Source organism: Lytechinus pictus, chromosome 3 (assembly GCF_037042905.1).
Source record: "Lytechinus pictus isolate F3 Inbred chromosome 3, Lp3.0, whole genome shotgun sequence".
Classification (NCBI taxonomy): Eukaryota; Metazoa; Echinodermata; class Echinoidea; order Temnopleuroida; family Toxopneustidae; genus Lytechinus; species Lytechinus pictus.
The window spans coordinates 36,007,134-36,151,312 of NC_087247.1; the positions used below are offsets into that span (position 1 = coordinate 36,007,134).

Genomic DNA, 144,179 nt, shown 5'->3' on the forward strand with positions numbered 1-144,179 from the left:
GCGGTGACGTCACAAACTACTCACAATAAAGCACCCACTATACCACTGACACAATAGTCGACGTTCCTTTTTTCCTAAGTATTGAAGAAAAAAAATCCATAAAATATGGAGTAAGGGAGGATAAATAGGAGTCTAATAAGAAAGGTTTGGATTTTAAGTTTGAAAATACCCCTATCAATTATTTGAGAAAAAAATCGATCGACTAGCTACCCGTCAAAATAAACTTTCACATGCAGGCCCTATACCTGACACTATTTATAAGCCCAAAGTAATATGGGGCAAGTCAGAAAAATATGTAAGATTCGTAGGAGAAAGGGCCAAAAGAAAATCCACAATCTCAAACATTGTCTGCCTTCAATAATAATCAATCGCCGTATTCTAGAGACGAGTTCAAAGATCAAAATCGGATACCATTTAAACCAGCAATGCCTTAACATGCCTAAAGAGAATCTTCATGTAATGATGCAGGAGTAGTTTTATAGCAGAAAGGCACATCATCAGCTCTACTTGTTGTTTGCCAATTGTTGCATTCTGGACAGGGGCTCAAAGATCACCCTTTGTATCAAGAGGATGCCCCGTAATTAAGCGGTTTATCTCCAATTCGTCTAATGCCAATTCGTCCAATTGCCAACTCGTCTATTATCATTTGGTCTACCATCAGTTCGTCCACTCATCACATGGTCTACTTTCATTTAGTCTAATGCCATTCCGTCTAATAAGCAATTGGTCCAATAGCCCTTTAGTCCATATACCATTTGGTCTAATTGGACTATAAGTGTTTATTGTGCAAAATTAATGAAAATGAAATGAATATTACACCAAGTGGTTATGAGACGAAATGGTGATCAGACCAAGTGATGATTGGACCAAATGGTTAATGAACCAAATGTTTGCTAGACGAAATGTTGATGGACGGAATGACATTAGACTAAATGAAAGTAGACCGTGTGGTAAATGGACGAGTTGGCAGTAGGCGAATTGGCAATTTACCAATTAAGCCTACTGCATCCCTAAAATGTGTGTTTATCTAGTGATGAGGGAGGTTTGTTCTCTATCAGAAGGGCATATCCTAAAATCTGTAGGCCTACATTGTCTAAACAAGCCAATAGCTGATTAATTATCATTAAAACGAGCCCTATACAAACCAAGTTGATTCCGGTGAGGAAGCAACACTTGAAACCTCCATATCAAACCGGATAAAAACCTTCTAAATTTGCCTCTCTTTCACCACGGATCGAACAATACAGAAGGATTATCAATTTATAGTTTCACATCTGCAACGCCTACAGATATTCGATCATAGTCAAATACCTTTAAAGCAGTTGCTTCTTTGCACACCTTACAGTGTCTTTGCATGCGATGTAATCACGAAGATGGAGGAGATATGTAGAGTCGGGTAGCTTGGAGGAGCAACTTAGTTTTGGTTTGTACCGAATTAAATATCTGTTGGCAATCGCATATTTTCATTTGGACTTAAAATCCCGCTGTATTCATAACTGTCAGTGACTTCATACAATACACCACTATTTGTCTTTCGGAACTTACTTTTGGAATATAGACATCTTGGAGAGATTTGATTTCACGTCGGAGGAGTTTCGTTTGAAAGAAGATGCAAGGACACGCAAAGGGTCTTTCCTGCTGGTGTCTCTTGACGGTGATATGTCTTTACGTAGCTCAGACATGTTCTGCAGACAATGTAGGATGGATGGTAGCAGCAGACACACCAAATCCAGATTTATCAGTGGTAAGGAACATTAGGCGTGGGTTTTAAAGAGATTCAGTTGAACCCCTAATCGTAGGACCTCTAATTCCTCACACATTTACCATTACCTTTATGATTTTGAAAAAGGGGATTTGATTCATTCGATGATAACAGCAAATCTTTATAGATAGAAATGATTTTTCAGTATTCATTTAAAATTTACACGAACATACACCAGATGAATACTACGCTCACTTACTTCATACATAAAAGAGGGTATATATAGACACAATTCATTGTTACATTGACATCAAAAGCAGTGGTAGAAAATTCACGTCCTGCCTTTTAATAAAAAAAAATCAAATTACTTGTTAAAGATTTCCAGGCGGTCCATTCAATATTGGTTATCTCTCGTGTAATTGCGATAGTGATTAATCAGTTGTTAAACTGCTAAATCGATTAATCAATAACAGATTATCCCCTCATAATTCTCTTCTGCTCTCCTCATATATCGATTCACCCTGACCTCCATATTCATCAAACGATTAAACATTGACAGAGATCGAGAAACTATGTCAATGCACTTTAGCGTGATTGCTTCTATATTTCAATATTACTTGTAACAATTAAAACAAAATTGTGTGGCAAGCAAACCTAGTATCTAAGCTACAAATTCTGTTCAAAACTAGAGTCCAAATAATTGACATCTATCTAGAATGGCAAATTTCTTCAATATAATCAAAGGATTAGAAAGATATCTTAAATTTGAGGTCGTCGATCAGAATTGGACAATCACCTTTTTAAAAATTATTAGAAGTAAACTATGATTTTTCTGACGATCAAATACAAGCCTACGTAGTATAAGAGATGCAATTGTAAGCCCTAATGCTGCATGTTCCCCTTACATTATATGGTAGAATTTAAGGATGAATGTATGGAATGGTGGGTAATCTGTCCCAGAATATAGACTTATCATTAAGGTAGGATATTGATAAGGCTGTTAGGTTAATTGATTTTCAAGTGTGTGTGTGTGTGTGTATTCATGAAAAGAAGGAAACAACCAACTTGTGTCATTGTTAAAGGACAAGTCCACCCCAAAAATTTGATTTTAATGTAAAAAGAGAAAAATCCAACTAGCATTATACTGAAAAAAATCACCAAAATCGGATGTAAAATAAGAAAGTTATGACATTTTTAAGTTTTGCTTAATTTCACAAAACAGTTTTTGCACATCCCAGTCGATACACTCTTAAAAATGTTGGGCAACATACTTACCACACAATTGGTTAAAACTTTATCAAATTCAGGGTAGTTTTAAACCAATAATGTGTGCTTTTGGGTAAAAACTACACGGTATTGGTTGAAGACTACCCAGAAATGGATAATTTTTTAACCAATTGTTGTGCGGACAGTATGTTGCCCAACATTTTAAGAGTGTATGCAAATAATGAAATTGATGGCATCACTTACTCACTATATGAAATATCCCAATTTTCTCCTCATTTTCCTGTGAAACAAAGTTTTATTTCTCCCTGAATATGTGGAATTACCATTGTTTAACATTTATGGTTCAGTCAAGTTGGTCTTTATATTCAAATCTGTAAAAATTAAAATACTATATAATTCAAACAATAAACAACAAAAGAAATAGTGAGGGACGTCACTCACTATTCTCTCACTGCATGTGACTTAATTGTGCATATAACTATTTTGTGAAAAATAAACGAAATTTAAAAATGTCATAACTTTCTTATTTTACATCCGATTTTGATGAAATTTTCAGTATTGTGCTTGTCTGATTCTTCTTCATTGATCCATATCAACATTTTTTTAGGTGGACTTGACATTCAATGCATATAAGAATAAAACCATTTGTGCATATAGACTGCAGTACTTACTTATCAACTCCAATGTTATTCAATAAATTTCTAGACAGATGAACTTCTACTTCATAGTTTATCCTCTACTGTATTGATACATCGTAAAGCAAGCCGGTTTTATTTTTTAATATCATTCCTTGGGATCAGAAAAGTACTTGGTGATATCAAGAATTCATTCCTGATATCATGACGTAGCACTCGCGTCCTTTGGCAAGGCGTTTATCTGCATTTTTTCACTCTCCATCCAGGTATAGTAAAATATTATGCAGCGCTTAGAAACATTGTATTAAGAGCTCATCATTATTATTATTATTCCTATTATTATTACTATTGATATTACTATTGTTGTTGCTTTTATCATTATTATGATATATAATTCATTTTTAGACCGAGATTTGCAATTTGTTCTTAAATTACAATTCTTAATATCAAGAATGATGAAAGGACTTGTCAAGCTTGATCAGCTATTCCAAGTAACAAAGACATCCCTTTTAAAGCCGATGGGATTTTCAAAGAAATACTACCTCCAAGAACGAGAATATGACATGATACACCCCTGATGAACTGTGAGACAAATATACACTAAAAAGGTGCAATCCATAGCCAGAGAGGGGACATCTTTGAAAGGTGCAACTTTGCACCTTCAAGACAGGAAAGGTGCAAGATTAAACGTACAAAAGGTGTTCCTAGTGAGGTATGGCTGAACATTATAGCGGTGTTAAGCTGAATTTTTTTTCCATAGACTCGTGCACATTATTTTTCGTTACTTAGTAGTATCATTTTCTCTAATAATAATTTTCTTTAACAGAAAATAATTACATTGCTCCCAACACTTGCTAAAGTTTACATTTAAATAAAACTTAAAGCTGACCTTAAATATGCAAGACTCTTTAATGTAAGAGTATCTAGGTGTGAGGTATCATAGACATCAGCTGATATTTAGGCAGTATGAATGATGATATTCATTCCATCTATACTTGAGAAACGTTTCCACCTGTCAGTGTCATTATTGAGCAGCATGGTTGAAAATCATCATCTCTGATGGAAAGGATTGGTGACACTTGATCTTTGCGAAATTTGATGCTTTTATACAAAGTAAACAGAAGTGAATACACAAATTATATAAACAGTAGGTGGAATTCTTCTCTGAAGAATTTTGTGCACTTGTGCAGTTTGTGTGGGAGTGTCGGGTTGTTTTGGGGGTGGGGTGTCTGTGTGCGGGAGGATGTGTGTGAGGGTGCGCGTGGGTGTGTGCGTTGGTGTACGGATATACGTCTTTGGGTGTGGGTATGCTAAGTATGTGTGTAAGGGGGAGAGAGAGGGAGAAGTGAGTGAAAGAGAGGTGGATGAGACTGTGAGAGTGCGGGCATAATTGATAGCTTCAGTGTGGGTGAGGGTATGTACGTGTTTTTCTTTTGTGGGGTCTTCAGTGCAATGAACATTGGACAAAATTTGGCTCCTGTGATGCAAACCCCATTGAAATATATAATATATATTTTAATCGGCAAAATATATTTCATTAAGTTCATGCAAAAGGTTACACCTTCTTTTATTTTTCTTTTCATAGGAGGACTTTTTAGGCCGTTTCCGCAGGCAAACAACCGTAAGTAAAAAAATAAAAATAAACAAAAGGAAAGAAAATATAGTCATGATAGTAGATCGTACAGTCTTTCAAAGGGGCAAATTTCGATTATAGTTATTATAAGCAAGATTTTATTGAAAGGAGTTGTGTATCTTTCAAACTCTTTATATTAATGTAGACCATACAGGAATTCTGCACTTTGATGTCAGACTGGTCTACTTTAGAAATTAATACAAAATATAATGAAGAAAAATCACATAGCTAATCTTAGGCTAACTACATTATTTTGGATGCTGTAAAAGAAATGCATTAATATGTCCCTAAATCTAAACAAGCTCCAAATCTTATTCAAACACTGAATAAATATTGAACTGAAGTGAATTAAAATTTGTATGCAGAACTATTAAAGAATATCTATAGTGAACGAGATGCCACATAATCATTATGATTATTATTCGAATCTCATTCTACATGACTTGAAGGGGAAAAAAAACCTGCATTTATTTTCAATATCATTATCAATTATTACAAATATTATGCACAAATCAAATAATGGATGGTTACACACCGACATGGTGTCTGAAGAGTAATATTCAATAATGTTATAAAATGCATTTGTTTTCTAGTCACCAGTGCTTCCTAAAATAACGATGTTTCAAGTGGAGTCAAAGGTTGCTGTCCGCTTTGCAAGTACTACTATCAGAACCAACGTAAGGAACGTAGCAACAAGAAATCAAGCCGTATCCTTCGATTTGCTCCTTCCGCTAAAAGCATATATCTCAGACTTTACAATGTAAGTATAATTATTTGATATTGTGTGTCCAAACAGATTAGCGGTTACAAATTTCGAGCAAAATGAACTTGATACAATTCTATCAAACACTATTATCCATTTTTATACTGAAAAGTAAAGCAAGCACTTCACAATGATTCGAATGAAATAAAATTACATTACAAAAAATGTATTATACATCAATTAATGTAGTGTCCCAATCCCGCTCTCTATCTCCTGTATGTGCGTGTGTGTTTTGTCAGACGTGTATCAATCAAATATGATTATTTACGTCTGGGACCGACCTTTAACGTCACCATCCGAAAGACGTGACCAGGTGGGTGTTTCATAAAGCTGTTCGTAAAGTTACGAACGACTTTACGCACGACTGGAACATGTTCTTAGGTCATAACTCAATTACATAGGGATATCACATAGCACAAGAAAGGATCACCAGTCGTGCGTAAAGTCATTCGTATCTTACGAACAGCTTCATGAAACACCCACCAGGGCTCGAACCTCTGCATCAATTTGTAACTTCCCCAACAGCTTGGATTACAGGCGCTCGCCACAACGCCCAGTTGATTGCGGACCTTGTAGATGTAGATTCCGTAGCTCTCTTTCCTTTTGATTCACTTTCAATTCAATATCAGAGTATGTTTATTTATGAGTGGTTATAATTTTTTTCTGAAAATGCATAGTCCATTAATGTAATTATTGTAATTTGCATTTAAGGAAAAAAACTTATGTCAATATAATTTGAAGAAATATTGTACTGAAGACTTTAGAAACCTGGCCAAAGTTAAAATAATTTCAAGTAACCAGTAAGTAAATGATTGATCTTACAGGGTTGTCGATGGCGTTTCATACCCTGGGCAAACGGTAGATAGGTGCATCCTGGAGCAGAATCTGAGATCATCCGATGTCGCCATAGCAACCATCGATAAATACCAATATACCGCTGGGTAAGGAATTCTGACTCAGTTTACTTAAAAGTTGATTGATATTATGTCATGCTTGTACAACAAGAGACGACGAAATAACCCGTATTCTAAAGTAGAACTTTTGAAATTTTGTTTTACTTCCAGGGGTGAATACACACGTAATGTCTTCACAGTAAAGACAAATGTCCCAAAGAAGAAATCAGTGAAGGTGACAATAGTCTATCAAGAACTACTTGAAAGGCAGGCTGGTTGGTACACTCAGAGGATTAGCGTGAGACCTTCTCAGGTGAACGTCAGATTATTTGTACTATTTTTAATAGTAAGTCAAAAAGGGGCCTAAGCTTTCGATCCTAGCAGAATCTTCGTCGGAGGCAAAATGACAAACATATAAAGTGGAACAACCATAATATAGACCACAAACAAGCTACAGCAACACTAGAAACAAGGAGACAAAAGGGGCATTAGTGAGTAGAGAAGACCAATCAGGTTAGTGAAGGGGATGAAAGAAAAGGAGTAGGCAGACACAAAGGGAAGTTAGTGTAAGTAAGGCCAGTAAAAGACCTCAAGCCAAGAGGGATTAAAATAATGAGGCAGGCAACATCAAACAGGATCTGGAACAAAACAGTGATAATGGGATGAAAAACAAGAGAATTAGTGAGAGGTGGGTCAAACAGGTTACAAAGAAAGGCTTAATAAACTGGTGCATAAGAGTGGGGGAAAAAAGAAAAAGAATGGGGAACAACTGATAATGTGCAAAAGACATATAAGTATATATGATAAAGCATTAAACAAACTAAGAGAAGAAGGTAAGTGTAAATATGTATCTATAAGTGATATGTATATAAATATATCCAAAAAAGAAATGTATATGAAAAAATATATATAAATACACATATGGTGTAACTGATATTGTAATCCGCTAGGTGTGACGGGAAAAAAACATAAGACTACATAGTAGGAAAAAAAAAAAAAACCTGTATATGTGAAAAAGAGGAAGCAAATTGCCTAAAAAGGTAAAAGCAAATATAGAAGAGAGGGGGTGTATTATGAAGAAACCATAGTATACATGTAAATAAGCAAATGTGGTAAATCTAAAAGAGGTGAGTGGAGAAAAAACAAATATATATAAATATATATAATAATTATTATATCGCCTGAATAAGGAAGGAAAAATTGGAGCTGAGCTTGTATGAGATATGGGAGGAAAGTAGAGTAAGAAACTATTATGTAACTATTCAAAAGAGCTGAGGGGAAAAATTATATGTATATATAAATTGAAAGTGGATAGGAAAGAAAAATCAGTCGTTCCCCTCTTGGATGTTCAGGCCATGAGGTTGGGTGGTGCGAAGTCGTCTCATCCAGAGCTTCTCCCTGCTAGTACGGACTGAGTCAGGACGGGTACCTAAAGATTCGATGCCCTGTAGCATCATGTCAGTGATGGAGTGGTTGGGGAGGTTAAAATGGCGGCCAACTGGAGTGTCCAGCTTTGCTGTGTTGACGGTGGATCTGTGCCCGTAGAATCGTTTCTTGAGTGTGGTCTTGGTTTCCCCTATGTATTGTACCCTACAAACTCTGCAAGTGATGAGATATACAACATTAGTGGTAGTGCATGTGATGTTGCCCTTGATTTGGTGAGACAGGCTGGTAGAGTTGCTGGTGAAAGTATCGCCCTCGTGAAGGTGTATTTCACATATGATGCACCTGTTGCTGGTGCATTTGAAGGTGCCATGCTGTATGGGAGAAGAATGGTTAGTGAGGGAGGGCACTTCAGCACGAACAATGAGGTCCCTGAGATTCGGTGGGCGTCGGTATGCTAGAAGGGGAGTATCGGGAACGGCCTGTTGGAGACGATCAGAAGTGTGTAAAATGTGGTGGTTATCAAACAGGATTTTGCGGAGAGGGGGTAGATTGGGATGGAAGGTGGTCACAAGCGGTATTCTTTAATAGTGTTATATTAAATCTTCTCTTAACTTTGGTAAATACCCTAAAAGTGTTTGTCACAATATTAATAGATTGATACGGTATTTATAGATGATATGAAAGTAATACCGCTGTATATCTTTAGAGACTTATATCCTTAGCGACGATTTAATTAAAAAAATAAAACGGTATGAGAAATACTGTTTCTCATCCGTAAGTGAAATAATTTCATACTTTCTGTTTTTCTTTATGTCAAGCGTGGCGAGACTGTTGACTATAATGATCATGACTATCAAAGCGATTACAAAGATATCATTGGAATTGCTTTTGAACAATTTAATTTTATAGTAAATGTAATTCTGACTTTGATGGTTTTTTATTTTATTTTTAGGTTGTCCGGAATATGAGAATCTTTGCCTCTGTTACTGAGCCACAAGGTATCATTCGATCAGAAGCTGGTTTCGATACAAGAACTCTTGCATCTTCACTAATCTCACTGGCAGTTGATAGTATCAGCTCTGCGGCAGTCTCTAGTAAGTAGATAATAATATTTTGATATAAAAGGACAGGATCACACTAGATTTTTAGTATGAAATTGAACACACTGACGTAAATTATTTGAAATAACATTTCCTACAAATTCATGATGTATGATGGCGAATGTTATTGTACGTTTTTCTGTTTGTTGGTGATTTTTATAGCTGCCAGAAGTTATAGCGGAAGGGTGTATGACTTGATGAACTACACCCAGACGAGTGCAGCGGGTTCATCTTCATCTTCATCGTCATCAGGCTCCTCATCATCATCTGGATCTTCCTCAGGTGCATCGTCGGGCTCGTCATCGGTTCATAGCTGGTTCGTGGTGGCGTATGAACCCAGTGAAGATCAACAAAACCAATATAGGAATTATTATAACAAGGAAGGAATCTATGGTGACTTTATAATCCGGTACAACGTAGCACCTCGAGGAGGAGTTGGATGGGTGCAGGTATGATCTTTATTCGTATTTAGGTACATTCTAGAATTTTCAATATAAAACGTATCTAAATAATAAATAATTGCAATAAATAGTATTCATAACTGCCCAAAGCGTAATGTAAGAAGTATTTTTTTAAGTATAGGCGTACGGGTATAATGTAAGAAACACGAGATATTCGGAAATTAAAAAGGGGAGTTTGGAAAGTGGCGTCTTCGGGTAACCTTTAAATGTACACAAATTTCTAGAGAGCTGTATACCAACATCTGCAAAAGCCCGTTCCCGCCTGCTTTTTGCATTTTTCATACTTGTTAGTTTAGATCACAGTGAACATAAGCAGATGGATATAGCGTTCAAGGACAGTTTCCCCTCTCAGAAACATTCAATACCCCTTTCTCTCACTTTTGAAAATGATATGTTGCCACAAAATCGAAATAGTATATTACCCTCTTCTAAAGATAAGAATAAATAGAAAAATCTAAACGAAAAGCTTTCTTATTTCTTGTTCAATAGAAGTGTTTAATTCAACTTATTCCATACGTATCAAATATTTCATATTCTTAACATTCCATTCTTCCTCATGTTTACCTTGTAAAGACGGATGGACCAAACTTCATCCATCGCTTTGCACCTCGTTCATTGGCGCCAGTCAACAAAAGAGTAGTATTCGTTCTGGATTTCAGCGCCTCAATGTACCCTAGGAAACTGCGTCAGACAAAAGCAGCCATGAATTCAATCTTAGATCAGATGAGTGAGAATGACCAGTTCAATATCATGCCCTTCTCTGATGATATCTATCGATGGAAAGAAAATGAAATGGTCACAGTTACTCCGGAAACGGTAACCGAAGCGAAGGAATATATCAGGCTGTTTAAATACAAAAGAGGTACTGTATATCTCAAATAGTTGTATAAGACTACTATCGATCTAAGATTCATGAAAAGGGAAAATACCAAATATCGTTTACGCATCATCATTCAAATCATTCTCTTGAGAAGTCATTTAATGAACTTCACGTTTAGTATATTACGAACATCACGTTTAGAGGTTTTATTGATGGGCGTAGCCTTTTAATATTTTGTTTACATTGATTTTGATTTTTTTAGCCACGACCATTGCCCTCATTCGCGACAGAACTGATAACCATGCCTCTGGCAATGATCGGACTTTAAATGTTGTGGGTTTTGTTTTTCAGGAACAAATCTCAATGATGCTATGCTGCAAGGATTTAGGCTCTTGGAAGCAACAGGTTCAATGGATTCTAGTAGTGAGAACCCTATGGTGTGCATCCTTTTCTTGCTCACTGATGGCAAACCTTCTAGCGGTACCACTGACCTTAACGTCATCGAAAGCAACGTCCGAGCAGCCAACAACAGAAGATGTTCCCTAGTCACTCTCGGCTTTGGCAAGCTGGTCGATTTTAATTTTTTGGGTCGTCTTGCGTTGCAGAATCGAGGAATTACCAGAAAGATTTTTGAGTCATCGTCAGCTACAGTTCAGCTGCAAGGTTGGAAAATAAAGCTTGTCTTTAAAAAAGAATTATGGGGGGAATAGTTTTGTATTTTGTATGCAACAATCTTAAAATACGAGGCAATATCACAAAATAACCTTTTTTTTTCCTTTTGATAAGAATTAAAGTGGCTTATAGGCTAAAACTCAAACATATTTTTCACATCACCAAAGCAATAACCAATAACCATTATTTTGAATAAGGAAGTTAGAGTCTAACAAACTACATAAGAGCAAACAAATTGTTTTTTTTTTTTATTATTTGGAATTCCTTGCCTCCTGAAATTCAACACACACAATTCAATTCACTTTTTAAAAAACGATTGAAAAAATTATTCCTCTCCAACCTAAATAACCGTTAAACAATTTTCCACTCGGCATTTTAGAGGACCGGAGTGTGGCGTCGCAACAGTATTCTTTTTCTTTATCCCTCTCAGACAGGTTGCTTGCATTTTTTAAACGCAGCCTCATTTTCTTGTTTGTTTTTTCTTAATGATTCACTTAGTGACCGGCTGGCATGTCGTCAGTGTCTTGGTTTGAAAGAAAGTACTGACGACGTGCCCGCCGATCATTGCAATCAAACTCTGATATTACTGTTGTGGCTACGCATTCCGGTACTCTGTTCTATTTGTAAATCATTTTCTATAACCACTCTTATGTTTTTATTCTTGGTTTCCCTTTTTGCAAGCCTTTGAGGCTTTTTGGGATACCTTTTTCTTTCATTATTTTTTTTTCAAATCTCATCTTAATGTTTCATGATTATATTTGTATATTTATGTTCAAAATAATGTATGATATTTGTATGTTTTTACATGTATATATTATTGAAAGAAATAAATGAGAATATTTCCACTCTCCCTCAATACAATTGTCATTTAACTTGGATCAAACTTCTTAAAGTTTATTTAGTAATAAGGTGGAGACTTTGAGAAGTGAAATTTTGATGGTATACAATTAATTCACCTAGACAAACCTATCATCGCTTTGATAATAAGTTTGCAATATGCGACAAAATTATTTTTTTCTACTTTGATTGACATATATTTTATTCATTAATCAGGTGTGTACAACGAGGTCGCCACTCCGCTCCTCTTCGATATCGTGGTTGAATACCTCAACAATGCCGTCATTGGACAGTCATTATCAGCAAGCAATTTCTCCAATTATTACAACGGTTCAGAATTGATCATTTCCGGTATTCTTAGCGATGAAGAGCTCGGAATACTGCCAATCAGAATCACAGCCGTCGGATCCGATGGCCCTATTACTATTGAGGAAGACGTCGACTTAAGTGTAAGTTCAGACATTAATTCACTCCAACTTGATCATCTTTGAAAATATCTTTCTCTAATATATTTTCCGTATTTTAATGTACACCTACACATACATCGTACATGCCTATCTCTAATTTTCTTCTCGTGATCCGTACGATATCATTCTCAATTCTGTCTGTCGATGGATGGTTAGAAGGTACGATCTACCGAGTTTACATCTTTGTAAGACAGTGGAAGTTGATCAAAACTGCTACCTCATGTTAATGGAATAGGCGCTCTAAAACAAATGTAAATATGATACAACGTGTCATTCCTCATTATAAAAATATCAATGGCATATTGAATGAAGAGTGCTTGTGGCACTATGTAGCTTTACTTAAAGATACTCTGTTTTACGTCTCATAGAAAGGAAAAACATATCTCATAAGCCATTGCATTACAGTTTCGCTTACATCCATGCTTCATCAAATATTGACCACGTGTAGACGGAGATAAGCTATTAGTAATATTGAGCTTCTTGTGGATTCGTTACGAAACTGATTTGTGTCTTCTAGCAAGCAAGAAAGTCATAATCCGAACGCGCACCTTGTTTCGTTGAAGGCGTCACTTTGAAACCCTGAGGTTATCATCTCCTGGTATGTCATTTCATTTAATGCCCATTGCAATGGTTTCAGATTTCTCTGACTAGCATATTCAACAATTTAGTGGTATCTGTACTAATCTATTTAGGGCTTAAAAGTTTAAGTGAAGGGAGGAAGAATTACCAAATACTTATATAAACATTCGTCCCAATCTTGTAATTTTTACTCGTTTGCAAGGAACATTACATGCCCATTTACCCTTAAAGGGCAAGTGCATCCCAAGAAAAGTTGATTTAAATAAAAAGAGAAAAATCCAACAAGCATGACACTAAAACCTTCATGAAAGTTTGAGGTAAAATAAGAAATTTATGACATTTTAAATTTTTGCTTAGTTTCAAGAAACAGTTATATGCAAATGAGGGGACTGATAACCTCACACACTCACTATTCATTTTGTCTTTCATTATATGAAATATGAAGAATTTTAAATTTCTCCTTATCGTCATGTGAATCGAAGATTTATTCCTCCCTTAACATGTTGTATTACCATTATTTTAACATTTTGTGGTTCGGTCAAATTGTTCATTATTGTCAAATCTGTAAAATATGAAATATTGTTTAATTCAAACAATAAAACATAAAAGAAATAGAAAGTGAGGGACATCATCGACTCTCTCATTTGCAGATCACTAAATTGTGCAAATAACTGTTTTGTGAAAAATAAGCAGAACTCGAAAATGTCATAACTTTCGTATTTTACATCCAATTTTAATTATGCTTGTTTTATTTTACTCTTTTGATCAAAATCAACATTTTTTTTCTGGGATGTACTTGACCAACATTTTTCTCAATTATAGCCATGATCTTCAGGTTTTTAGTTGATTGATTTGTACAATTACGAGTCCATTTTACCATGTCGAATAAGTCCTTGTCAATACCATGTTGACAATTTCATAAAGCCACGAATAGAAAAGAACCATATAACAAAATGAACGTCACATCTTCTAAAATCATCTATTACTACATAATCATATTCCAATGTAATAATAACAATATACAGCATTGTATGAGGTTCCGATTATATATCACCCCCGGCTTTAGTGCCAGCTGCTAAAGGCGTTTTGGAACGCCTTCTCAACAAATTGCTCCTCAGTTTATACCGATGTTCTTTTCCAGCACTATGAAGTTCCTCACTTCGCTCTGTTGTGTTCATGGAAGCTTATTACTAATCATGCATGCTAACATTTTGAAATTGTGCATTTTGTATTTTTTTTGTAAAGCATATCCCGAAAAATAGTGTGATGATTTTGATTTAGAAGAGCAAGTGTGCAATGAATAAAGACGAAAATCAATGTTCTCTCTTTTTATCCTGAAATTTCTTCACAGAACAATCAATTGCTCCGCGGTGAAAATATACCTACGGACTTTACGGAACGCACATACGCATTTCTTATAGTGCGCGAGCTTTTCGATAAGTTCACGCTAGCCAACGATGCCCAGGAGCGGGATGCAATCATAGCCAAGACACAGGAGATATCACAGCGATATAATCTGCTGACTCCTATCATGTCCATGGTGCTCACCCGCTCAGGGGCTTCTGCTGGCTCCGCAACGGGAGATGGAACAGTTGGGGACGACAGTAACATCATTCTCAGCAATGGGAACACCATAACAGCGAGTCGCCCTGATCGGTTCGTTTGGGATATCTTGGGACCATCCTATGGCAACATCGGTCAACCAGGCAGTGCCATAGGAATCGGAGCAGCATCGTGTCCAGTGATTCCAACACCAGCAATGTCGACAACACCGTCCCCTACCACAACCACTCCACCTCCAACAACCACCACACCACCGACAACTACAACCCCGCCGACGACTACGCCAATCCCTACCACCACAACGCAGCCGACTACCACCCCAGTCCCTACTACAACTACTTTGCCAACAACTACACCTTCTCCAACCACAACGCCAATGCCTACTACAACAACACCAATGCCAACGACCACAACACCTGTACCAACTACCACAACACCAATGCCAACTACCACAACACCTGTACCAACTACCACAACACCAATGCCAACTACCACAACACCGGTCCCTACTACAACCACAGAACCTACAACTACACCTATTCCTACCACAACCACGCAACCTACAACAACACCTTTGCCTACAACTACCACACCTCTACCTACAACTACCACGCCCATGCCAACTACAACCACGCCCATGCCTACTACTACCACCCCTTTGCCAACAACTACGGAAGAACCTACTACAACAACGATGCCGACCACGACAACTATTCAAACTACTACAAGAAGGACAACAACCCCCAGGCAGCGTCAACCGGTAAGAATCTACTACCCTTTTTACACAGGATTTTCTTAACCCCGGACTATCGCTAACCCCGTACTATCCTTAACCCCGTACTATTTTTTTTCCTTTTTACACATGCCAAATTGTTATTGCTAACCCCGGATAAGGAATGCTAGCTTTTCACACACGAAACTCGCTAACCCCGGACTAGTGGTTTTTGTCGATCATTCGTAGTACAAGTACTTCACTCGTACCATTTTACACACGCTACAATTTCCTTAACCCCGTACTATAGGTGGGGCCAAATTGCCATTTAGCCCCACCTATAGTACGGGGTTAAGCTTAGCCCACTTTCGTTTTACACTAGCGATCTTAACCCCGTACTATCGCTCTTAGCACCGCAATTGCTCGGATAACCCTGCTTTTTTGCAGGGCCAAATAATCCCGTACTAAAGGTGGGGTTAGCCCACTTTGCAAAAATGCTGTGTAAAAAGAAAGTGGGCTAAGCTTAACCCCGTACTATAGGTGGGGCTAAATGGCAATTTAGCCCCACCTATAGTACGGGGTTAAGGAAATTTTAGCGTGTGTAAAAAGGGTATACTGGACTTCTGACAGGTCATGTTATTCTAGATTTTTTTGTTTACATTCACAAAACTAATTTCATTACATGAGTATTACTCGCGGTACTAAGCCAACTTTATACATTTGAATTAATGGAAGGATTCGATCAAGAATAACCTTTTCCTGCTTTCCTTAGCCTTGGCTGCCAAACATGGTTGTTATTAGTAATGTTAATGTGTACATCAATCTTAATGTTGACTTCGACTGGGCAGCAGAAAATGTATTTTGTGCATCGTCATTTAAGGTGAAAGATAATAAGATTGACTCTTTTTCATGCATTTATAACCATATTTAGAAAGGACCTGTGTCACTGACTCGATACTATGTAGAATCTGATACAACTGAGCGCTATACGCGAACATCTGTAACAGCTTCGTATATCCACAGTAACCAAGAGGACCAGGTTATAGAATTCAGTCAGCAAATACCAAGCAAAGCTTTCATATCAAATTTCTACGTGTAAGTATCTTTCGACATAAGGGTGTTTGGTTTGTCCCTTACCCAAATGGGCATATCCTATAATGTTCCTTTAAATCACCTCCATATACTTTAAAATAATGACAAGTCACGTTTCAACATCGATGTTTCGATTTTTTCATCTTGTTTCTGAAAATCCCAATCTCTAGGCTTCTCTCCTCTTCCATCTTATCTGATTTCGTAGTCATAATCGCCAAACTAGATTGTCAGCACAAGTTTTGAATCTTTGAAAAGAAGATCCACTAGAGAACAAAACACATGATGCTCCTCGGTTGGAACGTTGTAAGGACCGTCTTCAATCGTACCAGAGAGTTGATATTTACTATTCTGTTTTGTTTTCCTATCACTAGAGATGTCGGTGGTCGGAGATACAGGGGCGTTGTCCAAAATATCCAGGAGGATAATTGGCAAGAAGTATTTGCCAGCAATAGTGACAGAGGGCAGATTGTCGCATTTCTAGCGCGGCGGTAAGACTTGATTTAAACTTGAATTAACTTTGACTGCTGTTTGTTGCATTTTAGGTTTCTCTTCTAGAAATCTCAGGAAAGAGTATCAAATATGTGAAACAGCCTTTTGTAAAAACAAAAAAAAATAATGTTGATTTTCATAATTCGATATTTTTACAATGACTTCCTTTATTGAAAAATATATTAAACATTATAAATTTTAAATTGTATTTATCTTATTCTTTGACGCATCTAGCTTTTCAGTGGTGTCAGCGAGGTAAATCAATTTTTTTTGCGAAATATCGTATACATGGTCTTTGATATGATATTATTTTATGCCAAGAGCATCAGTGGTCCGAAATGAAAACGTATTTGAAATTTAGGCGTTCAAGAACTGTCCATTTCATATTAGTTATCATTTTCTCTCATTTCATTTGACGACAGAGATCCTGCCAAAGATGCTTTTGTCATGTCAGTCCCCGACGTAGCACGTGATACACCCGTCACCTTTGTTCTCATTTACGACCAACTCATGGATAAGGTCAGAGGTCAATATCAACAAAGAATCAACGTTAATCCTCGCCAAATAATTGATAATTTGGGTGTCGACGTCCAAGTAACCGAACCGCAGAGGATCAAGAATATATCCGCTGCTTTCCAAGGTAAACCGGCCGCAGCACCAAGTGATGTCGACCTATCAAAGGATCTGGTGAGAGAAAGCAATTCTCGCTATAAGTTCCGATATATGCCGACACCGAACGAGCAACGTGACGTTTCAGACGATGGCGTAGATGGTGACGTCGTTTTGACGTACACCTTAATGGACACACCAACTGGAAGTCATACACAGGTGATCTCTTACTGAAGAACTTATCAAATGTATTCATGCATATTCTTACATTACTGTTGCACCAAACAATCAATAATATAGTTCTCTAGTATATGTAATATTTTTTCTGTCATAATTATGGTGGATAGCCCTTTTAGCATTTTCAATGATGCATTCATGCATGAGAAAATCGGATGGAAACACAAACATTTTTTATGACAAAATATAAGAATAGAACACGCGGTACACATATAAACCACTCATTCCTGTCAAATTATATATATTTAGAGATCTTTGGTAAGTAAGAAATAGCTATAATAGCTTCTTTTCATGCATTTCGGTAATTGCTAATGTAGGCTGGTATTTCTGAGTTGCGCAAAGAATCGGACGTGACAACCATTGCGTACTGTTTACGCCAAATGAGGATTAATGATTTGATTTTCTTCGCACTCTCCGCAGGTTCAAAACGGCTACTTCGTCCACTTCTATTCACCAATTGGACTAGATGTCATCAGCAAACAAATCGTATTTGTCATTGACGTCAGTGCTTCAATGTACGGTACCAAGCTAAGTCAAACCAAAGAAGCATTGAAGACCATGTTAGATAACTTAAACCCGACTGACTACTTCAATATCATTACCTTCTCTGATGGTGTCCAATATTGGCGAGAAAATAGACGTCTTGCTCCAGCTCAGAGACGGTACATTGACGACGCCGTGGCATATGTTGACAGTCTGCGAGATGACTCTGGTAAAGTGATATCGAAGTCTTATATTGTCTTGATGAGCATAAATCAAAACTCTAAAATGATCCCCTAACAAGATAGTAATAACTATCTACATAACTAATAAACTTGATTATCAATAGCTACAATTATAAAACGTTAAATGTGGCAAAGGTTTTTATAAGGTAGGGTTCAATATAGCATGACTTTGTATTTTATACAACACTAAAGAACAGAACCATAGTTGTACAATTAACTCTCCTCATTCTCCATTCGCTCCACAGAAACGAATCTTAATGAGGCCATTATAAAGGCGGGTGAGCTTCTCGACAGTGAAGCCCGTTACAATCGTCCTGATGATAACTTCTATAGCATGATGATCCTACTGACCGATGGAAGACCTTCTGTCGGAACAACAGATCAACAGGAGATCTTGGACAATGCACGTGATGTCATCAACGGCAAGCATTCACTCAACATTCTCGGCTTTGGCCGTCTGGTCGATTTCGATCTCCTTGTCAAGTTGGCCTACGAAAACAACGGCACTGCGAAGATGATCTACGAAGGTACCACTGCTGCGGAACAACTCCGTGAGTTCTACTTCGAACTCTATCGTCCTCTTCTCTTTGATGTGACAATGGACTATCCTGGCGGAGTAGCGGATGGACGTACGCTGACTAAAAGAACATTCCCTGTTTATTACGATGGCTCTGAAATGGTCGTGGCTGGAAAATTGAGTGAAGATCCACTGTCCGATATTTTGAGAGGAACAATCGACCTCAGGTCTGATCAAGGACCAACAAGAAAGTATCTCTCCATTGATACAACGGTAAGACTTTTAAGAAATTATATGTAATAGTATTAGCCGATGACAATTTTGTATTTAATGCACCTGATGGAAAATATCAATGTAATATTTAACATAGTTGGTCGACATCAAATAGCTTAATCACTGTAGTAAGGTGGGCTAGTATGTTCATTATATACAGCTATATACTTGCAAAGTGTAAGATACAGCTAAGAAATATCTTTGATTGATGACAAAGGACAAATATAACAAAATAAGATCGTTTCGGAAGGCCCTTTGATTCGTCATTGTTAAGAAAGAATCAGCAGAGCTCCATATCACATCATTGTCATCCTAAAAACTTGATAACTCACACATTATTTCTACAGCAAACATCGCCAGAGCTCGGTCAATCACGGGCAGTCCCAGATGTTGTCCACCGAATATGGGCCATGAAGAAACTTGAAAACCTGATAAAGGATTTTGGAGAAAGTACCGATCCTAATGAGAGATACACTATTGCTGAGGAAATAATTAAACTCTCCAAAGAAGAAAACTTTGTGACCCCTCTGACTCCAATGACCCTCGTAGATCCAGCAACTGGCGATTCTATGGATGGAACCGAAGGCTGGATGCCATTGCCTGCTTACAGCAGAGCAAACACAGAACGAAATTTGCTAAAGGAGGCTATTGGTACGTGGATTGTTTTCATTAAGAGACCTGAATGAATAAAATAATTGCTTTTTTTCACCCCGAGACTGATGGTTGACTTTTGGTTTTATATTTGTCAAATCAAGTCAGTCAAAAGCTGATAAGCGAGTGCCTATAAAGCTGCTCCAAGTATTGGGATATGTTTTTTTTTTTAATGAGAGAAGACCTGTTATCAATCTGTTAGTAACCTGCACCCGCGTTTAACGTTTTAATGATTTCAGGAAAGGATCCCACAGATGTAACTCCAAAGATTCATGATGCTCCTTTAGCTGTAGAAAGTGATGTGAGTATTCATATCATCATTCTAGTGGGTTTGGCTTAGGTGATATCTTATCTTATTAATGGGGATTCACGTCTTTTCACTTGTAAACTTTTTTTTTGGACAAGACATTAATTTCATCTAGATGTTTCTATTAATGTTTCGGATAGTGGGGACATGCTACTTTGAACAAATTTAACAAAAGTAAAAAATCACAAGTTACCAATTAAGAGTTTATGCCTCAAAGCACCATCGGTTTACTCGTCATGTAAAATCTTTGTAGGCCTATGAGTTGTTTATATTTAATGAATGTGTAGTGATTAAATGACTATAGAGAAATAGTAGACTAATGATCGACTTTCGACAAGGCACTCTTGTCGTAATGCAATGCATTGTATCTCCACATAACAATGATCAACGGAATTATGTGTACCCAAAATATGCGCTATAAAGATACCAACATTCGGGCTGGTTGAAGTACATTTTACCATTCATTGTAAATCCATGCTAATCCATTAAAGTTACACAACTCACTTCTATTCGAGGTATATGTATATTTATCATATTCTTTTAATCTCAAGGATGGTATCAACATTGGTCGCTTCGATGTAGATTCTGTCATTGTTCTCCGATATGCAAGCACTGAAATCGAAAGCGAGATGGTGAACGAGGCCCCAACCACAGGACAGGCTGTCTTCAAGCAGAAGGTTCCCTCTAATGCTTTTATCACCGGCCTTAAGATGTAAATAATATTTTCTCACTAACCTATTTCTTCTAGACATGTTCTATAAATATTGGAATATGTACGTTATTAATTGTTAAATAAGATAAGGACATGATGGTTTTGATTATTTTATCCTTGAAATATAATTCTCTTTACTTGGGAATGCATTATTTTATTGGCTAATTACCAAAAGCTTCTTGGACGTTCACTGAAACCGAAATGTGCGCTCTTTCTTTGATTATTGATTTTGAAGTTATCTAGTATGATTTATCAAATTGAGAAATTGCATATTGGATCAAAGGACCGCGGTAATAGGTTTCTTGGAAATATACTCAAATGATATTATAATTATATACACTTTCTTTCGTTTTGTTGCAGGCGTCTAAATGGTCGGACATATACAAGTGACGTAACGGATCCACAAGACACTGCTGGTCTTGGACTAGGAATCTTAGAGATTGGACCAAGTGGAGGAATACTATCACCTCTGTAAGACAACCCTTATTTATTATGATATATTTAACGAAAACCGTTTATTACTACTGCGAAGTGAGAAAATGTGATAAGACAATGACAATATAGAATGTAAGGGATGTAAAGAATATAGTTTCTTTTTCTCCATGTATATGAATGCAAGTATTCATCGTTAAATAAGAAACAAAGTAAATTCCATGATTAAGAAAAATTTATTACGCAATTTTATTTTTAAAAGGGGGTACCGTAAATCTATTTTTAATGAAAGTTTTCATCTTCAAAATTTCCCTTGATTTCCATTAATTCTATTTTAGCGACCTAGAAAACAACATCTTGGTGGTTTCGGTTCCAGTAGACCCAGGCAACTTTGTAATATTCACTCTCACCTATGAAGAGATGCTTCATAAAAGACTAGGCGCCATCGAACAAAAGATCGGAATCTTCCCTGGAGAGGTCAGATATATATACTTTTTTTTTGTTATTCCTCTTCCAGTGGTCCTTTTCACAATTGCAGTGAAACACAACGTGAATTTCGCCTTATCAGAAGCACATTTCAGTCTTGTGTTAATTTTTAAATACGTTTTAAAAGCAACTTTTTTGCGATGGGCCACAGCATTAATTAATGTGCAAAGACTGTCCAATTTAGACGTCCCCTTATTCCGTTTCATCAATGACTTAGTCATTGAATGTTTGAATTATTATTATTAGGAAGGGAACATGTGACCTGACGGTTATACGAGAAATGCTCTGGATCTGTTTGTGTATGGCATATAACTTATATCGTGTAGAAAGAAGGGTTGCCATGTATTACGACCGCCTCATTGTTTAGATAATTGGTAATATGTAAAGGGTTGGTGATAGGAATTCAGTAAGTGCAGGATCTATATCCCAAAACACTTGACTTTCGAGTAAAAAGCGGCACGGGATAGTTCTGGCAATAACCATATCATATCAGCAAATATATTATGATACCTGCCGATAGTCGGTGATCAGATGATGCATTAGAGAGACCTCTATGACTTTCAATCATGCTTTCATTATGGTATATATCATCCTACTATTAATACAGATTGTCGACATCATGACACTCCGGACAACGGTCATCGAGCCCCGAGGATTCGAGCACAGCAAAGCCTTCTTCGTTGACCAGTCCGATCCAGCAACACCGATATCTCTAGATAACTTTATCACACAGCCCAGTGATGCACGATGGGAGGTGATGTATGCACCAGGACCTCGTGAGCAGACTGCAGCAAGTACAAATGGTTTTATGGGAGATTACACTATTCAGTACGGTGTCAGCAGCGAAAACAATGGCAACGATATACAGGTATAACGGATAAAGATGTTTGTGGTTGTAGGATAGACCGTTTGATTAAAAATTGTCATTCCAGCTTTAAGAAATGAATGTAATTATTCTACATTTATGTCAAATGTAATCCAATTCCTATTCCAGGTATTCGACAACCACTTTGTCCAGTTCTTCTCGCCATCCGACCTCCCCGTTCTTCGTAAGAACGTGATCTTTATCATTGATGTAAGTGGTTCAATGGCAGGAACCAAGCTGCGTCAGGTGAAGGACGCCCTCACCACGATACTCAATGACATGCCCGAGACTGACAAGTTCAACATCATTCCATTCTCCGACGACGTTAATTTCTTAGACCGGAACAAGATGCTCTTCTCTACAAGCTCAAATATAAGGAGAGCTAAGCGTTTCGTCAACTCTTTGCAAGAAAGAGACAGTAAGTTCAAAATGCAAAATAGCGAATCGGGGCATGCATGTTATCACAAGGCTAACCTCTAATTACCTATAATAAGCATGATTTGCACATTGTAACTACGTCGATTTTAGAGCTCTTGGAATGCTTATTAAACTAAAATGTGATGTTTCTTTCAACTATGTGTAAAATAAGTATTTCTATAATTCTAACTTCCTGAAACTCTTTTCATAAAAAAATACGAATAGCATTATCATGATGACTTTGCCATGATGATCACCTACCATGGAAATCCTGTCTTGGATAGGTTGTTGTACCCGAAGCCATTACCCTTATGACAAATTAATATAATCGTTAGTTTCATATGCAACACTCACCAAATGGCATGTGTCAACTTTCTTCTAAAAAAATCATTACAGCCATCGTTGATCCATTGGTACATATCTTTAATATCTCTCTTAGCACTGGACGGGTCCCTAATAAAATGAAAATCTCCAAAGTCATCCCTCTGTTAAAAAAAGGTGATAGCCAACTCGTTTCCAACTATCGTCCAATATCCTTACTAACTTCACTATCTAAAATTCTAGAAAAACTTGTACATATTAGAACAAGTGATTTTTTTCAAATTACACAACATTTTTTCAAACTTCCAATTTGGATTCCGTAAAAACCATAGTACTTCCCATGCAATTCTGTCATTTATTAATAAAGTCACCACTTCCATCGATAATAGTTGTCATACTGTCGGTTTTTTCCTGGACTTCTCCAAGGCCTTCGACACTATAAATCATGAAATTCTCCTTCATAAACTGTGTCATTATGGAGTCAGAGGGAAGGCCTTGGAGTGGTTCAGGAGTTACCTCACTGATAGGACCCAATTTGTATCAGTAAATAATAGCAATTCGACTACTCTTCCAATTACTTGCGGTGTCCCACAGGGTAGCCTACTGGGCCCACTTCTTTTTATTACTTACATCAATTATATTAAAAATACATCAAATTTACTTTCATTTATACTTTTTGCTGACGACTCCAATATTTTCTTTTCCCATGATGATTATAACCAACTCGTTAGAATCGTAAATTTTGAACTAACAAATGTTACAGATTGGATCAAGGCCAACAAACTTTCGCTTAATCACCAGAAGACAAACTACATGCTTTTCAGTAATAAAATCAATACTCTACCTGACAGTATTTTCTTTGATAATTTCGTTCTTAATAATGTTTCCACTACCAGATTCTTGGGTGTCCTTATTGACGACAAATTATCCTGGAAGCCTCATATCGATAGTATATGTAAAACAATTTCTAGAAACATTGGAATTATTAATAAACTCAAACATTTTCTCCCTTCCCGCACTTTGTTAACATTATATTACACCCTTATTCTACCATATATTAATTATGGAATTATTGCCTGGGGATGTGCAATACGTCTTCAGGAGACGGACAGTCAACCTGCCCGAAACGTCGAGTCTCTCTACTACTCATCATCTCTACTCGCCGACTCAAGCCAGCATCTCCTCACTAGCTCTACTACTCAGGCTGTTCTCAACTCATCAATCTTTCCTGGTTTACAGTCCTTTTCAGGACTACTTTCAAGAAAGAATACTCTACTCTCAAATCTCCACTTTCTCGCCTATCCATTTCTTCTCTTCTCCTATCCACTGTTTCTACAACACTTCACATGGTGTACCGTAAACCACATCAGCGATTGAAACACAACTAAATAGAATATTACTTCTCCAGAAAAAAGCTCTAAGAATAATTTTTCAAACACACTTTAGATCACATACTGATATCTTATTTTTTGAAAATAACATTCTTAAAGTAAGTGACATATATCTTTTCGAACTTAGTCAATTTATGTTCAAATTAAGCAAGGACGACCTTCCCGCCATTTTCTCTAATATGTTCCGTAAAAATACATCCATACACTGCTACCCAACAAGGCAACGACAATATTATCATCTCCCTTTAACAAGAACTTTATTTGCAAAGAATTCATTTGTCTTCTCTGGGCCTGCCTACTGGAACTCTCTGCCTCAAGATTTCAAAGAATCCCCTAATGTAAATATTTTTAAACGCAAACTGAAAAAAATGTTAATTCTGCAATACTCGTCGCAAACAGGTCAAGCTGAATAACTAATTTAATTATACTCGACTTTTGTGTATATGCGTATTATATGCGCTCATATTATATACATAGTCATGTATATTATTCGTTTAATTATTTTCTTCTTAAAATTGCAATTAGCCAAGGTACCTGCTCCTGCTGCCCGCCTTCTTCTTTCTTTCTACTTAGTGTACTGCACTCCTCTGTCCCCCCTGTCTTCCCCCCTCTCTTATAATATTGTAAAACGTAATTTTTTTCTCACACGATCCATCAGTTACGTTTTTGTCAAGTGCACAAAAATTGTTTGTATTTATTTTTAAACAAAATTATTATTAAGACCAAATATTTATTTGTTGTAATTTTGTAATGTAACTAAGATAGGGGCTTGTCCCTTGTACAAGCTTTGCTTTTTTTCGGCAAGTCCCTCCGTTTTACTTTTAAATACAAATGTCATTTGAGATATCTTTATTTACTGAATTGTGTTCCTTAAATCTATGATTATATATATTATATTTTGTCTTGTAGTATTTTCGACCTTGTTATGTTATGTTTATCATATTATGTACAATTGTGAAACGGAAATAAATAAATCAAATCAAATCAAATCAATTTTCTCTAGCAACCACGTTGTTTACCTTATTTACCTTATTGTTTTGTTTGATATACTTTTTCCGTCTCCATAGATACAAATCTATACAAGGCCATAATCGCCGGAGTTAGGATGCTCCGTACTGAGAGCGATCAGGATGTCGGACCTAATGAAAACATCGTGTCCATGCTCATCGTCCTGTCCGATGGAAACCCTAACCATGGTGAGATCGATAAGGAGATCATTGAGAGAAATGTTGAAGAAGAAATCGGAGGGGATTTCTCGCTCTTTAACCTGGGATTCGGCGAGGACCTGGACTTCCCATTCCTGGAGCGTATGGCATATCAAGTAAGTCATTGAACTTCATTCTAACGATGAACATATTTTTTTTGTTTAATCATTCGTTTCATGTCATGAAGGAATACATTCCAGGTATAAGCAAACTTTACTTTCCGTGCCGCAAATCTGGTAGGTCGCTCAGCAATCTATATTTTTCATGGTTTTCTGGCAGGACTCAGTTCTTTGTTTCTCGGGGAATTGGTCCGTTGTTTTAGTATGTTCAAGTTTAAATGTTCACTTCCATGAAGCGCAAATGTTGCATGTCTTTCAGTTTAATTCACATGATTGAATTTATATAATAAAACTTGTGTAAATATATTGGTTAACATGTTCATTTAGTTCTAACTATTTTCTCGTATTCCCAGAATCACGGCGTAGCAAGGCAGATACCCGAACGAGCTGATGCAGGGAAGCTTTTGGAGAACTTCTACTTCGAAGTAGCCACACCCCTTCTCCGTGACGTAGAATTCCAATACTCACGAGGAATAGAATACAATTCTCTGAGTGATAGGATATTCTCCAACTACTTTAATGGATCTGAGCTTGTTATTGTGGGTAGACTGTTGCCCAATTACCGATATAGTACGCTGTCTTCCTATACGTATGCGAGAACATCGTCAGATGACATTACCTTCAGGAGCAGAGGGGACACGAGGGTAAATAGTTTGTGGGACAGTAATATTCTAGCATCGTTTTCCCACTGATTAATCTTCTTTTGTTTTCTTTCTTTTTCTCAATTCACCAAGATGACAGTTTTGATAATTACACGTATGATATAATTGGCGATCAAAATGAGCCAATTATCCATCTGAATCGCTTCGACACTAGATCATATCAAAGTTAATAAGTCAGTAATTCGAATTTAATTGTTTTTTAATAGAACGTTCATAATCAATATAAATAAAAATATAAATTTATGTCATTTCGCTACATAGCTATATATCTTCAAGGGTTCTCTATACCCTATAGCCTAATAATCACTTTACAGAAATAATGACTATGAACATAATTAGCAGGAATCTGTTAGTGTTTCCTTTATGAATAATTATGGAATTGAATTTTAATAGGTGCCTGACAGAGCCTTGCTCGATCTCGATGTCCCAGAAGGAATCATTGAAAAGATTTGGGCTAATTATATTATCCAATCACTTCAACAAAGACTGAAACTAAGTGAAATAACCCCTGAATTCACCATGTCAGATGATGGAGAAATTAGAGACATGTCTATTGAATACAGGTAAGACAAGACACAGATACACTAATGATTTAATATCAGCTGCACTAAGTGCAACGGGTGGTGCTGCAGGAGGTATCTCTATTTCTTATGAAAATGGAGGACAGATTTTGAAAAGGTGACGAAAAGAGGCTTAAAGAGCGTACTAAATTTTAAAATGTAACAAAAAGAGGGCTCAGGCGTGTAAACAACAATATTCCTTTTTAGCACATATACGTTTCGTATTAATCTTTTTCGTCATCATTTGCCATTTGCAAGGTACGTGATGCAATCCAGCCCATTTAGAGCGCTGCTAAGTTTGGAAAGATACTGTGGCATGACCATTCTCACCTTTAATTCCATTAGTGATAAGACTAAAACGTTCGATATAATATTAATATATTTTCATGTGGAATCTCTTTTTTAAAGTACGTCATTTCAGATCTTACTTCATAGATTAACCGGTTATTCAAACTGTCAAGAAGTCAGTCAAAATGAAGGGTCTACAAGGAGATGAGTAACATACATGAATATCTCATTTGACTTACAGCTTCTTTAATCCATACACTGCGTTATTAGTTAGAGGACAGGCGGATTCCACCAATGAGGCCTATCCATTCGCAATGAGAATCATTGCATCACCTCTCCCCCGACCGGTCAGGGAGACCCTCAATCAAGAATTCGTAGTGGAAACGCCATCAGCTACATCAATCCCAGATACAGAAGGTAATACTTGGCATATGTATAAAAGTCTTTATTGAAAATATTGGGGAATCATAATACATCCGTCAGAAACGGATGTGTCCACCATGAACGCGTTAATTTCACCCCTAGATATAAACACAAAAGAAAATTTGTAGTAAACAAAGCAGAAATAGCGTTTAAAAAGAAAATGAAATTAGAGATTTTCAGATAATCAGAATTTCAACACTTCCCGAGGATTTCCCAAGCTTTAATAGAACTCTTGTAGTTTTATCATCTGTGATCAAAAGGCTCAGAAAGGGCTTGCCTAGTTCAGCTGCTTTGACTTGATAAAATTACAGTTAAAGACTACAGAATATAATTGCCTTGTGCTTGCCTGATATACCAGTTTCCACCATGCTGTAAGATTGACCAAACTCTGTGATGTTGGGTTATGGCTTCCAAACAGCACAAATTGATATACTGAAGTTAACATTAATGCGTTGTTTATATGAAGTTTATGGTTGGTTTGGATAACGCGTGTGTGATACGTGATAATAATAATCTTGCATGATTTGTCATTTTCTTGAAGGTCCCTTACTTAATACCATACACATACCAGAGTTGGCTCTTCAAGTATGTCTAGAGGAAGATCCATGGGTGAATGACGAACTTGTTCTACTGGAAGACAATGTGAATGGTAACCGCTTTCTGCATCTAAATTCTCTTTAAATATAAAAAAACATTACAAATACAAACTAATTATTTGTTCACTAAGAGAAAGTGTATGTTAATCTATATACCTTTTGTATTAATTAAATTTACAAAATCAAGTTATTGGTCGCGCAAATGGCTGAACGCCCCTTGAAGTAGATATGATTGTGTATTCTGGAAAGAAAATGTGCCAATAACCCGGCCCTTTGTTGTGTTTTTTGTTTGTTTGTTTTTTAGATGGAGAGAAAGTTGGACCATTTTCTCGATTTAGGAGGGAAATCTTTTGTCTTTTTTTTTCTTAAAAATTTTCTTCGTGTTTGTATCACTATTGGTGTCCATTATCACTAGGTATCCATGTCATTGGAAGAATTGGCGGTGACGAGGTTGACTTCGACGGATACATCTCCGACCGTACTTTCATTGAAGACATCGTTGTGACGTTGGGTTCGCGATCGGATGCAGAACACGAACTCCGCTTCACGTCCCGCGGAGTGAACGTGGATACCAACCCACAGATAAGATGGTCTGGCGATTTGGAATCTTCCCTCGAGTTCGGTGTTCATCAAGTTGAAGTGAGCGGGAAGATAGCCATAGTGACCTTGAGCAGGGGAACGTCCTTTGAGATCACTGGAAACAGATTGGAAGCCAACATGGAAGGAAATCGACCTCTTGGGCTATCATTTGACTTGTTGAACCCAGTCGGTTTATCTCCGGATATAACCGGCGTCATAGGTAATTAATTAATTATCTGCAGAATTGGTTACAATTTGTATAGTTGATGACACATCTCAGTTTGGTTTAGATATTGTTATGTAATCCTACCATAATACTCAATGGATTGCGTCATATATTTTCTTACATAAGACGTTGCACAATACATCTATCTTATCAATTGTCAACTGAATCACAATAGACCACAACGCTCTGCCACGTTGCAAAGAACATAAGTTGACCAGACCTTATACGAGAATGAAAACGGGCGCATTTAATGTCTCTCATATAGCGATTTTCTGCGTTTCATCTACAAAGGGGGAATGGTGGACGGTAATGGATCTGAATGCACAAATTTATCAATATCGTGATTTTCACAGATTTGTTCAATATCTCTTGAAAATTTCATCTGAATGAAAAAAGTGTATAGACTTATCTTAAAATTCTCACGGATTTCATCAAAGAAAATTTGTTTTGTTCTATAGCTGTCCAGGAATACACACGAAATAATGAGCCGCCTTCCATGCAAAAACTGGTAATATAATACTTTGAAGTGTTGTTTAAATTGGATTCATCTATCGTATTTCACATTATTGTCAACAGGTCAGTATCAGCAAGCTCGTGTAGTCATCCAAGACCCTACAACAAGTCAACCACCAGGAGTATCACCTAATGTATGCAATGTACCAAGCATTATGAGTCAGGCGGTCAGAGTCAGACTGGTTTGGCGTCAAAACTGGACTCCAGAATCGGACGCGATCTGTGGACCATGAACATTGAATCTGGTCAAGATGAAGGGATCTTGATTTGGGGTTACTTTTCACAAGACGATTGAACTTGTACAGAATTATTAATATTATACGAATTTACCTGGGAAAACAAATTATTACACCATACAAAAGTATCAAGGAGAAATTCCACTCACACACACACACACACACACCCTCACACACACACACACACATTATTGTAGAGTATTATATTTTACGTGCAAGTGGCGCTTGGAAATACAGTGTATTTTATAAAGCGATATATAACAAAACATATTATTATCTTTATTACCATATCTTGCATATGGAACAAAATAATTTTAAGCGCTGTCTTTATTTTCTCTGGCTTATAAGTAGAGCCGTGCATTAAAGAATTGTTAAATGAACCGTGGGGCATGTAAAATATATTGAAGTGTAAATGTAATTCCAACAAAATAAATTAATATTATTTGTATGCGTTTACTAACAAAATGCCTGATCTGTTGTAATATATGGGTGGTATAATCATTTTCAAGTATCACTCTAAATTCCAAGGATTTAAAATGAACCAAGATCGGCTGGGAATAGTGACCAGCCGAATTTGAATTTATTTTAAATCTTAAGGATTAACTTTTAAATCTCATGAGATTTAAATTCAAATCTTTTAGATTTATATTTAAATCAACAAGGTTTAAATCTAAACCTGATATTCGGCTGGTCACTATTTACAGCCAATCTGGATTTATTTTAAATCCTGGAATTTAGAGTGTGAGAGGGTCAAAGTTTGTCTGAAAATATAATTTATAAAATTTAATAAACCATTGGTTTATTCAAAAGTAAAGGCTCATATTTCTAGTTTCGTCGTCTTTTTTTAAATGATTTTTTTCTGCTGTCAATCTGCCAAATTAACCCCCTTCCCCCTCTCACTCCCATTTTCTTTCTTCCCTTTCTCTCCTCACCCTCTCTTACACAATCACTTTCTCACCCTGACCAACACAAATACTCATTCCCCTTTCTTCCATAGCCGTGCTCGATTTCTTTATTTATCTTTAGATCTATGTTTCTTCCCATATGGCATAATAATTTGTGTCTGTCATTTTGTTTTCTTATGCCACCCCCCTCTCTCTCTCTCTCTCTCTATCCACTTATCAATATCCTAAAACATGATTACACAAATTTTTACGTAATATCAAACCCGTTCATTTTACAATTTTATATTTTCACAAATAAAGTAATAAAACATGAAATGACATAAATCTGGCCAAGTACAAAAGTACTAAGTGTATCCAAATAAACAATACAAATAGTAGTCTCACGTTGTGTGTACATTTCGTACACATTCAGTTGGAATAAATTAAGTTTAATCAAATGAAATTAAAATACTCATCGACGTCATAGTAGATATCTAGTCTATAATAAATAATGATCTCATTCCAATATCAGATCAACAGCAATAAGCAAAGAATTTCATTGCAATGTATATAAAACTGTTTGGAAATGTTCAAACACGCACAGGATATTCATAAGGTTACCACTGCCAAACTGATCACCTTACTGATCGATCAAATCAATATTACATGATTATTTTTAATAATGTTTTCGGCCTTGTTGGTCTACTTCGGAAAGATAACGGAGTCAGTTATGATCTCGCTGTACCGTCCTTCACATGTGATATAAAAAATATTCAGTAAGGATTGACTCCGATTAACTCCGAGCTAGCTAAACCAACATGTCCACAATCGTATCCTGTTGACAGATTGGCAATTGTAACCTGCTAAACGAGATGTCAAAATCTTATTTTCTGACATTTGAATTACAAACAGCACAAATATTCAGTGAGGATTGCAGTCGAAATGAAGATGGTAATTAGCTGAAAACCAAACCTGTTGTCCATCCATCGATGATAACGGTCTATTAATAACCTCTGCACGGGATCAAGTTTCGACGCTCTAAGGTTCTGCCACTGTCATTTTCACTGTTATCCAAGGCAAAGAAATGGGAGGAAAAAAATGGATGAATTTTTGGGTTAAAGAATTCAGCTAGATTTCCTTTTTCAAAATTTTTTATTCAAACTATCCGAACCCATGCAATATAACAAGGCACCGAGGTGTCATTTTATAAGACAAAAATTTGTCGCTTTAAATTTAACTATTATACTCTAAGAACACAAAAGGCGAAAGGGCTGGAGCATGGTTGAAAAGGGCCAATGAGTGAGAGTGTTTTCCATCCATCCGGAATCCAAATTCAATCTATATTGGTATAAATTCGTAGTTCTGTCGCAGAGAAATGTTGTCATGTCATTTCATCTCAATCACATTTCACTGAAAAGTTGATTCTCTCAAAATCCTGAATTCAGAATATAACGAGTCAGAATTATGCCTGGCATTGATCCTGGCTTGGAATAAAATACGAAAGAATATAGGCTCAACTACTACAATAAATAATTATTGTTTTTCATCATCCCCCCCCCCCCCATTCCCTGTAACGGGGAAAAGAACATGGGCCCATACGCCTTAAAATGTTTAAGTTATATTGTCTTACCTGAGCTACCTTCAGCTTTGAGCTCACCGCATTCAGCTCCTTCACCTCCATCTCCACCGCAACCTCCATCTCCACCACCATCCTCATCATCATCGTCATCCCCGCCATCACCATCGCCTCCATCACCTCCATCGCCTCCATCACCACCATCACCCCCATCGCCATCTCCTCCGTCGCCTCCATCACCACCGTCACCACCATCACCCCCGTCACCACCATCACCTCCACCATCACCACCACCATCCCCACCACAATCGCACCAACCACCACCACCATCACATCCACAATCCTCTTCTGAACTGCTGCTGGAATCACTATCGCTGCCTGAACTCGAATCACTGCACCCATCCGAATCACTCTCACAGCTGTCACTGTCACTATCGCTGTCTGAACTCGAGTCACTACACCCATCTGAGTCACTGTCACAACTGTCACTATCACTGTCGCTGTCACTGCTGCTACTACTACTACCACCCCCACATCCCCCTCCTCCACATTCTACACCCGTTGCTGCGTAATCGTAACCCAAATCCCAGTCCCAACCTCCGTCATCATCATCACCATCATCTCCACCATCACCACCATCACCGCCATCATCGTCACCACCATCACCACCATCCCCAGCGCAAGCACCAACACCTGTTATTTCCACGGCAGCATCGCAGAAATCGGCGTATGTTTGGCCATCAGAACCGCAAACAGGTCCACTTAGTCCTCTTGGACAGCCAGCTATGGTAAAAATGAAATATTACAGAAGTAAAGAACAATTGTGTGATCTGCTTCTTCATTTCATATTAATGAAGACATGTATAAAACTTTTTCACCGGAATAATGCAAAACTTTAAAATGTCATAACCATCATGATCATGTGTGATTTTACATTTTCAGACATTTTCAGTTTTTTCTTTGTCTGATTGATTTCATTTCTTTAAATCATATTGTTTTTCGACTGGAGTAGGCTACCCCTTTAAAATGAGCAGAATATAATTACACGTACCTGGTGCACAGCTGATGTAGACTACCAAGGCAAGAACTATGGTCACTGGAAGCCATATCTTATTCATCATGATCTGTATTAAATATAAAATACACATGAATAAATTTTTATTTTAAAAAATACAGGATTTCAGGTCATGTTATCTCACTCAGGACAGCGAGACGCATCTAAAGTAGATTAAAGATCCGACATTTTAATGAACATTTGCATGTACGTGTATATGTATTCAGTTCTCGGAAGACTTTTGTTTAATGTGGAGATTGAGGAGACCTCATGCGATACGTAGTGTATTCATTTATTTATTTTTTGCGAAGACAGCATTTTTAAAATTGTGTATCTGCTGCTCATCGGGTATATCTCAACAAATAAATGTTAAAAAAAACACGAAAAAGGGGAAAATATATATCGAGAAAATGCGGTATTTCCGTAGAATAAATTGAAATATCCCCTGGAAATTCAAGGAATAATTAAATGAGATGAAAGAAACTAAGAAAAGTGTACTACTTACATGGTACAGACTGAGATATTCTGTAGTACAAAATATATGCTTCTATTCTGCTAATGTATCTTGGTATCCATTCAAATTTCTCTGGACATTTCCTTCTGTTTGAGTCTCGAGCGTTGTGAATTTTAGTTTCCAACTTTTCAGTATTTATACTTTCTGAAAAGAATTTGAGTTTATTCTTTATTATCGCACCCCTGGCCAGTTTTGGAAAAGTCCAGAGATTTTTTTGCTTTGTTTTATTTTTTCTAATCTGTTCTTATAATGTTACACATATATATATTGAGATGGATCTTAACAGATATCAGCAAAATTCATTGTTGCAATCTGGAAAAAGTTCAACTAATATCCTGGTCCTTTCCCCTTGTTATGGAAAAGTTTTTGATCGTTTGTTATTTTATAAGAAATGTCCATGTTAAGACTTCTTAAAACTAGTTTTATCAAACACAAAGTAGGAGATCATACTACAAAGCAAGAAATTAAATCAAAGTGTGATAAAGTAACTTTACTCGAACTTCAATCTCTTTTTTTGACCAGAACTTAGTTCAATATCTCGTCCATTAATAATTTCCAGATTAACGTAAGTCCATTTTAAGTGATAACACTTATACCGTTAAGCTCGAAACGTTTACGACACGAGGAAGATTATGAGTAATCCGCTTCCAGAAGTGGGCGTTCAATGCTGTAATCCGGAAATTTCGAGGGGATTAACAAGTTTACGTGAGAAATATGGTTGTAATATGATATAATTGATAAAAATTGACATCCATGCACTAAAAGACTTGGATATATAGCTCTAACCCTTCACAAGACGAATACGAGCTTTAAGTTATTCCTGTTTGTATTTTCGCAAGTTTCTTATTTATTCGGTAATCTTATTTTTTTCAATTTCATTTCTCCCTTTAGTACTTTTTTTTCAATTTTATTACAATTTTTACCGTTATTATCATTATTACCATTTCAACAGTATCGGACTTCTTCCAGATATCTAGGATTATCTGTTCTCTGTTCATCAAGCAACTTTTTGAATTAATATTGTCATCATCATCAACATTATCATCAGTAGCAGCAGTAACAACATCATCAGTTATAATTATAGTAAAAGTACATACATAATAGTAGAAATCACGCAAAGAACTTATCGGGTTAAAGTTAACACGAAGAACCCCCCTCCTGTCTTTTTAGTCATTAATAATCAGTCGCCGTTGCTTCTTCCCTATGATCTAATTGTGATCTCGAATAGATTCCATGTGCTTACATTTTTTTCAGTTACTATGTACTATAAACTTTCAAGTTGTCAATCACCAGTGTACTTGTGTGGGATTTGAAGGGGCTGGGTTACCCCCCTCCCCACACACACACACACACCCATCCATGGCGCATTTACCCCCATCTCACACAATTTAACATTTCAATGTTGAAATGTCATCAATCCTTGCACAATTTCAACATCTAATCATAATAATGTTGCATTAATTATCTGATCTATTGGACTTCTTAACATGCAAAATCCGTGATTAAATGCACAATTTTTTACTCTCCCACTTATATTTTTCAGAAATATGGCATCATATCTAATAAGCTCAAAGTCTCCTTATGCACCATACTACCCTCACCCTCGTCATGTTTACCTCTTCATTATAAGATATTGTTTATTGAATTCTCTTTATTTTGAAAATTCTTTCCAAACTTGCCCCACCCCCATCTGTCTAACCACCTCTCCCATTCTATCTCATTGATCTCTCTCGATCTCCATCTCGTCTTTTCTTCTCCAACCTCCTTAATCTGCCTCTCTTTGTCACCCTCCCCTCTCTCTCTCTGACTCTTTCTCTCCCTCTCTTTGTCCATCTCTGTCTGTCTCTCCCTTTTCCTCTACTTTTCTATTCCACTTCCTCTAGGCTGAAACCAGGTTTCGGTTTGTCATCATGAACTCGTGGATAATGGATTCTAAAGACCTGACATAAATGAAGTTCATTCATACAAAGAAACTATCATATACGAAATTTTATTTCACTTAAATATCTATATATACAAATCTTTTTCTATACAATCCACATTTGCAATCAATTATAAAATTCAAGCTGAAAAAAGGGATTTACTCATTAGAACTGTAATCAATATTACTCAAGGTGAAAGAGGTGAATATTACAATTTACAGTCTTTTTAATAGAATACAAATAATGAATCAAAACATGAGCCCTTTGGTTGGCATGTACATAATTAAGTATAAACATTATCTTTATTACACACAAGAAATAAAATTCATACAACACAAACAAAGATGTAAGTATATCTTCTCCATCATAATGATGTGATGATAAAAAAATTGTTACTAATATTCATCTTCGATAATAGTTACCTGTCTCAATTCAATTAATCTTTATGAGTAATCTGTCACACACAATTTTTAAATTTAGCAAATATATATGGTCCTAATTTTCCCCAAGCTTTAATGACTGTATTTTCTAACTGCCATAAGCTGCATTTAAATTGCTGTAAATGTAAACTTCAAAAAAATCTAATCAACAAAGAGAGCAATTAATGTGTACATACAATACCATGTAAACACATCAAGTGAAATGCACAAATAAATATTAATATAAGTTGAAAATGCATATAAGGTTTCTCATTACAGACACACACAAAAAATATTTGTATGATTATTAGATTCAGGGAATCATGAGTCTATAACCGTAAAATGAATGTTTATTTTCAATTGGTCTAATGCCAATTTGTCCAATTACCAACTCTTTTACCATCAGTTTGTCCACTATCCACAGGGTCTGATTGCCATTTTGTCCACTCACCATTTTGTCTAATAACCAGTTGGTCCAAGAGCCATTTAGTCCATATACCATTTGGTTCAATTGGACTAAGCATTAATTGTGCAAAATGAATGAAAATAAAATGGATATTAGACCAACTGGTTATGAGATGAAATGGTCATAGACGAACTGGTGATTACACGAAGTGATGATTGGAGCAAATGGTTATTGGACCAAATGGTTATTAGCAAAATGTTGATGGACGGAATGGCATTAGACAAAATGAAGGTAGACCATGACTGTGATGAGTTGACGAGTTGGCAATTTACCAAAATGAATTGAGCTGAATATATTGTATTGAATGATTGCATTGCAGCAATGGTGAGTGGGTTGGAAGTATTCACACTTGCACAACTTCAAGCCAAGCAAGTGACCCCATCACCAAACACTGGTTTAGTGGATCAGTGTAGAGTGAATTGGTCAAGGAAAGTTAATGAGAACAGGATGTTTGAAGGGATTGAAATTCATCTATGATTACTTTTTTTAAAGCCTAAACATAGCCTAAACTTTTCTTCCGAGGGCTGATATCAGGTTTTCCTGAAAACTTGTTTGCCTCAACCTATCATTGTTATGTGTCTTGAAAGATAAAGCCTGAAATGACTTCTAGGATTGTCTAAAACATGGGTAAATTTTGGTCATGGTCCAAGAAGCCCTTACAATCCATCTAAAAAAGCCCAGAAAGCCATCATAGGCTAAAGCTCCTGTACGAGACATGGGCCACATGGCACAAAGCCTCATGATTACTCATATGATTGATTTGTGCCAGTGATTGCACATAATGATGAATGCAATTAATCACAAAACTCAGCCATGTGGACCAGCTTTGTGTAAGCTTTGTGTTATGAGGGCCAGGTCCTGATGCAAATCTCAAGCTCTTATAGAAGCCCTAGCCTTGTCTAGGATGTCCTTACGCATCCTAGGATAGTCTGCATGCACGGCCAACACCTTGTGACAGATGTCAATGGCATCCACATAGCGCTTGGCCTTCATGTAGTTGAATGCTAACTTGTAACCTGGAAATGATAGAAGGGCAAGAATTAGGAAATGAAGGCAATTAGAAATAAGTACATAGGTATTGAAACAATCTTTGACTTAAGCAATGGAGTAGATCTACCAATCTTCGATTTTACATTTCATAATTCTTTGGAAGTTTTAGTTCGTACTAAATAATTTAGTTGCAAAACAACAGCAGACACAATAAGAGCTTCCAGTTTCGGTGTTGCTACTGTTGATATTAGAAATTATTTTTTGTAACAAGCAGGCATTACTTAAATTGAAATCCCCAAAAGAGGAAGTTCCTTTTGAATTGAATAATCCTGACAATTTCCTGTTTCCTATTTTGGCCTTTTGTTAATTTCACAGTGCACTTAAGTTATTATTTGTCTCACTGTGTTGGTATGGAAAGATCGATCTTCCTGTCAAACACTTTTAGTTCTATAAGGTACAAACTTCACCAACGATACAATGCAGTTCTGACACATGTTCTATTCAAACAAATCCAACTCCAAGCATTACCTATACCTACCTATATTGGGATTATTTTGATTTCCGAATTTCCAGGCTTTTTCATAGCTGTTTGCTGCATCTTGGTAAGACTGTTCCTTCTCCATGATGAATCCAAGGTACTCATAAGCCTTGCAGCAAGACTATATCAAACAAGGAACAAAATGGAATTTAGCAATATCTATAAGTGATCATTTCATCAAAGTATAACTTTTAAATTTGTATTGGTGTTCATATCAATAATTCAAAGTCTGAATCAACAAACCAATACAGATAGCATATTTCATCAGTCCACCATACATGCCATGACTCACTCTATAAAGCAATTCCTATCTAACAGAATGAAGTGCATTATCCCAATACTTATACTAAAATAACATTTGCTGGTAAACATTAACAAGTGGAATGCCTCTGGCCGTCTCACCTGCATCACACGATTCAATATAGCAGCAGTGCTGATTTTGAAAACTACTATAACTCGCACAAGATGTTCAGTGATACTTGGTTACTCTTATTTCCACGTTTTATGAACTAGACCAATACACTTATAGAGATATGATGGCAATTCAACAAATACCCCCAACGTGGCCAAAGTTCTTTGACCTTAACATGACCTTTGACCTTGATCATGTGACCTGAAACTTGCACAGGATGTTCAGTGATACTTGATTACTATTATGTCCAAGTTTTATGAACTAGACCAACACACTTTCAAATGTATGGCTGTAATTCAACAAATACCCCAATTTGGCCAAAGTTCATTGACCCTAAATGACCTTTGACCTTGATCATGTGACCTGAAACTTGCACAGGATGTTCAGTAATACTTGATTACTATTATGTCCAAGTTTCATGAATCAGATCCATAAACTTTCAAAGTTATGATGGTAATTCAACAGATACCCCCAATTCGGCCAAAGTTCATTGACCCTAAATGACCTTTGACCTTGGTCATGTGATGTGAAACTCAAGCAGGATGTTCATTGATACTTGATTAACCTTATGTATAAGTTTCATGAACTAGGTCCATATATTTTCTAAGTTATGATGACATTTCAAAAACTTAACCTTAGGTTAAGATTTTGATGTTGATTCCCCCAACATGGTCTAAGTTCATTGACCCTAAATGACCTTTGACCTTGGTCATGTGACATGAAACTCAGGCAGGATGTTCAGTAATACTTGATTAACCTTATGGCCAAGTTTCAAGAACTAGGTCCATATACTTTCTAAGTTATGCTGTCATTTCAAAAACTTAACCTCAGGTTAAGATTTGGTGTTGACGCCGCCGCCGCCGTCGCCGTCGGAAAAGCGGCGCCTATAGTCTCACTCTGCTATGCAGGTGAGACAAAAATCACAACATAAAAAACACTAGCAAGTCATCAAAGGAAATATAAAGATTTTGTTATTAATATGTAAATGAATGAAATATATATATAAATATTGATTCTAGCAATATCAGGTGAACTGAAAAAAAAGAAGATGTTTTAATGTATTACCATGTTGTGTTTCAGGCATTTCTTGAGAAGTTCATTAGCCATGTCAAACTTTCCAGAGTTGATGTAGACATCACCAAGTAGTAGCCAACTCTTCTCAAACTCCTCTGCATCCTGTTGAACATGAGACACATACATGTAGAGCATGTATTAATGGCTAAACTACAGACACGAATGAATTTTTATTTAGGCCTTGGACAGGTCACAACCTCCATAACTTTACTAATCAATAAGTTTGAATGAGAATGCACTGCCAAGGTTCTGGACAAAAGAAGTTTGATGATTGGATCATCAGTCTGTATTTAGTTTAAATTTCCTACATGAACATGGACCTATGACTTTGAAAAATCTATTTCAATCTTTCATAGCCTTTTGTAGCACTTAACATTAAAGTAATGGGCCAAATGTGACCCCCCCCCCCCCATAAAACAAAGAGGAAAGAATAAAACAAATAAAAATAAGATGATGAATTATTTAGTATTGGTTTGTTGAACTCATGATAGAGTTAACAGTGTCCCTTCATCAACTTATACTTTCAACTGCTTTCTGCAAGATGTTCCCATATTAGTACACTTTCTTAGGCAAGGATCTCCTGCTTAACAAACAATTGTAGTCCAATGGATAAAATATCACCACCCAAAATGCCATAAATTCAGAGCAGGCCAGAGGTGTTTAAGCTTCATGATGTGGTATCAACTATCTTTCTTACACACAAGTTGCAATTAGTAATATCATAATTGTCATGAAAATAATTTTTTGTGGGTCAATTTTTGATACCTGCCCTATTTCAATAGGATAATGAGATTGCTTACCACTGGATTCCACTCCATCTTGGCAATACGCTTGAGTTGGTTTCTTGCTCTCGGTGTTTGCTTCAGCATCATGTAGGCAGTAGCTACACCAAGAAGAGCAGGTACATTCTCCCGCTACACAAATTAAAGAGATTACAAAGATAATGATGCATTAAAAAAAAGATCCCCTCTTTACCATTTACTTTAGACCACTGATAATATGCATTCTAAATTATGCCAGATACATACAAAACGGTTACATGCAAATGGTTAGTCACTTTCATCAAAGTGGAGCGTTGTGGCCCAGTGGATAAGTCTTCTGACTTTGAAACAGAGGGTCGTGGGTTCGAATCCCAGCCATGGCGTAATTTCCTTCGGCAAGAAATTTATCCACATTGTGCTGCACTCAACCCAGGTGAGGTGAATGGGTACCCGGCAGGATTAATTCCTTGAATGCATAAGCGCTGAAAGGCAGCTCGAGCTAAAGCCGGGGTAATAATAATAATAACAACGCGCCTCGGAATAGAATATTTCTAGATAGATGGCGCTATATAAATGCCTATTATTATTATTATTATTATTATCAATAATTGACAGGAAAGATTTTGGAATAAGGGTGAATTGTTGTAATACCATTATAGTTCTTTGGACCGTTTTATGAAGCAATTGTCAGTGATTACCATTGGCAAATTTTGCTCTTGGCTTATCACTTTCTCGGAAATCAATAGCTTTTAACAGTTGTCATGTAAGAAACATAAAAAAAAATATTTATGAAACACTCCCCGCAAGTTCTGACACAGTTAAGCGAGCCAGACGCTGTGAAATAATGAAATCTAAATGAAAACTAGGTACACTGAAACTCACCAACATAGAGAAGCACAAGTGAGCATGTGCCTTGATTAAAAGGTATATATACAAACACTTGGTCATTATGTGAGATTATTTTCTTTTTTTCATTGTTACCACAACAGGACTTAATTATTAAAGCATTTTAAAATTACTATATCTTTCAAAGCCTTTGTGAAACAAACAAGTAGTAAAATAAGTGGATTTTACATTTCTCACATCAGCATAAATTGTCACTTAATAAAGAGAATCACAATGAATGAAGAAGCTTACCTCTGAATTAGAGACGAGCTCCATGAATGCTGAAAGAGCCTTCTCAATATTTGCTTTGGTCTTGGTTGCCATCAGAACATAGATCTCTAGGATGAGGTGGGCATCACTTCCTTCCTTTGGTTTTAATTCCTGCATTATATGAATAGAAAAGGAAATGGAAATAAATCATAAGAAAAGGATATTTGGCAGATTTCTCTCTACTTAAAAAATTGAATTATTGTTACAGAGAGCGTTTCATGCACCGGAAAGATTTTTTTAAGTACTTCAAAGCTGTACTATTACCCCTACCATCTGAATCTGGCTTATCTACCCACAATCTATGCACTTCCTCCACTGCCTTTTAAACATTGCAGCCTCCTTGAAGAGCTTCTACATTCTTACAAATCAGGAGAAATTTAAAAAGATTACAGTTTACAATTCATTCATAAAAAATTATACAAGCTTTGCAAGTGTGGCATATTTGCAAAACCTACCTTGATTAATTTCTCTGCCGTTCTGACTGCGACTTGTTCAGAGTCTGCTTTCTCAGCAGCAGATCTAAAGAGAGAGAGAGAAAATATCCTAGAATGAAAACAATTGGTCATCATATGGAGCACTAGTGTGTCTGTGCACATAAAAATGTTTCGTGTAAAACAGTTAACAAAATCAGAGCTCTGGGGGAATATCAAAGATGTTCAATCTAACTTTATTTCAAATTCAAGTTGCATGTGGTATCAACACAGGAGGCACTATACTGCGTAACAAAAATTAGGTGTCAAATACCTTGTCATGTGTCAGGACAACTTTTTAGTCAGACCTAACTTTTTGTAGGACACTCCCTGGTTAGACCTAGCTTTATCCACTTCACTAATTATAATTAAACGAATCACATCACTTTCTAGTGCAATAACATATCAATGAGAAATAGTTAAGTGCATGTACATTATATTCACACATTTCAGTATCATAAGGAAACAGACACTTAACAAAGTTTTTCCTTCACTCTTGTGACTGGCTATCTACATTTATAATTCAACTGAAAACATACCATAAGCATACATGTCATAATTTTATTCATCTTTACCGGTTAGAATCAGGAATAGACATTTTCAGTGAGTTATCAGTCTAATCAGCACCTTTCATTCAGCAAATAGATATTGGTGCTCGATGAATTCACAGAAATGAATAAATTGGAATTTTAAATGATTTCAGGAAAATCCCTCCTCACGTATACTCACGCGGCATCAAGGTCTACATTGTCAAAGGTTTCTCCTCCAATGGTTTCATTATCAGGGTTGATACAAATCTCAATCATGTTAGAGATAGCTCTCTGTCCCCAGTCACTGTCTTTCCTTGCCATGTTGAAATGCTTCAGAGCTATGTTAGGATTGCCAATGTACCTTTTACCAAGAACAAAACAAAAAACATAAGTCAACAAAGTGAATCAAATAAATACATCAAGTATGGATTATGAATATGATTTGCATCAAATTTATTTATGCAAATTATTTATGCAAATTTGTTAAACAAATATAGAGAAAACATATTCTTGGCTAATAATGTAAAGCATTGCTAGTATCAGAGATGCAATGGTTTCTAAAGTGACTATTGTGTGCTATCTCCCATGTCAACCCAATTACCATTGAAGCCACTATGCCAAGTCTAAAGGCAGACTATCTCATTGCAAACAGTGCTATGACAGTCTATGAGGTTCATTCGTTGATCCAGCAGAAATATGTGTTAAGCTCATGGGGTTGTCATAGCTTTATGATGTTAATATTCCTATTGCCCTAAGGTGTATTTCTTTCAGCTGTATGTAAGTTACACACAACGTAATGCACGGCTGGAACATGTTCTCAGGTGCTGAGTCAGGTACATATGGACATATCATTTAGCACAAGAACAGGTCACCGGTCATTTGTAAAGTCCCATGCAAGTGATCTCTGATCTGAATGCTTACCACTCATAGAGCCCCTTGCAGTAGTTGAAGCCAGGGTCCAATGGGGCTCTAGGTGAGGCTTTCTCTGCTTGTTCCAAGAAATGAGATACTTCCTCAAGCTTACCAGCCCTTCTCATCAAATCAACTAGTCTAGCCAAGGCATCATAGTGCTCTGTGGTGGGGTAAGATGTAAATCATAGTCATTAATTGAATGTATTATGCTAGGTGGTTAAATGCAGGAAGTAAGGACTTCATCACTAATTCACGACAAAATTTCATGATAATTCATTTCTCTTTTCATCTTAAAGTGATTATTATTTTCCATACTTTGTATGCACAATAATACTTTTTGTTATTTAGCAACTCCAAAAATCCATTATTATTATTATCATAATACTTTTTTTTAGTCAGTACATTGAGCCTACAAAGCCTAACTAATCAAATATGAATTTGACTGACATTGAAGCATAAAAAAGAATTAAATGTCCAAGAGGTAACCTTTTTTAAGTAACTCTATAATCCCTAAAGTCATGATGTTACAAAATGACTAACTACAGGTAGGGCCGAGTCATTTCAGATCTTTTCTCTCTCTCTCCGGAATCCAATCATATCAGTCATATTCCTGTATTCCTGCATCACCTACTCACTCAGGCCTAGTTATAGAGGGATGCTATGGTCAGTTGAGATTATTACCTGGAGATCTCTCCAACAATTGCTGGAAATGGAACATTGCTTGGTCATATTCTCCTTTCCTGAACATCAAATCAGCCATCATCTGAAGAAAAAAAAACATATAGTTTATGCCTTGATAGCATGAGGTATCTTTCATAATTTGGGCAAAATTTGCCCTTGATTATCAGTCATATGAAAACTTTTGCTCCAAAGAAAAAGAAAATGATTATTCTTAAAATTAATGAAGGAAAATCAAATTAATGGAACAGTAAGAAGGACCCTTAGTACTTCCAAATCCTGTGTTACAGAATGATACCATCAAACATATCAATCCTTAACTGACACTACTAGTAGCTCCCCCTCCCCACACACACACATTTCCCACCTCAGAATGATATATACAGATTTCATCAAATTTTACTATTGTCATTGACATTAATCTCTCATCATAAAGAAGCTCAGAACTGCATCCCTGAAAAAAATAAATTGTTTGATACATTGACAAGATAATCATATCCCCAAGAATTACAATTTTGACTGATACACACAAGACAAGAACTGACTGTTATCATTAAAAATAGAAATACAATGAAACCAACATTTCCTTACCACAAGAGCCGAATCATTATCACTGTCTATCTGAAGCAGCTGAACAAGCTGGTGCTGACACGAGTCTAGTTCAGATTTTGCCAGGTAAAGTCTGGATAGTTCCAGCATAACATTGGTGTCCTGACTGGAATATACCAGGGCTTCCTTGTAAAACTTGATGGCCTTGTCAAAGGCTCGCTGAGTGCTGCATTGCTCTGCCATTTGTGAACAAATGCTGAATAAACATTCAAAGTGATGAAGAAAAATAATAAAACAACACAAAAATAAGAAGACAATTCAGACTATAATAAAGGAAGAGATCTGAAGAACCTGCTTATTATTTATCAAAACTTTAAAGGTAAATTATTTGTGCACATGACAAGTTTCTTGATAAACTTGAAATAAAAATAAAATACGACACATAAAACTCAGATCTGAATTGCTACAGTTAAGGAAAAGCATTATCTAGATCCAAAATGGCTTCCTTGTAAAAGTTGATGGCATTTTCAGAGGCTCCCTGTACTGCTCTGCCATTTGAAAACAAATGCTGAATTAAAGGTGAATTCAGAAAATAACATTGACACAGATCTGAATGGTAGTATCTATTCAGATTACACAAGGTCAAACCTTTCAGTGTCCAATCAAAGAATGACAATGTCTTGACCATACCTAATGACTGTTGTAAACTATATGACCAGTTCAATGCCTGCCAAGTGCTGCACTGCTTAGGACATTAGGAACCTGCAGTTAAATAATACACTTGTATACATACAGAACAACGTTGCTTGGTATCAAATAAATAAATTCATGATAGTTCTACATCATAAAAGTTACCATTATGGTAACTTTGCCATCCAATTGTAGCTACCATAGTAACGATGATCAACAGCTCCTCAAACTCATGAATTCCATGCAAGCTACCATGGCATGGCAAAGTTACCATAAGGGTAAGCTGTATGCAACAGGGCCCTGATCAGAAATAATTGTCATTACCTTGTGGCTAATGCCTTCTGAGCTACCACAGCATCAGGCTGTTCAACTTGTGCCCTTTTGAGGACCCTACAAGATATAGTTAATAATAAAACATAATGAAAAACAATTTACATCTTTAATTACACTGTATGGTTGGTCCAAAATGCTGGTCAAAGCAAACAGAGAAATCACATTAAATTATAAAATGCTTTTGATATGTTATCACATTTTATACATTTTTGAATTGTAATAACATTTTTTAAGGGAAAATTTTTAATAATATATAGGATGATTGCTGGAAATATCAAAATATCATAATCACCATGAATATCACAATTTTTTTGCTCTCATATTTATCATCATCATTAAAAATGCTTGATCGGTAATGTATGGATAGTATCATAGATATTCATTATGTATCACTATTGTCATCATCATTGTTATCATCATCATCATCATCATATAAACCATTATCATCACTATCACCACCATCACAATCATCATTACCATCACTATCACCACTACTATCACTATACCATTATCATCATCACTGCCATCACCACGATCCTTATCACTATCATCACCACTATCGACATCATCATAATCACCATCATCTTTGTGTAGTTCATGGTGTTCATCATTATCACTTCACATGATGACCCACCTTGCTTGCATGTCCCTAGCCTTGGTAAGAGCTAGCATGGCATCTTCTAGTTTGTTTTCTTTCCTGTGAACCTTAGCAAGTAAAACCAGCAACTTTGCATCGTCCATCAACACTGTCAACTCATTTGCTGTGAAAAGATCAACAAAATTTACATATCACTTTGTGCTTGAAATGAAAAGCAGAAATAGCCCCTGCAAACTACATGAATCAATGGCAAATACTTTTTACAGCAACATTCGGGGGGGGGGGGGGGCTTTCTCCACACTTCAGTAGCTGTCACAAGTTTAATCAATATGTCTGACTCAATGGTATGGATGATATTTCATTAAGAAACATAGTTTTTGTATATTGATCAACCTTCTTGCATGTCCTATCCAACTTGTACTTTTCTTCATGAATGAAGTTTGTTTTGTCAATTATTGTACAGAGCCCCATCCTCGCAAGCTATGCTTTTCTTGGGGTCCTTCCGATTTATATTCATGAATTTTGAATATATATCAAAATGATTGAGTTTTTAATGGAAAAATAAACTGAACTTACTCCAGCCAGGGTAATGTGAGAATACATTTTTTCATGCAAACCGGAAGGAAAACATAATTTATGATGAAACTTTTAAGAAAGATGCCTTGTAATCATAGGGAGAATGTTAAATACATATTTTGTGGAATTGCCAAATCTATCAAGAATACAAGTTTGACATTTGAGTTACACAGAACTATTGTGAAACACCCCCAGTTAGAGTCTTTGGTATGATCCTGTAGAAGCAAATTTAGTAAGTACAGCAAATGAAAAGTGGGTATGTGTAAAGAACCTACATTGTTCATGTTCTAGAGCCATCTTGAGTGTCTTTTCAGCCTTCTCATAATGCCTCAGCTTCAGCAACAGCTCACCAAGATCCTGTCTCAAAAATGATTGACCTCCTGTCTTCAGAGCTGCCTCGTAATAATTGATAGCCTGAAACAAATAAATCAAAATTGATTAAGCAGGAATTTTTCCTGAGAAGTTTCGTAGACTAAGTGTGTAATCATTTATTTCAATAGAGCATCAAAAAGTTGAATTTTAACTTATGTGTAATAATCTTGAGTGTCACTTGATCAATCAAAAACATTTGGTAACATATTTTTGTGAGAATGTAGTGAGGAATAATAAACAAGTCTTTCATCACTCTAGTAATTGTATATTCCATAATTCACAATAAAAATTTGATTTTAAGAAATAATTCATTATATGATTAATTATGCTAGTTTATGCATATATCAAGACGTTTTGTTGTTCGTCGTAGCATTTAGAACAATGTAGGCATATCACACGAAAAGTCCAGGCAGCGAATTCTACCCTCCCCCTTCCCCAGCTTCTTTAGAGTTAAATTCAAGTTTAGAATGAGAACATGAAGGTATCTTCCACGCACCTATCAATACAAACATAGTGGAAAACAATATATTTTAGAGGATCTTACCCTCCCATACTGGTGAGTCTTGACCATAGCCTGGCCAATCTTACTGGCTAAAGCACTGTCTCTGGGATTCTTCTTGAGTGCCTTCTCATAGATCTCAATGGCTTTCTCTGGTTCCTGGATGCTCATGTATGCATCGCCCAACAACAGGGATGTCTGAGAACTGGGATGCTTCTCTGCTAACTCTCTGAAAGAAGATCGTAACACTGAATGTTTCTACCACACCCGATATGATCGATACTACTGATATTATCACCAGAGCTCTGTAACACTGGTAAGTGATCTATAGCTAAAATGGCAATGCCCAATCAAGATCAATGTTACATGCATGTTCTGTTCAAAATAATGACCAGAAACCAATCAGAAGTGTTGTTTCATATTTGCTTTCCATGGAAACCTTTGTGTGATGGGCTCTGATTGAAATCAAATTTGACAGGTCAATATCAAAAGCTGGGCAAGGTCATTTCTACTGCACACATTCGAACCTACAACCCTCTGTTTGAAAGGCAAGAGTCAGAACCACAAGACCGCAACGCGCCCACGGTTTGTGTTTATAAGAATGATTACTTTCCTCTTTTTTTTTTGTTCATCAGTTACACATATCCTAAGAAACTGAGATGAGGAGATGTCTAAGAGCATTCTTACAAAAAAGGGCAAAATGATTTGTACAGGAGATATCACTTCCGTTTTTCTTAACCATTATTCTTTATAGGGCAATTGGGCAACAAACAGCAACAATCAAGATATAACTCTTTCTTTATGAGACAAATTGTTTGAGAAAAACATCTAATTAAAGAGGAATTACAAAAAATACAATGTTTAGAGAAAAATAAAAACATATTTCAGGTAAACTGGTGTGTTAGTTTAAATTGTGATTTACCTGTAGCAGCTTGCATAGAGTCTCTTGTCCTTTCGATGGTGGAGATAAATCTCAGCCATCTTTTCTCTGGCTTTCACAAAGTAACTGAAATAAATTGACAAAAAGGAATATAAATAAAAAGGGTGTTGGTGTTTCTTGTAATCACTAAAAGTACAACCATTTTTCGTTCGAATAGATGACAATGGTTTCACTTCCTGACTGTCTCATAAGTAACTGTTCAAGTGTTAATATCCTTTCTCTGCATATTTGAGCCATAGCCATCAATCTAATTAATATCAAGATATCAATTTACAGGTATACTGTCTTCGGATGAGTAGAAGAAGTATGTGACTACAAACCTTTGTTCAGGTGAGATGTTTCTTAGCATGGATAACGCCTGTTCGACATCTCCTCTTGCAATAGATAGATCAGCATTGGCGATGGTCACCCTTATCTCTTCTGATGTCCTGCTGAACTCATTGATGGCATCTTGCATCACTTTGGCTGCTTCATGCTGAAATCATGATTGAACAGTGACAAAATATGGAGATTGCAAGATGTCGGATAAGTCAATAGAGTATGACTCAAACAGACTGTGTCTAAAAATCATTTGTCTTAATACCAAATTGTTAAATTATCAACTAAATGGAATGACAGAAATTCTCAGTAAGCGTATAGATCAAATCTTCTCAAAATTATGGTAAAATTTCTTGTTACAAGAATGTGCCAAGTTTGGAGAACAAACATTTCCATGTAACCTCATTTTACCCTTACACTTATGCTTGATTATTGACAGATATAAAGCTATTTTCTATATCATACACAGAAAACCTTCAAATAATTTTAATATCATCTGTGATAATAATTAATATATTTGTCAAATTTGTTTTTCTGAACATGGGAAATTGAGAAAAAGGAAAAGTGTTGAAGATTTTAGTTACCTCTGCACCAGTCTGCCTGTAAGCATCCGCTAGCTCTAAGAATACAGAGACCCTGTCTGTCATTGAGATAGGACCACCTTTTACTCTCCTTGATGCAGATGCAGCTGTTCATAATGAAATACAAAATGACAGTCTTCAACAGGATTGTATTATAATATCATAGCATATTCCATCAACAACCTATCTGTCAGATTGCATATCACTATTATAGGTATCATAGGTCTCAAAGCTGAATTCTGTAAAGTAGGGCCCTTTTGATGATTAATTCCATGGCGGTATTTCAAAATTGTTTTTCATAAAATATGCATGACTTTATACACATGAGTGGTGACCCCTCTTGGGTGGTTCTAAATATCATACCCTAAATCATTTTCATTTCCATTAGCTACAGATAAAATCTGATCTTTTCCAGCTAGCATTTGAATGGAAAATTAAATATTTTTCATAGTTTGATTAGGATTATAGGAAGTGTACTCCCATGATTTTAAAACAGAAATTTTGAGTTTCTCATTTCATTTAGCACAAGAAAGGGCCACTAATCGTGCCTAAAAAAATGTGTGTATAAAGTTGCATATAAAGTCATGCATACCTTACAAAGAGCTTCATGCAACAACCCCCAGGAAGCTGCAACAAGCATGTTGATTGTACGCCATACATACATAAATTGTTTATTACACCTACAAAACTATGTGACAGGCTATTGAGAGTAAATAGTCATTACTTTACCTCTCTTTTTAACCCCAGGTAGAGCCATGGCAGCCTGAAGGGTCTTACAACATTCCTCCATCTCTCCCATCTTCTTCTGTGTACGAGCCTTGATAAGATGATATAGAGGCATCTCACGCACCTACAATGCAAATCAATAGATGTGGACAGAATTCTCAAGTTTATTTCAATGATTTCAATCTATGCAAAGTACAAACATATATATGTTCTCATATGTTTTGTGAATCAACTATATGAAATGAATCAATATCATGACTGGTACAACTGCAGTTGTTGCTTTTGCTATACTATACATTATCATATTCACAATTGTAGCTTAACATTTTACTCCATACCATCAGAGACAAAATAATGTGTAATTCCAGAGAACCAAACATTGAGTGTGGCAATGACCAGGATTTGAGTTTATGGACTGTTCTAACTACATACCAATAATGAATCAATGACCAAAATATGCTGATTGAAATGATAAATGTATGGCCATTTCCAATGCATACTTACCTCAAAGTTGTAGCTAAGACCCATTTCCAAGGACTGAGATGATTTCTGGTAGTTGCCAAGATGTAGGTATATCTAAATTTGCAACAACAAAAAGGAAAAAAATAAGTAAATATTTGTACAATTGCTCAACTTTAAAGCACTATTCACAAGGCAAACCAATACTCTCTACTAAAAGCTGTCAAAAAATGTAACTGAAACATCAAAGTTGTAGAAAGAAAGAGCACTAGAGAAGTTTGCAATTGCGGATCTTCGTCTCTTAAATTGTAATTTCAAGTATAAATTAAAAAATATATAATGATCAATTCAATGGCTTAAAGGATTACTTTTAAGTCTGTTCAAGTATGTTTTCATGCAGAAGAGAACCACCCCCCAAACTAAGTATATGAATTATTTTTAAGAATTACATGCAAAATATTATATTTTATGACACCTAGATAGATCCTTGTGATTTGATTGGTTGTTTGATATCATTCATTCAGCCCATTTGGCAATAACGTCATCAACCGTGCAATTTTGGATCCATTCAACGTGCAATTTTGGATCCAAATGATTATGCCCATTGCACGCGCGCACCGAGACTGCAGCAGCAGGCACCAGCAGTGCGCATGTTGTGATGACAGAACAACATAACAATTTTTAGGTGTCATATAAACCAAATAATGAATGTTTTTTCATTCGTGCAATGGACAGAATAATTAATTCGGTGAAAGATGACATAATGGCCCATTCAACTTGGCTATGCCTCGTTGAATGGATCATTTCATCTTTCACCTCATGAAGTATGCTGTCCATTGCACTCATAAACATTCATTATTTGTATACTATTTTTTCTACTCTTACTTTTTAGTAATATTGTGACTGTTTTCTATTTCTTTTTGTAAGTATTGATTAATCTATATGACAATTTGTTCTTTACCTGTGCCATGAGCAGATGAGCATCAGCATATTCTGGATTATGGTCCAAGCAGTGCTGTAGACTAGTCTGGGCCTGCTCCACTTGGCCTAACAAGAACTTGACTCTAGCTTGGAGGTAGAACCCTTCCAGGAGTCCAGGTACTGCCTTACAGATGGGATCCAAGACTGCATTGCATCTTGCAAGGGCTGGGTCTGCAGGTTGACCTGGGCCTTGTGGCTGTAGGAAGAGTACAAAAGGATGATTGCTAGAAGATTGGGCAAGTGATATCACAAGTTCCTTTGCAACACCATCTACATCAAAAGTACTCTCTTGTCTTCCTTTCTTACTTATTTCATTTATTGGTCCAATTTTATGACGTTTCATTTCATGTATCGTCCTATTTCATCTATGCACTGATCACACTTTACTTTGTAAATCCTTTGTAACTCAGCCAGTTGGCTGTAATGATGATTATCAGGATAAATACTATCATTATTCACCTGAATATTGAAGATAAAATGCATTTTTTATTACCACAAACATCACTGTTGATACAGTCAGGTACATGAGTTGAGAAGGACAAGCTCATGTTTATCTCTTTACAAATCAATTTTCATTTGCTTAATAGTTAATGCCAATCCTGTTGCTGTAATATGTGCCCTATAGGAAATGACCTTGTACTAAAATATCCAAACGTAAATCCTGAATAAGCATATGATGACCTTTAGTCAACTGAACTACTTTGAATAGATAGTCAAAGTCATGGGATGAATGACCAGGAAAGGAATGAGTGTATATTACTGAAATCAACTTTCCTGTAATGAACATCATGTATCCTGCTATACAAAATTCCAAATCAACAATTTTGTTAATTACATTGGATCACCTGGCAATTATGTTGTAAATTTCACCATGTCGGAATTTCGAAAATCAACATGCCTGTAAATATCAACCAATAACAGTACTTATACTGATTTTTTTTTGTAGAAAATAAGCTTTAATATTGATTTTACTGTCATTTAAGAAAAGGGAGCACAGTTTCTCCATGTATATATGCATATGTATACAGTGCGTATAAAAAAAAGTTTACACTTTGAAAAAGACCTGGGAATTTAAAAAAATACAATCTGTGGGTAAATTTTTCACATATAATCTTGGGTTTAGATCTCATCTATCCAATGAAAGTAAAAGTTTTGACAGAATGTTACACTTGAGTGACCACTGTCCATTTTGGTAAAGCTCAGAGAAATCTGTTTGCGCAGAAAAGCTTGTTTTCACGCTGTGTCAAGGGGAAAGGGAAAAATCAAACTTACCCTGCGAAACATTTCTCATACATTTCCCTTGCACTTTTAGTCAATTGAAATAAAATGGATACATTCAAGCATTTTGGAACAATTTTGCCACCCAAATTGGAATGTCAACACTTAGTATGCACAACCTTTACCCTTTTTCTGCCAGCTGGATCTGAGGACATAACTGAATCTGAACAAAAGTTTATATCAGACATCTCCACCATTTTTTCACTAAGTTTTTATCATTTAAAGTGGGTTTACATTTAATTTTTCATTTAATACTTGCTTCTCCACACTTTTCCCAAGCTTGACAATGATAAACAAAATGAAAATCAAGCCTAAGCCATTTCATGTAAATCACAGCTCAGTGTAAAGCAAATATCGTCATGATGGTCTCGGTGTGTGGGGGAGTGGGGTGGGGCGCAATGCACTCTTCAAAGTGTTTTGGGCAAGGAAACAAGTTAAAAAAGGTAAAAGATATCTTCAAATCAATTTTACTAGCTAAATTCCACGTGTTCTTCATGATTAAGGTCTACTTTTATTCGCATAACTATTTCAAAGTTCTGCGCAAATAATTTTTCACTAACTTTTCAAAAGTAAGTGGTGCTCACTCAAGCGGAAATATTTTTCGAATTATATCGACATTTGCTTAAATGGATCTGTACCAATGTTAAAATAAGGAAAAATCTTCAGCATATTACAAATGTATAATTTTACAGGATTTTTTCTAAGTGTAAACTTCTTTTTGATACGCACTGTACACATATTTCTCAAATTTTATTTAGGATGTGTACAATGACATGCTAATCATCACTTGCTTTACTACACTTACTTTACCACAATGGTCCTGTGCTAATTTATAATTATCACAAACATGTCCAAACCACACTGAGAAAGGAAAATACTGGCCTTCTAATTTCCTGTGATTATTTTTTCCCCTCCCACTATCTCTTTCATCTCTTTCACTTTTTTTTTTCTTTCACCAATTCCTCATTATTCCATCTCTGTTTCCTAACTTCCCTTTCTCATGTGGGTCAGTAATTACAACCTTCCTTTCTTTATCAATACATATTTCTACTTTGTATGATTACAATAACTTTATTCCATTTTTGACAAATCAAATTTCAGTTTTTTCTTCTAATTTCTCACCTCAGTAGGAGCAAAGAGCAGGTACTCTTTGACCATGTCTACCAAGAAATCCGGATTCATCTGGGTAAAGTAGTCAGCACCAAGGGGTAAACCCTTGAGAGATTGGAAGTGGACAGAGCTAGCTTCATTAAGCAGGTTGACAGTTTCTTCTGAAGGCTTGTTACGTTTCCGAGACAGCATAGCTCGCAGGAAAAGGATGTCCTGTAGACAAAAAAATGTACTAGTAATTTCAATACTATCACAGTAGCGTATTATACAAATAAAAAATAAATTAATCAAATTCGAATGAGGAGGGAACAGTGAAAAATAAATGCACATGAAAGCGACTTCTATGACAAAATTCTAAACTAATTTATCTTCTTTTTCTTTTTTTCAATTCAGCCCATATGATTTTGTTATATATGAATAACAGCTCACAACCAGCAAGTAAACAACAACAAAAGACAGATTTATCACAAGATATAAAGGTTGATATAAAATAAAGTAAACATAAATAAACTTATATGGATGCATCAAATAAATCAAAATAATGAAAATACTTCAGACTTTGAATTATGGTGGATTAAATGGTACCACTACAGGCAGTGTTGTGAATGTATGAACTGTAGCTAAGTCAAGAATTTAGTTTACTTACAGATGATTTTCCAATAGTCTCTTGAATCTCTCCAAGGAAGTCAAGCTGCTGTTCTGCATCATCTAACTGACCATCTTCCAACTGAAACCGGATAATACCTGATAAAAAAAAACAAATTGATGAATGCATTGGGTGATTTCAAGTACGGTGTTGGTGTTGTGACAACACCAACACCAGACACAACACCGTACTTGAAATCAGGCTGGTGTTGGGATTGACCTCGAAAAATATGACGTATTTTCTGGCATTTCGTGTTGAATGTCATCTGCTAAACCCAGCACTGTGGCTGGTGTTGACGATCTACGTGCCATTTCCCCATTCAGCAACACCAACCCCCAGGGATTGGGAAAATCGTGATTTCAAGTTCGGTGTTGGTGTTGATGAACTGTAGCTCCCGAACAGGCGGCGAACATGATGAAACATCCCCTAAAAATTATCTTTTACAGTAAAGATGAGCGCAAATCATTAGAGTTTTATACATTTATGAAAAGCCAAAGATGGCAAAAATTTTCTTTACATTGTATGTTTCTTATTTTTTTCTGTGCTCTTTCCTAACTTGTGAATGGTGGAGAAAGCTATTATATTTATCCTTCCAAAACAGATAAGAATGATTTGAGAGAAAATGAGCTGATACATTGAAATGATTCTGTTAGAGATTTATGCTATTGGCTATCCATAGTTAAACCACAACTTTAAACCAGAGTTTAGATTAAACCCGACTTCAGAATATGGGCCATTATGTTAAAATTATATATTCAAGAGAAGATGATATTTATCATATATTATTGCCCTTGCCACAGCATTTACATAATCTGACTAGTAGTCTCAAAATCCCTGAGATAGTGCCACATATCACATCTTCAAAGAGCTTAGTTCTGAACATTCTACAGCTTCCTCGTCCCTAATGAAACTAACCTGTCAGTGCGACCACACTTGTTTCATCCAGCTTCATGGCCATACGGTATGCCTTGACAGCATCTCTGTTCTTTCCTTGCATCCTCTGCTGGTAACCACTCTCATTATAGAAGTCTGAGTTGTTACCATCCAGACCAATGGCCCTCTCTACCATGGTCAGGGTCTGGAGGAGGGTCTGCTGGTTGCGAGAACACTGTATGACAAAGAAGAGAAATAAATCATTGTTTGGTTTGATTCACTGAAAATGGCGAATCATTCAAGAGCTTTTGCAAATGGCAACATCATTTGGAGAATCTTCCTTCTTCAATTTTGCAATCAAATAATACTTGTTCTCATTGTCAGTAATAAACAGTCTGGCAAAAGATAAATTGAGATGTATGGATGAAATTTTCTTCTTAACTCACTGAGGCCATCTGACTTGATATTGCCTTGACTAGGGTCTGATGAAAATGTATATCATACTGAAATCAAGATTACATTTAACAAGTTAAATAAGAATTTCAAGCTGATGTATTGTCGATCAAAATAAATGTTAATGCCTAAATCAGTTCATTTGCATCCAATACATTGCATAATCAATAGGATAAGAGTGGGAAGTATACACTTACCACTCGACTGAATGTCTTGGCCAGGTGGCAGTAGATGTGTGCATTCTTAGGTTCAAATCGGTCAATGAGTTGAATCAGCTCTCCAATCTTAGCTGCAGCCTGAGATAAAAATATCATATATAGATATTAAAAGCCAACATTCACAACATTTTTCAAAATATTAAATCACACATGTTTGTTTTACAAAAATTGTATCCTTAAATCTTGCTCATTCCCTTTGTAAATGTGATTTATTGCTTAAAACACATGTGAGTGTAGATTTCATGGTACACCATGTATCTTTCTTGGGCAAATGTTGGTCCTGAAAAGGACCACCCAAACCAGATGTATTAACAAGTGTGTTCTTGTCGTCTTCAGGAAAACACACTTGTCGAAACGTTGAGATTGGGTGGTCCGTTTCAGGACCAACATTTTTTGCCCAAGAAAGATATATGATGTACCATGAAACCTACTACATTATTCTTCTTTGCCATGGAAACCTTCAGAACATACAACACCTACGATGGTTCACATCAGTGTGTCTGTTTGTACACACTCCATGACTGGGGTTCTAAAGTTCCTAATAGTCTTCGCAATTTTCACAAATCTTTCCTGATTTAATGAATGAAGACCAAGTCTGACAGCTCATTGAATATATACATATTACCCTAACAGACTATATATTTCCATTCAAATAATTGAATTGTGCCAAATAGTCTGATCTCTCTCACCTATCTCTTTTTCTTTTGCTACTAATAATTGTCTACATAATAACCACTGATGAAAACAAGGCATAAGCAATTTTGTGTCTCGCCCACTTACGAAAATAACCAAAAATATTGTGATTTGCGAGGGCACGCAACAGAATTGTATCGAAACATCATTGTGAAATGACTGGGATGGAATAACACTTGTCATAACAGTCTTGCCCATAAACTTTAATGTTGACCTCAAAATGAACTTTGACCATATACCATGTGACCTCTGAACACAATAACATGCAGGTCTCCTTAGTACACCTACAACCCAAGTTTGGTCAAAAAGTGACTTACGGTTGCAGAGTTATGTGTCATAAGAGAGTTTGCATGTAAACTTTAACGTTGACCTGAAGATGACCTTTGACCTTATCATGTGACCTCCGACTGCAGCATAACATGCAGGTCCCCCAAGTCCATCTATCATCCAAGTTTGGTTGAAAAGGTTGCGGAGTTAGGTGTCATAAGAGAGTCTTGAATGTTAACTTTAACGTTGACCTGAAAATGACCTTTGACCTTACCATGTGACCTCCGACTGCAGCATAACATGCAGGTCCCCCAAGTCCATCTACCATCCAAGTTTGGTTGAAAATTGAATTACGGTTGTGGAGTTATGTGTCATAAGGTTTGTGACGGACGGACGACGGACGACATTTGGATCCGTCTCGCCTTCACCTCCGGTGGGCGAGACAAAAAACTCATTAAAAACAGAATAAGACAGAACATTACCTCTTCATAATTCCCCTCTCTGCATAATATCTGAAGGATAATCAGTCGAAGGGCTTCTATACAGTTTGGTTCTTGAACTAGGGCTCTGTACAAAAACAAGAGTAAAGATCATCTTGAAGAGAAAATTAAAGGGAAAAACTTTTGATAATTATGTGCCATCAGGATGACAACATGTTTTATCACAAACATTTGGAAAAATCTTCTTTTTCTTTTAAAATCAAAGAATTGAGCACTAAGCATGAGATAACTAGGGATGAGGTCTTTGAAGAATAGGTAACATACTTACCGGTAAATCAAATTGTTAACAACAGGTTAATGACTGGATAATATTCAAAGTGATGCATTGTATAAAATCTATTCTCTTTAATAATCAGTATAAAGTACACTTTCCATAGAATTTCAAAATTTACAACAACAAAAATTGAGGAATGATCACAGTATGTCAAAGGAAAATATATCCAATTGGATAAAGAGTTTTGGCAGCATTGTTTTCTGTATCTCCTGAATTTTCAACTCATGTCACCAGATCAGCATATAAGTGTAAGTAAGAAAGAAATATATACAATTAAGAGTTCTTGAATAAACTACTCAAGGGATGATGAACTAACTGGGAGTGATATCCTACCTGAGTGTTTTCTAGGCTCAACATTCATCCTAGGCTACTTTCATTTCAATCCATACTCAATAGTCTATTCATTTCCACCATAACACACTTGAACATTCATAAGCACACTTAACACCATTAATCAACATATGCAAATTTCAGTCCCCTAATACAAATATTTATTGAATACTTGAAAACAATGCTGATTTTTTTTGTCTTTGACTAAGTGGTTACCTTTGTGCAGACTCTACTGTCTGTTCCCAATCCTGTAGCGCAAGCTGTAATCTCATTTTCTCAATAAGAGCTGGCATGAAGCCTGGATAGGATACAACAGCCTGGTTGATCAAATCCAATGCACCACTGTAGTTGTGTCTCATACTCATATAACGTGACTTGCCAATGAGAGCATCAATAGCTTTGGGTGTGGCACTAGAAGAGGAGAGAAAGGAATATGTTGGGCGGGAGGAGAATTTAGATTCATGTATTGAGCATTGAATTATCTTTCATTTTGTAAAATTAAATGCAGGCCTCATGAAACCTGATGAAATTGAAGTTAAAAATTAAATTTTAAATACTTACGCCTTGTTTGTGTTAGTAAAGTGCACAAGGATCTGGCAATTAATGTGTGACATATGTACTATACTCTTATCATTATGATTACCAGTGGCTCATTTGTATCTGGTGAAGAAATCTTCTCAAATGAAAATTTAACAAGTTGTCAGGAGTAAATTGTTTGATAAAATAAAATATAAAAAATGTTTTAATAACATAATGTTAAATTGTTTGATAAAATAAAATATAAAAAATGTTTTAATAACATAATGGTGCCAATATACAAAATTGCTACAACTTGTGTTGGCAATAATTGAATTGAAACTGTCACTCAAATCATTATGATTTTCCTTATTGTCTCTTCATCTTGTTGTTTATACCCTTCTACAGTTGCTTTGTTATTTATCAATACTGCTAGAATAAAAAACTGGATATGGATCCCAACTGCCGAAGTACATCTCAAAATACAAACGTGAAAATCGCATAAATTCAGAAGACAACAGTCAAACAGCTTAATGAAGAGCTTTAGAACAGTAATGTGCTATAAGATTGGAAAAATGCACATAATCTTTAGCAGTTTAGTAATTCTCAAGGGATGATGAATTATACCAACCTGAGCACTTCCTCAAAGAATTTTCCAGCCTTCTTGAGATAGTTATCCCTGCCTGAGGTGAGATCAATCCAACCTCTAAGGGTTGAACCCTGACAGATTGGAAGAAATATCAGAAGAAGATCCATTATATAAAATCAATGTGTCACTAACCTCAATCAAATGTAATATATATCTAATTCCAAACTAATTTACACTTTATTCCCCCTCCCTTTTCCCCCTATGGAAACACAATGAGCTTATTTGCAGATTATTTTCCATTGAGGATTTTTATAACTTATCTCATCCTTTCAAATCACCGTTTCTGCATCAACAAACTTATGCAGGATTGGGAAAGCCCCCGTCATGAGGAAAAGCCAATGGATGCAATTTCTTTGTCAAGGTAGGTTGATTAACACCCAGATGGGGCTCGCAAATGAAATAAAATTAATTTACTATGCAACATTTAAAAAACATTTAATACAATGGTTCAAAGCATTGCATGAAATTACCAAAGTTTTAGCACAGCTAACCATATCAGGTGCTCAAGCATTCAAAGCATTCCATCCTACTGGGTACCCATTTACTACATCTGGGTGGCGAGTGGCAATTGTAGGTAATTGTCTTGCAAAAAATCACAAGTGATGCTGAGGGATTTGAACCACAGACCTAGTGGTTCAAAGTCTGGAAACTTATCGACTGAGCAACAATCCTCTAATGCATTACTCTCTTAATATGAGTGAGTAAAAGTAATATATACATACCTCAAGTGATGATCCACCAGCCATCTTGATTGATCTATCTACATACTCTCTAGCTTTGTCATGACGACCAGTATGCCATAGAAACAGAGCAGCAAAATATACAGCCTAAATTGAAACAATAACATATATCACCTTATACAAGTACATATATCATACAACATGAAAGCGGAAACATTTGAATTAGTTACTGATAGTGATTATAATTATAACAGTTGATTACATGTATACACAAATAATAAGTCTATTTCTTCATTGTGTAAATTACCATAATTTTACATTACAGTTTTGAGTAAAAGTTTTGGCTATACTTCAATAATAGCTAACATCAGATGCAATTTTGTTACCATTGATAGCTAAGGAATAGTGGTTGGCCAATGAAAATCAGTACCCAAGGTGGTTTGCCCTTGTGAAAATTTACACATTTAGCAACTATTCCTGAAAAAAAACATATAAATACAGAATACCTTGTCAGATGCTCTCTTACGGTCTTCTTTCATTTTGGCATCTAGTTCTTGAACCGCTTCTCTATCTGGAATCAACAACAATGGACATCAATCATATAACATGCTGCTCTATGAAAACAGAATTAATAGTAAAATTGAACTCTTACATCATACACACCAAATGCAAGTAATGAGATGGAATAATCAATAATCATATGATTTTTCAGGGCGTCCCAAGGGTAAGCTTTCAACTTAAACCCCTCAATACTTCACTGGTTTCATTTTCTCATTGTGAATATCATAATGCCTCAAGTTATTGGATTGGAATCTACTTGCCAAGTTATGTAAGAAAGATGCAATTCACATCACACTAAATATTTTTCTCATTTTTTCTCAAATCATTATTAATTTATATCATACATATATATCTATGTATCGAAAACAACATTATCTCATAATCTACTGGGTTATGCACAGTGACTTACCAACATTCTTTGACTTCTTGTGAGCATACATAAGAGCCATAGTAGTACACAAGATGACCTCTGGCTTGTCACGAATAGACTCCAACTCTCTCATACCTTCACTTAGTCGATCTGGGGGAGTAACATCAAAATATAAATTTGAAATTTGAGAATTACGTAGTCAAACTTAATTGAAAGATTAATTATAAATTTAATGCTACAGGACTCTGGAATGATAACACACAAATATTATCAAAATAATATTCATTATGCTTTCATAATAGGATAGTTTCTTCTTGTATTAAACTGAGATTGCTAAATTGCCCACTTGAAGTTCATTAATGGCATGCCTAGCATGACTTCTTTGGTAGTTTCAGTGAAAATATAAATTTCATAACATCATGTGGCCCTATAACATACAGAGATACAATCAAAACCAACAATCAATCGTATTTTTTTAAAATGTTATTTGCCTTAAATTTAAAGTGACACTTCTTGATTACACCTATCATGTCAAAGGGCTCTAATATAGATCTGCTTTGATTACTCAATGTAAACTTGATAGTCTAGAAAAGCTTCAAAAGATAACCTGACAGTACACACCTTCAAGTATGAGACCATAGCCTTTGAAAAATAGGAGAACAGGGTCACTGCCATACTTCTTGATTGCCTCCAGTGCCACTCGCTGCACATGCCGATATAACTTCTCCTGGCAGTAGAAATTGAGTGCAGCCTGAAAGAAAATTTAGTTTAAAAAACAGAAGAATTTTCAAAACTGCCACACATTGTTATCAAACTACAGCAATTTCTAAGCTTGCAAAAGTTGCAACAATATTTTTACATTTTGAGATATGTGGTGTTATCAGCCAAGCCATGTTAATGAAACCATGCGTATGTCTTCTTTGATAAAAAAAAAAACATGTTAAGTAGCCCTACTGCAGCATTGAAAAATCATAAAATTTCTAGATTTCTTCTTTTAAAGTTCACATTTAAACCTGCAAATGATATACATAATATGTATGGTTTAGAAATAATATTAAAGGCACATACTGTAATATAAGAAGTCTTTAAAAGAGATGGTCCAGGCTGGAGATATTTATATATAAATAGAGTAAAATTAAAAAAGCAAAATGCTGCAAATTTGACCAAAATCGGATTACAAATAACAAAGTTATTGAATTCAAAGATTTGCATAACTCCGATGAAACAGTTCTAGGCATGTCTTTATGAATATTCATTAGGTGGGCTGTTGATGTCATATCCCCACTTATTATTTTGTATTTTATTATATGAAATTAGGTTTATTCAAATTTTTCTACCCAGAAAAAAAAAAATTGGATTGACAACTGAAAAGTGCATTAGTTATTTACTGCCGCAACTTATTTCATCATAATAGAGACACATCATTTACACATGCATGAAAAAATGAAACATTTATGATGTCAATTGTCATGTAATAACATAAGAAAAGGAAAGTGGGGATGTGACATCATCAGCCCATCTAATGAATATTTATGACGATGTGCATATAACTGTTTTCACAAAATATTGATAAACTTTACAATTCAATAACTTTTTTATTTGTTATCAGATTTTTATGAAATTTTCAGCATTTTGCTCTGTGAAATTTATTCTATTTATTTAGATGTAAATATTTTCAGCCCGGACCATCCCATTAAATAGTGAAAGACCTCAGCTTATATTGGAAAAAGCAATATTTTTCTGTTTCACTTTTCTATAGTAAAAATTGATAATCAACATATTATTTGTAACATGTCCTTTCCATTCAATCATTTTCATTTAAGAAAGAATTTTCAGGTAAACACCATCCAAACATTTAGGCCTATGTCATCTTTTTATAGATTGCTGTAAACAATATGTGCTCATATTTTCTACATGCATCAACACTTACCAAAGTAGTGACATCAGAATCAGCCATATTTTGATTTCCTCTTTATTTTCCAATTTACATCAGAAACAGAATTGTACCATTAATCTGGAAAAGGTAAATTTTAACATTATAATTAATGATATGATAAAGCAATAGAACAGGGTCTGATATTGTTTTATCAATGAACAACAGTTAGCTCTTGACACTCACAATAAAAATTTCTATTTATTAAATTTTTTTCAAAATAAAAATTGAGGACATGAAAGTTCAGGCAAACCAAAATTCACAAATCTTGCCGTATCAGAAGTCTCAGGTGCTGAATTTACATTCCATATTAAAAACTTTTTGTTCTTTGTCCCCTTTCATATGCTAAAAATAGCACTATTATTCATTAAATTTTCAGCCATTTTCTACAAATTAAATTATTTTCTAATGTACATATAGATATTTTATAGGCATTCAATATCCATAAAATAAATGTACAGTTAATTCAATTTAAAGTTTGAATCAAAGATTTCCAAATACTCAAGTTCAGCGGCTTTAAACTTCCAATATTGCAACACTAATGAATTTGGTGTTTTGTCATTAGCAGACCTGCCAACCTCTGGGAATGGAAAATTGTGTTCTGTGATAAAAAAACTGTACTTTGCCAAAAAAAAAACTGTATTTCATAATAAAATGAGTGGCACACGCGCTCATCGCGGCACTAAAGCTACAAGCCAGCAAAAATGCGCACTGCTCTTGCAGATGGAAAAAAAAAAACATTGAAACATGTGCATCTCTCACCCTCGTTTTAACAAAATGATTTTTTTTAAAGTTACCTAAAATTACATTAATCCAATAACCATATTTGTGAAAGTTTTATGAAATAGAGACATATAGAGATGATTTTTCTCAATGAATAACGATTAAAAAAAAATATATATATATATATATATATATATATTTATACTTTTTATTTTATTTTTTACAAAATCGTAATTTTTAAAGAAAAAATGTACCGTCGTATTTTGGTTGCAAAAACGTACTGGTTGGCAGCTCTGCATTACCATTAGGCTCTGAAATTTGGCAGGTGCTTCTTACAGGCAACACCATTTTCAACACCCTTTGCTCTCTATTTGCGTCTCGTACTAGTAGCTAAGCTTCTAACAAAGAGAACAAGATGACCATGTACATGTAAACACCGGCAAGTTTTTTTCCCGTCTTCTCATAATATTTTTCTTGTTTTTTTAATAAAGGTTTGTTTAAAAATGAAATCAGTATTGTGCAAATGTCAGATATGAAGTTCTACTTCTAGTAAGCTTGTAACCGATTTTGCAATCGGCAACCGATTCCATTCGATTTCACCACAATCGGCAATCACTTGCCGATCTTCGATCATGCCCCTTGAAGGAAAAAATCGAAAATAAAAAATCGGCGTAGATCTGGTTACAGTGCGTGATCGCTCAGAACATATTTCAAGATGGTTTTTGAGGTGCTAGCTATTTAGAGGTCGCATTATTCAGGGAGAAAGTCGCGGTATTATCTATGGCGATGTTTAAGGGGATAGATATCTTCTCTTCCAACTCATGGTGATAGCGGATGCCGCCGTGAACTTTGAAAGGTCGTATTACCGACGGAGCTCACTGCGTTACTCTCTTACATCGTTTATGATGATATACATTTTATTTTCAACCTCGTGGTGATAGCGGATGCCGCCGTGAACTTTGAAAGGTCGTATTACCGACGGAGCTCACTGCGCTACTCTCTTACCCCCTTTATAATGATATAAATCTTCTCTTCAACCTCGTGGTGATAGCGGACCCCGCCGTGAACTTTTAAAGATCGTGCTACTGACGGAGCTTATTGCGTTACTCTCTTACCCCCTTTATGATGATAGACATCTTCTCTTCAACCTCGTGGTGATAGCGGACCCCGCCGTGAACTTCAAATTGATTTGAAAACGCTAGCTACCCAAAACATTTTAATAACATATTTCAAATCATCGTGCGTGCTTGCGTCTTCTACTTCATTTTAATTGCACTTGCGACTTTAAGATGATGCGTCGTAAGAGATCATTCCAATAATTCTAAATCGCTAGCACCTAAAAATACTTCTAAAAGATGTCCCGCCGATCGTTCATTAACCTGTGATCTATGAGAAATATTTTCATTTTATTTTCCTTTGCGCCTTTGCTCGGAAGATGCGTCTTTCGTTTATCTTTCTAATAAAAATCACTCGGTTTATTTTAAAGCAATAACACCTCAAAACCCCTGGCTTTAAAACATGTTCCAAACGATCGCGCATGTTGGCGACTTCCATTCGTCTTTGTGACTTTGTCAGGAAGATGCGCGCGACCGCGAACAACATTTTGATGTATTCCTTTGTTTTTAAACATCGCCGATTCGATTTTCGATTCGATTTCGATTTTAGAAGCTTAACTGCCGATCCGATTTTCGATCTGATTTTTGATCCGATTTACAACATTAACTTCTAGCCCATTTACATGATTTTTGGGCTCTTGGGCCAAGTCTTGGGGGCGATTTTTCAATTTTGACCGTGGTATACGCATGATAGGGACAAAATCCCTGACTCCGTGGAGAGTAAGCACACATAAGTGAATGATTTTTAGTCTCTAGATTCTCCTGGCTACAAATTCCAGAATACTTCATTCGGTGATATTGACAATTTTATCTTTCACTTCATGAAGAAAACTGTCCATTGCACTCATAAGTTAAACATTCAATATTCAACAAACTTAACTAACACTGTAACAGTAACAAGTTAGTCAGATCGACTATTCTATGGCTATGCCTAGGCCTATGCAAAAACTAAAACGCTAATTCAGAAAAAAAAAATTGCAGAAAACTGGAAAAGCTTAAGTTAACAAGAATCCAGGCCAGGGCAGGTTACTCTACCGATTAGTCGAGTTGACTGACTAGACGAACATTGGCAATTGGCAATCTATTTGATAACCCTCAATTCGAGAATTTCCTCGACTTGTTAAATAACGGAGCCGGGTCCACGATCTAAAATTAAACTTTGAACGGTGCATGGCGGCCGGTGCCCGGCGGCGGAGCTAATCGACAGACGAGCGAGTCGGCCGTGTCGTCGGCGCTCTGCCTTTTTGCGTGCAATTCCGATGCCAATGCAATGAATTGAATGGTCCGGCCCGGAAAAAACGTCTGTTACAGCAAAATAGCTACTTTTTAAACTAAATAAAGGTGCAGAACTATTTACATAGCTCTTAACAACCATTAATTATGTTGATAACAAAGATTTTTTTCAAATAAATGTCACATAAATGATTTGAAAATGAAGACTTAGTTTTGCTCACCTTCCGAAATTTCTTCCAAAACAAGAATTTTACTGAGACCTTTAACCTATCGTTCGGTTAATTAGAAATTAAAAATATCAGAATCATTATTTTTTCTCAAATTGTCTGTCATATGTGCTAAAATATAATTAAAATAATAATTTTGGTTTATTTTAATTCTTAAAAAAAATTTAGAGGGAATTTTTGAAAGTTTAATTTTAGAAAAAGGAAATACCAACGCAATTTTGGATTACACGGTGCTGTTGCGAAGGTAAACTAAGTTATAGACATATAGTAACGCTTTTAATCTCGATTTATTTGTTGTTTTAGGTTAGTGATTTAGTTTTTCAATCATAATATTTAAAGGAAATTTAGTCTCGAAATTGACTGTAGGCCCTAATGTTATTTTGTTTTACAATTATTTGGATGGTGTTTAATTTACCCTGCTAGCTGCTCTCGTTTCAGTTCCTCCGCTGACGCTGTCATGGCCATGGGCTGTCGGAGATCGGCGGGCAGGGCCGGGGCGGCACGCACGGGCCTGCTGCTCGTGCCACTCCGCCTCGGGGTCCGGCCCACGCCCTGATGCCACTTCCATCGCGCGCGCTGCTCTAACGTTAGCAAGACTAACACTAAACTGGAGGCTCCTCCTAGCGAGTAAAAATCATTTACTAATGTATGCTTACTCTCCACGGAGCCCGGGATTCCAAAATTGCATTCATCTACATGTATAGACAGCTGGCAGCCGTCTGTTTCGAGGAGTTAATTTTTTTTTTTTTTCTCGTACTAAATCCCCCCGACGGGGCTCATCGATTTTTGTCTTTATTTCATATAAATATAAATATAAAATAAAAAGAACTGTACCAAAAAGGATAGAGATTATTATTCCGTTTTGGCCTGAAATGCACCAAAATGGGGAAAATTAAACTTAAAACTTTTAATAAAAGGGGAAAAAACAGTGACTTACTTCGGCTGTCATGTAACTTCACTTCTCTGTTTTATCCGAACTTAATCAATACATAAACATATGGCCATTGAGTCCCTCTACAGATCGAGCTAGAACTTCGGTCTCTGTATTTGGTGAGTGGAGCCAACGGAGTTCAGCGGAACAGCCAACATAACAGAGACCGAAGCTTTTGGTCTACTACTTGTACCGCCAAAACACCTCAAACTTTCGCCCCCGAGATTCTACTTTCCTTCTAAAATTTCTAGCCCTAAATCATGTAAATGGGATACAACTTCAATTCCGACATTTCTACGCTATCGATTTCATGTTTAAACAAGAGTTCATTAAAAAAATGATAAAATATTATGAAAAGACGGGGGAGACTTGCCCGAATGTTTACGCCGCCATCTTGTTTCTCATTGTTGATCGCTAACGTATAACACCAAGTCCAAGCTTAATTCCTTAGCTTTATATCTTTTATACATGTTGCGATGAATAACTTTTTTTATTTAGCAGAGATATTAGTCAATTACAACAGTAAAATATAACTTGCTGGCAATGGTAAAGTCTTGTTAGATGTACACAAGAGATGTATCCAAGAGCATTCCCCTTTGTAAATTGTGTGTTCATACTTATGCGCTGTAATTCATTGATACTCAAATTTGTTTTATAAATGAAGTTTTATTTCAGGCCATGTAAACTCTGGATAAGTGTAATTAAACAGAATATCCTTGTATTTTTTCTGTTGACATGCAGCTGTGTTTCCATTTATAGGAGTTAGCAATTTGATAGAAAGCATCATGGATGAGGGAGATGCAACTCTCAGGCAGCAGTTTCAAGTTCTACAGGAACAACAGCAGAAGAAACTGATGCGAATGAAACAGAGACAAGAGGGCAAGGTGGCAAAGAAGGGTGCTTCCTCCAAATCAGAAGATGTCAAAGGTGGTGAAAAACAGTTGAATGGATTTGGAGTGCAGGATGACTTGTGCTTGAAGGTATACATTATTCAATCTTTATTTTGGATGGTTTTTTTTCTCCTTCAGTTATTGTGCGCACATTTTTTAGTGTATGCTTAGCAACAGTACAATTCCTTCTTGTCATCAGAGTCTTTTTTTTATTCCTGATGTACATTATTTTATTTACATTTGACAGTGTACTTCAGATCTTCAATGTATGTTTCACAATATGAGAAACTGCATAATTTAAATGATGAATTAAGGTTCATTTTGGATATGCATTAATACAGGTACTGTATTTTGTTAGATAAATTTTCTAGTTATATTTCATTGACAACTGAAACCCTACTATATATTTTTTAATCTTCACTTCAGCTTAGTGATCCAGTAACAAAGAACACCATGTTCCAGGAACACATGAATGAGGAATTATCTGATAACATTAGGGTAAGAATTACATGACTCATGTTCGTTTGAATGAAGTAGTAGTATTAGCTAGTATGAAATGGTGACTAAGGAGAAATGCTTATCTATGTATCATATTGGTTCTATTATGAAAAATTGAATGGTGTATTCACAGTGCACAAATTCACCTTTTTCTTGTACAACTATGCTTCACAATTGCAATATTGAAAGATGATATATGGAGTAGACATTAGACAATATATTACCTTTCACGATATATAAAGTTAAATGCAGGTTTTAATTGTTTCAAAAATGAGAACTAGCTCAAACTGCAATAAATGTGTGACGCAGGCCATGAAATCCAGACATCCCTCAACAGGTTACAAGGCAAAGGGTCATACATGTACAAGTGTCCTTTGAATGAATGATGTCTGTATGCAATCCACATTAGCAGAAATACGGTTTTGTGAAAATTGCTTGATGACTATGGGGGACTAATTAATTGCCATATCATGATATTACCACTGGTAATAATCCTCTACTTGAATATTTAATACCATAGTTGTGTCTGAATTAATAATCACAAGTAGATATGTATAATTTTAATAATGCTATTTTCCTTCTTCTTCAACAGGAGTTAAAAGATGAGACTGGGCGGCTGTATAAACTTCTCAGTGAAAGGGATTATGAAATCAGGAAACTTAAAAAACAAAGGGAGCAGGACAGACTCGCTTTAGGAGGTAAAACATTTGATTTTCAATTACCTTCTTATAAATTAACAAAATGTTATGTATTGCTTGTATGGTGACAGACTTGATTTTTTTTTTTAAGTTTGATCTTTAGGAGAGCTCAAAAACATAGCCAACAAAAGACTGTCTCTGAAGGGATAGTCTCCCTTTTGACATGGTGTAATTGATTGTACTTTATTTATTGTTTTTCTTTTTCTTTTTTTGATAGAAAGGTTAGATTTGCATAGGATATCACATTTTCCAAGACATCTAGATAAAAAGTTTTGTCACCCCCAGCAATGATGCATCATTTAGACTTTTACATTTATATTATTCGCATCTTTAGCCAAACAAACTCTACTTTTGTTTGTTGTTATTCTTTAGGAGGTGGGGTTGCCAATGAGAATGCTGCCACAAGAATTGTGGAGCTCTCCAAGAAATCCAGAGAGTTGACATCGGAGCTTGAGAGTGAGAAGACAAAAAACAGACAACTTACCCGGAAGGTCCGGGATCTGGAGATAGAGGTCTGTCTCTTATAAAATTTCTGTTAATACTGAAAATATCTGTTAGAAAGGCTTTAACTACGACTTTTGAATAAGATGAATAGTATTACCATGCTTTGTAATATTTGTGGATTCTCAACCAGAATTGACATACGTACATTTCTAGTTCCCCCAAAATGGTGTTTTGCTTCTTCGTTGTTATTGTTCATTTTCATTGCTCATCATCCTATGTTATGTTGACTTTGTATTTTTAAATACCTATTTTTCAAAGCCATTGTGTCAAGGAACCACTATCTGTCTCATGAGTGCATTTTGATCTTTTTTGTGATGTATGTTCAATTTTACTGTTTTGGGTTTTTTTTTCTTTAGATTAGTCGAGGTGCAGGTTCTAGTAAGCCAAGACCACCAAGCCCTACAGAAGAACAGGTAAGAAAAGAATTGCATTTATAGGTCAACATTAGAGTACAGTACTTTACTGTATTGTGGATTCAATAACAAATTCAATTCATACACTTTCTCAAGAAATTAGAATAATTGCATTATTAGCCCAGTGTACGTGATGTACATGTATATTGCATTTTTTTTTCAAAATGAGTATTTTGAAGTAAGGTATAAATTTTTGTTTAAAAAACACATCTTTTTTAATCTAACTCAATCATGGAAAAAATATTAATATTATTTTGTGAGTTGTTACCACAATCAGTCATTCATGTTTGATAAGCTCCAAACTTTGGTGTGCGTGTACAGCTCAATGATTGTGGCATTATTATTCCACATCAGCAAGCCTAGTTGATGGGAAAATGAAATTACTGACACTGTTTTGAATTGGTAAAAGTATGTAAGATATCCTCTTGTAATTCCTTGAAAAGTTCCTATTTTCAGGATGGAATTCTCACCAATTAATCTAACCCTTTTCTCCCAAGCAAACTAAATAAGTTCACTCTTCTGTGGAATGCAAATTTTCATTTTTTTTTTTTTGTAGTCAATATTTACGAAAAAGCTGAATGTACAGAAAAAACATACATTGTATATTTATTCACACTCATATTACTATATTACTTTTTCTGTTCATTTTATCTTAAAATTTCTCTCATTTTGACATTTTAGGTGCATGACCATAAGAATTGTACATCTTTGCTATTGAAATAGAAACCTGTTTCTTTTCATTTGTATTCAAACAGGCTGCTGCGGTTCAGGCTGAGCTGAAGGCAAGTCAAGATAAACTCAGCCAGGCCAATGCCAAGATGGGTGAATACCGTACACAGATAGCCAGCATGAAACAGGAACTCAAAGTATGTCACAAGGTCCTTAGCAATGAGATTGGAGACAATGTAAACATCCAGTCATTGCTCAACCAGCCTAGCGGATGGAAGGGTCGAGCTCAACAAATACTATTGCTTCAAAAGAAGGTAATCTTTATTTTTCAATCCAGCATGTGAAACATGTGATTTGTTACCAGAATCTCACTAACTTGCTATAATTGTCTTTAAATAATTTGAAAAATGGCAATATGATTTAGTGGGGGTGAAGTAAATGTATTATTTTGTATTCAATATCTGTATTCCGGGAGCATAACCCCCCCTCCCCTGTAATTAACCTTAAACCTTGAAGAGTAATCCGTTTCAGCAGCTTCAAAGCTATCCCTGGATAGAATAAACAAAGGAATAAAGGGGAAGGAATAAGAGTATAAAAATATAAATCTGGATCATGTTAACTCTATATCATTACCCATATTATTCAATAAAACTAACTTGCCATAATTGTCTTTGAACAATTTGAAAAATTGCCATTTTTTTTTTGGGGGGGGGGTGGGTGAAGTAAATGTATTATTCTGTATCCAATATCTGTATACTGGGGGGCATACCTCTCTCCTGTAATTAAGAATAAACACAAAAGGGAAGGGATAAGTGTATTAAAATATAAGTCTGGATCGTAATAATTCTATGTTATTACCCATATTATTCTAAATTAATGTTGCCCACAGTGTGTCCCCAAAAAAACCCATCCACTTTTGAAAAAAAATCTATCACTTTGGGGGAAAGACTTATATATGGAAAGCCAATAAAGTCAACTTTCAAATGACATCAAAAAGTTGGAAAACTATTAATGCTTGAGCGAGCATTGCCCACTGAAACAAAGGGTGTGAAAATTAGGCTGGGCTGGAATTAGCCTTCCAATTCCTTTCAGGTTTTTTTGTTGTTTGGAACTAGCAAAGTTGAGGGTTTGGTGATAAATTAATGATCAATTGTGATCAGTTTGTTGTTTGAGAAAATTTCATGAGAATTTCAAGTTTAGTGCATTATTTTGACTTTATCATGTGGATCTCAGCAATATGTTCATGACAGTCCGGAGAATAAGGGGTAAGATGGGACTTAAGTAGGTGAAGAACGTTGATGGGATAAAGGTCAACAGAATATTTAGCAACCCCTCCCTCCATCTCAACCCCCCCCCCCACTTCTCTCCTCCTGAGTGACTAAGCTTGGCTAGGCTGGGCAGGAATTAGCCTTACATTTTTTTTTTTGAGAAGTTAGTCCCTTTGAACTTTCAAAGCTAAGAGTATTATACTAAATTAATGAGTGAGATAAGTTTTGGTTTCTTAGGCAAAATTTCATGAGTTACTAAATTGAAATTTAATGCATGATTGAGCAGGAATTGTAATTTTAGTGTAGCATATTCATCTTGTGTACCTCAGCAGTGTGTTAGTGATAGTCAGAGTAATGTGATGGTCCTGTTACAAGCAAGAAGGCGAGATATTGTAAGACTTGGTTAAACGGGCATTCCTCTCCTTTGTGTCCTTTTACAAATTTAAAGTCATATGTACCCTCCCCTCCACCTCCATTTCCCGGGCCCCCCCCCCCCCTCTCTCTCTCTCTCTCACTTCCTGCATTGTAGCCTACCGGTATTCAAAACTTAACTGTCAAGTGACCGGTGGCTGATGGTCAGTTTTTTTTTCATTGAATGATTACCAAGAAATTGACTGGTTATGATGATTTATGAAATAATTTATTGAAAAAATGAATGTTTGATTGATCACATTGCACATTGAATGAGTCAATTTATTGATAAATTGTTGACTTAATGATTGATAAGAAAAAATTGATGCCCCAATTCAGAATTTATCATTAAATCAACATTCTGCTCAGGACTTCACGCATATAACACTAGCAATGCAGTCTCTCAACGGGAGGGGAGGGTAGGAGAGAAGAATGGGGGAGCTTAATGTTCTGTTGACCTTTATTCCATCAACCTACTTCTCCCACTTAAAGGACAAGTCCACCCCAACACAAAGTTGATTTGAATAAAAAGAGAAAAATCCAACAAGCATAACACTGAAAATTTCAACAAAATCGGATGTAAAATAAGAAAGTTATGACATTTTAAAGTTTCGCTTAATTTCACAAAACAGTTATATGCACATCCAGTTCGGTATGCAAATGAGGAGACTGATGACGTCATCCACTCACTATTTCTTTTGTATTTTATTACATGAAATATGAAATATTCTAATTTTTCTCCTCATTGTCAAGTGATACGATTAATTCCTCCCTGAACATGTGGAATTAGCATTGTTTAATACTATATGGTTCAGTCAAATTGGTCCTTATTGTCAAATCTATAAAAAATGAATTATTGTATAATTCAAACAATTAAAAACAAAGGAAAAAGTGAGTGATGGTCATCATCGACTGAGTCACTTAGTTGTGCATATCACTGTTTTGTGAAAAATAAGCGAAACTTTAAAATGTCATAACTTTCTTATTTTACGTCCAATTTTGATGAAATTGTCAGCACTATGTTAGTTTGATTTTTCTTTATTTATTCAAGTCAGCATTTTCCTGGGATGGACTTGACCTTTAAGTCCTATCTCACCCCCTATTCTGCCGATTCCCATGAACACATTGCTGAGATCCACGTGATAAAAGTTGAAATGCTACCCAAAAATGTAATTTGTGTTCACTCATGCATTAAAGTTCAATTTAATAATTTATGAAATTTGCTTAAACAACCAAAACTGGTCATGGTTGATCATTAATTTATCACGACACCCTTAACTTTGCAATTTCCAAAGGATTTGCCTCTCAAAAACTGACAGAAATTGGAAGGCTAATTCCGGCCCAGCCTAATTTTTATACCCTTTGTTTCAGTGGGCAGTGCTCGCTCAAGCATGAATAGTTTTCCAACTTTTTGGTGTCATTTATTTACTTTATTGGCTTCCATATATGTAAGTGTTTTCTCAAAAAATGATATATTTTTTATGTGGCAGCCATTTCACAAGTGTATAGTTTTTTGGGGATGCACTGTATAGATTGTCTTGCCCACCTTCATTATGAAATACCCTGGCATCACTCTTCTCCGTATAGTGTAATCTACCAATCTTGCATTCCTTTTCTCATAAAAACTTTCCAACAATAATGGAAAAGCAGTTTGTACTAGAGATTTCATAAATGAAGGGGCACAGAATAGAAGTTGATTTCTTCAGAAATTTCAGTCAAGCCTGTGATTTGACTGGCAGATGGAAAGGCTAAACTCACACTGTAACCAGTTTCAAAGCGAGATATAGAACTGAGCCCTGAGGATCATTTCACGTCCTTGTTTCCTGTGTTATGTGCTTTGACTTGTAGGTTGAAAGGTTAAAGTCGCAAACCAATCAGGTACAGAACATGAGACCTGATACAGAACTTAGCCTTGAGGATCGTTTTATGACCATGGACATCACCGGAGATGGTCTTGGCATGTCTCCCCTTTCTGCACCAGTACAGAGGACCAGTAAGCCATCAATTGATGAGAAACAGAGAAACAGGGTCAGACAACTGGAGAAAGAAAAGAGAGAAGCCAAAGAAGTAAGAACTTTTTTTTACTGAAGAGTCTAACCCAATCATGAAACAGTTCACCATTTTTTCATTTGGCGCAATAAAATTTGTTGCAGATCCCTAGAATTATCCACGCTACATCATGAACTTGAGCCATGTCCATAAAATGGTGAGAGTGGTGCTCTTAAAAAAGGTGAGCAGCCTAGTAATCCGAGCAATATGCATGAATGCCCAATTAATTTTTATAGTACTTAGTGTGTGTCCTTGTGTACTCAAGATGGATGCAGAGAACCTATTTAATATTTAAAAGATACATTTATAATACTATTCGGGGGGGGGGGGCTTCTTATGAAGCTGAATTTGAATGCATTTTCCTTTTGAGCATATTGCTCAATATAAATATATAATTCAATACCTCATACCCCATGGCATGCAGATTAGACAGGTTAGAAAAAAATTATAAACAAAAATCAAATTGGAAATTGAATTGAATTGACATACTTAACTTTTCATGGTCTTTACCAGTACTTTTACATTTCACAGACAAGACAAAAAGTGGTACATGAAAGGCTAAATAATTGATGAGAAGAGAAAGGGTTACATAAAAAATGCTGAAAAAGTGGTGTTTGTGATACAATGAAAGTCATTAGGAACAGTTATCAAGTTAGAGTGATAGTCTCAACTTAATGATGTCCTCTCATTGTTTTCAGCAATTAGGGAAGTAGTTGATATTGAGTGGCAATGAAGATTTGTGAGTTGCATGTAATTTATCTCTATTTCAATTCATTATTTGGGTGTCATTTCATCAAAATATTTGTAAGGTGCTCCTTACTTTACAAACCGCAATGATTATTTGTCAAAAAATTTGATGAGGGTTCTTAGAAATTAATACCCAATATTTCAGAACGAAAAAATCGAGATATGACATTTAACAGAATTTAAAGGAGAATGAAACCTATGGAACAAGATAGCTTGTGTGAAAACAGAAATATCAAAGAAACAGATCAACGAAAGTTTGAGAAAAATCGGACAAATAATGAGAAAGTTATGAGCATTTGAATATTGCGATCACTAATGCTATGGAGATCCTCAAATTGGCAATGCGACAAAGATGTGTGATGTCACTTGTGAACAACTCTCCCATTACTTTAGTTACTATTTCACTTAAATTGCCTCTTTTATCACATCTATCAGTAGATCATGTGTTCTTTCTATTGGAAGGCATGTAATACAGATTTTTAAAGAATACATCATGGGTAAAGAGTTTGTATCACCATAAGAAAAATAAAGATACATTTTGAGGGTATTTTATAGGCCATCAAAGGGAAAGTTGTTCACATGTGACATCACACATCCTTGTCGCATTGCCAATAGGAGGATCTCCATAGCATTAGTGATTGCAATATTCAGATGCTCATAACTTTCTCATTATTTGTCCGATTTTTCTCAAACTTTCTTTGTTCTTATTCTTTGATTTTTCTGTTTCAACAGAAGCCTATTTATTCCAAAGGTTTCATTCCCCTTTAATGTAAAGCTGTGTGTAAGGTATGAACAGCTTTAGAAACCATCTTGAAAGAGCCTTCTAAAGCCTTGATCTTCTCTCTTTGTCCCTGGTGACCTAACGGAGCTGATCTATGGCATTTGCTTCCAAATCGCTAGCAGAAGACTTTTGGTCATTATTTTCATCGACATATGGTTGGTTTTTTATATCATATAGAATATTGTAATGTTTCATTGATGTTGTTTTTACAATGCAGCGAGTAAGTAATGACCTGAAAGCCTTGGAAGAAGACCATGCTAGGTTGAAGAACAAGATGGATGCCTGCAAAGCTCGTAACAAGGTTCTCTCGGAAGAAATAAAAGGCCTCAAACAACAGGTAGCTAGATGCATGGATAAAGGCAGACACGATGATGAACTCATTGAGGCCCTATTGGTGAGTGTTCATTAATTATACTTTTGCATTTCAATCAAATAGCTGTGAAAATAAATTGTTGAGAAATTAGTGGAACTTTTCATTTGGTTATCTCGTGAAGATCTTGTGAAGTGTTCTTGAATAATAACAATTAGAAATCCTATGAACAAGCGACTTATACCAATTTTTCTAGGTCTTGGATCTTATATTTTGTCTTTGATTATTATCATCAGATTATTTTATTTTCTCTAACATTAAGTGGGTGAAATTTTTTTTTTATCTTTCTTGATTATTATTCAGATAGATGTAAACATTCAGTTACTGATTTTTTTTTATTAGTTATCAATTAGCTTTTTTATATAGAAAATAAAGTAAGAAATGTGTTATCTGGAGACAAAAACCTAAAGTAGATTCTTAATATGAAAATAGACAATGTATTGGATAAGGAGGTACTCAGATAATGACAAATTAAAAAGGAAGAATAATGCAAGAGAGAGAGAGAGTAAAAAATTTAAGAAAATTCTGGTGTGGACCATAGTTTACAGAACACCTGGCAAAGAAGATAAAAGGAGAGAGAGAGGTGACAGAATCACCAATTGATTATCAAACCTTGTACCCATGATTTCATTATGGGGAATGAACATGTACAGAAACAACAGAGCCAGTTGAAGCAGTCATTGGATGAGTTAGGTAACAAAGAAAAGCAGAATGTCGAGCACCAGGTACGTGAACACCACAACCTACATCAACATGCACAGAGGGAAGCAAATGCCATGGAGCAGCTCCGTATCATCGTCATGGAGAAAGAGAAGAAGGTCAAGGCTTTAGAGGAGGAAATTATTGAGATGAGAAGACAGGTCAGTGACTCATATTCATCTTGAATGTCAATGTCTTATATCCTTGCAGTTGTGTTTTTAGGATTTTTTTTTCCACATCCATGTTGCATAATAGAATCGTTACAAATAGATTTTTTTTTCTGTGAGACTGCAAATAATCAGACAGATTAAGGATATTGTTTAACAATCTTTGACAGACATTTTCACTGCAAACCTGATGACAAAGACAGTGGACAAAAATGATATTTTCTTTTGATTTTTATCCTCTACCATTGCGCTGATAGAGAAATGCATGTCACTTCATTGCTAATTTATATTATAAAGAGGTAATATGTATGTGAAATATGTTTGTATGTATTTTTGCCTTTTCTTCAAAATGGCAATGAAGTAAGATTTTGATGGCACAATGAGGAGCTGTATTTCTTATCCCCATATTTGAGTTATTTCCAATCCATTCACACTTGTCCTATTTGCTCCTTTCTGTATTAACATTTTTGTAGAAACAGCAAATAAATGGTCTTGATAGACCCCCTTCAAACCAGGGTTTCACTCTTGGTAACAGACCCCCATCAAGCCAAGGCTTTGTCCTGAATCCAGCAGCCACACCCATCAACAGACCTTCATCATCAAACGGAAGGAAGACCCGTATCATCACCAATACCTCACCAGCACCTCCTCCTTCAAGGTCAGAAATGTCAGCAAAAATGTATTGTAATATTGTAGTATTGAAAGAAAACACCAGAGATATATCTTCAGCTGAAAAATCATTTGAAATCATATTTATAAAAATATTTGTGGTATATTAAATGCTTTTTGTAAAATAGAATTAACAGATTGAGAACATCAACTTCTTTTTGTATTGTTTTACAAATCTATCCCAAGTCACTAAAAAAAGTTTGAACAGAAGAATAGTTTGAGGTGGATATGCACTAGAAAAAAATGATTAGCTTTAACTTGTAAAATGTAAATTTGCAATTGATTGCTTGGAAGGCTTAATTATAAGTTTCATTAGGTTTATTAGTGCATCTTTGAAGAGGCAACTAGAAAGACAGTAAATGATTCATTAAAGTGGAGATATACCACAGAAAGGTTTTCATAAATAGTCAAACTTACAAATCAGGTTGAAGTGGTAATGAGGTTTGTGACAGTAATTGTCTATTTTATGCCTATTTTAGCTGTTTTCAAGCACTTGCTATTATTCTACAGTATACATCTTTGTTTGTGCCAAAGTGAGTGTGAAGTTTCCTATGGTCTTTTGATTTAATGGTGATTGATTGGTTTTGCTATACAGACAAGGATCACGCACATTATCTCAGATGAGTAATCGTAGTGGTTCAAGGCAGAGTATCGGAGATGCAGACTTACCTCCCAGAGGCTCCCCATTACGCTCTGTCCGCCCTGCAAGCACAGGGTAAGTAACCGGGTATTAAAGGGATGGTCCGGGCTGAAAATATTTATATCTTAATACATAGAGTATAATTCACTGAGCAAAATGCTGACAATTTCATCCAAATCGGATAACAAATAATAAAGTTATTGAAGTTTAAAGTTTAGCAATATTTTGTGAAAACAGTCATCATGAATATTCATTATGTGGGCTGATGATGTCACCTCCCCACTTTCCGTTTTCTTATGTTATTACATAAGATCATAATTTTTTTCATTATTTCATACTTGTGTGAATAATATGTCTCCCTTAAAATGAAATAAGTTGCAGCAATAAACATCTAATGCATCAAATCAGTTGTCAATCCAATTTTTCTAGTTCTTGGAGGAAAAAATTTGAATAAACTTAATTTCATATAATGAAATACAAAAGAACAAGTGGGGATGTGACATCATCAATCCACCTAATGAATATTCATGACAAGGCTGTTTTCACAAAATATGGCTAAACTTTAAAATTCAATAACTTAGTCATTTGTTATCCGATTTTGATGAAATTTTCGGCATTTTGCTCAGTGAATTCTACTCTATTTATTAAGCTATAAATACTTTCAGCCCAGACCATCCCTTTAACCCCTCTTATTTCCATCATCCTCACACCTCAAAATTATTTAAGGGTTAACTTTAATTTTGAGCATTCCTGATTCTCTTCTTTTTTTTTACCCAATGTAATTGTCTTGTTTTGTATTGATTTGTTCTTTCATTATATTTTGACTACACACACTGCAATTAGGAATTATATTTTATCCGAATACATAACAATATGAATAGGGAGCTTTTGAAATTGAGAGGAGATTTGAGAGGAGAAAATTATGACTCAATTTGGAGGAAAGTATCTGAATTCTGACTATTTTTTGCTTTGTTTCAGCATCATTTTCATATTTTACCTACACACTTGGATGTAAATGACTGATACTTTCCTATTTTGAGCAAAAATTATTCCCTGATTTCAGTAAAAAAAGAAAAGAAAAAAAATTGAGATCTGAATTTTAAAATAGGTTTTTTGGTATTTTTATATTCCTTTTGCCATTATGATATGAAGTTTTCTATTCATTGCTTCTCTTATTGATTCATGGTGGGGCATATATCATGGCTCTTTTTATTTCAGTCTTAAATACAACAATTGTAGGTGTTACCTACAATAGTTCATTGACCCTGTAGCTCTTCCATATTCTAATTTGAAATTTAAAGAATTATTTTGTATTTTCAATGGATATTTGTAATTTTCTTATTTTCCTGCATTGCACTATATTCTGCTATGAGTTCAATGACATCACATTTTACAAGTGTGGAAATAAACTTGATGATATTAATGAACTGTTTATGACAGGAGTCTGGCATCATCGTATTCCCATGAAGCAATAGACTCTCTGAAGTTACAGTGCCAGGAGCTTCAGTCACTAAGCCAAGCAGCAGATGTAGAGAGAGAGAAGCTTCTTGAATTGGTTGCTGTTCTTCAGAAAAGGTGAGATATATGACAATGATTGCCTTTCTGTTTCCAGATGAAATTCAGTCATTGTTTGCAATATATTGTACCAAAAAAAATAATTGTACTGATGGAATAATGAATACATCTAAAGAAATCCTCATAAAAGTTGCTGTTATCGTTACTTTTCCATCCAATGGCATAATTATACCATGCTTCACAGCCAATCAACATCAATGATTTCCTGGAAGTTTTTGTTAGATGGCAACATTGCAGCCAAGGGAGAATTGTAGACATAAGATATATAAAGCATACAATGTCTGTCAGTGAAAGTGATAGGACAAACTGTCCTTTCCGAGATGATTTGGATATAGCTATCTATCTGAAGTAATGGTGAAGGAAGATTGTGTCTTTTCAGTCCTCTGGGAAATGTTGTTCCATTTCCTATTTGAGAAACCATTCCTTTTAGTTAGAAAGTTTAGGTGTGACAGAAAAAAAAAATTAGAGAATTTAATTTACTAATACCTATTTCACTTGCATGCATATTTGTATGTTTCCTCTAGACTCGAAGAGAGTGCAACAAAAGCAGCTGATTCCCAGAACAACTTCCATGAGCTGAAACAGAAGAATGTTTGGTTAGAAAAACAACTTGGTAGAGCCAAAATGGAAAGTGGAAAAGGTATGCTTGCAGTGTATTCAGTAAAATGTTCTCTAAGTTTCCAATCCTCACTATTGTAATGATCATTAAGTCGCTACGCAAAAGAAAGTAACAATTTGGATTTTCTATACCATTATTGTGTTGAATTTGACAATTGTCAATAATTGCATTTGTGACACTTAATACAATATCAATAAAATGAATGGTGAAAATCATAATTCAATGTTAATTTTATTCTTATATGCATGCAAATGTTACTGTAATGTGTGGGTCAAGTTAAGCATGTTAATTCTCGCTACCCCAAATAGGAACAAAAATCTCATAATGCGCGAGACGAGATAATTTTCACTCCGTCGGGTCGTCATCACCACTTCCGGTTCAGAGTCATGCTCGCGCGAGGTTCGCGATACTGAGTTTTCCACCACGCTGAAATCGATGCCAATCAGCGTAATATGTACAGATTATAATACTTTTTATCTAATTTGGTCAGTTTTGATTCCATTTGAATTATAAATAGAAATAAAAAATATATTTCACGTGAAAATGTGAAAGAGAGGGTTGTGATCACGAACTTTCCGAGCGAAAGCGACGTTGTGTTGTTGTGCATGGCGGCACTGTTAATCTGAATGGCAAAACAGTGCATTGGACTTCCGATCAGGAAGTTGTAATACCGAAAAGCTATCCCATAATGCAATGCGCGTTACAGGGATTTTCCCGGATCTCGGTGAAATCGCTATTTGGGGTAGCGAGAATTGATTTAGTTTTAATTAAATGGTGATCCATATCCAAGTCAAATATTTTGAACAACTATGCCTAAACAGCTGTGTGTGTTTTTGATAGGTTCCCTTTTTATTGAAATGTGTGTTTGCTGCTGCTGTGATTTCAACTTTGGGGAGTGACAAACTTTTTTCACCTCCTTGTCAGAAATGTATTTAGAATTCTGTTCCCCTTTTTAAAAAATAAGTTCCTGAATTTGTACGTGGATGTAATGAAACATTCTTACAGGGTAACGAGATAATTGCTCTTCAGACAATTAAACTGACTTAATTTCCCTTAGACATAAAGTATTAGGACGGTATTACAGTTTTATGTTCGGAAAAATATGAAAATTAGGTTAAGGACTAAATTTAGGACAGATAATAGGTCTGGCTTGATGTGCATATTTTCCATAGGAACACTTCATACTGGAGCCAAGATCATTTGCTTATGCCTAATATTTATTAAATCATGATTTATCTATTCTGTCACACAGGTGGAAAAACATCTTCAGCGCTCATTATGAATAAATCTTTAACAGGATTACTAGGGGTGGAGGAGTTACTTAAGGATGGCATACCAATCTCACAAGGCTCTATTGACTCATTACAGCAGAGGTAAGATTCATTTCAGTGTGTGGTAGAGCCAGGATGATCAGTGCAGAAGTTCTTTATTTGAATTGGTTGTCTTTACAAGGAATATGCATGTAGAATATAAATGCTTATATGTCATAGCAGAATTTCCACCCCACCATCCAGATCAACCATCAATTTATATTACTAGTATACAAATATGTATGGCCAAGAGTAGATCTGGTTGGAAACTGTACCTGAAATGACATGAAGGACATGTATTTTTGAAAAATAGTTTGTTATAATTTACAACATCAAAGACTAATCAGTCCTCCTCACGGCAGTTTGAATTTGGTTTATATCGATCATCTTTGCTAAATATTAGAATCTTAAGTCTATAGTCCCTACGAATAGTTTTCCTGAAAATGCATGTTGGTATAATTTCATGATCTCAATTTTATGGTGGCATACATGTCTCTTAAAACAACAGATGAAGGCAAATTATTGTTTCGCTTTTCAATGTGCACCTTTATGTGATATTATTATTTTTAATTAACTTTAACAAATTGGATGCCAAAAAATATTTTACATACACTTTTTATCCAGTTTTCACATGCTGATTTTGAGTAATTTTTTTTCAGAAACCATTTTTTCCATCTTCTTTTTCATTAAATCTTAAAATGCCACTTCTTTTCTGCTATACAGACTTGCAATCCAGGTTGATGAGAATGATGCATTAAAGATTGCGCTACAGAGCACGCTCAAGGCCAAAGAAGAAGACCTTAAACTTTATCATCAGATGATGGATCAGACTAAGAAGGTCTTTCTACAAGGACTCAGACAGTTTAGACAGACCAGTAGTACCCAACAGCAGTCTAGCTAACATGAATCCATGAATCCAACTTAAAGGGGTACACAAGGCTGAATATAAGCTGTATAAATAGAGCTTGATTAAACAAACAAAATATTTATTAGAATCAGGCAAAAGATAATGAAGCTATTGGATTTCAAGAATTTTATTTATTTCAGTGAAACAGTTCTATGCACGTTGTTATGCATATACAATGAGTGAGCTGATAATCTCATGCCCCTAGTCCTTTTATTTTTATTTTATTAATTCAAATTTCATTTCATTTTTCTCTCACCTGCATAGCAGAGTGAGACTTTAGGCGGTGCTTTTCCGGCGACAGCAGCCGCGTCAACATCAAATCTTAATCAAAGGTTAAGTTTTTTAATTGACAACATAACTTAGAAAGTGTATGAACATAGTTCATGAAACGTGGACATTAGCTTAATCAAGTATTACTGAACATCCTGCCTGAATTTTAGGTCAACTGACCGAGGTCAAAGGTCATTTAGGGTGAATGAACTTAGACCGTGTTGGGGGAATCAACATCAAAATCTTAACCTGAGGTTAAGTTTTTGAAATGTCATCATAACTTCGAAAGTAAATGGACCTAGTTCATGAAACTTGGCCATAAGCATAATCAAATATTACTGAACATCCTGCCTGAATCAATGAATTTTTGTCAAGTTGGGGGTATTTGTTGAACTGCATCATAACTTTGAACCTTTATGGATCTGATTCATATAACTTGGACATAAGAGTAATCAAGTATCACTGAACATCCTGTGCGAGTTTGAGGTCACATGCCCAAAGTCCAAGGTCATTTAAGGTCAATGAACTTTGGCCATGTTGGAGGTAATCAGTAAATTGCTGTCAACTTTCAAAGTTTATGGATATAATTTATGAAATGTAGACTTTGGGATAATCAAGTATCACTGACAAGTCTTAGGTTATGTGATCAAGGTCAAATGTCATTTAGGGTCAATGAACGTAGTATTGTATCATTATATGAATGGTGTTTTTTGTGAATAATTATTTTATTATAATAGTTTTTAAAGTCAGCACTGCTGCTATATTGAATCGTGTAATGCAGGTGAGACTGTCAGAGGTGCTTCAATTGTCTCATTAATCATCTCCTTTGTAATATAAATGTGTGACAACATTGAGGATGTTAAGCATTAGATTTTCAGTATATCAAATTTTCACATTTTTTGAATAATTTAGATTTTGTTAATAAAAAATAAATAAAATGAAGAAAAAGTAGGGAGACATCACCAGCTTGTTCATTACACATCCATGATAACATGCATTGAAATGTTAAGGTGGAATTACTTCTTTTTTTTTAGTAGTTATTCTTCATAGATTTTGAATGGATTTTCGCTGTTTTTCTTGTTTGATTTTACTCTAACCTTTTAAGTCTTATATTTTCAGCCTGGGGTACCCTTTTAATCATTGTTTGCTTCTGCAGTGTTGGATTAATATTCTTTTGTTTTGTGCAATTTAAAGTGGCTTGGATTTTTAATTACAATGTATCTCTTTTTCTGTTGGTTTGATTAATACCTCAGCCAAACAAAGTTTAAAGAGGGTGCAAATGAGTCATGTGGTTAACATGTTAAGGTGGAGTTAGTTTTTTAAGACTTAAAAGGTCCATGCATCTGTCCGTCCTTCCATCAGTCTGTAGTAAATCTTGCAGATCAAGTTTCTTTCTCATTTTTAGATTATGTACATGTAATTTAGCAGACACATTGGTCTTACAATGGATATGTGCAAGACTTGTTTTTCTTTGATGCTTGTAAAACTGCGTTTCTATGGTAATAGCAATATATAATTTTTAGTGATCATTTAAGAACTGCTTGAAAGACTGACTTCAAACTGGGTTTATATTTGCATGTATATAGGAATGACAATGATCTGTATTTTGGGGGAATAGCTTGTTCTTGTTATTAATTTAATCTCTAGATTCTCTAGATTAACAATATAATTACATGAAGATTGATTTCATGGTTTTCTGAACTCATTGATTCTTAATCTGCAAGGAAACAGACAAGCTTATTTTTCAAGCAGTGTGAATTGTACACCCTTTAAATGCAAATACATATCTGAATGGAAAGCTCTTTCTTTGTAGTTTCAGGGCTGGAATCTAACACATATCCATTTTCTAATGATTTCTCTCCAATAATTGTATACATCTCACATTCTTTATAGAGCTAATCCTCCATTTTCCATGTCAATGCAAATTCATCAGTTGGTTTTCTTCCTTTTTCATAATTTTGAATCATGCCAGCTGGGCATGTGATCTTTGGAATCCTCTATTCTAGTTTTATCAATATCCAATTTCACACTTCATCTTTTCACACCTTTCTGGCTAGACACAGTAAAATTTCGAGAATATCAGTATTGATATCAAACTTGAAAGTGTTCAAGCATACTAGCTTTAATCAGGACTCTTTTTATGAAGTATCCCCACCCCCTATGACAGACAGTTTGTTGTGAAAATGTATACAGGTACCAGTAGCAAGTGTAAGGTTTCTTTGAGTTTAATGGTAACAAGGAACAATTGTTATTAGTATTGGCTGTGTTTTGGCGCTACTGGAATTCTCTCTTTGTATTTTGTTTACTTTTGCCTAGAAGGGGATACCATTGCACAGAGTCAATATTATGATGTCAAACAATGGCTTTGGGAATAAGAATGTCTCAATAACATGAACACAGTAAGAAGAAAAGTGAAAGTTTGTGAAAACAAATTTATAACATGAAACCTGTTTAAGAAATAAGCTCAATTTCACATTCAGAAGAGGAAGGAAAGTTCATGATAACAAATTTCTAGATATGAAGCTTGTTTAATGAAAATACTCAAGTGGAAAGATTACTGAACATTAATAGTTGCCATGGTAATCCAAGTACCCTCATCCTTTAACTTTTTTTAACAGTTTGACAATGATTCTCTTCTAAAAATGTTTTCAAAGTATATGTATTAAACTTTACCTTGTGTATTTGGAACATCCTTCATTCGCCTTAAAAGCTCATTTAGTATCCATCTCATATGGGATAAAAGTACACCTGACCAACAAGAAAATATTATGTGAAAGTTATTTGATAATCATAATGGTGACTAGTAAATAATAAATTTCAGCTTTCTATAAAAAGAATATATACTGAACTTTGCATTAAATACTAAAGAGATTGATTATGGTATCTAATAATTTTTTTTTTGGGGGGGAGGGTACGATTTATCTACAGAACAACAGAACCACAAACTGATAAAGAATGATATGATTAATAACTGTAATTAGTCTGCCATACGTAGGCCATCATTTATTTTAACCTTGGTTTATCCAATCACTACTGATGATCATAATATAATTTCCCAGATTTTGGCATGTATGATTCTTCGACCTTGGTTAATTTCCAGCTACTCAACCTTGTATATATACATGTTCATCCATTATGGCATTTGTGGTTGTACATGCTTTATTACTTTCACCACAAAGCTTTCTTTCATTGCCTTTGTACATATTGTTTGTATTATTTTCTATGTAATGTTACATATGATCAAGTATGCTGAACATATTCCAGTGAATACATGACTAAACATCATTACCATGTTTTTCTGATGGCCTTTTGTTCTCTGTAATCATGTAGTATGAAACTGTATGTGATCAATGAACTGGATATGTGGTGATGATGGAAGGTGGAGGAGAACGGAGGTAATGTGATATACGACTGAAGTAATGTGGGCAAAAATAACACGAGGGCAAATAGTTCCAAGGCTTTTTCATCAGAAGAAAGTGAAACGAAATACACAAAAACAAATCTTATCTCACTGTTGCGATTCTTCTGGCAGAATGCTATACAATAATATTGAAATGATTTGAAGACATCCAAACAGACAAATTAAATTGAAAAAAGATGTATAAACGCTATCAGAAACTAATAGAAGCTCCAGTGAGATGTATTTCAATGTATTACAAGGATTAGTTTTGAAATTGAAAATCAGGATATCAAGAAAATATTTTTGACATTTTCATCATAACTACCATCACCACTACCACCACACTAATCATTGCCACTACCACTGCCACAATCATCGCCATCATCACTACCATCAACATTATCACTAACACCACCACCACTACTTCCACCATGATCATCGCCATCGTCACTACCATCATTATCACTACCACAATCATCGCCATCATCACTACCACCACCACTACTACCACCATTATCATCGCCATCATCACTACCATCACCGTTGTCATCACTAACACTACAACAACCCTAATCATCGCCATCATCACTACCATCAACATTATCACTAACACCACCACCACTACTTCCACCATGATCATCGCCATCGTCACTACCATCATTATCACTACCACAATCATCGCCATCATCACTACCACCACCACTACTACCACCATTATCATCGCCATCATCACTACCATCACCGTTGTCATCACTAACACCACCACCACTACCACCATTATCATCGCCATCATCACTACCATCATCATCGTCATCACACCATCCCTTTTCAAAATAAAAACAGAGTGAGCTGCAAGATATAGCCTTTACTTTATTGCAGAATATCGTCTTCTATCCAAGGCAGTACATTCAGACTTACATGTTTTGTGTTTATACAACATTTACCATAACGAAATAATAAAAACATAATCAATTGATCATACTCAAAGCTAAAATGGGGACTTTCTTTTCATCAGAAAATAAAGTAGTTGTGTTATATTATAATTAGGTGGTATATAAAGCACATCTCTAATAAGAAATCATCTTGGAACATGATTTTCCAAGACTCAAACTTCCAACGCTCTGACCAATCCAAGTAATCCATACAATCACTTCCTTGAGACAACGTGGGTGTTTGATTGCTTCTAAGAAAACTACAATAAATCATGGAGTTTTTGTAAGAGGTCATAAAATCATGTTTAAACTCACATTAAACAAAACATATCAGGAATAAGGTATTATTTGTATTTACACACACATGTTGAATTTGACTGTTTAAAAAAAAAGTCTGTTTAACAAAAATATATTTCAGTGACCTGTTGCCTCCATACCAACAATGTTTGGTCATCAAGGACTCCTGAGGGTCGTACTGTCAAAATAAAAACATGGAAAATAATAAAATGTAATATCAAAGGATAATGCTTAGCACAAAAAGAGCAGACATGCTACAAACTTGATAATTATCTAGACTATTACATGGGAAATTAATTCATTAATTTTAACTCCAATGATGTTTAATTATTTATAACTTGTGATTAATATGTCAAATATATCTCACTTGCAAATGAGTACAATAAAGTTACCATTATCAAAAAGATACCTTTACATCGATTTCTAATTAAGATTTTAAAAAATTTCAAAGAATATAGTGCATTATTTTGCTTGATTGGTAGATATCTTTAAAGAGTGAGAATATACTACAAAATTCAAATGTGGAGATACAAGTATATACTATCCAGTATTGAATATACACTCAAATTTAAAAAAATTTGGCCAACACCTGTTGTACTTGTGAAAAGATTTTACAGTGTATGTTGTAACCTAATATGCATGTTCAGCTGTCATGCATATGTTCAGTAGTCAAGGGTGATCTACTTTAGTATATGATTCAGCAGAAATAAAGCACAAATATGAATCCTATAATTTTTTCAAGTGCTATTTGCAATGAAAGGATGATACCTATCAGATTTTGTTAAACACATATTTAAATTAGTGTTAGTAACTTCTCAAATATGTTTCCATCATGCAACAATAAATCCTCTATGTTATAGTACCTGTACATGTATTTATTATGTTCATGTCAAGCAATACAATCTAGAGTAATAAAAAAAGTTTAATCAATACTTAGAAGACTTATGATTCAAGAGAAGAGTGAAATAACAAATAATTGTGTTTTCTATCTTTACACATACACTGACTATAAATACACATAGCATCATAGAAAACAAATCTACCAGAGTCAACTGTCGACCAAACTCAAAATGGACAAACACTCTCATTTTCATATTTTGGAATAAGTGAGCTGCTAGTGCATTTCTTCAGAACCAAGTGACACTATGGTTTGCAAATGATTGCAAAAAAAAAAACCCAAAACAATTACTAATCAACAGAGTTGCCATCTGCATTTTGTTCAACAGACTGACCAATCATTTTTTTTTCTTCAAAATACATATCCATTGCAAGTTTTGCAACTAAAGGAACCATTACTTCAATATACTCCTCTAAATTCATACACATTCTCACTACTGATCATTTAAAGAGATGTTACATAAAATAACGAGTAAATATATTGTTGCGATAGACTTTAGAGCAATAACAGATTCAGCTATTAAGATTAAGTTTCAAAGTATAAACACTGGCATAATTCATACCATTTCGTTTTTTCCATCGAACATCTTTTCTTTTTTTTCTTTTTTTTTATAGATTTTCTTTCACTAGTACTTTCCTTTGTAATGGTAACATACCAACTTATCAATTAATTTTAAGTGAAAATAAAAGCTCTTGCCTAACATCGAATCGAACGAAATCTTCTTAAATAGTATGATCCTGTGAGATAGACAAATGCTAGATATTCTACATGCAGCTTGGTTTTAGAGTGGTGGCACCTTATATCATGAGTTGTATTTTCAATTTCAAGATACAATGTCTTCAGCTTTCATTAGGAGGCAATGATGATTAACTTACTGATCCCCAAATTATGACAGATCTAGGGGATGTTTCACAAAGATTTGAATACGACTTAGAATCGCACTTAAACTTGCCTTCAAGTAGTTTCCTCTCATTGTCATGATTTTGTTTCTTATATTCGTTGTCTTTTCCCGTTCCATGTAACCTTTTTAATTTCCTTTTCTCTGCGCCTTGAGCATGTAATCAATGTAGATTTGGCTCTTCAGAAATACTCTATATTAAATGCTGACGCATACATATGTAACGGGCAGTCTTATTGATCAATACGCAGTAGTGCACGTCCTCTTCGCAAGATCTGACCAATACAGTCATGCCTTATATACCTCACGCAACTAGGCATTTAAGCGCGACTCTAAGTCATACTTCAACAATCTTCATGAAACAACCCCCTGGGGAGAAGATTAACAAAGATATAAGTGGAGCCACGAACTGGCTATCTCAGCATAAGGCACCTGAATCGTCAGAAGTCCAAGCCGCGTCTTTCCTGCAGGAATCCTGCATACAGATTTTTCATCATCAATTCTCGTATTTCTTCATTAACAACATGAAAGCTGCAATGAAAAGGTGAAAAGCACCCTTGAAGCAGGATATCAGCTATAAGAAGCGGCACAGACATCTGCCTAATAAATTCTAAATATCAGCCTCAGTTACTTTCTGCTACAAAGAGTCTCTGAGAGTAAGATAGTGACTGCCATATGAGGCTATGCAGACTATACAGCGCATCACATAACATTTGTTTAACCTCTCCAACTTAAAAAATGGAAAAAGAATTTGAATGGTAATGAATTTTCCATGAAAGCTGACAGACACTGTTGCTTTAAAGTACCTCTCCTCCCTCAATCAACTTCATTATTTCATATGCAATAGATGAGAAATATTGCAAATATGAAAACAATCTTTTGGTCTACACCAAATAATGTGCGACCACCCCACCCCCCGCCCCACAAAAAAAAGAGCAATATATTTTCAAAAACAGGTAAAGCAGCATAAAAAAGTAGTTTGTGACATGTCATGTATGGTTAAAAACTACTACAAATAGTATAAAGCCATCAGACAGGTTGTTGATTGGTCAAATTTGCTCTCAATGCCATAGTACAATTCATTTTATGTGATGAAACATCTTGAACATTACAATTTCTATACATTTATTAGTATAAATAAACCAAGGTATGCATATCAGAGTGCATTGTGATTTTTTTTTTACTTCCTTTGTGACATGACAATGACTGCACTCTAGGATTGTACTGCTCAAATCTTAAGCATTTGCTGAGCTCCTGTGAGAAGTTGTCCATGAAGCTTATTGTTGTCAAATATACCATAATAAAATTTCTCTTGAGAATTACAAGAGTATCTCCACTAGATAAATACTAGATATACAGATACATAAACTCCAGAGCATGCATTATATGTATAATATATTACTATTTACGACATAATATACTTTGGATCCGCTATATAAGCCAACATAGAGGATGGAGGACAGCACCACATATAGAAATTCATTCCCCTACATTAAAACTCTCATGGCAACATTAGAATAATAATAACTTCATAATAATGCTTAATGGCACCTGGCAAACTATAAGCTGATTCCTCTTATATTTAATTACAAAACTAGTACATTGGGCAAAATAAACTGAATGCAAATTTAATTTTAAGTCAACAAAACATGAACTGTAACTTTGATATTCCGTTGGCACATAAGGCACAGTAAATAAGTGTGATCATTGTTACGACGTGGAAAAAAAAGTGGCCAAAAGACTTCTACTACAATATTGGCCTATTATGTGTTTAACATGCAACATTTATCTACATGTACATTCGCAAAAGGATATATGGGCAAGATGTTCTTAAATACTTGATTTAATTAGCTTTTAATCTGTACACTCAAAAACATTTATACAGTAGACTGGCTTAATGAAATCATATTTTAACTAGTCTCTAGTCTCATCAGAAGACATGCTGTCCTCAGACCATAGGCAAAAATACTCCATGAATTTCAATTAGGAATGAAGTTACATTGCTATTTTAGTGTGATCATTATCATTCCTAATAATTTGAAACCTTTAAAGACTACAATACTGCAATGAAGTATAATTGATAACAATCTTCATGCCTGACATCCATTATATGCTGCTCATACATGTAATTAATGGTACACACACATGTAGTCAACTTTATATAACAGTTTCCCTATTTGACTGACCTGACCTTCTTAAATATTTTGTCAATTTCACCAACAGTGCAATGTTCATTTCAATACTAACTGCCAATTTCATTAGTACATAAAATTTCCCATTTTGTAACTTTCACCAAATCAGAATGATGACAATACTGCTTCAGAAACTATGCTTCATGAGAGAAAGCAATGAATATATCTACAAAAGGTCCACAAATGTAGAAAAGTATAGGGTATACCATGAGGCTTAATTCTGGTAAAGATTGCTTCAATTTTAGAGAGATGGAGCAGAAAAAAAACCTATCACAACGAGAGGAAACATTAAAGGGAAGAAAATTGGAAAGAGGAGAGAAGGAGAAAAGAGGAGGGAAGGATAGAGAGAGCAAGACAAAGAGAGAGGGGGAGAGGAGAAGAGTTACATGGTCATGGTCTATGGTTATAATCTTGAGGGTTTCCATATTATACCCCTTTCATATTGCGCTTTTCACCGGCGAAGTTCGCCAGCGAAGGGGAAAGTGTCCAGTATGAAAGGTACACAGGAGAACTTCACCGGCGAACTTCTCCACCTATAGAGGTGGAGAACTTCGCCGGCGAAACTGTTTCAGCGGCGAAGTTCGCAGTGAAAAGGCCAGCTAAAGTGAACCGGAGAACTTCTCCTCTTTAATGACGTCAGAGGTCAATTTTTTCTCTCCCGAAGTCCCCTGTACCGAGATTCCGCGCGCGATAGTTGCAAGCTCAGCTGAATACTATGGCCAAGTAGATACCCTCGAACATAATTTTTTTTTTTTACTAACAATATTTATTAAAAAGCAATTTTAACATGTATAAAATGCGCTAAAATATAAAAACAAGGTGATATTGTTTGTTTTTCTCGTAATACTTTCAAAATATGTTGTAATTAATATTTTTTATACCTTTTGTAATAGGTAAGAAGTAATATTTACAATTTTCTTTCGTTTGTTCTGCAATCGCCCGTTGACTTTCGCCGGGGAAGAAATGTCAGTGCGAAAGGGTACATTTCTTCTTCGCTGGGGAAGTGAGGAATGCGAGGCGGAGAAGTTCGCTGGTGAAAAATGAAGAGGGCAGTATGAAAGGGGTATTTAAAGGAGAATGAAACCCTTGAAACCAGCTGAATCCATATCAATGAGAAAAATCAAAGAAACATATTGTTGAAAGTTTGAGGAAGATTGAATGAATAATAAGAAAGTTATGAGCATTTGAATATTGAGATCACTAATGCCATGTAGATCCTCCAATTCGCAATGCGACCAAGATCTGTGATGACACACACGTACAAATCCCTCATTACTTTAGTACTTATTTCACTTATACAACCGCGTAGCCAGGATTTCATTTTGGAGGGAGCGGTAAATGCACGCAAAGTGTGCTAACACTTACAGAGCGCGCTTCCTAGGGGGTGGGTGCAGGGAGGGGGAGTTTCCCCCTCCCGCGCGAAGCTTTTGGTGTTTCATAAATTAAAATGAAAAGGAGCCGTCTCTCTTGTCTCTAGTACCTATATCAGCTCCAATTCAGTTGACTATATTGTGATTTTGAACCTTGTTTTCATGAACCTTGATTTCAAAAGTGATTGTGAACGCACAAAAAAGGAATACAATGGAGGAAATTAATATAATAATAACCCCGCGTGAAGCGCGGAAGCTGAAGCGTTTTATAAATTTTTTTGCCATGTAAAGGGTCCAGAGAAAAGGGTATTCTCAATGATATATTGAATACTTCCCTTGGAAAGATCAGATTTGATTACAAACAATTTAGCGACGGTGCACATATTTAACTCGCAAAACAGAGGAGAAGAAGTGTATATGCCGGGAGGAAGATATTCCTCCCCGCGCAGAGCAATGAAACTCTGGAATTTCAAAAAGCGGACGTTTCATCAAATGCAGATATCTCTAATACCCCATCGGCTCTAATTCAATTGATTTTCTAAGATTATTGAAAAAAAAAACACAAAGCTACCTTTCTTCCCTTTCCTCCCTTCCCTTTTCCTTTTCTCCTCTCTTTTTTCCCTTCTTTTTTTTCTTTTTGGGGACGTTTTTTTTGGGGGGCGACCGCCCCCACCGCCCCCCCTGGCTACGCGCCTGCACTTATATTCTCACTTTTATAGAGTCTATCACAAGGTGAGGTGTTCTCTTTATGAGAGGACAAGTACAGAGGTTTCACAACATTATATCATTGATGAATCGTTTGTCATATGATTAGAATGAGCAAAAAGAGATGTTTTGGGGTATATTTTCAGTGTCCAAAAGGGGAGAGTTGTTCATCTGTGACATCATAGATCTTGGTCGCATTGCCAATGAGAGGATCTCCATAGCATTAGTGATCTCGACATTCAAATGCTCATAACTCTTCTATTGCTAGTCCTATTTTACTCAAACTTTTTTTAATCTTATTCTTTGATTTTTCTGCTTTCACAAAAGCTAACTTGCTCCAAGAGTTTCATTCTCCATTTACAATGACTGTAGGACAGTTTTTTTAACTGTCATTTCTATTTAAACATTGTCTCATTATTGGACAAATATAGGTTGGCAGGTTGTTGTTGCATATGAATGGTTGTGTATTGACTTTATAAATATATCCTATATCTGGGGTCAGTCCATGGGCATGTTTACATGTAGGTCCATCCATTGTTACTGGGAGTGCTGTGTCAATGCTCAGCACCCCCAGTAACAATAGACTAATCCTCCATGGATAGGTCCCTGGGTCCATCAAAGATCTAGACATGTAATTTGGTGACCAGATGTTTTATTCTATTCCATATAGCACATTGTCAGATTACAATTTCATGATATTGCACAAAATAGCTCCAACTCCTCTTCCAACACTTCCAACAACAAAATGAATGTAAATTGGCACCAAGTTGAACTAATTATAATGACACATTACCATTGGATCTATTCTTATTGAGATCTGAAGATAAATCTGGTGATGTTGTAAGGAAAACTTATCAATTCTACGGAAATTACAACCTTACTTATAAGACGGGGAAAGGGGAAAAAATATCAGATATTAAAGCATTTACATTCACATTCAATTGACCTACAATCAAATAAGATATTTTTGTTCACAGCATGATCACCTAAGTGTCCACCCATAGAGCCAACACAAATACGAACTTTGCTAAACCTGTTCAAATCTTCTTTGAAAAGCGATAAGAAAGAAATTTGGAAGTACCCATTCCTGAACAAAGGTTTGTTTATAAAGAGACAGGATGAGAAAAGGTATTTGCAATCACTGTTTGTTGATTTGCTTATCTGGCAGTAAAGGCACAGGCCTATAGCTTGTGCATACATGTATACAACTTATCAATTATGTAATCCTGATTCTCTTTAGAAACCAAGGATTAAATTACAATAGTGACCGGCTTTGTGTTTAATAAGAGGACACGGGTGCAATGACTTAAGTATTCTCATACCCTATAACACAAAACTTTACAATTGATTGAAAAATAGAGGGTTTTTACCCATATCAATTGATAATTTGTGCAATAAATTAAACAAGTGGAACGCCTCTGGCAGTGTCGCCTGCACTACGCAATTCGATATAGTAGCAGTGCTTCCTTTGAAACAGCTAATGAATAATTATTCACAGAAGAAAACACCAATATGATAATAAAATATTATGTCCATTGGCCAAAATGACCTTTGACCATGATCATGTGATCCATGACATGTTCAAAACAATCATTCATACTTGATTACCCTTATGTTGTTTCATGAGCTAGATCCATAAACTTCTTAAATTGTGATGCCAATTCAACACATACTCCCAACACGGCCAGAGTTCATTGACCTTTAAATGACCTTTGATCTTGGCCATGTTACTGAAATGCACACAGGGTATTAAGGGATACATTGCTGCTCTTATGTCCAAGTTTCATGAACTAGCTCCATAGACTTTTAAAGTTATGATGGCAATTCCACAAATACCCCCAACATTACCAAAGCTTGTGGACCATAAATGACCTTTGACCTTGTTCATGTGACCTGAAACTAGCACAGGATGTTCAAGGATACTTGATTGCTCTTATGTCCAAGTGTCATGAACTAGATCCATAAAATTTCAAAGTTATGATGACAATTCCTCAAATACCCCCAATATGGCCAAAGTTCGTTGACCCTAAGTGACCTTTGACCTTCACCATGTGAACTGAAACTCGCACATGATATTCAGGGATACTTGGTTGCTCTTTTGTTTAAGTTTCGTGAACTAGATCCATAAATGTTTAAAGTTATGATGACAATTCCCCAAATAACCCCAACATGGCCAAAGTTTGTTGACCCTAAGTGACCTTTGACCTTAATCATGTGACTTGAAACTCAGGCAAGATCTTCAGTGATACACTATTACCCTACTGTCTAAGTTTTATGAACTAGGTCCATATACTTTCGAAGTTATGACATTTCAAAAACTTAACCTTGGTTAAGATTTTGATATTGATTCCCCCAACATGGTCTAAGTTAATTGACCCTAAATGACCTTTGACCTTGGTCATGTGACCTGAAACTCAGGAAGGATGTTCAGTAATACTTGATTACCCTTATGTCTCTAAGTTTCATGAACTAGGTCCATATACTTACTAAGTTATGATGACATTTCAAAAACTTAACCTTGGTTAAGATTTCAATGTTGACGACGCCGCCGTCACCGCCGCCGGAAAAGCGGCGCCTATAGTCTCGCTCAGCTATGCAGGCGAGACAAAAAACCAATCATAGTTTAAAGTGCACAGCCATGTGTCACATGGCTGTAATCACAAACTCAATGCTCTAGAGCTGAGACATTTCTACTTCTACATGGAGGAGATAAAAACTAGGCTTTCGTATCAATAATTCATTCTCTGGTGTAAAAATAAAAAGCTTCAGCTACATGTAGCTATCACAGGAATAATGGCAAATCACAAATTCCTTAATACATAGAAACAATACCAGCCATTATATTTGCAATATACACATTTGTTTCTTGTTATTGTTTGTATAACAGTGAAATGTACAAGGCGACAAACATACAAATTCTGACACACAAAAACTAAACATTCATATTTGAAACGCTGTTGAATTTGTGACCCACAACAATATACAAAGTTCGGAACATTTTTAACAAAAGTAAAGTTTTTATATCTAAGATAACTTTAAGCTTGTACAAGCCCATCTCTCAAATGATATGCCATGTTTCTCTCCTGCCATCCTCTCTATCAGCTAGCTCTTCATGATAAATTCAGTGTTCATTGACTATATCTCAATCCCAACGATTTGAATCACCATGGCAACCACATCTTAAAGGAATTTCCTATGAAGCAAGTGCTGCTATAAGGAGTTCTTCATACAGCGCTATAACAAGCATGGTACCGATTCCAAACAGTGCACCTAGAACCTGAAGCAAGAGATGACATGACTTACTGTCTGTGGTGTTGTTCAGACTTTCCACCATCTCAGGAAACTGCAATAGAGAGAGAGAGAAAAAAAAAATCAACTTTTCATATTGAAATTCACTTTACATGTGTGCTGCATTATCATTCAATAAAATGTGCATCACTTCTCAAAAGTTGGATGGACGTAAATGGATGATAGGCAGAGAAAAGGAAAAAGAAGACAAAGTTTGGATTCAAAAGTTGCAAAAGCATGAATGGATTTCTTGTCCTTTCACTGCAGATACATGTATATGAACAAGAAAACAAAATTAGCGTCCATCAAGGCAATAAAAAAAACATCACTTAAATCGATCACTTGCTTTTCCTAAGGCGATTTGAACTAGGTGACTATTATAAAGGAAGGAATAACCCTGAACCTCTTTGTGAACTCTCTGTAGAAACAATCACTTCCTACATGTATACATTAACTAAGAATTTACTAACTAGACTATTGAACTACAACTCGTGCTACACATTACAGGGTGGATCAATGACTGTAATTAGGGCAGAAACAATAACCAATCCAATATTTTTGCTTTTTTTGCAAACAAAAACCCATCAAAACGGAAAAAACGCATGCAGGATTTTGGTCAGAAAAAATGTTGCTCGATCATTGCTACATTGCAAACAGTGTTGTTGAACAAAACATCAGTAAAATGTAAAATCTGCCAACATTCCGATTAAATATTTTTTTCAGTAATCTATTTGTATAAATGTGTATTTATTTCTATATATGTGTAAATTGATATTGAATACCTAAAGATGGCTAATGATTGGGTCTAAATTTATTACCGATGAGAGAAACATATTTCTGTTTTAAAGAAACATATGAGCATGCGATAATAGTCTTTGGACATTCTGATGAGTATTTTTTTTAATATAAAACCTAACTGAATTTGAATTTGATAACAGTGGTACTTTTCATCAAAAGATGGCTAAACTTACTGAGTATGTAATTCATCAGTCAATACATTAATAAAATTGAATAACTTAAATAGCAACAAAAAAGGATTTTTTAATCTGAAAAATGTAGTCTTGCTAAAAAGAAAACTCAGATTTCCTATAGTAAAAGTAGCCCATGATAAATATATGAATAATTCTGACTATACTAATGAAACAGGTCTTGAAAGAAAATCTGATATGACTGGAAAATGATGAAAATAAATTACTTAATGCATATGGACTTCATATGCTGAATTTTGCAAATGTAATGATGCCTCTTATGAATATTAATTGAGAACAATGATAGAGATTACAGGATAGTTGAGAATGTGTTGGATGAATAAACAAACAAAAATAAGGACGGAATAAAAAAAAATCAGAATAGAGAATTGTAAGCATTTACGAAAGGAAGATTTTGGATTGATTTTTTTCCAAATCATTTTTGCACATCTTTTTATCACTATACTTAATCTCTTTTTTACCGCACTATAATTCATTTGCATAAATATTCTGAATTCAGACTTTCCCGGCAGGGAGATAAGCCTCATTCAAAATTATATTGTGTTTTACTTGGAATACAATGATCCATATTCTTAAATGCAGCTGAATTAAAATCAGGTAGACCCCATATAGTTTACCCCAAAAAATAGCCAATGAATGTAGGGGGAAACTCCTGCAAAGCTATTTTACTAAAAACATGTTCCCAAAAATAGGATTTCTAATGGTTTATTTGAACAACATGTTTAAGTTAAATATATACAGTATATACATTTCAAAATCTGATGAAATAAAGCAAGGAGGGTTCTTTCAGATTATGTACTCTTTAAAAGAAAACATGGCTTACCAAATCTGTTAGCGCTATGTAAAGAAATGCTCCTCCAGCTAACGCAAAGATCCATAGACTGACGGAGCTGAGGTGTCCTATACTAAGGCCTATTGCCATGCCAACATAGGCTAGGATGGATGAGACTGCCTGGAATGCCAATGCTTGCTTGATACTCATACCACCTCGCAACATCACAGCAAAGTCACCTGTTTGGGAGAGGAAACCAAGAGACAGATCAGTCGATGACTTCATGACATTTACTCAACTACGGATACTCCAAGCAAAACATGAAAATTTGCCAAAAACTACCATCACTGATCCTTATCCTAATACTATTCTCAACCCCAAAACCCTATCCACTGCATTACACCTAGTCCTATGACTACTCAGAAATTCTATTGTCAGGAGCAACAGATGTGTCACTGAGAGAACTAGAAATGGAAAGAGAAAGGAAAGAGAGGGGAATGAAAGAAGATGCGAAGAGAGTTAGCAAAATGCAGGATGCAACATTCAGGATGAAAGATGTGAAGGGACTGAAAGAAATAGTTTTGGGTGACAGAAGAACATAGGATGAATAAGAGAGCAGAGTTGCAAAGATACAAAACACAAATACCAGATAACTGGTATATAAAACAGCAATAAGAGGGAAGATAGGAGAGAATACACATAAAAACACGGTAACAAACAATAATATCCATGGAGAGAAAGAGTGAGACTGACAGACAGGCAAAGGGCATTACTGGGGAAAGGATTAAAACTAGTAGATAAGTGACAGGCTTGATAAAAGAAAGACTAGTCCTTTTTATATTGACAATAATGCATACATGTATCATACAATTATGAAACCTCTCAAGCTATAAAATAGAATTTTGCAAGTAAGCGACATGAGGAGAATATAACGGCATACATGTCAGTCTATAAGATAAATAGGTTTTGGTCTTACAGTGTACATCAAAAGTGCACTATCACTATTCATATTTTCCAGCAATACGGCCCTCATGGCCAACATATTTTGCTGCTGTGTTAAATTATAAGCATTAAGGTTGAGATTAAAATGATGGATAAATTCTTACCGAGTTCATGAGGTATCTCATGGCACATGACTGCAATAGCTGTACTAAGACCGCCAGCCAAGCTATCTGCGAAGGCCGCTCCAACGATGAGTCCATCCGTGAAGTTATGCACCCCATCCCCCATCACAACCATCCAAGCAATGGCAGAGATGCCCATCTTGCCAGTATTGGCATGGCTGTGTCCATGATGACTATGTCCATGATGATGATGATGAAGATGATGATGATGATGATCACTATTATGTTGGTGGTATGAATGCTCATGGTTGCCCTGAGAGGATGAATGGCCATCTGATTCAACAACCTTCTTGGGAGTAGAAACACTGAATAGATCAGTGTCCTTGCATATACTGGTTGACACACCTCCATAGCTACTCTCCTGGTCCTTTTTCATGCTCAAATCAAGGCTGGATTGACTCTTCTTCTCTTCCTTCTCCTCATCTGCTTTCTCTTTGTCATTCAGCTCCACGTGTGGAATGACAGATGATTTGTGCTTAAAGCTGAAGACCCCTGGGTAATGCTCATTCACCACTTTAGCTGGAGATATCAAAACAATGTAAACGGAAGAGAAATTAGTCATTATCTAGCAAATTTTCAACCAAGATTTTTAAAATCCATTTATTGCATTCATGAAAACATTTTAGAACTGCACATCAGACCATCGCCTTGATAAGATATTACCATCCAATCGCATCAATTAACTCCTTCAATTCTGAAAATGGGTTAGCTAATGGGAACACTGTACCAGCAAATACACTTGATTTGATAGTTACATTACCCATAAAATAATAACATAATTTCCCTGTGATTTGGAATTCCACCCCTAGAGATGTAACTGAATGCAAGTCTGTAAGTCATTAAAAAAAATTGAAGCTGTTTCTATTACTCAAATATTGTAGTTGCTTTTCTCTTGTAAATTGACACCTTTTTATGATGTTTTTCTGTTTCTTTGTGTTTATTTCTTGTTGTTGGTTGTATACCATGTTAATTGTTTAACTTTATATCGTTTCGTTATACCATGTCATTTTATCAATGTTCTGGGAACTGTGCTTATACAAGGCCTATTGGCTTTATTTACACAAGTCCCCATTTCATTTTCATTTTTTACTCTTGCTTGTGAATAGTTTATTATATCTTGATTTATATTTGTTTTTTTTTTATTGACAATGAAATAAATGCTAACTGAATTGAATTGATAAAAAAATGTCATAATCAATCAAAGGCTCTCACACAAGTAACACAATTACTAATTTGTTTAACAGTATTTTCTATCTGATGAACTAGCAATTTAATGAGCCCATTGATGAATGCAGCATTTCTTTCTTTGAAAAAGAAAAAAAGATCTCAAGTGGAGTCATGAGAGCATGAAATCTGTATACAGGATGATTGTATTCATTCATGACACACTTCCAAAATACAATCATTTCAATAAACTGAACTACTCCATAATAATGAAAATGAACTTTTCAACTGTCTATGTCCACAATGCATTATAAATGTATTCAGTCTTAGATGAGTGTAACAGGTTGATTGACTGTACATTATTCCTTGATACTCTCCTACCCATTACCAGGGATTAAGAATCCTAAGGGGCAAGACCTTTTTTTTCAGGGCACTTTCAAGGAAAGTGAAGGCAGTGCTCACTTATACCTCGGTCACATTTGTTCTACGGCGGCCGTACGGCGAGTCGAAAACAGCCGTTTTAACATTTTTTGTACGAGCTACATATAGGCGGTTTGAATAAAAGTGAATAAAACGGCTGTTTTCGACTCGCCGTAGAGCAAATGTGACCAAGGTCATTTAAGAAGGTCATCAATTGTAAAATGTACTTTTCAATTGGACACATGCACTGGATTATCACAGGGCACCAGGAACAAAAAGTGGAACGCCTCTGTCAGTCTCGCCTGCATTATGCGATTCGATATAGCAGCAATACTGACTTTGACAACAGCTATTGAATAATTATTCACAATAGAATACACTCAAATGATAATAAAATACTATGTCTATTGACCAAAAATGACCTTTGACCATGATCATGTGACCTAAGACATGTGCAAAACAATCATTCATACTTGATTACCCTTCTATGTTTCATGAACTACATGTGTAGATCCATAAACTTTCCAAGTTATGATGCCAATTCAACAAATACCCCGAACACGGCAAAAGTTCATAGACCTCAATTGACCTTATCTTGTCACGTGACTTGAAACGCACACAGGATAATCAGGGATACATGGTTACTACCATGAAATACCTAAAGAACCAATAATAAACATGGTATTGTATTTTGTGGGAATCTGAAGATAAATTGACTGCCATCATACCAGTTACCCCTCCCCTATTTTGTATATTAAAAGAACCAGTTATATTTTGAATTTATTTTGACTGGTGTTGATAAGAAACTGATGCACAGGACACAAGATTGTCAATACACCATACAACCTTTAGGACATACCTTCATCTGTTCCTCTCTGATGCATCATGGGAATCAATTCATTTGCTGTATCATTATGGTTACATAGCCTCTCTCCTATGTCTTGACTCCCCGATCCATTTTGGTTTCCCTCCTCTGAAAGAGATGGCTTTGACTCCTAACATTAAAAAATAAAGAAAAAGACAATGTTGTCATTAGACTAGATATTGTGTGTCGGAAAACATCAATGCCTACACACAGATTACACCTAATTAGTCTCATGAATATAATCACAAAATCACATTTTTAGACAAGCCTTGCAATTGAAAGCATATTCATTGATTCTATTTGAATCCATTGCTTTTTACCATCCAGACTAAGGTCTCTGACAGACATAGAATACCTTCTATTGAACAGTTCACTTTGTGTTTCAAGAGATAACAAGGGTAATCTATTGAACATGACATAACTAAGTGAACCAAAGTGATAGCATAACTCATGTCTTCATATATCCAAACTATATAATGCAAGCTCTTTTAACTTTCATGCATATTTAGAGACATAGGTGCACAAGTAACAATGAGGGTATTTTCTAAAACTAGCACATCAATGATGTGGAGCTCATCCGGCATCTCGCAACGAAATTTAACACAATTTTAATTTCAGCCCAGTTGACACTATAGTGAATAATACTGGTGACATAAATTGAGGATATAGAATTGAAATTGATGAAGAAATGACATAGAAGCATTTTTTGTGATCTATGAATAAATTTCATATAAATTAAGCATAAATAATTTTCTAGTCAAAATTTCATAACTCTGTGTAGAACCTTGGTGAACCTCATGTAGCTCTCAGATGGAACAAAAATAATCAAAATAATTGAAAATATATGAATAAATTAGCATATTTAATGAGTTTCAAAATTCTGTGTTGAAATTTGTATCACCACCTCGAGCGATCATATAAAGCAAACAAAATTGAAATTGATCAACAAATGAAGAAGAAAAAACATTTTTTGTGATTTATGAAAAAAATTGCATAAATTAGCATTATAATAATTTTCTAAAGAAAAAAAAATCAAAATCGGTCAACAAATAAAGAAGAGGCATTATCTGTGATTTATGAATCAATTTTGCATAAATTAGCATAGATAATTTCCTACTGAAAATTTCAAAATTCTGTGTAGAAGTTTGGTGAACCTCATGAAGTTCTGCCAGTTGGAGAAAAAAATCAAAATCGGTCAACAATTAAAGAAGAAGCATTTTATGTGTATTTTTTAAAATATGCATAAATTAGCATATTTAATGAGTTTCAAAATTCTTTGTAGAAGCTTTGAATCCCCCACCTAATGCTATCATATAAAGCAAACAGAATTGAAATCAGATTTGAAATGACGAAGAAGAAGCATTTTGAAATTCAGTCAACAAATAAAGAAGAGGCATTTTCTGTGATTTATGAATTTCGCATAAATTAGCATAAATATTTTTCTACTCCAAATTTAAAAATTCTGTGTAGAGTTTGGTGAATCTCATGAAGCTCTACCAGATGGAAGAAAAATATCAAAATCAACAAATAAAGAAGAAGAAGCATTTTATCTAAATTTTTAAAAATATGCATAAATTAATTTTGCATTAATTAGCATAAAAATTGTTCTAGCCAAAATTCTGTGTAGAAGTTTCAGTCAGACCGCAGGTCCCTATGCTAATGAGCAAAAAGGCCAGATTCATCCAAATCATCTCGTGGCTGAATCCTCCTCCTTGCAAAATCTCGTGATTCGTGAGATTTTCTTTCTCTAAGAATTTACCTGTTTTAACCTCAAGTTAAATGAAATATTATTGCACCATCAGATAGAGTAAAAGTTACTCTTTCATATTGGTCATTTATTTTGTATACAATATTTAGTTAAATAAGTGAATTTCTGGCCTGAAAATGTGCCTCAAAACTGAATTTTCTTCCTCTGTTTTCTTTTGCAAATTGTGCAAAATTTTTTATTTTGAGCCTCAATAATATCTATATCACCATAAAGCTGAACTTCTGTACTTTCTCACAATGCCACTCTTGATATGCGGCACCTTTTAATCGGGTCAAGATCACACTTTTCCCACCAAGGTACAAGACGAGATTTCTGAAATTTTGTACTTGCATGAATTCCAGAGTTCTGATTGGCTGGATAAGGTTCACAGAACAACAGGCGCGGGGTATTTGAGGAGATTACCACATGGGAAGTGTGACCTTCCCACGAACCCAGGCACTGGAACCATTGGAATTTGCCATTGTGTGGTCTTTTTGACCAATCAGAGTGCAGTATTCTTGTTTTCAAGCTGCTTTATGTACTTGGCAAATGAAAAGTGTGATCTTGACCCGATTAAACCAATTCTTATTTTGAAACCTATATCATTTCAAAGCATACATATTCAGCTTTATCATGATATAAAAATCATTTGGGCTCAAACAAAAATAAAGTGTGAAAATAGCAGCTTATGTCAGGTGAAAATATTTATTTTGTAGCATATTTTAGATCAATATTTTAACCTATATTACAAAATCTTTGAATAAATCCAAACACATGACCTGAAAGAATGATTCTTCTTCTTTACAATGGTACCAAATTCATGAAATTCGATGCACAATTAGAGCAGCAATGACCGAATGAAAAGAGGTGTTTTGGTCCGCATCAAGCTCATTAAATATGCAAAACATCTCAAGTCATGAATATCACTTGGATGAAAGAAGCCACTTTCTTGGGACCTGCAGTCTGACTGTTTGGTGAACCTCATGAAGCTCTACCAGATGGAAGCAAAAAATTCAAAATCGGTCAACAAATAAAGAAGAAGCATTTTTTGTGAATTTTTAAAAATGCGCATAAATTAGCATATTTAATGAATTTCGAAATTCTGTGTAGAAGTTTTGAATCCCCCACCTGGTGCTATCATATAAAGCAAACAGAATTGAAATCGGACTTGAAATGGCGAAGAAGCATTTTGAAATTGTGGACGGACGACGGACGACAGACGCCAGACGACGGACGCCATGCCACGGCATAAGCTCATCTGGCCCTTCGGGCCGGATGAGCTAAAAATGAAATTGATTTTTCCTTTCAATGTAAATTTGATTATCTTGCAGTGCATAAACTTCAACATACAGGTACATCAAATCACAATGCAATTAACAACTATGTTATGTGTTGACTGGCACCTCAAACCTGGCCTACATCTTTGTGTTTGAAGCTGTGTATTGCTAAATTAGCAAAAAGCACCCTCATGCAGTATACTATGCAACAAAATATTCGCTTTCAATCAATTTTGCGTACAAGCTCATACAGCATTAAAAGTCTTTCGTCCTGCATAAGCTGCTCGCTGTTGATCATCCTTTCATGTCCTTCATGACGAAAAACCTCCATTTGAGAACACTATACCCCAGTTTCTTTTTCACCAATTCTCTTCTCCAAGTACTATAAGCCCGAACTGCCCCAAGCATGAAAGCAATTTAAGTATCAAAACACCTGTTTCTTGACCTTGGTCCGAAGATAACACGACAGCCCAGCACATACAGTCACAGCAGGGGACCACACACGATGGATTGCAACGTGTCTAAGAGCCTGCTATGGAGTTCCGTGTATACACGCGGTGAAGTGCAACTTTTTTCTTCTTTCTTCCTTTCTTTCTTCCTTCCTTCCTTCCCTTCTTTCTTTCTTTCTTTCTTTCTTTCTTTCTATCTTTCTTTCTTTCTTTCCTTCTGTCTTTCTGTCTGGCTGTTTTTTGTTTTTTTCGAACGTTAGGACTGTATCAATGCGCGAGTGAACGGCATGCATCCCATATTTTCTTGCTGGACGGACAAAAATTATGGGATGCATCGCAGCGCTGAGGGCTGTCCCTGCATGCAAAGCATACCGTTATTTTCATTCGCTTATTTTCCTTATTTCGAGGTCGATTTTCTTCATTCGAAATTGAAAAAGGACTAATATTGGATGTCTGAATACAATATGCCTTTGAAAACGTGATTAAATATCGAATACAATAATTTCATTCCGAAGGTCCTTCTACAGGCAGAGAAGTCTTACGTAATAGCACAGCTGTTGTTTATCATTTCGTCCTTGGCTTTACTGGCCTGTGGAGGTGAAATTGAAACAACGGGGATTACCTGGCCAAGATGGGTTTATCAGGGCTTGGAAATGTTCAAATGAAAAATGAGAGTTTCAAATGAAAAATGGGGTCTAAAACCGCAGTTTGCGATCCGAACTGCGGTGACGCCTCAAATGGGGTATTTTCGTAATGTTGCCACTCATCTTTGCTTGTATGGAAATTGGTCACGTTCAGTACGTTGGAGATGTTTGAAAAAATGTGAAACTACCAAGCTTGAATTCCAGGCCTCTGTGTTAGCCTGCGTATTGACCTTGTATTAGATCATGTAATTGTGTTTTGTTGCCCTTGGCTACGATTGTCGGCATTTGGGCAATTCACTGCTGAATGCAAGCCCAAAATGATTAAATGATTCGCTGATTAAAAATAACTTGTACAAGTATGATGACTAGGGCTGTTATCGTAAAGAAAATTCTCTGTCGATATCATGCTAAAAATATCTTAGCGATATCGATAACTATCGAGAACATAATCAATACGCATTTTCTATGCATTACAGCGATGTCACATACTCCCGTTGGTCAAAATTTGTATCTGCCACAGTACCAAGAATGCTTTAAAATCTGCTTCATCGGATGTAAATGACTACATATCATCTTTTAACAAACATAATTTAGCATAAATACATCCTCACCTTTCATGTTATTAGCATTATGTTAGGGTTGAATGAAGTTTTATCAATAATTTGGGGGCTTTTTGGGCATCGTTCTGAGCAGTCAATATCTTTCGCCTATCAGCCATTTTGATATCGTGCTGTACATCTTCGAATGTAGAGGGCAGCAGCACATGGCTAGGCTGGACATGTGTTAGCTGCCTTCTACGTTAGTTAGTACTTTGCTAAAATTGGGCTTGCGCTTGTGATGTTTTTTTTTCGATCGAATGGAGTCAAGTGCAGTCATGATGTTTGGATTGTCACAATCTCACCCCCTCTTCGCTATAATTAATAGCGAAGTGGGGGTGAGATCATATTTTGTGGCTAGTATTTTGGAGTTATTTCTGTTGGTGTTCTGAGCAGTTTGAGGAAAAATATGTTTTCCGTGATTTTCTGTTTTAAAAGCCACTTTCAAAGGGCTGTTTCTGTGAAATCACGGAAAATCACTGTGTCCCTACATAATAGCGGGTATTATCGACAACGAGAGAAAGGTTATCGATATCGCTAAGTGGCAAAAAACAAGCGATTATCGACAGGACTAGCGATAAAGACGTTATTGATAACAGCCCTAATGATGACATACGCACTTTTAAGCATGTGGGCTAAGTGACTCCCAGGTGTCTAGCTTTTAGGCTATGCCAGTTTAACTTTCCTATTCTAATTGAGATGAACACCCTGGCAATTTAGCGATGTAGGCATGCCATTTTATCATGTTACCCTTTCCTGTGATTACAATAGTTCGAATCTCTATTTCGAGAGTTGCTATTTAAGCAGAACTCAAATCTATTGGTGATAAGAAAAACTAGGTGGTCCACAAAAAAAAAGTCTCACCTGATTTCACGATCAATAAAACATGCAAACTGACCTTTATTGACCCCAAGATGGAATTTGATATAAGCTTTATAGGAATATATGTGAAAATACCTAATGATTATAGGTTTGCAGTTTAAACAAAGAATATTTATATGAAAAATAAGGAAATGAGGACTTAAAAATAACATGATTTTTTAAACTGAAAACCTGTAAAAAGAAACACATGACCTTTTCCCAAGGATCCTTTGTACCGAGTATTAACAATGCAGAAATAATGAAATGAGAGAAAGTTAAACAAATACTAACAATTTGATAACAAGAAAAATGATGCATCATTTCACCCCTATATGACCTTTGACCTCACCATCTTCATCCTACCTAAGGATTTTTGTACCAAGTATGAACACAACTGATGCAGAAATAACGAAATGGGAGCAAGTCTAAAAAAAAACTTTTAACTTTTTTGTAACATACCAACAGACTAACAGCTAAAGTGATTACTAGGTCTCTATCTAATTTCGTTCAGGCAAGACGTTTAAAGGTCAAGTCCACCCTAGAAAAATTTTGATTTGAATAAATGGAGAAAGATGAAACCAGCACAACGCTGAAAATTTCATCAAAATCAGATGTAAAATAAAAAAGTTATGACATTTTAAAAAAGTTTCGCTTATTTTTCACAAAGTAGTGATATGCATGATTCAGTGACATGCAAATGAGACAGTTGATGATGTCCTTCACTCACTTAATTGTTTGAATTATACATTATTTCATTTTTTACATATTTGACAATAAGGACTAACTTGAATGAACCATATAGTATTAAACGATGCTAATTCCACATGTTGAGGGAGGAATTGTTGTTTCACTTGACAATGAGGAGAAAATTATAATATTTCATATTAAAATATAAAATAAATAGTGAATAGATGGCGTCATCAGTTTCCTCATTTGCACACTGACCAGGATGTGCATTAACTGTTTTCTTTTTAATTAAGCCAAACTTTAAATGTCCTATTTCCTAATTTCCTAACTTATTTCACATCCGATTTTGATGAAATTTTCAGTGTAATGCTTGTTGGATTTTTTTCTTTTTATTCAAATAAACTTTTTTCCTTTAAGTGTGTAGGGAAAGGAATAGCAATTAATGGTATAATGGTATTGTGGCATATACTGCCATAGATTGTCAAGTGCCTGGCCCTGGCTGAATAGGCACCATGTTTTAATTCATTGGTGTAATTTTTCAGTTGCAGTCAAAGCCAAAGTGCTCTTATCACCAAGTCACCCTTTGACTTTTTCAATGAACCTTCATAGAACAGAAGTGTGCTGTCATACTTTTTACTATAGCTATGCATAGCTTTAAAGAAAACATAGTCATGCATCATGTAGATGTTTGTTGGCAATTTATACAAAAAGAAAGTCATATTTCTTTTTAAAAATCTAATATTTAGCGCATTTTTTTTGCATTTTTGGTACCCATGACCTTATAAAGAATTAATTACAAAGCACTTAGCATTTCTAGCTTGTAAACTCTTGTTGGGTAGTGGAGAATACACATCAATTGTGTGTGGAAAGGCAAATCTAATGGGTGAGAATCTAGACTGAAGACATCATCCATGTTTATCAAGTGCTACATTGTTTTTTTTTACAGCAGACTAAAACAGATAATCATTCCATGAACATGACTAGCAATTTGTATCTATATCAATATTAATCCAAGCTTTTTTATTGAATTGTTTTCAAATATATAGGATAAGGTGAAATTAAAGTCCATAATGACAAACTGCTGAAAGATAAAAACAACTTGTCCAGGATTCTGTATGCTTTATCATCTCCTCTTTCTCCTGTAATTAAACCCTTTTTACAAGTACAGCTCCTCAAACACATAAGAATCTAATTATCTCTCATATTGTATGTTTAGCACACTGTTCAATATTTGTTTTGTAAACAATAAAAATGATTGACAGTGGATCAAATCATTAATCATAACAGGAGTGACATATATTTCAACAAGTGGAATGCCTCTGGCAGTCTCGCCTGCATTATGAAATTCAACATAGCAGCAGCGCGGACTTTGTAAACAACTAAGGGGTTTCAGATGAGCGCAGAATGCGTCTTTGAATGTGGGATTGTAATGACGCTAGAATTATATCCCATTCATACGGCTGAGGAGGCTTTGCAAATTCTGCGGTTTTATGTTTCGCAAACGATATTAAAGAGGTGTGGCTTCTTTGGGTACATCAATCACTCATGCATGGCCATCTAAGCAGAAAATGGCACATTTTTCTGAGGAAGTGGTTGAAAGGGTAAAAAGGTCACAGTAAGCTCTGCCCCAGAATTATGTATTGGAGGTCAAAGCATTCACACAGCTGTTTTGCTCCATCATTCTCGAAATATCGTCACTGGAAAACCCCTTGATATCGTCATTTGAATTGCGCATTTCAAACTACGCTATTTTGCATTCACACACTCAAACTGGGTCATTTGAATGATCAATTAAATAACGCAAAATGCGAGCATGTGAAACCACCCACAGATTAATAATTATTAATTGTAATGACGCTAGAATTATATCCCATTCATACGGCTGAGGCTTTGCAAATTCTGCGGTTTTATGTTTCGCAAACGATATTAAAGAGGTGTGGCTTCTTTGGGTCCATCAATCACTCATGCATGGCCATCTAAGCAGAAAATGGCATGTTTTTCTGCGGAAGTGGTTGAAAGGGTTAAAAGGTCACAGTAAGCTCCGCCCCAGAATTATGTATTGGAGGTCAAAGCATTCACACAGCTGTTTTGCTCCATCATTCTCGAAATATCGTCACTGGAAAACCCCTTGATATCGTCATTTGAATTGCGCATTTCATTCAAACTACGCTATTTTGCATTCACACACTCAAACTGGGTCATTTGAATGATCAATCAAATAACGCAAAATGCAACGTGTGAAACCACCCATAGATTAATAATTATACCTTTGACCTTGATCTATAAAGACATATGCAAGACTATCAGTGATACTTGATTACCCATATGTCCATGTTTCATGAACACCAGGTCCATAAACTTTCAAAATTATGATGGCATTTCAACAAATACCCCAAACATGGTTTATTGACCCTAAATGGCTTTTTAACCTTTAATCATGTGACCTAAAACTCATGCAAGGCGTTAAATGATACTTGGTAACTCCTATGTCCAAGTATCATGAACTAGATCCATATACTATGAAAGTTAATGTATAAAAATATTTCAAAAATTAAACCTTGGTTAAGATTTAAATGTTGACAATGCCGCTGTCGCTGTCAGAACAGCGGCACCTATATTAAAAGTGAGTACATGTTGGGAAAAGTTGCCTCTCAAGAGTTAATGTCACAAAATTAAATTCTCTACTGATTACCTCACACTTATATACCGGCTGGTGGCCAAACAAATGTTGACACTAAACAAAGCACTTACAGAGGCCCTGTAACAACGGGTAATGCAGCAGTGTTGCACAATGTAAAAACACCACATTTACATCTTGGATCAATGATTGACATCACAATCTGAAAGGTGATAGATTGCCTACTGTCAGCGCCAACAACATATCTGTGCGGCCACTATACTGGAAAATTAGAAAGATAGGTTGTCAATTGAAGTTTAAAATCACTGTTACAGCCCATTCATAAGTTTCTCTTTTGAATTTCTTTATGATCAATCGCGTCTATGTCATATGAATTCCTGTTAGCCACAACTGTTTACTGAAACATGAATGACAGTTGCTTTACAATTGGAGGCACTAAAAAAATATTATTCTATTGCGTTATCAATTTCTGGTTTATTGGACTGGAAACGATTGCAAGAATCAAATTGTGATTAGTGACAATTTTGAATTTTATTTCACAAACTTAAAACTAATATCATATAATGGAGTTCAACTCACAGGAGTATTCATATTTCATTTCATGATGTGATCAGTTTTCAATATTATATTTGTTCTCGAATTAAAATGAAATAATAAAAAAAAATATTTTGCTACACACATCACTACTCAGTGTTCCTGAGATATTGGTAACATTCAAAGTTATTGTTCAGTAGTAAGAAAAATGATTTCTTTGCAAGCTTTTATTCTCAAATTAATATTTTTTTTCTCTTTTCTAAAACATTATATTCATTTTACTGCTGCCATATTGAATAGTATAAAGTTCATTGACTTCAAATGACCATTGACCTTGACTAAAAAAAAAAAAATCATTTTGAAACATAATTGTAATATTCAAAATGCGTCTCATTTTGGTTTCACTTATGATTATAAAAATAATATTATAATTTTTTTTAATAATGAACAAAATATAAATTCTTATCCAAGTTAAGTGATCTGAAATTACCTTTGACCTTGACCCAGAAACCTGAAAATATACCTAATACCTCTTAGACATAATATCAATGTTTAATATAATAGTGATATTATAATACTGATTTAATATCCCTACTGAATCTAAATAGCAATAAACCTTGATCGTGCCGCCATCTTAGAGGCTGAAGCCATTGCCTTGCATGTGTTTACTATGTTTACACAGATTTCTATATCCTCTGAGGGAGGATGCTATGAGAATATGATGTCATATGCATAATGCAAATATTGTATTACAAGTGATTCTTTGATAGCTCACTTCCAGAGAACAGTGAGATTGACAGAAATTTAAGCACTAAAATAAGCACTTTTATTTTCATTTTAGTCATTACATTTTTGGGGTCCCAATGTATTTGCAAATTTATAAATTTGGGATTGGGAAACACACTCGATACTCTCCTCATCAAAAGCATAGGAAATAGGGCGCCTAAATTTATACTTTTTTGCAGCTTTTAAGTTTTACAAATGCCTCATGTTACCATTTGAGCTGTAAAAACATATTCACACAGAAACCACATATAAATGTAGCTCATTCTCAAAAATGAGCAAAGCATTGTTCTATTCATTGATACTTTCAATGGAACCTTTCTCTTAAACTCTGAATAGGAAATAATGATTAGGTAATTCATTGATAGTGCTTTTGTTGCTGAACAATCATCTATTTCACTTATAACTTTATCCAGAAAAGCTTTGTTGATTAGAGTGGTAACCTATTAGTCACGGCTTTGATTCTTTTTTTATCAACTGTGATCAATAGAGCATATATACAGATCCCTACAAGCATTTCTCCCTATCTCATTGTTAAAACATCAATAAAATACTTGAAATCCTAACAAAAATCAAAATCTAAAGATTTGAAAAGAAAATTTTCAGCTGGTGTGAATTTCAACCTTTCAAAGGGGGAGAGAACTGACCAACACTATGTGTTGTCTCTCATTGACTGTGTGTGTGTGCTATATATACAGTTGAGGCCAGAAGTTTACATACACCCAGGAAATTCAAAGAAAAGTAGATACTTGCCAAACACCATAAAATTTACTGTATCTTATAAAATATTTGTGCTATCATGACAAATTTGATATCAAACAAATGAGTATATCAAATAAAGGATTTCAATCAAGTTGTTATTTTCTAATGTTATCTAGTAATATAGTTTTTGCAAACAGTTGTTTATTATATATCTATCAAGGAAAATATTTTCAAAAACAAGTGGAGCGCCTCTGGCAGTCTCGCCTGCATTAATGCAATTCAATATAGCAGCAGTGCTGACTTTGAAAACGACGATAGAATAATCATTCACAAAAAAACACCATTCATATGATGATAAAATACTATGTTCACTGACCCTTAATGACATTTGACCTTGATCGTGGGACAAAAGTCTTGTACAAGAGATCAGTGATACTTGATTACCCTTATGTCCACATTTCATGAACTAGATCCATAAACATTCAAAGTTATGATGGCAATTAATTCAACAAATACCCCCAACATGGCCAAAGTTCATTGACCTTGTTCATGTGACCTGAAACTCACACAGGATATTCACTGATGCTTGATTAGTCTAATGTCCAAGTTTCATGCACTAGATCCATATACTTTCAGTCATGATATTTAAAACATTTAACTTTGGTTAAGATTTTGTGTTGAGTTCATTGACCCTAAATGACCTTTGACCATGGTCATGTGACCTGAAGCTTACAAAGAATGTTCAGTGATACTTGATTACTCTTATGTCTAAGTTTTATGAACTAGTTCCATAAAAATTTAAAGTTACTATGGAAATTCGACAAATACTCCTAATATGCCCACCCAAAGTTCATCGAGCCTAAATGACCTTTGACCTTGGTCATGTGACCTGAAACTCAAGCAGGATGTTCAGTAATACTTCATTACTCTTATGTGTAAGTTTCATGAACTAGGTCTATATACTTTGTAAGTTATGATGACATTTCAAAAATTTAACCTTAGGTTAAGATTTCAATATTGATTCCCCAACATGGTCTAAGTTCATTGACCCTAAATTACCTTGGTCATGTGACCTGAAACCAAGGCAGTGTGTTCAGTAATACTTGATTACCCTTATGTTTAAGTTTCATGAGCTACGTCCATATACTTTTTAAGTTATGTAATTTCAAAAACTTTACCTTAGGTTAAGATTTGATGTTGATGCCGCCGCCGTCGGAAAAACGGCACCTTTCATCTCGCTCTACTATGCAGGCGAGACAAAAATCAAAATATCGTTCATCACAAAAAACAAAACAAAACACAAAACACATATATTCAACATACTGTACATAAAAAATGATTGTACAAAAAGTAGCAATACAATTATGGCCAAATTGGCCATAATTGCAGGAGACTTAAAAAATATGCTATCAAAGTAGCTACAATGATGCAAAAGACCACTCATGCAACGACACACTGTAAAACAGCAACCTCATATTCCAATTGCACAATACGTTACATCATAACTCTGTATCTGTGAGAATAGACCTGTTTACGATAGCTATTCAAATTTCTTGATGTTTCTAGGGACAAAGTACCCCCATCATCCTGGTTAAACAAATGACTTAAAGTACATGCACTCAAACTACATTTTCCTCCAATACTTTTGCTATGCTAACAAACTTTTTGCAAGGTACATTTCAACAAAGCCTTTTGTCTAAAAGGTATGCCTGAAACTTAAATATATACAGTAGCAAACAGGTGTATATTTCTTGGAAAAAATCATGTAATCATTGGTTAAATTCATTTGCATACATGTATGATGCAAAATGCATGCAACTAAAGTCCACTATCCATGCTTACAGTTAGGATTAGTATCATAGCAATATATGATCAAGGGATGACACTTAAAATTGATAAAATCAGTCGGCAAAACATCTAACATAGGGAATTGCGGTACAGAATTTGTATATCTTTGCAAATAATTGTGTGGCAAAAAATTGAGTAATTCCTACTTTTTTTGTTTTATGGCTAAAAAGTGGCATCCCTGAACATTATAAGACTGTGTGCTGGTTTAGTGGTTTTGTTAGGGTAGAGTGTTATTCAAGCTTTAGAGGGTTAGTTTAAACAAAACTGAAAAATAAAACTATAACATAAAGAAGAAAACAGGGAAACTAACAAAGACTTGTTATTGGTGCAAAACAAAGATTTCAGAAGAAAGTTCTCTAGAAAGGAAAAAAAATAACTTCAATCTAGCACAAACTAAGACACACAAAACACACTACACAGTGATTCAAACAACATGTTCACAAAACCTAAGGCCAATTAGTGCAACACTGAGGAGCAATTGATGCATCTTTGAGTAGCAGTGGCCTGATTAAACTTGCCTCATCACTATGGTTGCTATGACAACTCCTTTCTCGCTGACTTGGTGGCTCCTCAACAAGTGATATCTTGATTTCAACGTTAAATATGGAAGGAAAACATCAGGTAATCAAGTTTTAAGCAAATGTATTGAAGGGCATATATGAATTAATAAAAAAAAGTTATTTGTTATTTCAATATTTTTACATTTGTTATTCAAAATCACCTTTGGTATTCCAATGGAAATATGTACTATATACATTTTCATGCTGTTTCTGATTAAAAGAAATAAGGTTAATGAAATTAAAATTATAAAATAATTGCACATTCTTTGTTAAGCTGCTCAAAATATAGGGAAATACAATAAAGCTTTGGTGTAATATACCTCAAGCATTCCCCAGAAAGTTAGATTTGATTATATCATATTCTTGAAACATCTTTATGATTGCTATTAAATTAAAATCGATGATTACTTCATTAATATTTGTATTCATGTCATATACATGTAAGTAGATACATGTATGTGCAATGAATTTACAAACAATCCATATTTTGGTTAAATAGTAAATTGTTTGAGATTGGCTTATCTTGAAATTATTCAACCTATATCAAAATATTACAAATGTTATCTTCTACCATATTCAATGACATTTTCACAAAACATCTGTCTAACCATGTACATATTATTGGTACAATTTTATGTAAACTGGGTTCTAAAAGAAACTTGTCAAACTTCACAAGCACACTACACAAATTCTACTCGGTCAAAATGAACAAAATTTTGAAAAAGGGTAGCTTCAATATTCCTTACTAAGCACATGTCAATGATTATTAAAGAGATTGGTTTAAATACAAGGAGGCTGTAGGCCTTCAAATCAATTGGTTGATGACATCATTGGCATTTTCATTCATTTCTTTTTAAAAAGTCATATGTTAAATGCTCTTTTTCAGTAATATGGGTAAGAAGTAATTAGTACTGATCATTGTCTGTTTCTCATTAAATTTGTAAGGGTTATATAGTACAGGTATTTGACATACAAAATTTCAAGGAAATTGATGCATATCTTAGAAAGTTATAGCAAGGTAAAGTTTGAAAAACACAATTGCACACTGAGTGTGCATATAAACTGTGGTATAATTTGAAATACCTGCAATGAGGACACCATAACAAGGTAAGGTCTTGTAATAAAATCAGAATTACAAGTACGCTCCAGTCTTTTCCTTTTTCTTTTACATATTTCAACTGACATGACACAGATGTCTGCTCAAGCTTTATCAAATATTAGATAGACTTCTAATTTAGATAATATGTTCATTATTCACTGTCGAGTTTAATCTCCATGCACACAGACTTCGGACTTTCTTTGGCACTACTGACCTACTTCCCTCAAGATCCAACCTTTTGAATCAGTCTTCCCTTTGATAATAAACTAGTTATCCGTGATAATTATACCGTTTTTAGGAACTCATGACTTTTTGGTCCACATGAGGCCCGCACTAAAATAGTCCGCACCACAAGCGTTCAGTAACTGTAGTAGATCCGTGCTACTTTTTACGTTGCTTTTACGATGGCACTGGTCTAGTGTTAATAAAACCAGCACCAAATAGCCAATCTGCCGCGGGGCTATTTTAGCCCTTACCATTCATAAACTAAAAATTTTACAACTCAGCCCAGGTCTGGTCTGGACCAGCGAGTTACTGAAAACAGTACAAGATACACTTTATGTGTATTCAGACCGCCTCAATCTCAATATTACCTGTTAAATTACAAGAACTTGTTCTAAGGCCTACAAATACCCCATAATTTTTGCATTCACACCAAACTGAGGAAGACCCTTTTTGGGTAAGTTCTCAAAGTTACAGGCATATGCACTATGGTCTGATTAACAAGCAAGGTCACAGCATTCGCGCCAAACTACATGTACCTGTAAGGTTGATAAAGTTTTGGTAATTTGTGTTTACACTGCCAGAATCCCCGCGACCTTGGAAAAATCCCTGAAAAGGCTCTTGTAATTTTGGCAAGTACAATTAGCGGGTGTTTTCTTTGGGGGGTAGTAAGAGTAATTTGCTTCGACATTGGCAATAATACCTAGTATTTTCTGACCGGAATAGATCAGGGTATATTTCATAGAGAATATCTGGAACTGGACCAACTTCGAGACGTTCTGAAAATGCCTTTTACATCATAAACAAAGTTCATGAACATTGAAAAATAACAGAACAATAACTGAATACAAGACAGAATTTTTTTTTAAATGTTTCACAGAATTGATTAAAGAAAAGTTAAAATTTTGAAAACACATTTATGAATACATTCAAACAATGCAGGAAAGCAAAAAGTTTATAGAATTTGTGTTCAGATATGCGCATTGTTATTTGTTGGCTCATTTCTTATCAATAAAATCTGTTAGATTATTGTTCATAATTAATAGAATGTTTTTGTTCATACTGTACCATGACCTATCCACTTTTATACTTTACATCGTAGGGGTATTTAAAATATCATTCTTTTATAACATCAATGTCAATGTTACTAGTCTTTGAAAATGTCTTATTTTTTTTACATGTAAGTACTTCACACAAAGGAAAATCTCAATGTTTCATTTGTATGATAATTCATATATTTCAAATCTCTCTGCAATGATTGTAAATTCATTGCCATTCTTTTATCAACAAAGGGAACAATGTTAATTGATTATTTTGAAAATTTTCAACCTGAATATATTGACAGAATCATTATGTTCTGAACGTAGCATAACTCATTCCTTGTTATCTCTTTGTATCAATTCTGACATTCAGACCATATTGCAGATGTTCATGACACTGACAGTCAACCAACTTAAAAACCTTTTTTTTAACAAACTTTTTGCTAGAGTGACCACTTCCTTTGATTATGGTGGTTCTATAAAGTGTGGAAAGAACCTGTCCATAAAAAACCCTGACTCTAAAGACAAATATGTTCTAGTCTCCTCTGAGCAGTCCATCCAAACAAATTTCAAATGGCACTTTTATGTTTCAGGTTAATTCAAATTGTTTAGGTAGAGGTGGGATGGTGTTGAGTGCACCCCACCCTTCGCTGTTGGCGTGTAGATGTATATAAATAAGAAATTACACTCTTTAATTCAGATAAAAATACATCAATTTATATTCATTTGTTTTTAGTTCATTACGGCACAGTTTTTTTACATTAATAAATAGTTCACACACATGCACACTGTTTAAGCAATTTTATTTGCGTTGCCACATGTATTTGTTTTGTTTATGAAATTAAATTCTAGGATATTCTTGAATCCCATTCTGCATCTTCAAATTACTGAAAGCAAAGTAATTTACTTACAAGTCTTTTCTTGGGTCTCTTTTTACACATGCGCATCATCTGCTCAAAGATAAAAAAGCTGAAGATGCCTAAAAGTACCACACATCCTCGCCACACAACCACATGCTTGTCAGCCTCAGCGGAAGGAGCAGAAGTTGGATGGAAATGTGAATCGGATGCCACTTCTGCTGATACTTCTATCTCATCATGTGCGTGTATCCCAAAGGACTAAAGTAAACCATACCAAAATACAAACAACAGTTTACATTATGATCGCATAAATCAATTCTCTCCTGTACACTACAAGTCATCACATGAATTCTTTAAATCCAGTTTCTCCTTAAAGGTCAAGTCCACCCTAAAAAAATGTTGATTTGAATAAAAAGAGAAAAATCAAAGGCCCATATCACTGAAAATTTCATCAAAATCGGATTTAAAATAAGAAATTCATGACATTTCAAATTTTCGCTTATTATTCACAAAAACAGTTATATGCATAACTATAGGCAAATCGTAGAGTTGATGTCCGTCACTCACTATTTCTTTTGTTTTTTATAGTTTGAATTATACAATATTTCAATTTTTACAGATTTGACAATAAGGACCCTTTGGTTTGAACCACAAAATGTTAAAAAATGATAATTACACATGTTCAGGGAGGAATAAAATTTTGATTTACATAAATTCAATAAGGATATAATTAGAATATTTCATACTCCATATAATGAATTACAAAATAAAAAGTGAGTGGGTGATGTTATCAGTCTCCTCATTTGCATACCGACTGTGAATATACGTGTAACTATCTCGTAAAATTTAGCAAAACTTTGCTTGCTTGATTTCCTCTTCTTATTCAAACCAATTTTTTGTTGCAGTGAACTTGTCCTTTAATTCTATAAACCCCATTATGGAAATCAAGATCAAATTTAGCATTCATATGTTTTGTTAACGAAATTTTAAAAGCTGTGAGGAATATATTTGTTTGAATAATTTTGGCCAAATTAGTTTATTTTGAGTGGGAGAGACTCAAGATAAAAAGACTAAATATCTGCTTTAGTTCAATAAAGTAGTATCCTGCCCGGTTATCCTGCACCTTCTTCCCAGCATAAGGAATTACCTTTATTTTGTCACTTTGCTTTCATATTCAAAAATAGGAAAATTTTAAGTAATTTTGAGAATGTATATGAGTTTGAGTAGAAGTGCAAACTACTCAAATGTATTTGTACTTGGTTGGTACAAAAGCATTCCATTATTCTTTAAAAATAACATTTTGAAATTCAATTGAATACATGTAGCATATCACAAGAGATTGTTATTACTAGTAACATAATATACTAGGATCTTAGAAAACAATTTTTGTCATGAATAGATACTTGTAGCTCTAATCTGTATTTGACTATTCTGCTTTGACGTAAGGATTTTCACGTCATAACCGTAACTAAATTCTTAAATCTTATCTCTTATAGATGTAATTGAATATCAATAAAACTGGTAGGGTTGGTGAAGATAGTTGCCAATACATAACTTAGGAGTTATAAATCATTCAAAAAGGTTATCAGGCTAGCAAATAAGCATGACGTGAGCACATGAATTAATAATGGTTTCTTTGCAAGGTATAACAATACCAGTATACCAATAGACTTGTTTATTGTTAAACTAAAATAAGGCAATAATGTATTTCAATAAAAACTCCCAATAACACACTCACAAAGGGCTTATCAGTTCGCAACGTACAATTAAAGGAAGTGATGTGTCAGTTTTGATATTGGTATACAAAAAAAATCTATTTTTAACTACCCGGTAGTGCTGCAAGTCAGGCGGCATGTTCTGATTCAGTTCGGTTTTGCAAAGTTCGGGAATTATTTCCCAAACTTTGGTATGGTTCGGCAATGTATCACTAAATAAAGTACATCAACATTAAAAAAGAGATCACTAATCCTGAATCGCTAAATTTTCATCGTAATCAACGTCTGTCACATAATTCAAACAAATTTTTTTTTATATAAAGAATAGTTATAAAATTGTATAAATCTCTTTTTATTTTCTTTAAAAGAAATTGTAAAAGTCCTTTCTATTTTCATTTCAAATTAAAATAAAATTACCTAAGGGAAAAAAATGAAAATGAGGATAGAAACAGGCTTTCAAAGAACAGATTTTTTTTCCAGAATTATTTCATGTAGATATGATTGTGATAGATGACAATATGTCATAGCAAACACAGCTACCAAGATCAGAGAGTGTTGATTGGAATGTTGACTCACGAGACAGACAACCTCCACTCAACTGCAATTATGGTTTAAAATCCATATTTCAAAGAATATGAAATGTTTTCCAATGTCCATATTTTCTTAAGAGCGGTTTAATCTGGTCAATTAATTACTACAAAAAGGTGAATTATCAGTCCATTCTTGGTCCTGAAAGATCGACGCTAGGTGACTTCAAACACATTTCCAACACCAAAATGAGTACATGGGACTGTACTATGTATTTTAGTGTTGTGAAATCACCCAGTTCAGGACCAAAAATGGACAGATAATTTATTTTTTAAGAGTAATTAATTGACCAGATTAAACCACTTTTAAGAAAATATGGACTTTGAAAAATATTTCACATTCTTTGAAAAATGGATTTTACCAGTCTAATTGCAGCTGAGTGCAGGTTGTTTTGTTTCAACTTTACCAAATCAACAAGAGTCGATTTCTCAAACGTGATCGTAGCACCTTTGCTTTGCTTTGACATTTTGATCTTTTCTGTTATTTCGAATTCTATTTCTACCCTCATTGGTTATTTATTTTGACATTTCAGAAGGTCGAAAATAAATTTTAACATTACTTTGTCAGTTATCGAGATATGATGGTAATTCAACAAATATCCCCAACATGGCCAAAGTTCATTGACCTTAAATGACCTTTGACATTGGTCATGTGACCTGAAACTCAGACAGGATGTTCAAAGATACTTGATTACTCTTATGGCCAAGTTTCATGTATCAGATCCATAAACTTTCAAAGTTATGATGGTAACTCAACAGATATCCCCATGGCCAAGTTTCATGAACTAGGTCCATATACTTTCGAAGTTTTGCTGTCATTTCAAAAACTTAACCGATTTGGTGTTGACGCCGCCGCCGTGGGAAAAGCGGCACCTATAGTCTCACTCTGCTATGCAGGTGAGACAAAAATGTTTATTTTATAAAAATTATATTAAAAAATATAGAGTCCTAATCGTATTCAATTTGTGGTCAATGGCATCTTATTATTAAGTGCCTGGCATTTTGTACTGAACCACCAAACCAAGCCTAATAACCACGAACCTGTTGTAACTTACATGAGGTAGAAGATGGAGAATAGAGTCACCACTCAGCGTGCCCACTGCCATGGCAACCAGAAAGGATAGCAGACGACCGTACGCAAGAGGGAAGCGTTGTATACATGGCACCATCATGATACATGTTACTGAAGCAACACTGATCATAGTCACTGCTCCGATGGAGTATCCCCATACTGTCAAAGATAAAGAGGGAAGGCAATGGCCAACCTTTTTTATTCATCAATGAACTTGCCACCTTCATTCCAGCACTACATTTACTATCATGTAAAATTGGTTTGTTAAAGAAGAAAAGATTTTCAAAACAGCAATACTGGTAATTCAGTAAACTTGAAACTTAATCATCATTTCTAGTGAAAATGACCATAATTAAAAGACTAGAACCTTGTAAGTTTGACTAGATTGTTAAATTGGTATTCCCATGCATCATATCTGGTTTGCAGGTGCAAAAATCCTTAGTTTGCTGAAAGATGTTGATAGCGGTCTGAGTTATCGGGATACTTGAATTATTTGGGGAATTACAGTATGCATCATCAAAAGCAAACTAGTGCTAACATACAAGGATTTTTTAATCAAGGTACAAAAAAGAAAAAAAATGACAATTGTTTTTTTTAGGGCACAAAGGTCAATAGAAAAGATACCAAAAACATCTCTTCAGAAAAAGCATGATCGCTATCTCATTTGCCCATCAGCTATTGCCTGTATATGCAAATGATCATGTACGCAACTTACACAATAACACAATACATACTTTTTTGTATTATATAACACAATACATACTTAATTATACAAATCTTGTGTGGCTGGTATAAGGGCACTGGTTCAAGCCCATGCGATTAAAGGCCCTTCTGCCAAACCAACATACATACACTGTATAAAGACTTTGTCCACTGATATTTACAAATTTGATTTGTGAAAAATAAAATTCTGAACATTTTTCAATGAAACCGTAATAAAAAATTATACAACCGAATCCCTACTGTACACAATATCAATTTCTATATAGGAAACATAATAGACAGTCTCAAGAAATGCCACCGAAGTATTCATAATATACAATAGGTGCATCACATCACGTATGAGACATGCTGAGGGTCAATGACAATACACAATTCAATTTGGATATTAACTTATTCAGCTGGATGTTGGCCAATTGTCATTAGTGAACTGGGAATGGTGACTCAGTGGTAGAGCGCCCACCTCATGAACGGGAGGCCATGGGTTCAATCCCCGACCCTAGCAGAGTCATAACAATGACTTGAAAAATGGGATCTTCTGCCTTCTTGTCAGGCACTCAACTTTTTTAATGGAGAAGGGTAATATATGCAGGGCAAACTTTAAAATCAGTTTATAGTTGAAGTCGCCACTCTGGGTAAAGAGTAGCCTATAATCTAGGCGGAGGCTGCAGTTATTGTCTTTGCTGTTAAGCTGAACGCAAGCGATACGTCTGATCTGGCAAAGACTACACATTGTGGATGCGAAGCAGCGGAGGCTGCAGTTATTGTCTTTGTTGTTAAGCTGAACGCAAGCGATACGTCTGATCTGGCAAAGACTACATAATCTAGGGGGAGGCTGCAGTTATTGTCTTCGCTGTTAAGCTGAACGCAAGCGATATATCTGATCTGGCAAAGACTACACATTGTGGATGCGAAGCAGCGGAGGCTGCAGTTATTGTCTTGGCTGTTGAGCTGAACGCAAGCGATACGTCTGATCTGGCAAAGACTACACATTGTGGATGCGAAGCATCCACATCCACCGCTTATACACTCCCGTCTTGCTTTGGATGTTGTTTTTTATTATCGACTTTGATATGACGCCAGTTTTTCGTACGAAATATTCTCATGCATATGTACGAGAAGAAATAAATCGGACCAATCAGACATACGTTGGAAAGAAGAAGGTAATGCATATAAGTCACGTGACATGACGTCACTTTCTTCATCCACAATGGCGAGTACGAGTACACTTGAGAAACTTCTGCGCGCTGCGAGAGTTTGGATTATGCTGTCGATAAACTCCGCATTCCTAGTGGAAAATTCCGAGACCTTTATGAATGCTGCCATTCTTAGCATTATTGACGATGGGAGGGATGTGGAAAAGTGAAATCTACCAGGCAATCCCTCTGTGTAACGATAATATCTTCGCTTTTATGATCTCAAGTCGTTGGCACACGACAGCAATACAGGTACCAGTACGGATCCCTAAACATGTGAAACGACGAGATGAATACATGAATGTTGATTGGGCAGATGCTTCGCATCCACCGCCTATACACTCCCATCTGCCCAATCAATATTCATGTATTCATCTCGTCGTCATTAACAATGTGTGATCCACAATGTGTAGTCTTCGCCAGATCAGCCGTATCTCTTGCGTTCTGCTTAACAGCAAAGACAATAACTGCAGCCTCCGCCTAGATTATAGACTAGGTAAAGAGTTATCATAATATATCAACTTTGGCAATGATTTTAAATCTCTTTCAGGGTTCTTGTTACTTATTTTCACAGGCAACTAGTTATGATTTAAAGGAGGTACTAAAAATTAAAAAACTGAAATCCGTGTGCACAAATCGCTCATTATGAACATGGTGCACAAAAAGCATTTGCAGTCGGCCCAGCTGTAACAAGGTTTGGGTTTTATATGCTCTCTGGTGCTATGTTGGTCTTATTTTTTAACATATACAGAATTAGATATAATTTCATACCAGACATCATGAATGTTTGGCTTGTTTGCCAAATACAATTTTAAGTAAAAATAGACACAACTGGTGGTCTGGAGGCATTATGCCCCCAGCATGAGCAGGGTCAAGGGGCAATGTCTCTGGAGCCGGAGCCCCCCCCCCAAGCTTGTTTGTAAGATTTTCATTTCAGAATTTATAGCTTGTTTGTAAGTTTATCATTTCAGAATTTATAGCTTGTTTGTAAGTTTTTCATTTCAGAATTTATAGCTTGTTTGTAAGTTTTTCATTTCAGAATTTATAAATTTCATTACTACATTTCATAACTTGCCATAATTGTTTTGGGACTTCAACCTAAAAATATGTTATTGGACAACTTTCCTCATAAGTTAACCATTTAATGGAGTGCTAATGTACCAACAAATTTGTATTCAGAAAACTCTATTACCGCTCAATTAACTCCCTTTAGGCGACTCCCCTACTGAGCCGAATTAGCCAATCAAATGCGCTCTTACAACGTAATTTTTCTACTAGCGCGCAGTGTCTCTTCACTTTGCTGGCTTGCAGCGCAGCGCCCAGCTGCTGCAGGTGCACTGCACCACGATCTTAATACAAAGATTTTTTGCTGAAAAATAATGCTAAAAGTATTTGCATCAGAGATTAGAGGTTCGTTATATTGTTGAAGTTAACTGTTGTCTTGTCCCTTTCTCTCTCATTTATTGTACCTTTGTGCTTTTCTTTCTTTTTTCGAACGCATTCTGATTTTCACATCCACCTACTAGTATTTGAATCCATTTGTAGTTTCTTTTTTTTAAAACACTGTCTCGGGGCCCTGATCGGGGGGGGGGGGTCTTCTTTAACTTAATTCTTACTTATTTTTAAAATAACATACTTTTCATTTATATGAAAAATCTTCTCCAACAAAATGCTGATTTGAATAAAAAGATTTTAAAAATCAAACAAGCATAATTAAAAAACAGCCGAAATTTTATTAAAATTGGATGTACAAATGTTATGACATTTAAGATTTTATAGGTGTGGAAAACGATGACATCACTCACTATTTTTTTTTTTTTATTGTCGGAAACAAGGTTTGATTCACCCCTGAACATTGCTGCACCTACCGTGATTTGGCAATCTCATTATTGTCAAAATAATGTGCAAAAACAAAATACTTTATGATGCTAATAATAAAAGAAAATATAGAAAAATAATAGTCATATTTCCCCTATAAGTACACAATTTCTGTTTCCTTTTTCCCTCTTTTCTAATTTCTTAATTACCAAATTTAGTCTCTATTCCTTCTTTTACTTGTTTCTATATACCACCTTTTTTCCCTTTATTCTATTTCCTTTTTATACCTTTCTCCTTTATTCTCTTCCTCCTAATTTTGGTCGCAGTATTAAACCGATTTGATGATATTTATATGAAATGAAAGCCACATTAAGCAAGAGATGATGAGACTTAATGGACCTCTTATCACAATTATCTTTCCCCACTGGAAAGTCCGCTAATGGAGCGCTATGAGACTTTTCAGAATACCAAAAGTCTCGTAAATACCCAATTAAGTCTTTGAGCGGTCATAACGCTTACTATTGCAAGTGCGCGCAACGCAACCCTGCAAAATAAGGAAAGGGGCACTTAAGTTACTTTTCAGAATACCAAAATGCTAATTGAGCGCTAATTGAGCTTTCAGAATACTGCCCCAGGTTAGGATGATGTATGAAAAAGGTAAGTACGAGGCCAAGAAATATTTCAGAAATAAGAACATTTATCTAGAAAATCATGTTCAATGCTCTCGAGGACAAATATGTGGTCTTGGCCTCTCTCTTAAAGGTCAAGTCCACTCCAGAAAAATGTTGATTATAAATAGAGAAAAATAAAACTAGCATAATGCTGAAAACTTCATCACAATCGGATGTAAAATAAGAAAGTTGACATTTTCAATTTTCCGTTATTTTTCACAAAACAGTGATATGCACAACTCAGTGACATGCAAATGAGACAGTCGATGATGTCCCTCACTCACTATTTTTTTTTTTTTTATTGTTTGAATTATATTTCATTTTTTACAGATTTGACAATAAGGACCAACTTGACTGAACCATATAGTAAATTTGAGCAATGCTAATTCCACATATTCTTCTTCAAGCTACACTGACTGCCTCCTTCAATCCCGAAGATTCTTGCAGTAATTGTAGTACCGGGGACCGGCAGGTGCAATACACCGGGTGAACACCCTACTCTTTGACGAATAGTGTATTGGTTTTAACGTGCATAGGTTGTGACTCTCCTATACACGGGACCAACATTTGCGTCCTTTCCGATGGACGGAGTGTTTTCCAACTGCATTCACACCCGCACTGAACACAGCGGTGAGGCACGCTTACACACAACGCTAGCATCAATTTTTTTGTTAGACGTCTTCCGGCATGCTGCAGGACTCGAACCCACGCACGTTGAGATCTACGATCTTATCTGGAACAGGCGCTCTAACCGACTGAGCTACCCTGCATCCCAAGGGAGGAATTAAATGTTTCACTTAAAAATGAGGAGAAAATTAGAATATTTCATATAATAAAATACAAAAGAAATAGTGAGTGGATGACATGATCAGTCTCCTCATTTTCATACCGACCAGGACGTGCATGTAACTGTTTTGTGAAGTTAAGTAAAAATTTATACTTTCTTATTTTACATCAGACTGATATTTTTAGTGTTATGGTTGTTGGATTTTTCTCTTTTTATTCAAATCAACTTTTTTGTTAGGGTGGACTTGTCCTTTAATATCTCATACATTTCTCTATTGTTAAAATATTTAATCTCTGCAAATTTCAAAATAAGATCCCTGAGTTTGCTTGCTTTTAACCATACTAAATGAGTAACAAAGAAATTTAATACAACATTGCTAAAAAGAAAGGTAAGCTTTCTGCTCATTTTCACAAATGGAGGTTTGACTTTTGAACAGTCTCTGTCTATACCAGCCATTCTCAATTACTGTTTTTGAAGCGCCACATTTCTTGTTGAGAATCTGTAATGCTCCACTATCCATTACGCAAACCAGCAGTGTATCAGCGGAGGGGGTCCAGAGGTCCCTGGTGGGGGTCGAGGGGGCAGAGCCCCCAGAAGTTTGGGAATATGAGGCCTTTTAAATTGCCCAGAGGGGCTCTAATAATTAATATCAACAGAAGAAATACAAATGCCAACAAACTACACAATATTAATAGTAAAAGAAAAATTACCAGTGACTTTTTCACAACATACCAATGATACCACTAGTTCAAACTGTTTTGCACCAGATCTATTGGCTGAAGCAAGTGGCGAAATGAGTAAAAAAAAAATGAGGGTGCAAGATATGGCAGCTGAAGCAAAAATATTGAACTTTTCAATACAAAAATCTATATTTTGACATAATATTAAGAAAAATAATACAATGTTCCACTCTTCCCTTTCCTTTTCTTTCCTTTTCTCCTTTTTTTTGGCCATAAACACTTGGAGGGCCCCCAATCCCCACCCCCATCTGTACGCCAGTGGCTGAAGTTACGTTCCCCGATTTTGCAAGGGCTGAAAATTAGGCGTTGCACTGCACTAACGCCCCAAACTGCCCCTCTCGATCTCTCTCTCATGCAGGCAATCATGGCAGGCAATACATATTCTGACCATACATGTATTTCACTTTTACAACTTTGGATTTTAATCGGCTCCGGAAACAAAGTTTCTGCTTGTTATGTCCCAAATTCATAATCTTTTATGATCAGGATGTACTTTGAATATCATATTATTTGATGTTTAACTCTTAACCAAAACGTATACTCTGGAAATGGAAAATTTCTCGCCGTTGAAAGAGAAATCCTACAAACGGGGTTTTCAAATCACTTGTGTGGCACATAAACTTTGTACAGCATAGAATAAATAAAAAGGAGAACACCATCGACCCTCCATAATAGAGGTTATCGAGTGCTAAATTGGACAAAATTTGAGGAAATCAATTACAATTAAGTGTCAAGTAAAGAGTTTTTGTTTTCTCTTTGTATTAAAATGATCACCAAATCCTTATTTCCAGGTTACTGGTAGATAAATTTTTTCTCACCAATTTTTCCTTATTTTTACTTTCTTTTTTATACCTGCTCCCAAGCGCCACTCCGCAAGGCTCGGTGCGCCACAAGTGGCGCGCGCCACCATTTGAGAATCCCTGGTCTATACTCTTTATGCAATGTAAATATGTTTATTACTACATGTATGTACAGGTATGGTTGTAATTCTCTTATTTGTTAATTTGTTTTGAATGATTATGTTGTTATTTTCTTAATACAACATTAAAAAAATCAAAATCAGACATCTCGTCCTTAGTCTTGACTTTGGCCTCGGAGGAAGTCTTTACCATCAGACCCTTGACCTTGGGCAGTCAGTCCAGCCAATGTCCTTGGCCTCGATCGGTCTGGTCTCAGCTTTCCAGCCTTTTGCACATGCTGGCAAAACTGTCAAACAATTTTGCTGCTTAATGTATCTATTAAGGTGTGTTTATGCTTCCACTGCGTAGACAGAATCAGCGTTTTCAAACGTCGTTTCAGAACGCCGATCGCAAACATGGTTTTGGGAGTGCTGTTTATGCTTATTTTTCAGAGGCAAAATCGCGATCTGCAGCTGGCTTCGCATCGTAATTTTTGTTGAGCAGGAAAGCGAGGTCAAATTGGCCGCGCCCTTTATCGAAAGGTTTTTCTTTCTGAGTGTTGTTATGGTCGACTAATTTTCTATCTTTAAGTAATTGCATTGAGCTACTTGACAAAGTTATAGAATTTTCACCATGGTGGGGATGATAGTAAGATAAAATAAAGAATATTAAATTATACATAAGAATATAATAAGACATCTATTTGTTAAATGCTACTGGGACTTTTGGCTCAGCGATGTCTCCTCATCATAACTCATGTTCCGTTTTTTTTTTTAATTTTAAATTAGAGGAATAGTAATAGTGATAGTACTTAACTTAATAATCATACATGCAATGTACATTGGTCATTAATATAATCAGAGAGAGAGAGATGAGAGGTAATTCCGCGGAAGCATGTACCAAATGATGTCATTTAAACACGTTTACGATCGCGGTCCTGTTTATACATGTACTTCCCCAGAACGCCTGATTCTAGTCAAACAACGTTTAAAAACGCACCTTTTTGTAAGTTTACAATCGGCGTTCTGAAACATCGTTTAAATGAAAGTAAGCATGGACACAAGCGTGTTTTGAACTAATCACGTATGAATACACTGATTCTGGCCTGAAACGTGGAAGCATAAACACGGCCTATCTCAGTCCACAAAGTGACAGGGACCTGTCCACGAAAAAGTTTTCTATTGTTACTGGGGGTGCTGAGCATTGTCACAGCACCCCCAGTAACAATAAATAATCCTACCGTGGCCAGGTCCATACAAAGTGAGCTGTTGGGTCGTATCAGATTTGCATACAGCTTCATTCAGGTCTAAAAAAGTAAATAATGTGATAGCTGAAAATTTGGAATTGAATACAGGAAATAATTTTGCTTTACAAATTTGAATAGCATTTTGGTCATAGAGAGAAAAGCTCTCAACTATTATGTACAGTCCTATGTAAAATATGCTATACAAAAGACTTTATGCATAGCAGTCTTTCAAAAATATGTAGCAAATTGCGATGCGATACCAGGAAAGTTATTCCCTGGAATAAACACGACATGGTGCATGATTTCTATGGTAAGTATTTTCAAATGGTGAGAAAATAAAATAAATAAACATGTATAGGTTTCAAAGCTATTAAGAGTCTCAGTATGTTCATGGCTCAATTTGGGCAGGATTTCCCATCAATGGCAGTTTGAATAATTTGAACCAGCAAAAACAAGGTCAAGTTGACTAATACGACTTACAAGAAAAAGGTCATAAATATAAAACCCATGAATTCTAGCCTATACCAACAGGTATAAGTAGGAAAATGTCCACAGTCACAGTAGAGCAGAAAATTCAGCACATGCCAACAGATTTAAGTATAGGCTTAAAGGTCAAGTCCACCCCAGGAAAATGTTGACTTGAATAAAAGGAGAAAAATCAAACAAGCATAGTGCTGAAAATTTCAACAAAATCGGATGTAAACTAAGAAAGTTATGACATTTTAAATTTTCGCTTATTTTTCACGAAACAGTGATATGCACAACTTGGTGAGTCAGTCGATGATGTCCATCACTCACTATTTCTTTTGTTTTTTTATTGTTTGAATTAAACAATATTTCATTTGTTATAGATTTGACAATAAGAACCAACTTGACTGAACGATATAGTATTAAACAATGCCAATTCCACATTTTCAGGGAGGAATTAATCGTTGTATCACTTGACAATGAAGAGAAAATCAGAATATTTCATATAAAAAAATACAAAAGAAATAGTGAGTGGATGACGTCATAGTCTCCTCATTTGCATACCAGCCAGGATGTGCATATAACTGTTTTGTGAAATTAAGCGAAACTTTAATTTAAGATGTCATAACTTTCTTATTTTACATCCGATTTTGATGAAACTTTCAGTGTTATGCTTGTTGGATTTTTCTCTTTTTATTCAAATCAACTTTTTGGTGGGGTGGACTTGTCCTTTAAGGATAGTACAGGGTTAAAAAAACAATAGTATGAAAAGGGTATAAGGGGTCAATAATACTTTTCTTATACTTTTTGCATTCTTCATTTTATGCAAAATCTTTAATGATGTTCCCTTCTCCACATCTTATATTAAAAAGAGGTAAAGAGCTGCTTCCAATACTAAAAAAAAATAACATTTTCCTAGCCATTCCTCAAATTCTAACATCAGATATGTAAGTTTCCTTCTATAATTCATGTCCATCATATCTCTGAATAGCTACAAGATCAAACCTTTGAGGAAATCTTTTACAAGCTAAATGTCATCCAACTATCAAATCAATACTCCCAGTTTCCTAAAGGTAAAGATATTACATCTCAACAGCCTTGTTCAGACACAGGCTATTTGGTCCTAGTAAAGAATTGAAGGGTCGGAATAAGGTCGGAGGAGATGTAGGAATAATGCCCGTCTGGACAGAGATCGTGGTAAGTTCCTGTGATCAAGATAGGTCTGGCTTTTTCCAGGAGTATCTCCAAGATAGTTCTGGCTTTTTCCAGGAGTATCTCCAAGATAGTTCTGGCTTTTTCCAGGAGTATCTCACTATCATGACTAGCTGGTTGGAGTAAATTTCCCATGATGACATGCATAGAATAGTAGCAACACACAAGAGTATCTAGATCTATTCCCCCTTGCGCAAAACTTCTGGGTTAAATTACCATGTTGACATAAAAATTTCGCACTTAACAATTGTAAGGTCAACAGAAGGTGGTTTCAAACCGCCTCGATCACAAGAATCCCCGTTAAATTACGAGAACTTTTTTAGGCTGAAAAATACCCATTAATTATTCCTGCATTCACACCGCCCTGAAACATACCCTTCGGGATAAGTTCCTGAAGTTACGAGCATGCGCAGTATGGTCTGATAAGCAGCAAGGCGCGAAATTCAAAATCACTAGCCCAGCAGCAACCCATGCACGGCGCCGCACCCAACGACACGCTGGGCTAAAAGTTCCCGTAATTTGCTTTCAGACCGCCAAAATACCCACGACCTTGGAAAAATCCCCGCGAAAGTTCTCGTAATTTCGCCAAGTACCTACTATTTATCGGGTATTTTCTTTCGGGGATATTACGCGTAGTTTGCTTTCACACCGCCAAAATACCTGGTATTTTCTGATCGGGGTAAATTTCCCGATCAGAGAATACCTGGAACTGGCGAACTTCGAGGCGGTCTGAAACCACCTAGACTATCACTTCAGGAAGTTACTCTGACCCTCTGTGATGGCCCCTGCAAAGGTTGTGGTAAAGTAGACGTAAAGTGGACGTTGGGTAGTGGTACCGATAAGATAAATATCTTTGGAATTTTAATCCTGCATGATAAAATTTTACTCTGACTAGGAACTCACATGTGAAAAAAGCTATTTTCTGTTTTTAGCAGACTCTAATTTCCTCTCTCTTTATAGCTAATTCTGTGAATCATTTACCTCCAATAATACCCGTTTCAAACTGGCCTCTTCATTTTTCCCCGGCAAACTTCTCCCGCACGCATTCCTCACTTCCCCGAAGAAAATGTATCTTTCGCACTGACATCTCGGCGAAAGTCGACAGATTTTGCTCGGGGGTCAATGAAAGCGTGCGCTTTTTTACTCTGAATTTCAATCATACTCTTTCCTTATTAATTGCAGATACCTAATTAATTTCATCAGTGAAGTTTTGGAGATGAAGGCTGGTAAACATTTCTCAGCTGATCAGCTCACTCGGCACATGCATGCAGAATTAGAACAAACAAAAAGTAAACATCGATTCTTACCGATTACAAAAAGATGTTTAAAAAAATCTAAATTACAACATATTTTAGAAATATTAGAAGCAAAACAAACAAGAATCAAAGTATTTTGATATTTTAAGCACATCTTCAGCACGTAAAATAACACTTTTATAATAAATATTGTTAGTGAAAAAAAATACTGTAAGTTTGGGGGTATTTAACTCTTTGGAATGATCGAACCGCTCATAAAGCGTGGCCTTCCACATTTAGCCACGGAAATAATAGCTAGCTAGCGAGCAGAATCTCAGTTCAGGGGATTTCGGGGAGAAAAAAAATGACCTCTGACGTCAGTAAACAGAAGGTCTCTGGTTAGCTTTCACACTGGCCGTTTCACGGGCGAACTCCGCCGGGGAAACAGTTTCAGCAGGGAAGTTCTCCACCTCTCCAGGTGGAGAAGTTCGCCGGCGAAGTTTGCTGGGAAAGTTCTCCTGTGTACCATTCATACTGGACACTTTCCCCTTCACTGGCGAACTTTGCCAGGGAAACAGTTTCACCGGGGAAGTTCTCCACATCTCGAGGTGGAGAAGTTCGCCGGGTAAGTTCTCCTGTGTACCTTTCATACTGGACACTTTCCCCTTCACTGGCGAACTTCGCCAGGGAAACAGTTTTACCAGGGAAGTTCTCCACATCTCGAGGTGGAGAAGTTCGCCGGGTAAGTTCTCCTGTGTACCTTTCATACTGGACACTTTCCCCTTCACTGGTGAACGGGGAAAAGCGCAGTATGAAAGGGGTATAAGTCATAATCAATATCATACATTCATGTTGCATTTTGACTTTTATTAAAGACATATTTTACATTATATTATCTGAAGGAGTAAAAGCTTGATGACAAACTAAACAGACATAAATATATATTTTACTGTTATCTATCAGATGTATTCTGTTATCTGTCAGAAGTATTTCATGTCATTCTGTAGGTCTATTAAAAAAAAATTAAAAATAGCAAAGCAATTCCAAAAAAATATTCTAATATCAATTTCTATTAAATAAAATTGTCCTTGGCTAAATTGTCAGGACAACCAAGGTGAATAGTACTATACAATGCATCTATTATACATGTATGATTTCATGAGTAAAGGAAAAAAAACTAACTCCTATTCAGGACAAATCAAGAAGAATTTCATAAATATCTCATGCAATTCATCCAACTTGAAGGGAAAAAAATGAGCGAATGAGGGGGAAAATACCGAGACCAAACTAATGACAATGAAGAGTGCACTTGTGGGTGTTTTATCCCATGCAAGGCCAATTTAGATAATTAAAGCAAACTGTAGTATGTATTATTTATTAATCTACAAACTATTATGCATTCTGAAGCAAAGGTCTTTTGCCTTAATGTCAATTTTATGGCTTTATACAGGAAGGGATGACCTGCATTTGTCATGTACTGTACATTCAGGAAAGGACATGATTCCAGATGTTTGTCGTTTTTCTGGGTGTGCACACACAAAGTGAGAATTAGTCTAGTTCTAGACGATTTCAGTTTAATGTATTCTCCGACAGTATATCGTCCTAGTATGCGTATGCCCAAGCCGAAAGCGCGAAAATCCAAGAACCTGTCCGCCTGAATTTTTTTCGGGTGGACAGGTCATAGTCTCGGATTTGCGCGCTCACTCGGCTTGGGCATACGTACAGGATACTACGATACATTGGAGAATACATTCAATTGAAATCATCTAGAACTAGTCTAAGTGAGAATGGCAATAAAGATAATAACCATGCAATAACAAAGTAGACATAATAAACCGGGAAACGAGACAAAGGAGGAGATATAAAATTAAATAGTCTTTAGGAAATTTGTTTCTGTATATATGGCAACCTAGAGAAGTTCTATTTTCTGGGAGTGGACACTAAGCAATACCGGTATGTTCTAAAAGGCATGTTAGCACTGTCCAGAAACTGCATAAGTGCCTGGCAAAAGATCATCATCACAGTAAATAATGTCATGTTTGTTATATTCTCATACTTTGACTTTACCCAAATTCAAGTTTTGAATAAGAACAAAGAAAATATATATCTCAAAAATGCAGAGCACTATTACAGCATTTACACTGATGACTTGTCTTGCAGCAACTTAACAGCAGCTTCGAAGCAGCAATGGAGTATCTGCAGAATTACACGACTAATGCCGCATCAAAATAAACCATCACTTGCCAGGCACCAACTCTAATTTCCGCTGCTGCTTTGCAACTGCTGCTGGATGTTGCCAGTATACATACCGTCTAGCAGAAACACTATATCAAAGGCACATCCAACCATACAAACCTGTTGTTTACCCGCTTGTGAACTCAACAAATAATTTTTGCGCTCATCATTCTTAGACATTTCTTCGCCGTACTTTTTCCCTACTCTACAATGGACTGTTGAATAAGACATCGTTATTAAGTTCTGTACTGTAATCCATTGACAACTTTTTGTCATAATTTTAAAATCCAGATTAATGCTAGATTGAGTGTTCTTATTGTATCACCTCTTGAGTGTGTGACTTAAAACATCACATTAAAATAAATGAAACAAACTCATGATCATTATTTACTTCAATTTTCACCCAACATGTATAAAAAGCTAGAATTAAAAAAAAAATCCAATGTAACAGCATTTCACATTTCTATATGACATCCAAGCACAAACTCATTCGCTTCCATTCACACCCACTTAATGTAGTCTCATTCACTCTCATTCATTCCCAATCACTCTCATTCACTCTTATTCAATCTCATTTACTATCATTCACTCCATCAACTCTTATTCAATTCCATTCGCTCTCACTCTTATTCAGTCTCATTCATTCCCATATACTCTATGCCTCATTCACTCATATTCACAGCCCTTCACCCACATACACTCCCATTCACCACACCCTTTCACCAACACTCACTCCCATTCAGCTTTTGAACCTTGAATTCACCAAAGATTCCAAACTCGGCCTCGATCAAGGCTTCTGAGACTCACAGGCAAAGAGGCCTAGGACAAGGCCAAGGCCAAGGCAAGGCATTACAATACAAGATAGGACTGGTCTTGAGACAAATACATGTAATACTGCCGGTTTATTTCCAATTCGTCTAATGCCAATTCGTCCGATTGCCAACTCATCTACTACTATTTGGTCTATCATCAGTTCGTCCACTCACCACATGGTCTACTTTCATTTAGTCAGTTGGTCCAATAGCCATTTAGTCCATATACCATTTGGTCTAATTAAACTAAAGTGTTAATTGTGCAAAATGAATGAAAAGAAAATGGGTATTAGACCAACTGGTTATTAGACAAAATGGTAATAGATGAAATGGTGATTAGACAAAGTGATGATTGGACCAAATGGTTATTGGACCAAATGGTTGTTAGACGAAATGTTGGACAGAATGGCATTAGACTAAATGAAGGTAGACCATGTGGTTAGTGGACGAGTTAGCAGTGGATGAATTGGATATTTACCATACTGCCAACTAATAACAGAATTGCTTCTTTTATTTGCCAGTCACTTATTTCTACCATGATGGTCATCATTTGGTTAATCTAAAACTGAAATACATTTTTAATCTACTTACATTGTCCTAGATGTGTCTTGGAAGCTTCTTCAGGTGGTGCCGGTGAGTGCTCATCAGTATGGTTGTGCTCATCCGTATGGTTGTGCTCTTCACCCGGTCCATGGATGTCATACACGATGCAAGCATGACTGTCCAACTGCTGGAGTAGGATGGGGCACAGCTGGAGGAATTGGAGAGGTACAATGCCTTCGCTGGGGATCAGGCTCAGTGTGTTTAGGATTTCATCAGCAGACAGGCACTGGAAGAAGAAAATTTGACATTTTCTCTCTATAAAAGCCCCCGAGCATTCCTCTTCACAAATGTGAACTTGTATGTTAAATATTGGTTTCATACTGTACACTGCAGATTTCTACATCTTTTTTCTCATCAGGGGTTAATCCTTGGATAGGTTTTAGTCAAAGTGTAACAAGTGGAGCGCCTCTGGCAGTCTCACCTGCATCGCGTGATTCAATATAGCAGCAGTGCTGACTTTGAAAACTACTATAAAATAATTATTCACAAAAAACACCATTCATATATCGATAAAATACTACGTTCATTGACAATAAATGACATTTGACCTTGATCATGTGGCCTAAGACTTGTCAGTGATACTTGATTACCCCTATATCCACATAATTTATAAACTATATCTATAAACTTTGAAAGTTATGACAGCAATCTAATAATTACTCCAAAATGGCCAAAGTTCAATGACCTTTAATAAATGACTTTTGTCTTTGGTCATGTGACCTGAAACTTGTATGAGATGTTCAGTGATACTTGATTACTCATATATATGTCCAAGTTTTATGAACTAGATCCATACACTTTCAGAGTTACATGGTTATTCAACAAATACCCCCAACATGGCCAAAGTCCATTGACCTTGGTCATGTGACCTGAAACTCACACAGGATGTTCAGTGATACTTGATTACTCTTATGTCTAAGCTTTATGAACTAGACCAATACACTTACAGAGTTATGATGGTAATTCAACAAATACCCCCAACATGGCCAAAGTTTATTGACCTTAAATTACCTTTGACCTTAGTCATGTGACCTGAATCTCTCACAGGATATTCGTGATACCTGATTACTCTCCAAGTTTCATGAATCAGATCCATTAACTTTTAAAGTTATGATGGTAATTCAACAGATACAATGTACCCCCAACATGGCCATTGATCTTTGACCTTGGTCATGTGACCTGAAATTTGCACAGGATGTTCAGTGATACTTGATTGCTCTTAAATCCAATTTTATGAAATAGACCATTAAACTTTTAAAGTTATGATGGTAATTCAACAAATAACCCCAAATTTGACAAAATTCATTGACCCCAGATGACCTTTGACCTTGGTCATGTGAATTGAAACTCAGGCATGATGTTCAGTAATACTTGATTAACCGTATGTCCAAGTTTCATGAACTAGGTTATATATTTTCTATAAAGTTATGACATTTCAAAAACTTAACCTTAGGTTAAGATTTTGATGTTGATTCCCCCAACATGGTCTAAGTTCATTGACCCTAAATGAGCTTTGACCTTGGTCATGTGACCTGAAACTCAGGCAGGATGTTCAGTAATACTTTATTAAGCTTACAGCAAAGTTTCATGAACTAGGTCCATATACTTTCTAAGTTATGCTGTCATTTCAAAAACTTAACATTTGGTTAAGATTTGGTGTTGACTCCATCGCCGCCGCCGCCAAGTGAGAGGGAGTAAACTGATAGTTTATCATTTCACAAACTAATAGTAATACCAATTTCATTTCAGACATTGAGTAAAGTATGAGACTTTAATAAAACAAGGATGTTTCTTTCTAATATACAGGATCTTTGGCCTTCATTTAAAAAGAAAATGTTAAAAATTGAAAATTCTTTTTATTTGTGTGGGAGATTATATTTTCAGACATAGGCTACATGCATCCTTTCATATAATCCACTTCCTATGTATAGAAAAATATCATGTCCCATACAAATTGGAATTTACAAAAAATTTCTTACGCGATATGAGCCATTCACATATGACATCACAGATTAAAAACTTTTTAGAAGTTTCTAACTTTTGATGGATTTTCACCTTCACCAATATATTTCTCTAACATTTCTGCTTTTATTAAAACCAACAGGGAACCCCCCCCCCCCCTTTAAATTTATAGATCTGGGGCTCATGAATCTTCTTTTCCTCCAGAAACACTATCCTTTGAACATTTGTTGTGGGTTTTTTCAAATCAATTAAAACACTGCAATTAATAATTAAATCAGGTTCACTCATATCTAAAAACTGAGAATAAATGGGAAAGCAGTATGGGGCTCAAAACTCCCAGTTATTATACTCTCCATAACCTCCATGAACCAGTTCATAGCTTGCAGAAACCACCTGCATATGATTACATCATAGAGCTATCTGTAATAGCTCTATGATTACATGTAGGCCCTATAGACCTACATGACAGATACAGTATGCCTCAGTGGCCACACTGAAATTCTTTTTTCCCATCCATTGATACAAAACTGCTCTATACAAGCCAGTCACTCACAATGAAAATTCTGCAGCTAGCAGTCCTTTGATTGCTAAGTACTACTAAATTGTGGTACACATTCCACAACTCCCTATCCCCTACTATATTCAAACTCTAGGCAGTTAATCATTCCTTGGCTATTCTCATGTGTTCTAAACCAGTCACATTTTCAAAAGCATTCAAAATGTTTGAGTCTGTCCATGATGCATAAAAATGGCTTGCTTCAACGTTGTATCCCTACACATTCTGAGAATAGGTGACAACCATTCTAGGGTCAATAATAAGGGCAGCATGAACTAACAGGTGCAAGGCAAATATTTCAAATTATCTGTGCATCATAAATAAAAAAAGAAGAGAATTGCCATATATCTTTCATCACTCATTATTTTGGTCTTAGTTCAAATATGGTCAATAAAAATTTAAAAAAAGTATAAAAAACTAAATATTCTTACCTTAGTTGCATGCTCAAATTCGGTTTGATGATGATCAATATGCTGTGTGTTATGAATTCCCTTTGTATTTGAACTTGTGGTAGAATTCAGTTCGTCCCTCTTATGCCTGTTTGGTGTGAGATCATGCAAGTGGTCTGTTTTGTCAGACTGATGAGTGTGAGAAGTATTCGTTTCATGAGTTTTGGGGTGCATCAGGCTGTCTCTTACAACACCAAGGCCTACATTGTCCAAGAGTTGTCTAAATCCATCAAATTCTAACTTCCCATCTTTTCCATACTTCATGAAAAGGTCCGACATGCAATCTCCAGTCCAAGCATTAAAGGTTGTGCCATTAGGGTCATTACACAGAGCTTCTTGAAGTTCACTAGCTGCGTGGAGACCTTGCCCGTTATGTGCTTCAGCATACCATAGATGTGAACAGCACAACATAAATAAACAGATGTAGTCCATATAAAGCTGAACAAAAAATGGATTTCCAGGTTTACTCCTCGTTAAAAATGCCATTCTGCAAAAGATAATAAGATATGTGTAGTTTTTAATACTGAGAGCAATCTTAAAGGGATGCTCCCGGCTGAAAATGATATGATTTAAACAGATAAAGAAAAATCAGACAAACAAAACACTGAAAATTTGATCAAAATTGGACAACGAATAACAAAAATATGGCATTTTAAAGATTTGCATTATTCCGGTGAAACAGTTCTAGACATGTCTTCATGATTATTCAATGAGCAAATTGATATTGTCATATCTCCACTTGTTCTTTTGTATTTTATTATATGAAATCAGGTTTATTCAAATTTTTTCTACCAAGAACTGAAAAAATTGGATTGACAACTGATTAGTGCATTTTATATTAATTGCTGCAACTTATTTCATTATAGGAGACACATTATTCACACATGTATGAAAAAAATGAAACAATTATGATTTCATGTAATAACATAAGAAAAAGGAACGTGGGGATGTGACATCATCGGCCCACCTAATGAATTTTTTGTGATCTATGAATAAATTTCATACATAAATTAGCATTTATAATTTTCTAGTCAAAATTTCTAAACTCTTGTGTAGAACCTTGGTGAACCTTATGTAGCTCTCAGATGGAACAAAAATAATCAAAATCAATCAACAAATAAATAAGTATTTCTTGTGAGATTTGAAAATATATGAATAAATATATACGTTGGCTTGGCAAGAGTTCCATATGCACCCCCACTAAAAATGAAATTGTGAAATAAATCCCTAAAAACAACAGTCCTGTCTAACTTGTCAGTATGACACCAGAGAGAGAGACAGATCCAAACGGGGTAGATCTATAATATAGGCTAAGTAATTATTCAGACAGCCACTGCCCACCAACGAACTTAACGAAGAATGAAAGAAGGGGCTTTTGAAGAAGTATTTTTTTAAATTAGTGCATGGAGGGGACATAAGTCTTTCCCTTAGGCCAGTAACCTATAACTAAGACATGTTAACGGTGCTAATGTTACTTGTTACGTTAGTGTAACGTTAGCTATCCATGCCCATGGCATATTAAAAACACTAACTTTTTTGTAATTTCTAATAGGCCTAGACTAAATCCTTCAGATCATCAGCACTGACAGCGAAATAGAAAGAGCTCCCATACTTTTTGTACAGAGGAAGGCCAAAAATAAGCTGAAATTAAGCTGAAAATAAAAACAAAAAAATCTGAACTCTCACACCCCTGGTCACAATGTAAATCTAAAAAGAAAAAAAAAAGAAAAAAAAAGTGCAACACAAATTCAGTCACAGTCACACTCACACACTGTGTGACACAGTCAGCTCAGCTCAGAGTCAGACAGTCAACTTGGTCAAATGCGGTTCACAATAGCTTACTCCTACTTACTATCCCTCTTTTTTCTTCACAAAATCCATACCTCCCGTTCTACGTCTCTTGAATTAACCTAAAAACGGATCTGTGATTACATACATTTACATTCTATCTGGACTCCAGGAATCTCCAAAGAAGTGGAGGGATCAGTTAAGAGAGAGAGGTGACACTGCGCTGCAGCGCAGTCGAAAGCACTACCGCCGAGTACCGGTACCGTATCTCGACTTATGTCAGACTCTAACGAATAGCCATACCGGCGTACCGGCACCAGTATTTATGACAAAGGCATTCTAAAACAACGGTGGGTACAACATGATCGTCGACGAAGTTCAGTTAAAACGAGAAAGGATTTTAGGTATTTTTCAGAATTTACTCACTCACTCACAGTGCCTCGTATCAGCTGTCCACCTCCTCAGAAGTCTAGCTAGGGTCCCACGTGCACTGTTGTTTTGAAAGTTTACAAATAGTAAAACTTTAGCCAATTTTTTCGCACGGATCTAAGGATTTGCTCGTGTCGTGTGCACCATTCAGGCAAAAAAGATGGCGGGCCGTGTGCAATGGAGAGGGCTACCTTCTTGTCACGTGACACTACTTGCTTCATTATTATGCATATATGTATAATGGACTGGAGTGGAGGTCCGTGGTTCGAAGAATTTACGATGGGAGCTTGGGTGACGTCGATGGTCGGCCGAGAACAGTTTTTATGCAAATCCATTCATTCGACCACCACTTCTGTGCATGCTAGATCAGGCCTATGACAGGCATTCATGACATTCTTCAGACAAAGGTCTCTTCTGTGCAGTGGAATTACTTATTGGCACGCGTTCGCGCGCTCTGAGTGTTCATTGTTTTCATTGTTCTGCGAATGAAATATTTCATTCATTAATACATATTTTTTACATAACACAATACTGAAATGTTTTATAAAATAATATAATGATAATGCATAAATGAATTATAATGTAGTAAGTAATAATTTGATCAATTATTGCAAGATTTTCTACTGTAGGCCTATACTGTTTAATCAAAATACTACAAAATTAGTTTTATCAATTTTTTTTTTTTTTTTTGGTATTTGTTTTAAATACCCGGTACGCGTCAATTCTGATAAAGTTTTTGGCTTACGCTACTGATAAAAAAAATCAACGCAAATGATTAAATGATGAAATTCCTTAATTCTCTCTTTCTAGTGTTTTCCAAAGCGCTTAGAGACATGTTTTGTGATAAGCGCTATACAAATAATGTTAATTATTATTGTGATTATATTATCATTATCATTATTATTATTATTATTGTAACTTAAAAAAAAGTGTGGTGGACACAATAGGCCATGTCCACCAAAAAATGTCTTGCATTTCGGTTGGTTATTTACTGACACAAATATCCGCATAATTCATTTCATTTAT

The 144,179-nt window shown here is 35.5% G+C and overlaps 5 protein-coding genes across 15 annotated transcripts; 2 read left to right on the forward strand and 3 right to left on the reverse strand.

Annotated features, from left to right (window-relative positions):
- The first annotated feature begins 1,137 nt into the window (after positions 1–1,137).
- LOC129257352 (uncharacterized) lies at positions 1,138–31,195 on the forward strand. Its single transcript, XM_054895651.2, has 30 exons — positions 1,138–1,744; positions 5,150–5,185; positions 5,791–5,957; positions 6,785–6,901; positions 7,025–7,166; positions 9,192–9,333; positions 9,502–9,788; positions 10,374–10,662; positions 10,972–11,283; positions 12,346–12,578; positions 14,527–15,498; positions 16,382–16,545; positions 16,914–17,030; positions 17,454–17,859; positions 18,298–18,589; positions 18,848–19,392; positions 19,740–20,043; positions 20,283–20,344; positions 20,902–21,062; positions 21,423–21,533; positions 21,833–21,971; positions 22,588–22,848; positions 22,975–23,263; positions 26,042–26,295; positions 26,652–26,942; positions 27,354–27,523; positions 28,050–28,225; positions 28,773–28,880; positions 29,243–29,626; positions 30,209–31,195. The coding sequence occupies exons 1-30, from the start codon at positions 1,610–1,612 to the stop codon at positions 30,376–30,378; spliced, it is 7,236 nt and encodes a 2,411-aa protein (XP_054751626.2). The 5' UTR covers positions 1,138–1,609; the 3' UTR covers positions 30,379–31,195.
- A 365-nt stretch (positions 31,196–31,560) lies between these two features.
- Positions 31,561–34,517, reverse strand: LOC135153588 (clumping factor A-like). Its single transcript, XM_064096940.1, has 4 exons — positions 34,401–34,517; positions 33,893–33,965; positions 32,896–33,624; positions 31,561–32,329 (listed from the first exon to the last, which is right to left on the reverse strand). Exons 2-4 carry the CDS (start codon positions 33,960–33,962, stop codon positions 32,304–32,306), a joined length of 825 nt encoding a protein of 274 aa, XP_063953010.1. The 5' UTR covers positions 33,963–33,965; positions 34,401–34,517; the 3' UTR covers positions 31,561–32,303.
- Positions 34,518–36,383: 1,866 nt separating this feature from the next.
- On the reverse strand, positions 36,384–67,611 carry LOC129257351 (tetratricopeptide repeat protein 21B-like). 3 transcript variants are annotated; one of them, XM_064096931.1, is made up of 33 exons: positions 67,423–67,611; positions 63,707–63,790; positions 62,398–62,527; positions 61,816–61,926; positions 61,352–61,416; positions 60,888–60,992; positions 60,148–60,236; positions 59,217–59,411; positions 58,379–58,463; positions 56,916–57,014; positions 56,308–56,500; positions 55,393–55,490; positions 54,759–54,959; positions 52,339–52,554; positions 51,423–51,494; positions 50,922–51,042; positions 50,196–50,299; positions 49,614–49,768; positions 49,276–49,359; positions 48,399–48,582; positions 47,758–47,896; positions 46,943–47,069; positions 46,300–46,365; positions 45,328–45,541; positions 44,740–44,821; positions 44,068–44,218; positions 43,346–43,507; positions 42,602–42,665; positions 42,129–42,257; positions 41,031–41,144; positions 40,222–40,332; positions 38,745–38,865; positions 36,384–38,232 (listed from the first exon to the last, which is right to left on the reverse strand). In XM_064096931.1, exons 2-33 carry the CDS (start codon positions 63,731–63,733, stop codon positions 38,087–38,089), a joined length of 3,960 nt encoding a protein of 1,319 aa, XP_063953001.1. In that variant the 5' UTR covers positions 63,734–63,790; positions 67,423–67,611; the 3' UTR covers positions 36,384–38,086. The 3 variants fall into 3 exon arrangements, with proteins under 3 accessions (XP_063953001.1, XP_054751625.2, XP_063953000.1); XM_054895650.2 differs by lacking the exon at positions 67,423–67,611 and adding an exon at positions 67,002–67,086; XM_064096930.1 differs by lacking the exon at positions 67,423–67,611 and adding an exon at positions 66,583–66,765.
- Positions 66,821–87,377, forward strand: LOC129257350 (coiled-coil domain-containing protein 13-like). 5 transcript variants are annotated; one of them, XM_064096932.1, is made up of 16 exons: positions 66,821–66,888; positions 68,680–68,918; positions 69,255–69,326; positions 69,919–70,024; positions 70,397–70,536; positions 70,885–70,941; positions 71,697–71,924; positions 75,138–75,356; positions 77,084–77,260; positions 77,890–78,096; positions 78,576–78,760; positions 79,367–79,486; positions 80,852–80,986; positions 81,511–81,626; positions 82,858–82,978; positions 83,639–87,377. In XM_064096932.1, the coding sequence occupies exons 2-16, from the start codon at positions 68,724–68,726 to the stop codon at positions 83,814–83,816; spliced, it is 2,256 nt and encodes a 751-aa protein (XP_063953002.1). In that variant the 5' UTR covers positions 66,821–66,888; positions 68,680–68,723; the 3' UTR covers positions 83,817–87,377. The 5 variants fall into 5 exon arrangements, with proteins under 5 accessions (XP_063953002.1, XP_054751622.2, XP_063953004.1 ...); XM_054895647.2 differs by lacking the exon at positions 66,821–66,888 and adding an exon at positions 67,214–67,251; XM_064096934.1 differs by lacking the exon at positions 66,821–66,888 and adding an exon at positions 67,233–67,310 and having other exon boundaries at positions 68,698–68,918.
- A 5,688-nt stretch (positions 87,378–93,065) lies between these two features.
- On the reverse strand, positions 93,066–143,322 carry LOC129255658 (zinc transporter ZIP10-like). Of its 5 annotated transcripts, none has more exons than XM_064096936.1 (9): positions 143,155–143,322; positions 140,919–141,423; positions 137,958–138,195; positions 123,311–123,486; positions 120,005–120,211; positions 103,401–103,536; positions 100,940–101,476; positions 99,885–100,072; positions 93,066–98,127 (listed from the first exon to the last, which is right to left on the reverse strand). In XM_064096936.1, exons 2-9 carry the CDS (start codon positions 141,420–141,422, stop codon positions 97,978–97,980), a joined length of 2,136 nt encoding a protein of 711 aa, XP_063953006.1. In that variant the 5' UTR covers position 141,423; positions 143,155–143,322; the 3' UTR covers positions 93,066–97,977. The 5 variants fall into 5 exon arrangements, with proteins under 5 accessions (XP_063953006.1, XP_063953007.1, XP_063953005.1 ...); XM_064096937.1 differs by having other exon boundaries at positions 143,159–143,295; XM_064096935.1 differs by having other exon boundaries at positions 143,151–143,238.
- Between the last annotated feature and the right edge of the window lie 857 nt (positions 143,323–144,179).

Excerpts from the sequence above, each read along its gene's own strand:
- LOC129257352 (XM_054895651.2), top strand. The coding sequence starts at position 1,610 with ATGCAAGGACACGCAAAGGGTCTTTCCTGCTGGTGTCTCTTGACGGTG. Across the intron at positions 5,958-6,784 it reads TATATCTCAGACTTTACAAT|GGTTGTCGATGGCGTTTCAT; the intron begins GTAAGTATAATT and ends TTGATCTTACAG. Across the intron at positions 10,663-10,971 it reads GCTGTTTAAATACAAAAGAG|GAACAAATCTCAATGATGCT; the intron begins GTACTGTATATC and ends TTTGTTTTTCAG.
- LOC135153588 (XM_064096940.1), bottom strand. The coding sequence starts at position 33,962 with ATGATGAATAAGATATGGCTTCCAGTGACCATAGTTCTTGCCTTGGTA. Across the intron at positions 33,625-33,892 it reads CTACATCAGCTGTGCACCAG|CTGGCTGTCCAAGAGGACTA; the intron begins GTACGTGTAATT and ends TTTTTACCATAG. Across the intron at positions 32,330-32,895 it reads CAAAGCTGAAGGTAGCTCAG|TGAAAATGACAGTGGCAGAA; the intron begins GTAAGACAATAT and ends CTTGGATAACAG.
- LOC129257351 (XM_064096931.1), bottom strand. The coding sequence starts at position 63,733 with ATGGCTGATTCTGATGTCACTACTTTG. Across the intron at positions 57,015-58,378 it reads GAGAGGGGAATTATGAAGAG|GCTGCAGCTAAGATTGGAGA; the intron begins GTAATGTTCTGT and ends TTTTTATCTCAG. Across the intron at positions 49,769-50,195 it reads ACAGGCAGACTGGTGCAGAG|CATGAAGCAGCCAAAGTGAT; the intron begins GTAACTAAAATC and ends TCATGATTTCAG.
- LOC129257350 (XM_064096932.1), top strand. The coding sequence starts at position 68,724 with ATGGATGAGGGAGATGCAACTCTCAGGCAGCAGTTTCAAGTTCTACAG. Across the intron at positions 70,942-71,696 it reads CAAGCCCTACAGAAGAACAG|GCTGCTGCGGTTCAGGCTGA; the intron begins GTAAGAAAAGAA and ends GTATTCAAACAG. Across the intron at positions 80,987-81,510 it reads GTTGCTGTTCTTCAGAAAAG|ACTCGAAGAGAGTGCAACAA; the intron begins GTGAGATATATG and ends TGTTTCCTCTAG.
- LOC129255658 (XM_064096936.1), bottom strand. The coding sequence starts at position 141,422 with ATGGCATTTTTAACGAGGAGTAAACCTGGAAATCCATTTTTTGTTCAG. Across the intron at positions 103,537-120,004 it reads AGAGACCCAAGAAAAGACTT|GAGTCAAAGCCATCTCTTTC; the intron begins GTAAGTAAATTA and ends TTTTAATGTTAG. Across the intron at positions 98,128-99,884 it reads ACATAGCGCTAACAGATTTG|TTTCCTGAGATGGTGGAAAG; the intron begins GTAAGCCATGTT and ends TCTCTATTGCAG.